This window comes from Arachis ipaensis, chromosome B7 (genome assembly GCF_059453495.1).
Source record: "Arachis ipaensis isolate K30076 ecotype BB chromosome B7, ASM5945349v1, whole genome shotgun sequence".
Lineage (NCBI taxonomy): Eukaryota > Viridiplantae > Streptophyta > Magnoliopsida > Fabales > Fabaceae > Arachis > Arachis ipaensis.
In genome coordinates, this window is record NC_142442.1 from 26754298 (window position 1) to 26894150 (window position 139853).

The window sequence follows — 139853 nt, forward strand, 5'->3', positions numbered from 1 at the left end:
AAAAAGAGAGCTCATATAAAGAAAAATAATAAAAATTTCATAAATAATACAATAACATGTCTAAAGAATAAATTTGGTAAAGGAAAAATAGATGTTCAGTGTAAATGGCTAAAAGTCCGTCAGTGAAACGCAAAAGGTAGAAATTGTTGCCTATTGTAAACGTGGTTTTGAATACAAAACCACTTCTACGTTTGCCAAACCAAAAATTAGCCAAACAAAAAATTAAAGCTTTCAAAAAGTTTAAACTTACTTTTACTCTTCTTGTGGGTTTGCCAAATAGATTGGGGAATGATGAAAGGACAATCGGATTAAAATAGATTGGTATATTTTTTTTAATGACTTATAATATGTTGGGAAAAAATTAACACTAGTCATATTTTTTTATTGCTCTGCTAGGGTTTCACTGCGCCGCCTCCATGGTTACACCTTTCTTTGTCTTTTCTTCGTCAAATTCTTTCCATCTTCTTCTACTTTCTTTTCTTAATTTCTTTTCCACTTAGCTCCCTAATTTTGTTTTCTCTCCCAATTCATTCTTCTTTTAATTCATTCCGTTTTGTATGTATTATTATTATGTGTGGTCCAGCATTAGAAACATATAAAACACACATAACACGATGTGATTAGATCATCATTGGTTCCGGTTAGTTTATGTTTGTTGTTTGGGAGTACCTAAGGAGTACCTAATTAACAAGAAAGCATGAGGGAGAGATCAAGCATAGCGAAAGACTCCAGAGTCTGGAATCGGGAGGAGTACGTTCGGCTTGAACGAGATTCATTCAGTGTTTTCGTGGACAGTTTACCAGCGGATATCTCGAAACGCGAGTTGTTTGGGTTATTCTCTTGGACGGGACGGATCAACGACATATACCTCTCAAGAAAGACGAGAAATGGGAAGATCTACCTATTTGCCTTCATACGATATACTACGAAGGGAGGAGCGCTGAAGGCTATTGCTGAAATGAATCACATGCTATTAAGGGGGAAAGAGCTTTATGTAGGGGATGCTAAGTATAGGAGGGATGCTTCTAAGGGACGAAGAGTGGCAGAGGTGGTGGCGGAGGGAAGGCCACACCACCGCCAGGCTGAGGTCAATAACGCGGTAAGGGAGCACACAGTTGGGATCCAGCCATCTCCAAACATGGTGCAGGGGGCACGGCCGAGTGCTCTAGATATTGCAACACATGCCATAGAGGAGGATTCTAAGAAAATGGGGGCAATGTTGTCAATCTCGAATGGCTGCAAAGGAGTGTGATTGGGAGTACTGTGAGACCAATTGACTTCAGACTATTGAATGAACTCAGCAGGAAGGCTTGGCCTCACGTTGTTAAAATCTGTGAGCTGGGGAGGTATAAGGCCTTGCTGATATTTGAGAGTAGAAAGAGTGCGGAGGAGGCGTTGGAGGGTTGTGGGGATGCCCGCTGGCAGTTTTTCATAGTATGTGTCATTGGAATGATCAGGAACGGAGTGAGTGTTCTGGCGTTCCACTACATGCCTGGTCCGAGGATACTTTTCGTGCGATTGGTAGCCAGTGGGGTGAGGTTGTGGCTTGTGCTAACGTTACAGCCCCAAGTTTGTCGTTCCGGGCTGGTCGCATGCTGATCGATACCTGGAGGGTGGCATCTATCTCGGAAAGGTTTTATTTAACTGTAGGGTCGACGGAGTTTGAGGTAATTGCTGAGGAACTTGGCAGTGATGAACATGGCTCTTTGGAGGGGGGGTGGTGACTGATGTGATGCCAGGGGTTGCTGGGAGCATGGAGGGCATTAGCGGTACTCGAAATCCGATGAAGAGGGGGTGGCCGGGTCCGGCGGCTGAGGAGGTAGCCTTGCCGCATAGGATGGAAGGGGATCCGGAGGGCAGAAGCGTCATTACGGCCGATATTTTGGATGAATGGAGCAACGGTTCTTTGAATTCAAATTTTGTAACGGCCAAGAATACGGTTGCTGAGCTCAGGAGAGGAAGTGCTGAGATTAAAGAAGGTGCGTCAGAGAGGACTCAGTCGTGGGACTTTGATGCGGACCGGGTGGTTGCTGTGGGAGAAATCACAAGCCAGATTTGTTTGGGCTCTAATAGCTCTAAGGCCCAGCTTGTTTACTCTAAGCCAAAGAGGGCAACGTTGGGCTTGACTTCCCAAGGCCCATCTACTCCTCATGCTGGTTCCGTGAAGGGGATGCGGATTGGGCCTGTTGCGAAGCGGTTTGTGGGTAATGCGGAGGGAGGATCTCAATCGGGTAGGTGTGGGAGTGGTGATCCGTTTACATTGGGCGATGAGGCTGGGGAAGGAGACCACGGCGGCGTGGTCAGGTGTGATGCGGGGAGGAGAAGAGACGCAGATCGGGGCTTCGCCTTGGTGAGTACGACACTGACTGTGGAGGCGGATGCTCACCCTGGGTCGCCGCACATGATGATGGGATGGGTGGCGTGTGCAAGGCTGTTGACGTCGCGGGTGAGGTTGCTGAGGCGAGTCTGGGGGCACGGGGGTTGAGCGGGGCACCGGTGAGGAAGGTAGGCAGTGCTCTCGCGGGAGGGATGGTGCTGATGATGTCGCGGCTGGTGGAGGGAGGAGGGGCAGTGGATCTCGTTTGGGGAATCCAGGTCGTGCAGGGGATGGCACTGGTTCTTTTGAGGTCAGCGGCAAGGGAGTGTCGCGCTCTCCGTTGGAAGGGGATGGGGCTAGCTTGGGAGATGAGTTGGCAGAGGGCAGGGACAGTGGCTGTCAGGGAGAGGTAGATACTGGTGTTCAAGGGAGAGTTTCAGCGGGTGTGCAAGGGGCCCCTTCTGATGTAGTGAGCGAAGCTGAGACGGAAACATCAGAGAACAAATGGACAGCTGATATGCAAGAAAACCGGGAAGCCTGGAAGCTTGCAGTAGAATTTGGAGCGGTGCAGTATGATGAGGAAGATGACATCATGGCCATTCTACAGGAACAGAATGAGTTAATTGCGCAGAAGAAAAAACAGGCTAAGCGAAAGGAGAAAGCACGGAGGAGTCGGCCGAAGAATCGGAAAAAGGTGTGTATAAGTACTATACGATGATTTTTAGTTCTTGGAATATTAGGGGGTTGAAGGGGGTTGGTAAACTAAGTATGATTAAGAATTTTCGGAGAAAGTTTAATGTGCATATGCTAGGCTTGATAGAGACTAAGACAGAGATGGTGACAAATTTTGATATAGCGCAACTGTAGGGAAATGGCACAGTTAAATGGGAGTTAGTTGGTTCGGTTGGTGCTGCGGGGGGACTGGTATTAATGTGGGACGACATGGTGTTTCGGATGAACAACTGTTATAAAGGGGCTCGCTGGATATGCTTGGAAGGTGTGCTGCTAAAAACTAACTTTCCCTGTGCTTTCTGTCTAGTTTATGGGCCACATGAAAGGGCGGAAAAACTCATTATGTGGGAAGAGTTGAGCTTCCTATCTGGGTTATGCCAAGTACCGTTCTGTTATATGGGGGATTTTAACGAGGTAACTCATGTAGAAGAGAGAAAGGGTGCTATTTCTTTAACAGTGTCCGCAGAAGAGTTTAAATCGTGGATACAGGATATGGAGTTAGTGGACTTGGCAATAACTGATCGCTTATTCACCTGGTTCAGAGGGCAATCATGTAGCCGCATTGATAGGGGACTGGTTAGTTTAGAGTGGCTAGAAGAGTTTCCTGATACAAGACTGAGAGGGGGACCTAGAGGGTTATCAGACCATTGCCCAATGATCTTGGAGGTTAACCGGATTAGCGGGGGACCAAGACCGTTTCGGAGCTTGGATTCGTGGTTTACCCATGATGGGTTCTTGAGAATGGTGAAGGAGGAGTGGAGGAACTTGGGGGAGGGACAGTTCATTGATAAACTAAAGGCTCTGACGACTCCGCTGAGCAGATGGCATAGAGCCAATTTTGGGAATATGAACCAAAGGATTACACAGCTGGAAGATGAAATTAAGAAAGTAGATGACATGGTAAGTACTGGCATGGCTGATGGGACTATTGAAGCAAGAAGGAGAGCGTTGGTAAGCTTCTGTAGAAAATGGTATATCAGGAAGGAGCTTCATTGGAAGCAAATGTCCAGATCTCGGCACGTGAAGGAAATGGATAAAAATACCCGCTACTTCCACAATCTAGCCTCAGCACGAAGAAGGTCGAATATGATTGATTCCTTAATGGTTAATGGGAGGTTGATAAGGAACCAGGCGAGGATCAAGACGGCTATTCGAGACTTCTATAAGGGGTTGTACCACCAGGAGACATCGCCAGTGATTGGGTTCAGGGACGGGCTTGTAAAGCAGATCAACGAGGAAGAGGCACTGGAGCTAGAGATGATGCCAACTGTTGAAGAAATAAAGGAGGCAGTGTGAGATTGTGAGTCAACAAAGGCGCCAGGTAGTGATGGGTACAACATGAACTTCATAAAAAAATGCTAGGATGACTTAGGAAGGGAGTTCACTGATGCGGTGCTAGGCTTCTTCCTTTCGGCTACACTTCCTAGAGACTCGAATGTTACGTGGGTTACGCTGGTGCCAAAGTTTACTAGAGCCAGAGAAATAAAGGACCTCAGGCCGATTAGTATGGTGGGGTGTGTCTATAAGGTCATATCCAAGGTGTTGGTTAGGAGGATGCGAAAGGTAATGCCGGGGTTGGTAGGAGAGACTCAGAGCGCCTTCGTTAAGGGCAGAAAAATCCATGATGGGGCCCTGATCGCCTGTGAAACAGTGCACTGGCTAAAAACACGAAAAAAGAGCGCCGCAATAATAAAGCTGGACTTCCAAAAGGCTTATGATAGAGTCAAGTGGGGCTTTGTGGATATTGTCTTGCAGAAGATGGGGTTTGGCCAGAGGTGGAGAGGTTGGATAAAGGAGTGTGTCACCACTGCATCTATGTCATTGCTTGTCAATGGATCACCTTCGAAGCCTTTCAAAATGGAACGGGGTCTACGGCAAGGTGACCTGTTGTCCCCATTTCTGTTCGTATTAGTTGTGGATGTTTTGCATCGAATGATTGGAGAGGCGGTGAGGAATGGCCGTATAACTCCGTTACTGCTTGGTAGAGATAATATTGAGTTGTCTCACTTGCAGTTTGCAGATGATACTATTCTTTTCTGTCCGCCTGATGAGGGGACCATCAGGAATTATCATCGGCTACTCAGATGCTTCGAGCTCATGTTGGGATTGGCCATTAATTTTGAAAAGTCCAGCCTTATACCGGTCAGCTGTGAGAGGATGTGGGTCCGGAGGATGTGTCGGTTACTGGGTTGTAAAGAGGCTTTATTACCAGTCAGATATCTGGGCATTCCCCTGGGAGCAAATTCGAGACTGGTTAAGACATGGAAACCGGTGATTGATAAGGTGGAAGACAAACTGAGTTTGTGGAAAGCAAAAACTCTTAACAAAGCAGGTAAGCTGGTCCTAATTAAGGCGGTTCTTAGTAGCTTGCCGATTTACTACCTCAGTTTATATAAGATGCCAAAGACAGTGGCAGAGAAGGTAATTTCCCTGCAACGACGGTTCCTGTGGAGTACTGAGGATGGGAGATACGGGGTACCGCTCGTGAAGTGGGAAGTGGTTATGGCTCCAAAGAAGGCAGGTGGGTTGGGAGTTGGGGATGCGGTGATTCGAAATACTGCATTGCTGTTTAAGTGGTGGTGGAGGTTCTCGAAAGAAGACTGTCCCTTATGGAAGAAAGTGGTGTGCTCTTGTAATAATATGCATCCTGCAAGAATGGTGGGAGGACAGCCTACTCCCACGCGAGGGGGTCCTTGGAAGGATATATGCCAGCTACAAGTTAGTAAGCCGGGGCTGAGAGATCAGATGATCAGTGGGTTGTCGATGGAGTTAGGGAATGGCAGAACAATCCGATTCTGGGAGGATAGATGGCTACCGGCTGGAGTATTGAAAGATATGTTTCCTAGGCTTTTCTCGGTCTCAACTCTTCATGAATCTGTGATAGCAGACTGTGGCTTTTGGGATGGGCTAGTGTGGATTTGGAGTTTCCAGTGGAGGAGAGAGTTGTTCCAGTGGGAGTTGGACTTAGTACACCAGCTTCATGAGATCTTACAGTCATTCAAGCTTACAAATGGGAGGGAAGATAGTGTGGTATGGAAATTTGATAAAACAGGTGACTACTCAACAAAATCCTTTGTGCGAGTGATGCAGGAGGAAGTCCTACCGGAGGAGGTTACCAGCTATAGCTTCACTAGTGCTGTTTGGAAAGGATTTGTCCCCCCGAAGGTTGAACTCCTTTCTTGGTTTGCGTTAGTCGGAAGGGTCAACACAAAGGATCGACTGTGCAGATTACGGGTTATTGACCAGCAGGACAATTGGTGTCTTCCCTGTGGTAAGCCTGTGGAAACCGCGTATCATCTGTTTCTTAGTTGTGAGATTACATGGCAGGTGTGGTGTGCTTGGCTAATGGCCTTTCAACAAAGGTGGAGCTTTCCGGGTACTTTGAAGGAACATTTTGAGAGTTGGACGAGCTTTACAGGAAGGAAGGTAGATAGGAAGAGATGGTTCACTGGATTCTTTGCTGTTATCTGGACAATTTGGCTAGAAAGGAATGACAGGCTCTTCCGAAATAAGAGTTCAAGAGTAGGGGACATTATTAACAGATCATTTACGTTCTACGAAGAATGGAGTGGTGCTGAGCCCTTTGGGTGTTGATGGCCGAGTCACAGTGTCTAGGAGTTGTATGTTATCTTGTTTTATTCTTACTATAGCTTTGCTATCTGCTCCACTCTGCTGTGTTGAGCTCCCTTTGATTCAAAAAAAAAAAAAAAAAATAAGAAGGACAACCGGGCTAAAATTTATATTTGAAATGTTTATTTATTTTACTTAAGCTATAATTTGGATAATGTTTGATTGGTTAGAGATTTAGACAATGTTTAATTAGGTATTTTAAATAATATTTATTTTAATTTTGATCATGTTTGTTTTTTTGGTTGTCTACAGTATTCTCCAACCTGACAGGTCAAGGACTAATCCGTCGCGGATCTGAATTCCATTTAAAGGTCTACCGCTGGTCAATAAATTGCTGTATGCACAAGACGGAATTTAAACCCCCCGACACTCGCTTAAACAGACGAGTGAGCTCCATTTTAATTTTGATCATGTTTGTTTAATTTGATTATTTATATTTCAAAAAATTTAGTTAAAGATTACTTTATAAAAATTTAAAAATGATAAATTTATTAAAATATTTATGAAAATATATTTTTAATAGTTAATGGTTTAATAATTTGAGAGAGAAAGAAAAAGAACTTGTCTTCCTGCTGCTAAGTAGGGTAAAAATTTGAGATCGCCTTATTAGGTAGATTGAGACAGGTTAATCTGCTTATTGACGAGCTTTTGTAGCAAAACGTACTAAGCCACTTGTCACCCGTATTTACAAATTATTGATTAACGCAAATCTTAGATATTTATACGTAAAAACTAACTTTATTTATTATAAATAACAAATAAAAAGAAGTAATGATGTTTAATTGTTCATAAAACATACAGTAAATATATTTTATTGTGGAAAGAAATGATGAAAGTCTCTCCATTCCGAGATCCTAGTATATTGTTACCAACTGATAGGAGTTTAAAAAAGACAAAGAAAAGAAATGGAAATGAGTTTGTTGTGAATTGAGAGAGCAAGAAAGATGGGGATTGAGATTTGTTGCAAATGGAATTGCAATGGAGAAGAGCCATTGTCTGTGAAGAGTAAGACAAAATACAAGTCATGAATGGGTTATGAGGAGCATGCGCATGTAAATATGTGCTAATCTAATTATGAACACATTATAATTTTAATTTCCTTCTTTTGCGCCCAACATGTAAAGCTTACCTCAACCGGTCAACCCCATCATCCCTTCTTTCATGCTAACAAATCATCATTATTGTCCCCGAGAATCTCTTCAATTTCTCAATAATTAAATGTGCACCATTTTGCATTTTTGCTACCATTAATTAAACATGCATGCTGAGTAGAATATATGCATGCTGAGTAGAATATAGTTTTATGGAAGGAAAAGTATAGGGTACCAATATATTATCTGCCAATTTATTGCCAATAATAATTAATTATTATATTTTAAATACATATATAAAGAGACACATTTAGAAAATATATCTATAAAGACACTTCTATTAACCACAACCATAAAAAAAACATTTTTATTAGACACATCTACGAAGACACTTCCATGAAACACAATTATAAATAAGAGTTGGCAGAAATTGGCAGATATGCTGTTAGTAACGTAACGGGACCGTTTATGGAAAATTATATGAACCAACTCCTAATCAGTCAAGAATTAAACAACTCATTTAATTATAATAATTTTAGTTAGTTTTATTCATTTTTAATTTATAATATTTAAAATTAATTACTTTTCACCCCAAATTATATTTTTGAATGATACGTTCAAAAATTAGTTACGGGAATCACGGAAGTTTGCTTCAACGAATTCCGATTCTTCACCCTCTCTTCCAAGTGGCGCCATCCCGATTCAAGCTCTCTATCCCAAGCGGCGCCCAGCTCCTCCATCCCACCATCCAAGGAGCGCTCCCTCCTCGGTATTCGTCGGTCTGTGCCGCCACATGTTGGGTTGCGGTTGACCATCGTTCTTGTTGTTCCCGATTGCCGCCATTAGTCCGTGCCACCACTCTCTCCTTCAAGGCATTCACTTCGAAAGTCCAGAAGTCACCATTGAAGGTGACATTCTTGATCGCGGCTCAAGTGGTGTTCCCGAATCGGTAACGGGAACACCCGCAAGGACGATCACGCCAAGTGTTTCCGTCACAAAGAAGCGGCTGTTGCGATGCAAGAATTCTGGAACCACACAACATCGTCCATGGAGTTTTCAATCCCGGTGGGCAGATCGAACAACGCATTGACCAATTCAACCCAAGGCGATAAAAAATTGAGTGCGGGTGATGTTGTTATTCAAGAGCAAGAGGGGTCTAAGGTATGTTGCATGGGCTATTCTTGCATTGTAGCCAATTTCATCACAACGTGATATGTGAATGTTGTTTCTTCATGTTAATTATATGTTTTTTTAACTTTATCTATTTGAAAAATTCTGGTACGGTGTTATATTTAGTTGAGAAATTATTAAAGTAAACTAGGAATCGCTTTCAAATGCTTACCCAGCATGTTCTAATCCAAAGAATTGATATTATTAAATTATGCCTGACTCTCATATGCCATTGCACTATTTTGTTGATGCTTTTTATTTGAATGATTCATTATATATTAAGGTTCTTTAGGTTGTAAAAGTTTTTTTTCCATATATTTAATTGAAGGGCGACGAAATTACCGACGTCATTGTGATGAGCAAAGATGAGTTAGAATTGAGACATGAGGAGTGAATTATGACTTATTATTTGTTACCGCGTTATAGTTACTACGTTAATACTAGCTTTAATTCGTATTTGGTTCTGAAAATTGACTTTACAGTTGCCGGATCATAGTGGAATCAGTGAAGAGGAAATCCCACTCAAAGGAATGAGTTTTGATTCGTTGCATTTGGCACAGGAGTTTTATGCAAATTATGTAAAGAAAATGGGGTTCGTAACTAAAGTCAAGAACACGAACTTCAACAAGACGCGGAAGGAATCAAAGATACCCGTTAATCAATCTCTTCACTGCACTCGAGAGGGTTATCGGGAATCTCGGGTTAAGGCAGCAACTCGGACAAACAGAATAACAGCCACGAGATGCAGAGTAAGGATGTATGTCATGCTGGATAGGGAGAATGAATGTTGGGTTGTGTCTAGGTTAGAATTGAGACATTCTCACCCCTGTTTGGCATTGACACTTTAGCTATGTCTTCAATGATTCTCCCCTGAAAAGCAGCTACACTTTAGCAATAACACATTTATAACTACTGACGATGTCGGTGCACTAATTGGTGGACATATACTTACCGCATAAGCATGTATTTTTTATTTATCATCATTATGCTCTCCTGAATACATACTATCCAGCACCCACAGCCTTTTTTTAGCAATCTCAAAGGCATACAGCCACCAATGACGATCGATACAGACGGGGACAAACTACTACGATGAAAACAGAGATATCAAAACAATTATATGATCAAGTTAGTCACCAAATACAGATAGTCGCAAAATTCTTAACACATGTAACATGTTGCGGAACATCTAATGAAACGAATTAGCCAATCACATCTCAAAAACATATACAGAACCATCCAAGTGGCAATGAACAGAAACATCCTAGTGCTTATCATAAGCAACATCCAACCAAAAAATACGGTGTCGTAAGCACATAAACTAAAACATCAACATGCAAGCATTAGTTCGTGCAATGGCATCAAACAGCAAGAACCATACAGTTTTTGTTCAACTAGCGCATTAACTTACCCATTTTCGCATGGAAGCTGCTATCATGTCAAAATATCTAGAATCATCACCGAAGTGAGGACCCAGCCCCACATAACTAACGGTAGGAACCTCCCTGAAGGAATCCAGGTTCCTTTTTTGCAACACAGTTTCCTGTTAAAAAAGTACTATTTAGTTTCAGACTTCAAATCATAAACGATAAGAATTCACAAATTCATGCATACCAAACTTCCTGGAGGAATACAGTAGAAGTCATCCCTAAACCGCAATGATTCTGAGTCATTAAAGGTTGAACACATCCACTGAACGATCTGCACGATAAATTTTAATTGAGTTAGGGTCATCTTTATGAGCCTTGATATATATTAAGAACCATATTCATTCTATCAAAGTGTTAGTATGTTCTACTTACGTTGCTGTTAACCCAGCGCCGGGGTAGCAGTGTGCAGATGTCCTCTTGGACCAATACTAGATGTTGCCTTCCTTCATACGACACCATGACCTGCCTTTTCTCCAACGAACCATTGGCAGCCCATCGTCGCAATCGCTCCTCGTCATCCTCGTCCAGCTTTCGCCCCTTTAGCAATAGATGCACCTTTATAGGAGTAGATTGTGTAGACTTCTTTTCCATCCGAGTCATGCCTGGTAAAATATTCTGGCTCGGTGGACTAGGAGTCATGCAAGACGGAGTGGTTGGCATCACAGTCTGCAGTGGCTTCGTGTTCTGTAGTTGCTCAAAGTATTGCCATATTCTTTCACTCTCAGGGTCTCGCATTGACAGGAAATTGGGATTACTGCAAGAAACTCAACTAATGTTAGAGAAAAGTTAGTTTTATATGGATACATTTCCTAATTCACCAACAAGCAAAATAAACCACAAAATAAAATATTTTTGCTTAGAAAACTTGCCCGTCGAACTCCCATTCTTCATGTTGCACTAGTGCTACGGAGAGTGTTCCTGCATCAGGAACTCTAGAGACAGGTGTTTCATGGGGAGCATTATCCTGATTGAGGTTGCCGTCGGTGGGCTTGATACTTGATTTTTGTTGGTCAACTCCCTGGTTAAACAATCGACACATCCTCTTAGCAAGAGGCTCATTTTCCTCATCATCATCTGTGCTCATTGGGAGATCTTTTTCTTTAGATTGTTTTGGGCTGGACATACGTGATCGGTCCTTTTTAGCCCCCTCATTTTTTTGGTAGCTCCCCTGCTGGGCTGTTTTATGCATATTGAATATGTTAGGTAAAGAAACATGCAATTACATTGAAATGAACCTTATAAACTTATTTAAGCTAGTCCAGGATTTAAACCATACACAACCATAAACATATACTCACCCTCGGGCTAGTTTTTTATCCTTCCGCGCGTCGTGAACTTCTTCTGGTTGGAAGTTGATTTGTTGTGCGTCCGTGATAAACCCCATTTGTAGGATTTATCTTGTGCTTGATTTAGGGAATTTTATAATCTTTTACCTACATTTATCCAATGAAATAGCATGATTTTATAACTTCTCCTTTAATTGTGCTTAAGAATGAAAACATACTTTTTAGGACTTAGAATATCTAAATTTAATTCACCTTGGTTCCATTAGATGCCTTGATATATTTGTTAAGTGATTTTAGATTTAGGAGGCAAAGATTGGATCAAGGGAATGAAGAAAAAGCATATAAAAATAGAGAACTCATGAAGAAATGAAGGAATCGCAAAAGCTATCAATCCGACCTCTTCGCACTTAATCGACCATAACTTGAGCTACAGAGGTCCAAATGATGTGGTTCTAGTTGCGTTGGAAAGCTAACATTCGGGGTTTCGAAATGATATAAGATTTGCGATAGTTGCACCGCGCATAGGGGCTCGCACGTGCATTGTACGCATGAGCGCCAATTTGCACAAAATTCATTAAATGCAAATTCATGGCCAGCGAATTCTAAAGCCTTGTGAGCCCAACCCAACTCATTTCTGATGCTATTTAACCCAAGGATTGAAGAGGGATGAGATATCTAGTCATTAGTTTTAGTTTTATTTTAGTTTTATCATGCTTTAGTTAGTTTCTAGAGAGAGAAGTTCTCTCTTCTCTCTAGGATTAGGATTAGGTTTTAGATCTAGATCTAGCTCTTCTTCTCCTCTTCTAATTTTCCCTTTTCTTCCCTAATTGTCCTCTTGTAGTTGTAGAATTCTTCTTCTCTTGTAATTCCTTTGTATTGTTAGTTGTAGTTTATGAATTTTCTTTTGTAGATCTACATCTCTTCTTCAATGCAATTGGTAAGTTCTTTGTTGTTCCATAATTGTTTTCCTTTTTATTGTTGATCTCTTGCTATTCTAGTTAGATATCTCTTTAATTCTTGAAATTCATGTTGTTTACTTTTATTGCCTTCTATGTGTTTGTTAAAATGCTTCTTTTAGTTATGAGTTTACTTTTCTATTGTTTTGCCTTTCTATTGTTAATCTCTTACTTTTATAGTTGTAGATTCATTTAATTCTTGCAATTTACTATGCTTTTATTTTATGCCTTCCAAGTGTTTGATGAAATGCTTGGTTGGATTTTAGAGTAGATTTTAGTGCTCTTGGCTTGGGAAGGTAACTTAGGAACTCTTGAGTTACTAATGTCAAAGTGATTGACGATTGGAAGCCATTAACTCTAGATCTCACTAATTGATTTGGTGGAAAACTAGGACTTATGGACTTGGATTAATATAGCTCATTTGACCTTCCTTTATTAGTTAGAGGATGACTTAATGGGGTTGATCCTTGCCAATTCTCATGTTGTGGTTAGTGATTAGGATAGAGATCCTTGACCACCAAATCTTGCCAAGTCCTTTTTAGCTATTAGTTTAATTCATTGCCATTTACTTTTCATGTTTCTTATCAAAAACCACAAAACATGCTCCATAACCAATAACAAGATACTTTATTGTAATTCCTAAGGAGAACGACTCGAGGTTCAATACTTTGGTTTATAGATTTTAGGGGTTTATTTTAGTGACAAACAAATTTTTTATATGAAAGGATTAATGTTGGTTTAGAAACTATACTTGCAACGAGAATTTATTGTAAATTCTAAACCACACAAAAATCTTCTCATCAAAATGGCGCTGTTGCCGGGGAATTGCAATGGTGTTGTGCTATTGGTTATTGTACATATGTGAATAGTGTGAATATGTTTGCTTTTGTTAGTTCTTGCTAGTTTTAGGATTTGGTTTTCTTTGTCTCTTATTTGATTTTGTTTTCATTTTCTCTTGCTATCATGAATTCTCACTTTGGCTATGAGTTTGGTTCCAACTATGTTGTAGGAAATGGGAACTTCAATGAGGATGTGTATCAAAGATGGAATAATCAAAGGTGGGAGGAGCCATATGCATATGACCAATCTTCATGGCAACAACCTCCACCAATGCACTATGAAGAAGAGCCATTCTATGATGCATACCAATCAAATGGCTATGGTGAGCATCCTTGTGACTTTCAAGAACTACCACCATATGCCTATGAGCCATATCCTCAACATAACCCTCAACCATACTCACAAGCCCCTTTCCACCAAACGCCTCCATATGACCCTCATCCATATCCACCATTACAACAACCTTTTGAGCCATTTGAACCACATATAGAGCCACCACCATCCCAACATCAATATTTTCAAGAGCCACCCCCTCCATATTATTACCAGGATGAACCACCTCCAATATATGAAAATTTTCAACCACAAGATGAATACTACTTTCTACCACAACCTCCCATGGAAGAATACTCATGTCCTTCGATCCAAGAGCCATATGATCCTAATCATATTATCTAAGAGGAACAAGAGTCAAGAAATCGTCTCAAGAAAACATTGGATCAACTTCAAGCAATCATGGAGCGTGTTGTGCAACAAGTGAAAAGAGTGGAAATTATTGAACCACCACAACTCTACCAAGAAGAACCACCTTTCTACTATGAATACTTCCCCCAAAATCATGAACCCTTCCATCCACCCCAACCTCCAATGGATGACATCCTTGATGTTCTTGTTCAAGGACAAGAGGAGATGAAAAGGGATGTAGAACAATTCACGGCCGCCTTAGATGAGGTGGTAAACCGGTTAGCATCCCAATGCTTGAACACTCAAGGAACTCCCATGGCTACATGTGGAGAATTAAATAAAGAGCATAATATGAAGGAGAGATTGGTGGGGAATGAGGAAAGTTGCTTGGTATTGGAACAATTGGAGGAAGCTATAATTGTTAAAGAAGAGGAAGAATTTGTTGAAGACTTAGGAGTTGCGGAGCCTCCATGGGAACATAGAGTTGAAGAAAATCCCTCCAAGATGATTGAAATTGATGCTAGGGAAGAAAGTGCACACCTTCCAAGGCATATTCCATATGAAGACTTGGATGGGATAGAGCAAGAATCAAGTTCCCTTGGTGAGGAAGATCAAGCACCAAGTCTTAGTGGTGAAGAATTCTTTGAGCTTGAAGAACCTTCTCCCGGTGAATTTGAAGGCAATGTGGAGGTAAAACTCTCTCACCTTCCCATTTATGATTTGAGTAAGGGAAAAAGCTTAGATAGAATTGATGAACAAAGGATTGAAATTAAGAGATCTTGTGAAGAGGTGAAAGTCCCTAGAAATAGAAGAACGAGGGTTGGTTACGCTTTGTCAAGATCTTTGGAAGCATCTTTGCCTAGGTTGCTATCTACTCCTTCACTTGAGTTGGCAAAATTCATTTCTATTAGCTTTATTGTCCCACTTGAGTATGGCTTGCTTGAAACGGATGGTCAACTTAGGATGCTTTGTGGGATGAAGCGTAAAAGAAGAATGTTTCGTGGTTGGCCTTGCAAATCAAGGCTCATTTTGGTTGATACTTTAAGAGTTAAATATAAAGGTTGGAGTAGTGCTCAAATAGATGGGTCTAGAAGGATTGTTGGGCACTTCATAGAGAATTCATCATGCTTACCACCCAAATGGAATAATGATGATCAACTTGAAGATGGGTGTGGCAACAAGATATGGGATCCGGGAATACATGAGGATCACCTTTGGGAGCTCATAGCTTGTGCGAAACTCCATCAAGTTTTGAAGATATTAACTTTGAAGAATGGAGTTTATTGGAGATTCAAGTATTGGTGGATGTTCCAAGATGAGTTCAAGCACAAGCTACCTTGAGAGGAGCTCCCCATAAGTCCAACTTAAGGACAATAAATAAAAGTGCTAGGTGGGAGACACCCTACCATGGTAAATTCTTTTCATTTTTCCCTTTGTAGATATTAGTAGAATAGGTTTGATTTCTTGTTTTGATTAGTTAGTTGAGTATATTTGGTAGTATAATATGTTAAATAAGGTTTTAGGGTGTTTTGGTAGCTGTTTGGAAGTTTGGAAGGATTAGTTTGGTGCAAGAACTTGGAAAAATTTTGAAAAACAGAGCACCATCCACGCGTGCGCGCACCTAGCGCGTACGCGTGCATCAAGCATTTTTGGCCATCCGCGCGCACACGCACATGGCGCGTACGCGTGGATGCAAAAATTCCATTCCCCAGCCAAAAACCTGAGAGTCAGGCCTGCACTGTGCGAACATTGGGCCTAAGGCACAAACCAACCTGCGCGTACGCGCACCTGGCGCGTACGTGCCCATGGCCTCAGTCGCGCAAAGCGCGCGTACGCACACTAGCCGCGTGCGCGCCAATAGGGCTATCTGCAATCCTGGGCTACTTTCCCGAGAGTTGTGCTAATTTTATGCCAATATTATGCCTGTAGCCTGACTCACGCGTACGCGCACCTGGTGCGTATGCGCCCTTAGGCCAAAATGCACATCGGCGCGTAAACGTGCATGACGCGTGCGCGCCGGTAAAAAAAGGTTTTTTTTTCTCCTCTTCCATTTTCTTTTGTTCATCACATTCGTATACTTCTATTCTTTACATTTCAATTTTGATTTTATAGCCTGTTCTCATTTTTTTTTCTAAGTTCCTCATTTTAATAATGGTGTTGAATTCTTATACTCAATTGTTGAGAACTTCTTGCATTGTTTTGGTGCTTCGTGACTTGTTGCATTAATTGTAATATTTGTCATACACACAAGATTAGTGCTTTAGTCCTTCTTAACTCATTATTCTTTGTTCTTGTGCCTCATTCTCATTGAGTTAGGATGGGACCAATTGCTCTCATGCTTATCACTAATCTTGTTTGTGTCAATTCTTATTTGATCTTGATGCTCAAGACGCTATTCATGCTTTGACTTTACTCTTGCATCAAGCTTGATGATGTGCCCTAGCTTACATTGTTTTCTCACTCATATGTTGTAGCTACCATGTAGTGAGAACCATACTCTTATTTGGCATTAGCCCCCGCCTATGTTCTTTTTGCTTTGATATCTTTATTGTAGGCTTAATTTTCTTTCTTTTTCCTTCCTTTTAGGTTGGCCACCAAGAAAGGAGAAAAAGGAAAAGCTTTTAAATGGGGCAACAAACAAGTCATCCGCACTATCTTTTGACGGAGCTCATCAATTGTAGCCACCCATCCCCATTGCTCTTCTTTGCATGCACCAAGGACGGTGCAATCTTCAAGTGTGGGGAGGTCGTCTGACCGGTCAGCGATTTTGGGTGACAAGTTTCTAATCTCAATACTTTTGCATTTTATTTTTTTTTAGGTTTTTTAGGATTTTACTTTCATTTTCTTATTTTTGCATATATATACACAATAAGCTTAGTCAAAATAATGAGATTTTTCAAGATCTCTATCTATAGGGCACCTCAATTGATTTGAGTGAAAACTTTTCATTGAACTTGCTTGAACTATATATATATATATCGTGGAACATGGTTTTTGAGCTAAGAACACAAGCTTGTGAGTCTTGAGCCTAATGGTGTGGTTACATCTTATAACCACTTATTTTCCTTCTTGTGTGCATTATTCTCTTTCTATGATTGTAATCTTTGATTTGTTTGATTCTTTATGTCCATTATTTTGTGTATTCATGCATTTATATGATTGAGGCCATCATTTCATTTAGCTCACTTACCCAAATAGCCTTACCTTTTATCTCCCATTGTTAGCCAATTTGAGCCTACGATTAACCCATTTGTTCTTAATTTTAGCACATTACAAGCCTTGAAGTGAAAAACAATAAATGTCCTTTATTTAAATCTTTGATTAGTTTAGGCTAGTGTGTGTGTGTGTGTGTGTATCATTTAAGTGTGGGAACCTTGGGACATTGGGGGAATAAAAGGGTAGTTTTGTATTTTTGTTGAAAATATTGGGAATTGGGTACATGCTCATGTGTAATAAATGTAAAGCCTTATGCATTGATGTTCTTGTATAATAGAATGAGAAAAAAAATAAAAGAAAAAAAAAATATATATATATATATAGAAAAAGAAAGAAAAAGAAAAAAAAAGAAATAAAAAGGGGACAAAAATGCACCAAAGCAAAGCGAAGCTCAATAAAATCAATGCATATAAGTTGTGAAATGAAAAGAAAATGCATGAGTATGTTAAAAAAGTGAAAAATGGGTAGTTAGGTTAGTTTGAATTGTATAGGATGTCATAGGTTAGGTGAAAAGTCTAAGCTTATCAAAGATTCAAATTTCAAGCTCACTTGACCAAATATGCATCCTACCTTGACCCTAGCCCCATTACAACCTAAAAAAAAGACCTCGTGATACTTGTATGCATGCATGAAATAAATGTCGATTGTTAGAAGAAAAACAAATCTTGGAAAGCATGATTAGGGAAGAATTGAGTGAATCAACCCTAAACACTTGAGCGAATAGAGTGCAAATACATCTGATGAGGGTTCGATTACTTAATTACATGTTTTCCACCTATGATCATCACTCCTCATGCAAGTTTGTAAAAATAATTAATAGCTCAGTTCAATTGTGGTTTGGCATGGTTGTTAATACCCTTAGCCCTTGTGCATATATGTATTCTTGGGAGTTGATTTATTTTGACCAAGCAATTGCATTCATATAGATAGATGCATATAGTTTAGGTTGCATTTAGATTAGTTCACATTGAATAAATATTGATACCCTTTACTTTCTCTTGGTTTAAGCATGAGGACATGCTTGGTTTAAGTGTGGGGAGGTTGATAAACCCCATTTGTAGGGTTTATCTTGTGCTTGATTTAGGGTATTTTATAACCTTTTACCCACATTTATCCAATAAAATAGCATGATTTTATAACTTCTCCTTTAATTGTGCTTAAGAGTGAAAACATGCTTTTTAGGACCTAGAATAGCTAAATTTAATTCACCATGATTCCATTAGATGCCTTAATATGTTTGTTAAGTGATTTCAGATTTAGGAGGCAAAGATTGGATCAAGAGAATGAAGGAAAAGCATGTAAAAATGGAGAACTCATGAAGAAATGAAGGAATCGCAAAAGCTGTCAAGCCGACCTCTTCGCACTTAATCGACCATAACTTGAGCTACAGAGGTCCAAATGATGCGGTTCTAGTTGCGTTGGAAAGCTAATATCCGGGGCTTCGAAATGATATAAGATTTGCAATAGTTGCACCGAGCATAAGGGCTCGCACATGCACTGTACGCATGAGCACCAATTTGCACGAAATTCATTAAATGCAAATTCATGGCCAGCGAATTCTAAAGCCTTGTGGGCCCAACCCAACTCATTTCTGATGCTATTTAACCCAAGGATTGAAGAGGAATGAGATATCTAGTCATTAGTTTTAGTTTTATTTTAGTTTTATCATGCTTTAGTTAGTTTCTAGAGAGAGAAGTTCTCTCTTCTCTCTAGGATTAGGATTAGGTTTTAGATCTAGATCTAGCTCTTCTTCTCCTCTTCTAATTTTTCTTTTTCTTCCCTAATTGTCCTCTTGTAGTTGTAGAATTCTTCTTCTCTTGTAATTCTTTTGTATTGTTAGTTGTAGTTTATGAATTTTCTTTTATAGATCTACATCTCTTCTTCAATGCAATTGGTAAGTTCTTTGTTGTTCCATAATTGTTTTCCTTTTTATTGTTGATCTCTTGCTATTCTAGTTAGATATCTCTTTAATTCTTGCAATTCATGTTGTTTACTTTTATTGCCTTCTATGTGTTTGTTAAAATGCTTCTTTTAGTTATGAGTTTACTTTTCTATTATTTTGCCTTTCTATTGTTAATCTCTTACTTTTATAGTTGTAGATTCCTTTAATTCTTGCAATTTACTATGCTTTTCTTTTATGCCTTCCAAGTGTTTGATGAAATGCTTGGTTGGATTTTAGAGTAGATTTTAGTGCTCTTGCTTGGGAAGGTAACTTAGGAACTCTTGAGTTACTAATGTCCAAGTGATTGACGATTGGGAGCCATTAACTCTAGATCTCACTAATTGATTTGGTGGAAAACTAGGACTTATGGACTTGGATTAACATAGCTCATTTGACTTTCTTTTATTAGTTAGAGGATGACTTAATGGGGTTGATCCTTGCCAATTCTCATGTTGTGGTTAGTGATTAGGATAGAGATCCTTGACCACCAAACCTTGCCAAGTCCTTTTTAGCTATTAGTTTAATTCATTGCCATTTACTTTTATTGTTTCTTATCAAAAACCCCAAAACATGCTTCATAACTAATAACAAGACACTTTATTGTAATTCCTAAGGAGAACGACCCGAGGTTCAATACTTCGGTTTATAGATTTTAGGAGTTTGTTTTAGTGACAAATAAAATTTTTGTATGAAAGGATTAATGTTGGTTTAGAAACTATACTTGCAACGAGAATTTATTGTAAATTCTAAACCACACAAAAATCTTCTCATCAGTCCACTTGGTCGTCTTTCCGTTGCTACCTGCTCACTCTCTCCACCGATGGAGCTCCCCTGTTTGTAGTAATAGCATGAATCAAATTAACAACAGCGAAGTAAACTTGTTAAAATACTAAGCCGTTAAAACGTGCTTACCCTTGGCGGCGCCGAATCCTTTCGTCCACGCTTTTGTGGTGCTTTTTTTCTCGATTTTCTCCTTTCAGATTGCGGTGACCGGCCTTTTATGTCTTCACCTTTCCGCTGTCTAGTCATGAGGCGGCCCAGATTTAAGAAATGAAGAGAGTCATTGACCTTAGTCAAACCCCCAAGCATCACCAACACAAAAACCAGAAACAAAAAAAAAACCATTCACATCTTAAATACACGGGGTCAACCACAACTACCTAGCACATCTGAAACTGGAAAAACATATTTAGAAACAACCAAATAGCAAACATAAGAAACATCTTGAGTCCTCTCGAAAGCAGCATCCACTTACATACTGGCATAAAGTAACCGATTACCAGAGAGAAATGAGTACCTCGAATATAATATATTGCGCCTTCTTTTCTAGCCTCTCCGAGGTCTACGCAGCTAGCCATGGCTTAGCCTCATGACGGTTGTCGAGCTGGCCGTATTGCAACCACTGAAAATAGAGGACCTGCACAAAGGATGGTTACCGGTTATGTTCTACATGAAGGAAAAACAGTTTGAATATATTCTTAAGTTGAATAGTTAGCACCAGATATGGTTCAAGATGGTAAAAGGTTAGAAAGCAATGGGGGAAAGTCTTTGGCATTCAGAAAAATGACTTAACAAGTAGTAGGGTAAAAAAAGAAAAGGAGAATCAGTTTTGGCCATTCATTGCAGGACCAATAATATAAACTTTTTGAATGGGAAAGACATATTACATAAAAGACAAAAACTATCTAATCAGTTCAAAAAAAAAAAACACGGATGTCCACTTAGATAATCATCCACATCGCTACCAATAGATTGAGTTAAAACTCCAACAAACCTTTCCAAAAAATCTCTTTTTGATGCTGCAATTTTAAATAACCACATTCAGACAAAAGTTTAATTTAAAACAAAAAAATAAACTTAATTATAACTAACTTTTTTCTTACAAAACACCCATTACACAAGGAAGAACATCAGCTAACGTATACAAGAGATATATAGCAAGGCACATAGAACTAGTGACATGAAATATTCAGCTGAAATCATAAGCTGAAACATCTAAAATTAGTCAACAAAAATGCAAGTAATTCAGCAACATATCGGTACTAGTGCCTGAACTCTCGAAACTAATGCATAGGAAATTAATTTTCTACAAGTTATGTTCTACATAAAAAAATAGCATACTGAATTTACTAATAGTCATTACGTCCTACCAGCATGACGAAGATGCAACCTTCACAAATTTTGTTCCCTTTCAGCTTATACTTCTCGGTTGCCATGTTGAACCACTTTAGAGTTTACAACAGCCAGTTGAATCTTCGTGGATCAAAAACATCTAAGACGGGGTAGATGTGCCATGGCGAAATTACCTGTTGAGTGGTGGGGTACAGGAACATTTTTATTACCACCAGTAAAAAATATCTCCTGAACTCCATTCTATCTTATTCTGTTGCCATTGGACAGTTGTAAACTAAATCCCAGAGTTCAGTTATTGTCTGTCTATAGAACCTCTTTTTGATAGTCACGTGGCAGGGATTACTGTCATCCAGGGATGGGAATGGATCGCCTACAACATGTTCATGTGTTAGTGCATGGTGATATATCTATACCCAAAGATATTTGTGCCAATACGCTTACGCCACACTAGGTAATTAAGATAGCAAAACTTACCTCGAGACGGAATGCCAAAAACCCTCCCGATTAACTCGGCATTGAGGCGGATGTTTCCAATGTCGAGTATAAAAGTTCTTGGCTTCACTTGATATGACTCGACCAGGTGAACCATGATGGCTTGCTTCACCGACCAATTTGGAACAAGCCTCAAGAATCCGAATCTGATCTCATCAATCTCCGCAAGCTTCTCAATGGAGTTGTTTTTAAATAGCGTGCTCATCATGTCATGTATGTAGCTGGGCAAGTATCACGACTCTAACAATTTTTGTTAATTGTAACACTAGCTGTAAGTCACACATAAGATCATGTGGAATATTAAAATGAGAATGGTAGACATCATTTTACCTTTTTTTCCATGTTGGTTGGCTTTTCTGCAAAATAATCCTGCTGCGGTTTCACAAGAAACAGCCCCGAATCCTTTAATGGATACTGCATACAAAGATCAGAGGCAACATCAAAAGAGTTCTCAATTAAACATGGTTGATGATGCTATACGAAACTCATATCAATTAATACCATATTAAACCAAAATTAGAAGCAGTATATATCAAATTGCACGAGGTTCATTTTTAAACACATGCAAAATTAGAGTAGATGTTCAGCATGAATAGAAAACTGCCTGAAGAGAGTCTTAAGTTACACAGATTGCATCAAGTGTGCATTCCAGGGTATAAAGGGTTGGAAAGCAAATAGGTAAATTTGCATATATAAAACATGATTTAACAAGCAGTAAGCTACAAGACGGGTAGTAGAAATGATTTCAGAGTTCCAAATAAATTGACTCTTGGATCATGAGTAAGGACCAAAATTAAGTTCAACCAAAATTAGACTAAATTTAATATAATTTCATCATCCAAAATCCAAACCACTATTCAGAGCACATGAATAATCAATCTCCAATCATATTCAATATAGCAAAATCCAACTCCCAATAACAACATCTTTCGCTCTCTAATTTTTGAATCATCCATTCGCTAGTTACAGCAATTTAACAACATCCAACAACTTAGCAAAAGTAAACCACTTCGACTACAACCATAGTTCCTGAACCTAAGCATAGATTACAAAACAAAATTAAACCATTTCTAATTTTATGTTCTTGGTAATTAATAAACTCCAATAGATGTTGTAAAACCTCCAACAAATCTTACCCAGAAAATCGAATTTTCTTGCTGGAATTTTATATAATCAGGTACAGACCCAAGTTCAATTAGAAAAAAAAAACATACTTACCAGTGATCACGCTTTTGCGAAACTCCTAAACCATAAAAATATGCAGCTGATATTTATCAAAAGGACCAGTGATTCACCAAGATTATAGTACCTGAAAATGGATACTGCATACAAAGATCAGAGGCAATATCAAAAGAGTTCTCAATTAAACATGGTTGATGATGCTATACGAAACACATATCAATTAATACCATATTAAACCAAAATTAAAAGCAATATATATCAAATTGCACGAGGTTCATTTTTAAACACATGCAAAATTAGAGTAGATGTTCAATATGAATAGAAAATCGCCTGAAGAGAGTCTTAAGTTACACAGATTGCATCAATTGTGCGTTCCGGAGTATAAAGGGTTAGAAAGCAAACAGGTAAATTTGCATATAGGAAACATGATTTAACAAGCAGTAAGTTACAAGACGGGTAGTAAAAACGATTTCAGAGCTCCAAATAAATTGACTCTTGAATCATGAGTAAGGACCAAAATTAAGTTCAACCAAAATTAGACTAAATTTAATATAATTTCATCATCCAAAATCCAAACTACTATTAAGAGCACAGCAACAATCAATCTCCAATCACATTCAATATAGCAAAATCCAACTGCCAATAACAACATCTTTTGTTCTCTAATTTCTGAATCATCCATTCGCTAGTTACAGCAATTCAACAACATCCAACAACTTAGCAAAGGTAAACCACTTCGACTACAACCATAGTTCCTGAACCTAAGCATAGATTACAAAACAGAATTAAACCATTTCTAATTTTATATTCTTGGTAATTAATAAACTCCAATAGATATTGTGAAACCTCCAACAAATCTTACCCAAAAAATCAAATTTTCTTGCTGGAATTTTATATAATCAGGTACAGACCCAAGTTCAATTAGAAAAAAAATACATACTTACCAGTGATCACGCTTTTGCGAAACTCCTAAACCATAAAAACATGCAGCTGATATTTATCAAAAGGATCAGTGATTCACCAAGATTATAGTACCTGAACTATACAACATAAAAGAAACCTTCAATCCCTAAAATTTAACTGGAAACACTACAACAACACCATGTCCAAATCCCTTTTCAAAACATGCAGAGGAAATCATAAGAAACATCTAAATACTTACCAATTAGTTGGAGCAGTGGAAGTCCAATGGTGTTCGGCCGAGCTGCACCAGGAGGCTTCAATGGCACCGCTAACACCGGCATGCAGCAGCAGCGGCGCGCCCTCCGTGATGAGAAGACCCTACTCGCTCGACACACCTGGGTGGGAGCCCGTGACCGCGACCGAGGTTGGTGAAGCTACAAGGGGACGGGGGAGTCGCGCCATTCTGGAACAGTGCGTGGAGGCGCGATGCGCAGAGGCGCGGGGGGAGGCGTCGCGGCGTCCGAAGAAGACAGGGAAGAGGTTTGTCCAACGCTCCCGGAATCGTGGCACGGCCGTAGATGGTTTTCAAAATATGGTGCGGTAAAACGGTGAAAGGAAATGGTAGGGTTTTGGGGAGGGTGATTTTGGTTTATCCTTGGTCAATTTTGGGGTGATGCTGAAGTGAATTAGGCTTTTGGATCCCAACCCAAGAGCATTTGGCTAGTTTTTTGCTGGAACCATCTTGATTTTCTAGCATTGTTATAATTTTACTAATTAGTTCAATGTGCTTCCCTCTCAATCTATTTTATTCGCATTATGAAGGTTTTATCACATAGTTTTTCGTCTTTATGTATTTCATATAAAATGAATTTTTAATATAATTTAAGGGATTAATAACCATATTTAGACAATTTAATTTTTATGTACCCTCAATATAAGAGAATTTTACAAAACTTTTCAACCTGTGTGTTCATGTATTGTTATATAAATAAAAGTGACCAATATTTTTAAATCAAATATTTAAAAAATTACTTCACAATACATAAGATGTGATCACTCGAGCCTGTGTTTAGTTAATTGTCACGGTCTTGAATACACTCCATTGAACTTACTCGACCTTTTGAACTAGGACTAAGTCAGCCTAACCTTCAATATTTAGCAAAGAAGCTAATAACACAAGAGAAAGGAAGTTTTGATGGAAAGAATACTTTATTACTCAAGTGTTTGTTACAAATGACTCACACACTCAAACTCTAACTCTGACTCCCTATTTATAACCATCCACCTCCTCAATGGATAGTTAGGATTAAATTTACTGAACGATCCAGATTGATCATCCAAAATCTTCACTATAAATATCTATTCTACCATATTTCTCTAAATACTTCTAGATTATTTCATACTACTCTTCATATTCTTATATACATCCACACTCTTTTAGAATACTCTACAATATTTTAGAGTCTTCTAAAATCTTCTAGAGTATTCTGGGATCTTCTAGAACATTTTAGAATATTCTGGAACCATTTAAAACATTCTCAAATACCCTAAAAAATTATATAAACACCATTAAATATAACTTTCTAAAATTTAGCGTGATAATGTTTATGTTTCATTTGACCTTAGGCCCTCTCCATAAACCCGCAAAGAAAAAAGAGGTTAAAATTTAACTACAACTCAGCAATTCTGTTGGGGTTTTTTCTTTTTCTAATATTAAAGTTTGTTACACAAGTATTTATCCAGTTACATACCATAATTAGCTTTTTTGCTCTGTTATTTTTAATTACTATTTTTTTGAAACAAAGGAAGCTCAACACATGAGAGTGGAGCATAAAACAAACATAAACAGAAGAAAATCTAAAAACAAAAGGTAACAATCCTATGTCATCTCCGGCATTGCCATCAACAACCAGTAGGATCAATACTAGTACACTCCTTATAGCTCAAAAACGTCCTGTTTTATATGACACCAACATTAACCTCTTGATTGTTGAAGATCCTATTATTGCGTTCTAACCAGACGTTCCAAATAACCGCAAAAAACCCAACCAGCCACCTCTTCTGCTCCTCTTTTCTATTTGGCGTTCCATTCCAACTCTCAAACAAGCCTTTAATGCTTCCTAGGACAGCCCAATCTTTGTGAAAACATCTCAACCAGACGCACCACACCTGCCATGTAAACTCACAAAACACAAACAAACGATGAACACACTCGATTTCCTTTTTACACAAGACACAGATACTATCATGTTGTTGAAGTATGCCTAATCTACTCAACCTTTCTTTAGTATTCACTCTTCCTACTAAAACAAACCAACCAAACAGCTCGACTCTAGTCGGAACCAACCCTTTCCAAATCGCACTTGTGAAGCTATAACTCGTAATCTCCTCCGAAAGATTCTCAGATTGCAACACCTGCAAAAAAGAGTTAGTAGAAAAAATACCTTTATTATCAAATTTCCAAACAAGATTATCCTCTCTGTCAGCTGATAGTTTCACTGGTCTTAATCTCTCATGAAGTTGGTGCGCTAGTTCCAACTCCCATTGAAACAATTCTCTCCTCCAATGGAAATTTCAAATCCACTTTAACCCATCCCAGAACCCACAATCCCCTATCACAGATCCTTGTTGGTTTGAAACAGAGAAGAGCCTTGGAAAACTCGCTTTCAGAGGACCACCATGGACCCAATTATCTTCCCAGAAACATGTTCTACGCCCATTTCCAACTTCCATTGTCAGCCCACTCATCATTTTTTCTTTTACCCGCTGTTCCTTTATATTCAACTGACAGATGTCTTTCCAGGGGCTACCCTTTACTGGTAGAGTCTGACTAGAAAGCATAACCTGAGGATTCAAATTGTTACAGGAGCATACAATCTTCTTCCATAACGGACAATCTTCCTTGGAGAACCGCCACCACCACTTAAACAGCAGTGCTGTGTTCCTGAGCACTGCATCCCCAACCCCTAACCCTCCAGCCTTCTTAGGAGCCTGAACCATTTCCCACTTCACTAAAGGTATACCGTTGTTACCATCCTCCTTACACCACAGGAATCTCCTCTTTAAGGCAATCAACTTGTCAGCGACCGCCTTCGCCATCTTGTACAAGCTAAGGTAATAAACCGGCAGGCTATTCAACACCAATTTAATAAGAACTAGCTTGTCTGCTTTATTTAGAACCTTCGCTTTCCATAAGCTGAGATTCGCTTCCACCTTATCTATGACCGGTTTCCAAGTCTTCACCAAATGCGGGTTCGCTCCTAGAGAAATCCCGAGATACCTCTCAGGTAAAATAAACAGCTTGCTTGCACTCTAGAAGGCCACACACATGTTCCACCCACTCCTGCTCACAATTAACTGAGATGAGATTCGACTTATCAAAGTTAATGCTCAGACCCGACATCAGCTCAAAATACCGCAGCAACCTCTTATAATTCACAATTGTCTCTGTCTCCGGAGGACAAACCTCTCCCGGAATCGTGACAGCAAACCTCTTATAATCCTATTTTAATTACTATTATATTCAACATCTTAAGCATGTATTGATAAAATTAAATAACCCTCCCCCTCCCCTCCTTTTATTTCTTATTTTTAATAAGTTGTCATGTCTTAAGAGTTAAGATGTTTGAACTTTGAATCCCCTCCAACACAAAAGCAAACTTTGATTTTGTAAGAGTCCTATTTGTTCGCAGGAGCAAAAAATGGTGCAACTTACATGAATTGCACAACTTGACTAACTCAACCCAAAGCCATCTCCATTATTTGTTTTCCATCGTCACCACGCACACAACTACACACTATCTTTATCACATAATAATAATAAGAAAATATTATCAAATTTATCAACATTCTTTGACCCTTACCACTGAGTACAGAGGCAGGCGTCGAGTTGTCCTTTCAAATCAAGCTAAGCATACTAATAATTGAAAATATCTATCATGTAAAAAAAATTATACTATTATTTATATATTATTAGAAAAAAAATAAAAAATCCCAATTCATTTCACTAATTATTCTTTTAAATTCTGAAAAAAAATATTTTAATTTTTTTATGCTTTTAAAAGTAAAATATATTTTATTTTTTAAATATTAAAAAAATAATTAAGATGATATATTAGAATTTACAATCAGTACACTTATTAAAAATATTATTGTTTTTAGGTTTAATTATTCTGTCGGTCTCTATAGTTTTGTGAAATTTTTAATTAGGTTCCTATACTTTTTTCTTTTTAATTGGGTCTCTGCACCAATTTTTTTTTTCAATTAAGTCCCTCTTAGTAGTAATTGGTTTAATTTTATAGGATCCAACTAAAAAAAAGAATTGGTACAGGGACCTAAATAAAAAAAAAATGTAAGGACTCAATTAAAAAAAAATTGGTGTCAGGACTCAATTAAAAGAAAAAAAAGTATAGAGACCTAATTGAAAATTTTGCAAAACTATAGGGACCAGCAGAATAATTAAACCTTGTTTTTATTCTGACAAGTCTGTCAAATTGCTCTGTGAAATTCAAATAACTCTCAATTTAGATCGTTATCTCTATAAGACAAACTCTTAATTTTATTCAATTTGACTTATTATTCTTTCTTTTTTAAAATTTTTTTTCGTTTTTCGACCATACACCATTACATAAATACCTTTAGTATTATTTTAAAAAATTTTTACCTTTTATTATACTATTCTACTTTTAGACATCTTTATATTTTATTTTTCAATAATTAATAAAATATAACCTACTACTTTTGGGGAAAAAAAAGCTAAGCATCCCAGGACTTCACAAAATCACAAGTCCACTGTCATTAGGGATGAAAAAAATCCGTTACCCACGTATATACGTAGGAATTATCACGAAAAAATTAATAGAGATTCGTAAAATTTTTAAATTGGGACGGGACGGGGATTGAGTTATTCATTCCATAGAAATTCGCAAAATTCTTGCAAAAAGATATATATATATATATATATATATATATTTTGTAAATAATCATAATTCATTTGATTTTAATTTATATGTTAAAAATTTTATTTGTATGTTATTATATTAAATTTGTGTTTGAATTGTATTTTATTTGATCTATTTGATTAAATTGTATAAAATTTTATTATGGTTGTGTAATTTTTTTAAAAATTATTTAAAATTTAATTATATCCAATTATCTATGGATACCCGTAGGTAGGGTTGGAAATGAATCGAATTGAGCCGAGTTAGACCAAGCTCAAACTCAAGCTCGACTCATAAAAATTGAACTTGGCTCATGACTCGACTTATTAACAAGTGAGCCTATTTCTTAAATTCAAGCTCAACTCACCAAAAGGACACAAGTTGGCTCGAACTTACGAGTTGGCTCAAATAACAGAATATAATTTATAATTTTATATTAACAAATTATATATATATATATATATATATTAAAAAAGTTAATTTTATATATTGACTATCTATTAATTATAAATTTTTTATTCATGTCCTATATCAAAATTATATATAAAAAATGACTATAAAATTTGATACGTGCTTCAAATGTTCGTGATATGAAGAGTTCAAGTGTTATTTAGAAGATATTAGTTTACATTTTTAGATTATTTTAATTTAATGTATTTTGATTTTGTTTATTTAATTACTAGATTGGCCTTATGTGTATGGGCTTTAGGGTTTTCTTTATTTTAACCTAATAAGAGGTTATAAATACCTCCTTAGCTATTGTAGTCATAATATAGAATGATTTAGAGGTTTTGAAAACCTTTTTTTGGTTTCACGATGAAATCTTGGTATGAACAATTGAGGTTGAGGAGTCCCTCTCTTGTTGCATCGGGGAATTGAGTAGAAGGTTGAGGAGTCCCTTCGATTCAATTCCCAAACTATGGCGTTGACAAGTTAGGTTGAAGAGTCCCTTTCTTGTTGCGTCAAGAAATTGGGTAGAAAGTAGAGTGATTCTCTTTGTACTCAATTTCGACCTATACTTTTTGTTTTTATTTCAATTTTAATGTATCTTTTCTATTCAATTTTAATTATTGTCTTGTTTATCTTTTTATTTCTTTATCATTTGGTATCAGAGGTCATGTATTAGATTAATTCTTATTAATCTATATTTATTCTTCTTTTATCATAAAAAAAAGAGTCCAGTATTTATCGCGTCTTTCTTTTTGTTTTTGTGTTCTTGTTTTCGTTTGCGTTTTATTATTGTTTAAAAAAAAGCATAAAATGAAAAAGAAAAAAAAAATTATCTTCCTTATAGTTATTGTCCTTTTCATATATTTTTTTCCACCTACAAGATTCAAGGACGAATCTTTTTTGAAGAGGAAGAGAATAATACGTGCTTCAAATGTTCGTGATATGAAGAGTTCAATTGTTATTTAGAAAATATTAGTTTACATTTTTAGATTATTTTAATTTAATGTATTTTGATTTTGTTTATTTAATTACTAGATTGGCCTTATGTGTATGGGCTTTAGAATTTTCTTTATTTTAACCTAATAAGAGGTTATAAATACCTCCTTAGCTATTGTAGTCGTAATATAGAATGATTTAGAGGTTTTGAAAACCTTTTTTTTGGTTTCACGATGAAATCTTGGTGTGGACAATTGAGGTTGAGGAGTTCCTCTCTTGTTGCATCGGGGAATTGAGTAGAAGGTTGAGGAGTCCCTTCGATTCAATTCTCAAACTATTGGCGTTGACAAGTTAGGTTGAAGAGTCCCTTTCTTGTTGCGTCAAGAAATTGGGTAAAAAGTAGAATGATTCTCTTTGTACTCAATTTCAATCTATTATTTTTTATTTTATTTTAATTTTAATGTATCTTTTTTTATTCAGTTTGAATCATTATCTTTTTGTTTATCTTTTATTTCTTTATCAAAATTTTAATATATATATATAATTGAGCTGGCTCAGGAACTAATAAGTTGAGTTTATCTAAGTTTAAATTCGGCTAATTTAATTTATGAACTCAATTTCATGCTCAAATTCGACTCACCAACTCACAAGTTTAGCTTATCAAGCTATTAACGAGTCGAGCTCGAGGTGACTCCTCAAGCTGACTTAACTCACTTCCAATTCTACAAGTAGATATCCACTTCTTTCACAGAAAAAAAAAAAAACATAACAAAAATAAAAGCGAAGGACATTTTACTAAATGAAAACAAAATACAAAAAAGAGGTCCATCCCCATCAAAACCCATTGTCCTCTCTAATTTTTACTTCGCCTACATCACCTTTGGAAAGGATTGCAGTCAGGTAAGGCTTGAAATAAGCTCAAAGCAATGTCTCTGCTTTTTGTCTTTTCAACATTATTTACAAACTCTCATTGTTTCCATATAGGTTTAACGGATTTTGTCCCATTTTATGAGTCATTTCTTGCATGAAATCCGGAAAAAAATATGATATAAAACAAAAAAGATGATATTTTTCTATTACTATTAAAAACAATAAAAAATTGTTTTGTAAAACCAAACAGATCCATAGTCCTCCCTTTATATGTTTGCTCCTAAAATCCAGCTTAATTTCTCCATAATTTATATGAATTTTTCTTAGTGCATGAACAGTCACAATTTAATCACTCAAACAATAACTTCATTTTCCAATTTCCTCTCCCTTAGTTCTTATGATTGTTCCCTAGCATCATAGAAACACAAAATCATCTTCTCAGATTGGCAACTGCTATTTATCAGGTCTCACAACAACCAATGTTCCCACATTGTGCTGGGTCATCTGCAACAAATGTAAAATTTAGTTAAAAAACACTAGCTCCTTACATATTCCAGATATTAGTAACAATTACAATGAAGATCGGATTCATGTACCGATTAACTAGCATCGTAAACAGAGTCGTTCGTCGTGCACCACAGCCAGGAGCCATCTATACTTTTGCCCTTTGCCTCCAGGATGTTAGAAATTGTGGTGCCCTCAAAGCCATGCTCCTCCATGCGTGCTGGAGTAGCATAGGACTTGAACAGGATGCAATTGAGGGGAATTCACCATGCAGATTTTTTGTAGAATTGTACTCTTGACAACGTTCCCATGGAGGAATGCTAGAGGCCAGCAATTTTAGTGTTTTGTAACTATCAATCGGCCAACAATAGTGTTTTTAATGGTGTGAGATTATATTTAATGGTAAAAAATCACTCACTTTTATTTTGATGGTTAAGTGCTGGCCAGAAAACACAAAAGTTGCTGACCCCTAGACTTTTTCATTCACCAATTAGGTAGCGTACTGCATACCAATTTATCTGTGTACCATAACGCCATATGTATATTTTCCAGATAATATTTTATAACCATTCCCGTACTGAAACGTAACTATGACACAAACAGATCATAGCGTACCCCTTAGTGTTTTATCATTTCAATATTTTCAGCTGTCTAATCTTCATGCAATAGGCTAAACACTAACATCCATTTCATTTTCTTAACCTCAACCAAATAAACTCTTCAGATCTTATATCGTGACGCTAGAAATAAGAAATAATAAAAAAATGTATTAAACAGAACAACAGGGATACGAGAGTTATAAATTCAATCCTCATCAAATATAATGAATGAATGAAAGAAAGAAACAATCGTTGCATTTAAAAAGAATAAAATTATACATACGAAAGAGATCTGATGAGGAAAAAAATAAGAGGGAATCACCAGAGATGAGATCAGATGAGAAGAGAAGAGAGAAAGTTGTTGCGACCGAGAGAGAGAGGGGGAATGGATGACCCTAAGAAAGAACACTAGCTCAGTGCTACACTTTATGTGCTCACTGGTTTCTCTTACAGCAAAATGCTCTAATGACTCATTCTTTGTAACTAAAATGGGTCATGCACTATTATTAATGAATAGTTTGGATGCATAGTGCGTACCGGTGTTTCCTTTATCCACAGTTTATGGCAAAAACGCTCTTTATCTTTCTGACTCCCGGCAATTCCACCATTGATCCTTTCTGGCTCCATACCAGCAATGCTACTAACAAAGTAACGGGTGTCCGTTTTGTTGAATTGTTACGGGAGAGTACTATCAGCCTCCGTCTCATGAGCATCTAAAAGGATAAACGAGTGAATGGGATTATGGAGAAAGAGAAGGAGGACGACGGTGGCGGAGGGTGGGGGTTGGTAAACATGCATGCTCTGGCCGCGCCAAAGCCTGCCACCAAATAGGGTGGGTCAGCTTTGTCCGATTCGGTCAGACCAAAATCCATCCAATAAAAATCGAATTTGGAACAAAAAACTGGCTAAGATTGTAAACCGGAACAAGGCCAGCTCATATATAAATAAATGTATATGAGAAAGTCTAGGCGGGCAGCATTTTTGTTGAAATCTGCACTTAACTATAAAAAAAAATAATTAATCCTACACTATTAGATGTCATCTCACACAATTAAAAATGGAAAAGTCTAGGGGGCCAGCAATTTTTGTGTTTTCTGGCCAGCACTTAACCATCAAAACAAAATTGAGTGATCTCCCACCATTAGATGTAATCTCATACCATTAAAAATAATATTGATGACCTATTGATGGTTACAAAATACCAAAATTGTTGGCCCCTAGCATTCTTCATTAAAAATATTAATGATGGCTAATTAATGGCTAAACATCACAAATTCTGCTGGCCCTAGCACTCCTCAATGTATATATACAAAGAAACACAAAACCCTAGCATGTTCAGTCCACTTCCCCATTCCCACTAGCAACCACGCACACCCTCACCAATCACCCTTAAACCCCTCATTTTTGTCCTGTTCTCTTCGGTCTGCCGTTCTTTTAGCTTTGTATCCCTTTGTTGTTCTTTGCTGGACAAACTCAAACGCTCACTGTTTGCCTCGGTTCTCTAACTTATGAGTACTCTGCTCCATCTGTGGTCTTCTATTTACTTGTGCTTCTGCTCCGACGCCTTCTTAGTGCCTCTGCTCTGCTACCTCCTCGACTCCTCTGGTATGCTCCACCTCTCTGCCTCTGCTTTCCCCTCTAGGGGTGGTAGGAGTACCCGAACCCATCCCGTTCCGGACATATTTAAACCCGACCCGAAGGTGGGGATGGGGTGTTGAGCGGGGCAGGGGCGGGTTCAAGGTAAGCCCGCCTCGGAGCGCACATATATATATATTAGGGTTCCCCACTTCCCTAATCGGCTAATCCTTCATATCAGATATCCTCATCGCAGCCAACCCTCCTCTCAACCAAACTCCAAGTCTCCAACGAACCCAGCCAAGCTCCATGACAGAGAGAAATCATCGGTTCGGAATTTTCACGAAATAATAACGTTATAAGTATAGTTCCAAACCAACAAATAACTCTCAATCAAAGTTTAATTTGTTTGTCACTTAAGTTAAACCAATAAAAATACCGAGAATATTAGATCTCGGGTCGTCTCTCAAAGAAATTATAGGAAAGTGTGCATATTATTGGTTATGAGATATTTTTGGGGTTTTGAATGTAATAACAAGAAATGTAAATTGCAATAAAGTAAAGAGAAAAAAAAAAGAAATCAAATGCTAAAAGACACTCCTGACAAGGATTAAGAGTTAATGTTTCCTATCTAGATTATTGATCGCAACATGGCAATTACAAAGAGTTAATTCTACTTAGCTTTCCTCTAACATCGGAGGGAGAAATCAAATGGATATAGTTGATTTGAAAACCAACTAACAACCCTAAATTACCAATTACATTGGACATCAATGACATCAAGGCACCTAAACCCTAATTCCAAACCAAGAGTGCTAAAAATCTATCATAAAACTAAGCCAAATATTTTATCAAACACTTGGTGTGTATGAAAATAAGAGCATGGTAAATTGGAAGAATAATAAAATCTAAGACCACCAATTGCAAGAAATCAATAACAACAACTAAATTAAATCACAAAAAATATAAAACATTAAATTGCATTAAAGAAAAGGGAATTAACAATATTGTTCATAAAACTAAAATTGACAAAATAAAGAGATTAACAAGTAAAACTAAGAGAATTAAGACAATAGAGTAAGGAAATATAAAAAGGGTTGAACTAAAACAATAATTAAAACTTAGATCTAAAAAAATTTGGCCTAAACTATCCTAAATTCTAGAGAGAAGTTAGAGCTTCTCTCTCTAGAAATCTAACTTAAAACATGGCTAAAACTCAATTATGACTACTTGGTTCATTTTCCTTCAATCCTGGGTTCAATAGCATCAGAAATCAGTTGGATTGGGCACAAAATGGGCTAGAAATCGCTGATCACGTGTTGTCTTAAGTGAGTCACATTTTTTGTGTTTCGCATACATGGCACTTTAGCTATGTACGCGGATGTCTTAACTCATCGTTCACTATAGATAATTGCATATCATTTTGAAGCCCCGTATGTTAGATTTCTAATGTCATTGGAATCGCCTCATTTGGAGCTCTATAACTCAAGTTATGATAAGTTTAGTACAAATTGGTCAGGATTGACAGCTTTGCAAATCCTTCAATTCTTCATGATCTTGCACTTTGCATGATTTTTTTCCATTTCTTCAAGCCATCCTTACCTTCAAAATCTTAAATCACTCAAACAAACATATTCAGGCATTAAAAGGGAGAAAAGTGAATTAAATTTAGTAATTTAAGAGCTTAAGAAGTATGTTTAGCAGCCAGGCACTTATAAATTCCCGGGAAGGTTCCCCCAATGAGTTGAATTTATATATGAATGAGAAAAAGCTATGCATAGACTCTTAGGGATGCACGTCGAGGGACAGTCCAGGGTTTAACAGTTGGACTTGTCGGGTTGGCTTGATAACCGACAATTGAGACTCATCAACCACATGACATGCATACATCATATGCATATGTTTGATTTACTTGTTTGTGCATTAATTGGGAGTCCTTTGTGATTTAGTATACCTAATTGTTATAATTGCTACCTGCATTACTTGTACTCTAATTGTGTTTGCCATTGTCTATTTGTCTGTCTATGTATTTCCACTGGAGTTGGAGGATTTGGAGGAAGGCGGATGATGGAGGGTGTTGGATAGAGTCTTGGTTAGGATTAGGAACCTTAGAGAACCACCATACTTATGGCTTTCGTTTTTAAATCTTTAAGTGTTATATTCTGAGTGTCGGAGTTCTAGGATTACCTCTGACTTTTCCGGGACCTTATATCTTATGTATGCGACATCTTTACCATGTTGAGAACCCCCGGTTCTCATTCCATACAGATGTTTGCGTTTTTCAGATGCAAGTCGAGAGGCACGTCGCTAGGCGTCTGGCGTCCTCTGCAGCGAAGTGGGCTTTTGGGATATTATGTTTTATTCTGCTTAGACATGTCTATATGTATAGAACTCTCCTTATGTATATATATGTATGTCTATATTCTGCTTTTGTACCTCATAGAGGTTTATGGAGAACTAAGGTTTCTTTTGTGTATTTTGGGTTATGAATTTTATGTATATGTATGTAAATATCCTTTGACTAGCCTTAGCTTCGCAGGCTGAGCTCGGCAGGCTTGAATATTTTGTACCTAGACTCTCCACTCTCCTTGTTTAAATTTTTATGTTTTTGTACCTATGCTTTCTTCGTACGCAAGTAAAATTTATTCCTGAGCGTTGCGCTTTTAATTTTGTATTTTGTTTTACCTATCCTTCAAGGCTCCTTGTATATTATATTCTTTCAATTATTATACGTACATATATCTTATTTTAGAGGTCGTAATACCACACCACCTCTGTTTTATGACTTAAGCATAAAGATCTTTAGTGACAACTTTTTTGCATAATCCATTATCTCATTTCTTTTTTGAGATTGTATTGACTATAAAAAAAATAAGTAAACTGATTATCTCCTTTTGATGTGAACAAGAACCAGATGTCGACTCACGGACGCAGTCGCGGATGAGGCAGAGGCAGAATAGGCAATGCTAATCCTGAACCGGCAGGGAATAACCCCATGGATTTTATGGCTTCCTTGGAAAACATGGCTGCAGCTATGCAGGCGACAGCCGAGGCGTTGAAGATCAGATGAATAATGGGAATAATGGGAACAACAGTGAAAAGGGGCCAATGACACTTGCCTCTTTTCTGAAAGTGCATCCTCCGACCTTCAGGAAGACTACAAACCTACTGAAGCTGATAACCGGCTACAGGCAATGGAGCAAGTTCTGCAAGCTCAGCAGGTTCCTGAAGAACAGTGGGTTGAGTTCGGAACCTACTAGTTACAGGGTGAAGCCCAGTACGGGTGGCAGGAAACACGACGTATCCTTCAATCAGATGGTGCTGTGATACCTTGGGAGGTGTTCTGGATGGAATTCTACAGAAAATATTTTCCTAGTTCAGTCAGAAACGCAAAGGAGCTTGAGTTGCTGCAGTTAAAGTAGGGACAGATGACTGTTGCGGAGTACACCAATAGATTTGAAGAGTTGTGCCGTTATTTCCGAATTTGTCAAGGTACTCCAGAGGACTTTATTGAATGGAAGTGTATAAAGTATGAGGGAGGACTTCGAAGTGATATTTTGAGCTCCGTTGGACCGATGGAGATTAGGGTCTTTTTCGAGCTTATGAATAAGAGTCGAGTGGTTGAGGAGTGTTTGAGGAAGGTAGTAGTAGAGAAGGGGAATCAGAGGATGACTTTTTAGAGAACTCAAGGGAGGAATTTCGCACCAAGGGCTAGGACTTTTAAGCGTGGAGGTTTTGTCCCACAGTCGAATCAAGGTCAGAACAACTTTCGAAGGCCAAATAATAATGATAATCAAGGGAGGAGGTTCGCAAAGCAGCCACAAAATGAGTTAAGTTGTCAGAGGTGCAGGAATTATCATCCCGGAGTCCCGTGTAAAGTAGGATAAGGAGTGTGCTACTTTTGTGGACGACCTGGGCACTTGGCCTGGAATTGTCTAGAAAAGAAGAAGTATGAAGCTGGTAGAGTGCAACAACCCGAGAGAGTGTTTAAAAGAAACGACTGTAATTACGGTCCGGTTTGTCCTCTGAAACCGTTTCTTCAAAAACTGCTGAATCGGCCGGAACCGGCCGGTTGAACCGGACAGGGAACCGGTTTAAAAGAAACGGCGTCGTTTTTTGGCAAATTTGGTTTACTTTCACTCTTGGTTCTGAAGCCTCTTCGTTTCTTTCTCCCTTTCTCCCTCCCTTTCTTTCATTCAAAGAAACTCAGCCAAAAAACCCTAGCACTGTAAGCCTACACCACCGCCGCAAGGAGTGGCATACTGACGCCGTCCGTCCGTCTATCTGGCTTCCCTCGTGCTCCAAGTCTTCAACTCCTGTTCGCTGTCACCGATCGCAGTTGCTTCCTCGAGCTCGGCGTCCGTTGTCTTTGTCTGTTCAGCCGCGCTTCCGCCGCCGTTTCTTTGCCGTTCACATTCGCGTCTTCGTTCAGCCGTCGTCTTCGTTTGCGTTCTTCGCTGTTCAAGTTTGCTCGGCGTTCACCGTTCGCGTTCACTCGCCGTTCACCGTTCGGGTTCGCATTCGCGTTCTTCTGGAAGCCACGTTGCTCTGCTTCAAACTCTGCGACCAACCCGCGCGCTCCACCTAGCGGTCGAACTGCGCTCTTTTGTCGCCGCCGTGAGTTCCCTAAACCCGCCACCAGACAATACACTCGCACAACACCACCAATACTCTGCTTCAAACTCTGCAACTTCTTATTTCTATTACAATAAGTAATTATTTGATTTGGTAGTGGTTTGGATTTTTTTCATAGACTGAATTAAAGTATACAATAGTTATAGTCTCTTCTCTATGACATTGATATTAAGCTTTGAAATCTCTTATTTCGTTTTAAGTTTACCGCACTCAACATGTTTAATGAAATGCTTTAACCATATTTCGGATTGGTTTTATCATTTCTAGCTTTTAGAAACTTAGTAAGTTGATTGCATGTGACATTAGAATAATTGGATCTTAGTAATTAGGAAATTTTAGCTGCACAAATAGCATCTTTGTAGAAAACATATTAGCATGATGATTCCACTTGCATTAGTGTTCTTCTGGTAAATTTTTGGGCTGTTGTTTTAATTTGCTAAATTGTTAGGTTTCTGCGATTTAATTTTTTGGATTTTCTATTTAGGTCTTGTTCTTGTTTATTTGCTAAATAATCGTTGTGTATTTATTGTTGTCTTTGAGATTCTTGCTGGATATTGGTGATTATTGATTTATTATATGCTTCATGTTTTCATTGTTTTCTTCTTCTGAAGGAAAAAAAATTTATGTTTTCATTATTTTGTTGATTGTTTGTTTTGTTTCAGAAATCAATTTTTTGTCATCAATGCTCAAACCCTGAATGTTGTTCTTCTGTTTTTGTTTTGTTTCATAAATCAATATTTTGTGATCAATGCTCAAATTCTGAATGTTGCTCTGCTGTTTTTGTTCTGTTTCAGAAATCAATTTTTTGTGGTCAATGCTCATACTCTGAATGTTGTTCTGTTTTGTTTTAAGGCTGTGTTTGGAAGAGGTGAAAGGTGATTGATTTCTGAGTGTTGTTTTGTTTTTGTTTTAAAGCTGAGTATTGTGTTCAATGTTCATTTTGTAGGAAATTCTGAGGTATATAAGAATTAAGAAGGAAGACTATTTCAACGGTATTACTCTGTTGATTCTGGTTTGCTACAAGCTTGAACATAGAATTGAAGAGAGAAACCCTTTATTATTTCATCATTGGCCTATTTTTGACATTACATATCATCATTGTAGTTTATTTATTCATAGAACTAGTTGTTTATGATTCCCTTTTGAAGTAAAAAAATGCAGTAGAACAGTGTTTAGAACTAGTTGCTTTATTCATTGAATTTTTATAGAATCAGGTGTTTATTATAAAACGGTTTTTCCGGTTAAACCACGGTTGAACTGGTTGAACCAATGAACCAGTGAATCAGTAACTAGAACGGTTCGATGACTGGTCCGGTTTTCAGAACCTTGATTAGGATGGAATGGTGTTCTAGAAAGAATGAGTACACTGTATTCTTGCATTAGAGTAATGTTATAATATTTTAAGTGTTACTAAATAATAGTAACTAACGACATAGATAATTTGAATTTGTTGAAATCTGAAAAACCAATTGATTGTTTGGGTAACTTGTTGATCGAACACTTAAATGATGATTATGATTTCTGATGAGTAGTGTTTTTTGTTTAGTTGAAAACTTGTTTGTTCAATGTTGTTTCTTTGGTGGTAGAACATTTTGTATTTGTCATTTATGTGCGCTTTGATTTTCTTTTGTTATAAACTTTTATATTTGAAGTTGTTTATGAACTTTTAATGATAAATTATCGATAATTTATTGTGTGGAATTGTCAAATTTTAAATTTTATTAGTTTAGAAATTATTGAATAATATTTAAAATTATATAGTGAATTTTTTTTATAATTTTACTGTATATTTAGTTAAATTGGTTCAACCATGGTTTGACCCTGGTTGGACCATTGAACCATTGAACCAGTCACTCGACCGGTTAAATGACCGGTCCGGTTCTCGCAACCTTGGATGATATATATATATATGAAAAACCTAATGCATAGGTCTTTTCAAACTACTGCATTCGGTTCTTTCTGCTAAATCCTAAACCTTAGCCGAGTTTATTTTTTTTCTCAGCAAAGGAGAGAAAACATTCTCAACCCCCGAATCAGAATCTCTGATACACTCTGCATACGTAGATTATGTCTCCAGCAACTGCAACAAAGAAGAAATTTTCGAAGAAGCAGAGCAATGCAAAGCCACCAAAAGAAGCCATGAAAAAGAAGAGCAAGCTTTTAACCCCCAAGCATGATTCCAGTGCTTCAGAATCCGAATATGAAGAAGAGATTCTGCAGCAGCCACAGAATAAAGATGAAGCACCTGGTGACTTCGATGTTGATTCGGGTTCTGAATCTGAGCTATCTTCTGATGGTGATGGTGATGATCCCTTAGTTGATGATTTCCTCCAAGGATCTGATGACGAAGCGGAAGGTGTTAATTTATTTGCATGTGCGTTTTTTTGTTGTTAATGTCTTGTTTTTAAACTTCTATTTCTTTTTGGTTTGTTGTTTGTTATTCGTTTGTTGTTTGTTATGCAGAGAAAGACTCCGCTTCTGATTCAGGTTCGGGTTTGGATGTTGACTCGGATGACTATGACATTGAAGAGAAGTCGAGAATCATTGATGAGGAAAGGAAGAAGGAAGAAGAAGATGCCGAGGCTGAAATGCAACTCAACATCAAAGAGGAGTCTGATGAGTTTAGATTACCAACCCAAGAGGTTGTTTGGTTGGTTTCTTTATATTATTATTTGAAATTTTATTGATCCCTTGGCAGTTATGCTTAGTTTTCTAAATTAATTTGTGGTAGTTCTGGTAAAAGTAGTTATTTTAGTTCTTTGGTACTTTTAGGAACTTGAGGAGGAGAATCTGCGTCCGCCTGATCTTTCCAATCTACAGAGGAGGATTAAAGAGAGTGAGTTGACTTCCATTGGACTATGCTTGACTGTCTTCATGATTCATTCAATGCGCTACCTTGTTTGGTTGGTGTTGTGATTGTGTTGGATGTTTGTTTTCCTAGTTGTTCGTGTTCTTTCAAATTTTAAGGCCTTAAAGCAAGAAGGGTCAACGAGGAAGGATTATGTTGAGCAGCTTAAGAAAGACATATGTTCATACTATGGCTACAATGAGTTTCTAATTGGTGCTTTAGTGGAGGTTGGGACGAATTTCTATATTATTCTTAGATAATATTGTTGCATTTGTGAAGGGTTAGCATGAGAAATTATAATTTTGTTTTTTTCAGATGTTTCCCGCTGTTGAACTTATGGAACTAATTGAAGCCTTTGAAAAGCCCAGGCCCATTTGTCTAAGGACTAACACTTTGAAGGTAACATATTCACTCCCAATGTTCAATGTTTAAATGTTATTATTGAATTATCCATGTTTCTTATTGATCGAGTTTATGTATTTTTTGTGCTCCTCTGTACAATCAGACACGCAGACGGGATTTGGCAGATGTTTTAATAAATAGAGGAGTAAATCTAGATCCTTTAAGCAAGTGGTCAAAGGTATGAATTCATGTTTTAATTTATGACTTATTGTTCTCGTATTCCTCTTTTGGTGAAGAAAATACAAGTAACAATCTAAATTTGTGACAGGTTGGACTTGTTGTGTATGATTCTCAAGTACCAATTGGTGCCACTCCGGAGTATATGGCTGGTTTCTACATGGTGCATAGTTTTCCTATTACCATTTTCCCTTTTTGCGTTTAGTTTACTATTGCATGATGAGCATACTTAGGTCAAGTTATTAAATTGTTTGCAGCTTCAAAGTGCAAGCTCCTTTCTACCTGTGATGGCCTTAGCTCCTCAAGAGAAGGAAAGGGTTGTTGATATGGCGTAAGTAATAATTATTGGTGCACATTATATAAAATCTTTGTATGAAAAATGTTAGTAGGGTACTATATTGACAACTTAATTAATTTTGAAACTTGTGCGAATGTTTCAACCAAATGTTCTCAGACAAATAGAGCTGAAATGAAAGACATGGTTTATATTCAATTTTTATATTCATTGTTTTACCTTTATTTGTTATAACATAAAATTCCAAAGCGGAAATTGCATTGATGTGATTGTTGTGCAAATATACACATGATGAACATCTATCTCCAAGTATAGGAATACTTATATTAGCTCAAATTTTCACTCTATTTACATTATGTCACAGACAAAATGGAGGAAACAAAAAAAATTTTGGTAATGCCGTACATTTCTAAATTTTAAACTGTACAATTGAAAGCATATCTGTGTTGCAATGATATATCTTTGCCTCAATTGTTGACTTTGTTTTGGATCCTCATTGTTGTTATCTCTCAGTATGAAGAATTGAAGATGACTCTTATCTGTTGTTATGGTCCTATAGCTATATTATGTCTTTAGTGTGAGAAACTAGGACCAAGAAAATTCTTATGGATGCCTTAGAATTGCTATGTGCCACTTTTAATAGCTAAATTACAAGATTGAGTGATTTATTTATAGCTATATTTATACATATTGATTTACACATTTTTCCATTTGAATAATCAGCTACTAGAAAAAAACAAACCTGTCATAGTTGAATAATCAAATCTGTAATAGACGAATAATCAAACTTGTTTATAGTAGTATAATATTTTTTTATGAGATGCCAAATACATGTTTCTATATGCGGTGGCTGATTAATGCTGAACATGTAAAATGATTGTATTTTCAAATAGATTCTTAAAAAATGATATACTTGAAAGCCTGAATATAAGCACTTTTTGATTTCAATAGCAATGCATAACCCACTTTGCTTGCAATACTTATGTGATAATTCTGATGCCAGTTTATGCTCTATGCAGGGCTGCACCTGGAGGTAAAACGACTTATGTAGCTGCTCTTATGAAGAATACAGGTGTCTATTAAAATTCATGAATCTTTTTTGTAGTTTCCTAATTCCTGTGCATTTTGGGTTGTGTAATTTTTTTTGCATTAAACAAGTAACTTGTTTCTTCATGTATTGCTATTTTCTGTGTGTTAAACCTAGTTGGGATGATTTGACTATTTGCAATATTAAGTAATGACCAAGAAAGAGGAACCATATATTTTTATAAAATTTAAAGTGGTTGAGTTGCTTATGCTCCATGAAGGCTGCTATTTGCCGACTCATTAAGCATTAGAGAACTTACTGCATCGATAATGAACTTCCCTAACAAGTTGACACTAAACATCATGAGGTGTTAATTTGTTGAATGTTTATGCATGTATGTATACTCTTTCCGTTGTTTTTGAGTTGGTATCCCCCAATTTGTGTTATCTTGTAATTTGAATAACTGAATAAAATTGACTGTGTTTTGTAATATGTTAGATCCTCTAATTTCTGGTTTCAAATTATTTTTTGGTCATAATATATTTTTTATTACAGGAATTGTTTTTGCAAATGAAATGAAGGTATTGCGGCTCAAGTCACTTACTGCAAATTTGCACCGAATGGGTGTGTCAAACACTGTAGTCTGCAATTACGATGGAAGAGAGGTTAGCATCTTCTCTCTAATCAATTACTGTTTATAATTTTTTACCAAAAGATTTTGAAGTTTGATGTCTTTACTGCTACTAAATTGTCTTGTTTGGTTTTTCATTTTTTTTTACTGCATCTGGCTTGTGTGATGTCATGCATAATTTAGTATTTTGGAAACTATTGTATATTGGCTATGGAGTTATGTTCAATATAAAGCAATACGTATCGTACTTCATGTTATAGTTGTTGCTGTTCATTTTCCTTTTATTGTAGATGTCTGTCTTGATCAAACTCTTCCAAAGAGGAGAATGAATGATTTCATGTATAATCGTCATTTCAACCATGCATGCTAACATCTATTCTGCATTTCTATTGTTTATTTCAGCTTCCAAAGGTGTTGGGTGTCAATGCTGTTGACAGAGTATTATTGGATGCTCCCTGCAGTGGAACTGGGGTAAGAAGCTGGGGATTTATTTAAGTGATTTCTTCGTGTGCTTGTCTTTTTTCCTCTAGAAACTAGAAATGGAATTGGAATTTTTTCTGCCGACAGGTTATATCCAAGGATGAATCAGTTAAAACCTCCAAAAGCTTGGAAGACATACAGAAATGTGCGCATCTGCAGAAGGTAAGTTTTCTTCTCTACCCCTTTCCCCTTCTCTGTCTTCCTCTTTTCAAGAGGGAAAGGGATGGAAAGAAGGTTTTGAAGAATAAAATGGAGGTTTAATTACTCTGTTAGTCCTTGTAGTTTCACCAAATTTTCAATTAGGTCCGTATACTTTTTTTCTTTTCAATTGAGTCTCTCAATCATTTATTTATTTTTTCAATTAGGTCCCTCTTGACAACAAACGTTAAAAAAACGTTAAGAAAGAATAAATTTACTATTATACCTATCGTTTATGCTTTAAAAATCTCTCATACTCAGTAGAGATCTAATCGAGGATCTAAGCAATTCTGTTATTTCCAAAATGTGAACCTTGTTTTCTAGAATTTTCAACGATAAATTATTCATTGTTTTATCAGAGTGACTGAGATAGCAATTGCCGAGAGATTGTTTGTAACAGGTGCTCTTGATGCATTAAAGCTTTGCTTCAGTTATTGTTGTCAACAATAATTAACTCAGAATAAAAACAACAATCCACCTATGTTAACAACAATAAACAATCTAAAAAATTAACTCAAAAAACAACAATTAGCTCACGAAAATAAAACTGAAGAAGCAGTGGAGGGCTGGAGGTTTATCGGCGGTCACAAGGAGTGAGCTCGGAGATAGAGAGAGCTCGAACAGAGAGACAAGTCTAGGAGAGGATGAAAATCAATGACGCAGGAGAGAACAGCGACGCAGCGTCGGCGAGAAAATAACTAGCGCGAGCGACAGGGAGGGAGAAGTCCGCAACAGAGCTGAGGCGTGCCGATGAGAGTCAAAATTGAATGAAACTGATTAGTCAATGTATGGCATGCTAATATGGGTGAGGGTTGGTTTAGGGTTTTCTGAAAGAGGAATGATGAGAAGAGGGTTGAGGACCTTCCGCAGGTGACGACAGCACCCACGGTTTGTCTCCCCGGGCGACGACAATACCCTCTACCCGAGGAGAAGAGTTCAGCAATGAGTTTGAATTGGGATGGTGGCTAGGTTCGGCGATGAGTTCAGTGCACAAAGTGACAACGGAGGGAGTTAAGGAGATGAGTTTTTGTCCGAGTGTGAGAATGATGAGAAGGAGGCTAATTTTGTCTTTATGAAGAAAGAAGGGGAGAGACAATTAGGGTATCTTCAATTTGGGAACGGAATATTCTGTTAAATCAAACGTTTTTGTCTCGGTAGGGATTTAATTAAAAATAAATAAATGGTTCAGGGACCCAATTGAAAGGAAAAAAGTATAGGGGCTAATTGAAAATTTGACGAAACTATAGGGACTAACAGAGTAATTAAACCTAAAATGGTCTTCACATTACACTTCAAATACTTTCTTTACCTCCTTTTCCCTTCAAAATTCAGAACTCACAAATACCCCCTAAAGATTTTTGTTACAGAGATTCATGAATTGTGAAAATGTGAGAGAAATGGTCTATCCCACATTCTTATTACATCAATAACTGATGCTTTTAACGGTCTTCCTTTTTCTTCACTCTTCTACTTAATTTTGGATTGAAAGATTCAGATGGTGCATGTGTCAAACTGTGATCACTATGAATGATAACTTCTCCCCTATACTTTGAAGTTGATTTTTGTCTTTTGGATAGAAATAGTTGAAATTAAATGAAATAGACTGGCACTATTAAACTTACAGCGGCAAATATTTCTTCATTTTTGGTCACTATAAGTAATTCTACACATTGTAATATTATACTTTTTTAATCATTATTGAATAGATTCCTTTGTTTTTTAGGAACTCATTCTTGCTGCCATTGATATGGTGGATGCTAATTCAAAATCTGGGGGATACATTGTTTATTCCACTTGTTCGATCATGGTTGCTGAGGTTAGTTTTTCATTCGCAAATAGTAACTTTCTGTGCTAGTGTTTCCCGTTCTATATATTTCTGAAAGTTCTCTTGGTAAATCTTCAGAATGAAGCAGTTATTGACTATGCACTCAAGAAGAGGGATGTTAAGTTGGTTCCCTGTGGACTTGACTTTGGGCGCCCTGGGTAATGATTATGTTCCTTATCTCTGTAGGTTTGACTATAGAAAATTGTGTTTTGTGACCTTTGCTTTCCATCAGATTCATAAGATTCAGGGAGCAACGGTTTCACCCTTCTTTAGAAAAGACAAGGCGGTTCTATCCTCATGTACACAATATGGATGGGTTCTTTGTCGCAAAGGTATATAGGTTGTTGCTGCTATCTTTAGAAATTGCTTTAAAGTTCATTTACACGTCCAACAAATTGTATTTGTACAAATCTTTCTGCTATAAATTTGTCAGACATTTGGTGTTACAAAATTGCGGAAAGTTTATAGATTGATAATATTCTTGGCACATTATACAATATGTTGACAAATTGTGGAGTTCTTACTATCAATAAAAATTGTTGGTTATTTATGCTTGTTTAATTTGATTGGTGAATATTTTGATTGATACTTAAATGCTTGTTTACGTTTTTTCTAGAATCAGTTGACCATGGAACTTAATGAGTTGAACATTTTTAAAATAATATTTGTATAATTTTAAACTTTACCTATGGGAGCGTGGAGCTGCTGTTGTTAAAATGTACAATTCTTTTTCTCACCTTACTTCATTTCCAACCATTTGTTGTGCTAAATTAAGATTAAAAATTAGATACAGCCATGCATTTATTCCCTTGAGCTTTGTTATGTCGTGTGCTTTTTTTTATTTCTCTAAATATGCGTCTTGCAGTTGAAAAAAATGAGCAGCAGAAAGCCAGGTTCAAAACCATCAGAACCATCTGAAGAGGAGGAAGAACAATCCAAGCTTGAGAAGGAAGAAGTGGAGGATGAGAAGCCTAGTAATGATGTTAGAGAAAATGGCAAAAAATCTTCTGAATCTAAATCCAAAAAGACAAAGAAAAGGAAGTTTCCATCTAAACCAATTAACGGCATAAAAGAAAATGGGAAAGTAACTTCTGGATCTGGACCAATAAAGAGGCAGAAAAGGAAATTTCCATCTAAGGAGGAAATTTCAAATTCAAGGTTAAAAGTTTACTCCATGCTTGACTTCTCTCTTTTCCTTCCATATCAATCATACTAATATATCTGTATCTTGAATATAAATGCAACACTTTAGTAATATGATTGTCTTCCGCTGGAATCCTAAGCTTTTGGTGATGCCTGCAGGGAGGAGAAGAGACGCGCGTTGAGAGAAAACAAGCGCAGAACCGGTAAGCGACAGAGCCAAAAATGAGGAATGACCATTGGCATCAAACTGACTCACACTTAATGAAATGGAAGAGTTGTAGTGATTGCCTGCTATAAAAAGTTTGTCCTGGAATCAGTTCTATGCGGTAATCACACAGCGCAATTTTGTTTGGTTTTAGTTATTTAATGTAGCATCTAAAGTCTAAACATAGATATAAACCAGAAAAGAAAGTGTATCTTTTTGAATTAGTCTTGAGATTTCATTCTAAGTACTGTCATCATATCAATTGTACTGTGCTAGTTATCCTTTTTAAGACACTAGCCAAATGTTATAATATTGATAATGTTTTCATAGTTATACCTTTAATGGTTATGTGTTGGCGAACAAGTATTTTGTTGTTAGTGTTCCCCTTGGTGGGGTGTGTTAGGAACTTTCTCAAAATTAGGATTTATTTGATGTATAAATCAATTCTCTTGTTTGAAAATAGAGAAGAAAGAATTGATTTGATTTAGAAATTTCATGAATTTGTTTAATTGTTTTAGTTGTTTAGAATAATTTTTTCCACAACATATGCTTAAGTTTCTCAACTTACTATACTTTTTCTCTTATTTAAATGTTTTGATGAAATAAAAAAAATTTTGTATGAATGAATTAAAACTCATTTGGAAATTCTCTCAAATTTTTGAAATTTAAATTATTTATTTTATTCCCCCATCATATCAATTTTGTTTGCTAATTTGTAGTGATGAATGAATTAAACACTAGTTTTTCTGTTAATGGTACTAAGTACGTCAAACTCATAATTGCCAATAAATCTCCAGAATGCATTTCTATTTAGAATAAGGAAATAAGTTAGAAAAAAAAAGTTTTAGAAACTAATTACATTTCAGGTATCTACTAATTTTCTCTTGAATCGCTCCATTATTTTATTTATTTTCTATATTCTTTATTATTCAAAAATAATATTTCCAAGAAGACCTAATGTTAACACCTAAACCCACTTTCTTGTATACCTTCACAACATTGTCACACTCACTATATGGATCTCTATTGTCACCATTTCTAACACACATCCCAAATGAGTATATGTCCCCATTTCCGTGTACTTCTCGTATAACTCCGGTGCCATGAATTCCGGCGTCCCAAGAACCAAACGCGCTGAGTGGCTCCTCCCCACAATTGTGGCTAACCCCAACTCACCAATCTTAACCTGATTCATACACATTACAGCAAAAATGTTGCTTATGGAATCAGTTAGTAAACATTGTAACTATATCCAAACTTATAAATTCTTTCCTATGCTAATCGGCTGAAGTATGTAGGAGACACCGTGACTTGTTATAGTTTAATGGTTGGTTAGATCTAACAACATTTTCTTGTTATCTTGATGCGCTAAGAAAAACATTTCTATCTGTGTAATAGTATTTTATCGGACGTGTATATTAATGAGTGAGGACTAGGGAGTATGACAAATACTTGATCTACTATTCTATAGTATCACGATTTTACTATATGGAAATAGCATAAATTAATTTCCATATGGAAAGGAAATTGGTATAATGCACTATATTAGTCATTGGTGAAATTTACGTATTTGGGATGGTAGCATCTTTTCGCAACTTGTGAAAAGTATAAAGGACTAATGAAAGCTTTTTGCAATCTGTGAAAAGCCTTTTAGACCGATGGTTGCCTTTCGGGTGAGTTATAGCATGCACCGGTCCAAATGAGGAGATTGATGCACCTGTCACCTCTGACACAAGTTTCTGCTTTGGTGGCAGGTCTTTTTGTTATTTACAACATTGCTTATATAGTTCTGCATATAGTGTTATTACCCCTCAATTTATACATTTTTCCATTCGAACCCCCTTGTATGAATGGGCTGTTGACTGAGTTTTAGCCCATTTGGTAGAGCGAGGAGATGAAGAGCGACTGCCATGAACCATCATCTCAAGTGACGGTGAAGCCCTGGATTTAAGGGATTTAGGGTGTGGGCAGTGATATTGTTTCATGGTCTATTTTCTGGGTGACAAACAAGGTAGGACAGAGCACAGTAGTGTTTCGGCAATTTTTGGTTACAGAGTATTATGGCTGATGTAAAAAGATGTTAATCCGTGAATGCCATTTTTGCGCAGGACAGCATGGAGGGAGAATCCGCGGTGGACGAATGTTACCGGTCGTTGTCTGCTGAAGAAGAGGGAGGCAATGGAAGCGATGCCTTCGACCCTGGTGGCGACGAATTCGGTGACGACGTTGAGGATGGGGAATTAGGGGTGGAGTCGGATGCAGAGGAGAATTTCGGGGATAGCTTCTTTGACAACTGGGAGGAGAGAGCAGTGGACGGTATTGCGGAGCTGGGGTGTATAAATTTCAAGCAAATCACTGCAAAGGAGATTATGATGTGTCATTTTTCAGATCGATCGGTGGCATTCTTGTTTTACAATTTGTATGCAAAGATGAATGATTTCACTGTGAGGAAGAATAAGACTCGGCGAAATGTGAGGAATGAGGTTACTCAACAAGAATTTGTATGTTTCCAACAGGGGTTCAGAGGAATGGGGTCCGTTAACAACAGCACGCGACGGAAACGTGAGCCGAAGGCGGAGACCAGATGCGGCTGTGAGGCAGAGATGCGCATCCACGTGCACTCCGAAAGTGGTAGATAGATAATATCATACTTTCAGAACGTTCACAACCACGAGTTGCTGGACGATAGACTGACTTTCATGCTACCGGGCTATAGGAAAATGGATGCAGCCGCCCTGGAACAAATGAACATGATGCTTAGAGTTGGGATTAAAACGCCATAGATTTATTCATCTTTTGTGCAAACTGCCGGGGGATTCCAAAACCTTCCGTTTCTAAAGAGGGATATGTATAACCAGATAGGGAAGCAACGGAGGCTCATTCGCGGGGACGCGACAGCTTACCTTAAGTTCTTGGAATTAACGGCGCAGGCTAATCCTGGAATGTTTGTGCGTTATTTGGCGGACAAGGAGGGTCGTTTGGTGCACTTGTTTTGGTCGAATAATTGCAGTCAGCTGGATTATGGTTTGTTTGGGGATATCGTTGCATTTGATGCGACATATCGGAAGAATAAGTATATGTGTCCACTGGTTGTGTTTTCTGGAGTGAATCACCATAACCAAATAATTGTGTTTGCGGTTGCGCTAGTTGCAAATGAGAATGAGCAGACTTACACCTGGTTGCTGCAACAGTTCCTGGACGCCATGAAGGGTAAAGCACCTGGGTGTGTGATAACAGATGGACATGGAGCGATGAAAAAGGCAATCGAAGCGGTGTTTCCTGGGGCCTATCACTGTTTGTGTGTGTGGCATCTGGTGAGGAATGCCATGTCTAACCTAAGCAACCCCAGATTTACTTCTGAATTTAAGAAATGCATGCTGTTCGATTATGAGGTGTGGGAGTTTGAAGATCATTGGCATTATATGGTAGATGCGCTTGGTCTGGCTGATAATCAATGGGTTTCTAACCTTTACTTAAGGAGAAGGATGTGGGCAACTGCACATATAAGGGGCAACTTCTTTGGGGGGTTTTCGTACACCGTCAAGGTGTGAAGGATTGCACTCAATGTTGGGTAAATTTGTCCAGTCTCGCCATAACTTGAGGGACTTTGTTGAGCAGTTTATGCGTTGCATATCCCAAATGAGGTCTAGGAAAGCACACTCTTATCTGTTATCCGTGGTTGGGGAACCAGTGCTACAGAGTCCATTTCATGATTTGGAGAGGTCAGCTGCAAAGAAGCTCACAAGGGTAATTTTCTTCAACTTCAGGCCCATGCTTTTCCGCGCTTGCACACTGAAGGTACGAACACACACATGGAGCCAGACTTCTAATACATTCACTTTGTCTAGGTCAGCTAATACGCGTAGGGAGTGGCAAGTGTGTCACTATGGTGACAGTAACAGTTTCAAGTGCTCTTGCTTGCGAATGGAGTCCCTTGGTATACCGTGTGATCACATTGTAGCAGTGCTGGTACATTTGGAGATGACTGACATACCAGACAGTCTTGTTCTGGATCGTTGGTCCAAGAGTGCTCGCTCGAAAGTAAGGGCCTTTGTGGAGAAAGGTCCGTTTTGCTGGGATTCAACGATCACCTGCCGCAATTGGATGTTGAATGATCTATGCAGGAAAATGTGTGTTCTTGCGTGTCGTCACGAAGCTGAATTTGCCGACATGACGGATAAAGTTCTTCATGAGATAGCGCGGCTGAAAGAGATTCAGGATTCTGGTGATGCAGGTGGTCTGAATGAAGTTGGAGAAGCTTCAACACTAGAGGGCTGTGTGAGGGATCCACAGTTGGTGCGGTGTCGAAAGAGGCAAAGAAAGGAAACGCTGAAGGGGGTGAAGAGGTGCGGTCTTTGTCGCCAGACAGGGCATAATCGAGTATCCTGCCACTTAAATCCCAACAGCAGAATGAATACACAACAGGGTGCATCATACTTTGGTGGTGAGGGCGAAGGTGAAACTGGCACAATGGAGGACTCGTCTGAGGAGGAGGAGGTAACACTTTGTCAACAAATTTGTTTAGTCGTCGTTTTCATTTAATGTATTGACCATTCATCGATTCGTTGTTCATGGCTAACTGAATGTATCATTGTAGTTGGCATGGGACGATGCAGCGGACCTTGCCTTGGACGAGGGTTATGATTCACAGGGCACAATTTAGTAACCATTCCTGTGGTTAGTGCGCTCACAGCTCAATCCAGTGGGAACGTGGGTCTTCATATTAGGCAAAGGTTAGGTGATGCAGCAGGTGTTTTAGTTTCTTATAAGATCATGCGTGATGTTATATGTTTGGACAAACAATGGCTAGCTATAGAAAACATCTGTTTTGGACTGTTATACTTTCAAATTGACCATATTCAGGCCGCTACATGACATTATTTTGTAACGCACTATATTGAGATTGGAAATTATTCTAGAGCATCCGTGGTGCTGTATGAATTGAAATTGCAAATTAGTCTAGAGAATCCATGGTGCTGTGTGAATTGAAATTTTAAAGTAATCTAAGGGACAATGATTTTTTTAAAAGTACTTACTTAAACGTCATAAGATTGTATCATGTACAAAAAGTTAAGTCTAGCAGTTGTAACACATCAACAACCACAACACATAAAGTTTTTGCCAAATCAGAAAAGGCAATCCAACGTCTCTCCTTCGGGAATATCTGGCGAACCGTTCGGCATGTCGAAGTGGCCATCGGCAGGTGGTGACTCCACAACGGCCATGTTGTTGAATGTTCTTTTCCAGAGAGAAAGAGTAAGTTAGTGGGAGTTATATGGGCGCTCTAAGCCTGTTGTGTTACAACCCTTTTAAACCGGAGGAAATCAACGTTTTTGCTATCTCGCGCTATCTACCTTTCCAACGGAGTTCCATTCCCGTATACGCTCCGTCTGACTATCGTATAAAGTTTCCAGTAAGGAGTTACTACTAAGGTGAAAGACTCCCAGAGCTGCTGACTGGTCATTGTCAATGCATTGGACGAGGATGGGCTCAGAAGATGGGCTCAAAGCAGGATGGAAGGTCAATCATACTTTCATTAAATGTCTAAATTGTCGTTTCTAATGCCAAGAGAATGGCAACCCTAATTAAACGTTGTATTGCAATGTGAATATATGCATTAAACCATTTATAAGGCATAAAAATTACATCTTATACACAGATATGCATGTTAAGGCACACTTAAACGCTGAATACGCTCGCTGATATTAGTATCATGTTCCACAGAGGGTTTGTTTTATCCTTTTGTTTAATGTTTATACCACATAATAGTTTGCATGTTACGGCCCACTAATGTATGCATACATGATAGTTCCACATATTAGCATGTTCCGCATATTGGCATGTACGCTTAAAATACTTAAAAGACAAGGGGTTATTTATTTTTTTTATTCGAAAAAGGGCGTTAATATATTTTCTCATAGAAGCTAAGCTAAGTGGCAAGGCAACCCAGATGTGGTTATGCTATCGTTCCAAATTCCATGCATGTAACCAAAATTTTTTTAACTTGTTATTCGAATATGTGATTAAAGCGACAAAAAAATAGTTTCAACCACCCCAAAATAAGAATAAACTGACTGCTGCTGCGTTAAAAACCTCGGTGGGAGCGAAGAAGGACGCTCTGCAGGCTTCATTTTGTCCCATCCTTAACTTTTTCCCAGTTATCACTGCACATACTGTCATAAAGACAATCCCAACATAGGACAAATATGGTAGAGTCAACTATCACTGCAGAGCATTAATTGCAACAGGCCACACCTGATTACACTTTTCCTTCCTTGAATTACAACTATCTTAGACAACGTTAAGCAAATCCAATTTCAAAGTTAAGGCAGTACATAACGGTTAGCTAATAACAAAAGCGACAAACTAAATGATTCTGGGGGGCATGTTGCAGTCCCGCAGAACCTTATTTTGTCCACAAGCAACTGCTTGCCTAGTCCACCATCTGCTCCCCCGTTCCATCCACAACTCCGTCCTGAGAGGAAGATGATTTCACGGCGTACGTCGTTGCTACCACTGACCTACGCACATCCTAACCAAACCGCCGATTGCGTTAAAGGGTCCACCCGCAAGGGACACGTCTGTTCTGCCGCGGAGTGTAGAATTCTCAAGCTGCGAAAGACAAACATTAGGGGGATGTAAATTACTACACATGGACATGTTTTACTTACATTCATATGCATCTACTTACAACGCACTAATTTCATACGTGTTAAAGGAACCTTCAGGGTGGAGCCATTGTATCACCTAGGCAGCAGAGCTGTCGCTGCAGAACGTAAATATGAAGCGGGTTATAGCTGACAGTAACTCAATGTTCCAATATACAGACCCAACACTCACAAAACAAGGTGCACCTGGTATTGCAATTTGGTATCCCATTTCCTCGCCGTATTGGCCACCGAACCATGTCTTTGGGAGTGTACTATCGCAGGGGTCCAAACGCCGGAGAAGTCATCATCGCGTACAGCATTTCGAGCTGAGGCATGGTCCCCAAATTAGGAACATATAGAAACTGCATAATTTTGGTTCAAACATGGTACAACAAACAATAAGAAGTCACGTTACCACGCGTTCCATAAGCTGCTCTCGGTCGCTGACCATATTCACGTCCGGGAAGGAGTCCAGGTGGTAGACGGTCTTCTCCCCAAATTCGACCACCATGCAGTACCAGTGCATGAAGATATCCTCAATGGGGATGAAGATCTGACAGCAGACGAAGAAAATAAAAAACTCGAAATTAGTTCCAATGGGGTCAGCAGCCCTGAAAGTAATGCAAAATGCCAAAAAGTCCATATGGATTGAGACACAAACCCTGTTCAGGAATCTTGTTGGTTTCAACCAGAAAGGCACGTATATCTCGTTGAGCTCCACAACAGACAATCCCTTACTAACGTCATCCTATAATAACAAATAAATATACTTCAGAATCCGGTAAAATATGCAGATGTCGTTGCATCCTTGAGTTAACCACTCACAGTGAAGCTTGGTAGGAGACACCAAAAATTGGGATGCTTAAGGTGCTGTATAAAACAAGTGTTGCACATGGCCACCATCTCCATGACGGCTCCGTCAATGGGACGCCCAGGTATGAGGGATTGGATTTTTTCCGCCTTGTTAGTCTGTACTGGAGCATTCTCACAAGAGTATCTCTGCAATAGATGCCATGGTTAATGTTGTTGTTCAAGGATGCAGAATTGTATAAACATCGCGTCAAAGTAATCAGGAATTATAACATACTCCATCGAATGACCATCCGAGAAAAGGAAGTTGAACAGGAGTGTCTCCGCTCGGTTAAAGTCCATGGCATATGTTGCCTTGTACTTCTACGTTAAACACACGGGGTTAAATGAAATTCAAATAAGAACGCAAACATGGAGGAAATAATTAAGGAGATGATTTCTTCATACCCGTGTGTTAGCCGGCGACGAGGTAGATTTGTCACGCTTAGCAGGTGCTGATTTGTTCACTTTGTCAGAAGGGGATCGAAATAGCCTCTTTCCCTTCATAGCTGGAACGGTGGACTGTCTATTGGGACGGTCCTCGTCGGTGTCAGGAGCTATTATCGGCCGAGTAGCATGACTATCGACTGGGACACCCATTGGTGTCACGTCTAACACTGCACCGCAAGCAACACAACTTTCCTGGGACAAAATCTCAGCCGACTCAGGCGTGGCTTGCACGAAGAATGCTGCTCCAGTCCCATCTTCCGCCCTACAAATGATGACTTAAGGGATTAGGTATCTACACATGTAACGTATAAGTGGAAGGACGTATGCAACACAATGTATCTGCCCCATGAATTTCCTTACCATAGCCTCGGAGGTTGCTGTGTCCCGCCGGAAACATTGAATAGGTTCGTCGGCTTCATCTCTCTTGAGTGAGGGTGTCTGACAATCTTTGCTAATTGGTCGTGAAGCCTTGCTTAGTGTATGTTTGTCACTTTTTACGCTTAAAAGCGAGCCATACCGAATTGTGTTAGCGCTAAAATTTTCCCCCAACATTGAAAAATGGCGCTTGCAACCCATGCCTCCCTTTAATCATCCAATTTTGGCGTTTTCTGGAGCAATGCCTCATTAACGACATCCGTTTCAGATGAATCTACTGTTACACATATGCTTTCTATCTGAACTTGGTTTTTGTCGTCTTCTGTGGTGTATCTCAAAAATACTAAAATGTACATACGAATAAAAACTAGACGACCACAACAACAAATGACGAAAATGATTCAAACTGAATAACTGTATATATATTTGTTACATTTAATTTCACAATAAATTCTTCAGATAATTCCAAGATAATTATATCATGTCTAAAAATTATATTTATACTGCCTACATATTATTTAACTATTGACTTATAGATAATTTTGTGGTCAATTCGTCAAAATATAAAACACAAGTATATACTGATCGGATCTTAGTTATTATAAAGAGTATTATTATAGATTATTACCTGAATATTTTTATAATGTTTAAATGAAAATTATGTAAAAAGAAATATCGAAAAAATTATTCAGAGATGCAAACAAATTATATTTAAAACGCAAAGCAAATACCAAGAGTTTCAGAGTAAGCGTACACCAGAAGCCGTGGACCGTAAATCAGGAGTACTAATCAGGGAACCCTAAACTCGAAACCACGTGAACCCGGCCCGTCCAACCTAAGACACATGGACCCGGACCCTAAGCCATGAACTCGTTGACGACCCCGAACCATGAAACCACCCGACCGGCTCACCTTGCTGTGGCCCCTAAGTCATGAACCCCCGACAACGAACCATGGACCGTGTACCATGAATCGTAACCACGAAACCCTAAACCCTAAACCCGGATTCCTAAGCCCTCGAACGCTTAGCCGTGATCCCTAACGGACATACCCCAGAGCGTACACCAGAAGCCGTGGACCGTAAACCAGGAGCACTAATCAGGGAACCCTAAACCCGAAACCACGTGAACCCGGCCCGGCCAACCTAAGACACATGGACCTGGACCCTAAGCCATGAACTCGTTGACGATCCCGAACCATGAAACCACCCGACCGGCTCACCTTGCCGTGGCCCCTAAGCCATGAACCCCCGACAACGAACCGTGGACTGTGTACCATGAACCGTAACCACAGAACCCTAAACCCTAAACCCAGATTCCTAAGCCCTCAAACCCTTAGTCGTGATCACTAACCGAAATTTGTATAAATTTATGTTCCATATGAACTCTTTATAATATTGTTAGGTAAAGAAGTTTTGTCAACTACTGTTCTTGTTATTAGCAAACCTAAAACTAATTTTAAAAAAATACTAATAAAAAATTAATATTCTTTTGATTAGATAAACATACCAAATATCTAAAATCATTTTTTATCGTGCAACACTAAACACGAAAGCACATGAACCATGAACCATCAACCATGTCCTCACCCTCTCGATTCCAATTGGAACTGGATAATGACACCAGTTCACCAGGGACTTTATTAAATTCCATAATGAATACATTAATGTCAATTACCCGTTTTCACAACCTTCCACAAACACTTACAGCCCTTTCGGCTACCACATTTATGAGACAAAGTTGTGTGCTATTCAATTTACTCCGTATTAAATGTTACACTTCAATCTTTAAATTAGTTTCAACCTGACGTGGAATGACTTTAAATTTAACTTCAATTGCATGCAATGCACTATCAAACGTCAAAATAACGCCAAGCTTCAAGACTAATTATGCAATAAAAAAACAATATCATATTCGAAGCTGCATGTAACGATAATTTTCATTTTTTCTGTGTACGAACCCTTGTAAACCACGCATAAAGAAATAAATTGTAAGTATTACATAACAACGTAACATAAACATAAAAGTCAGAATCCTTACCCAAAAAGTTGCATAATAAACCATTCACCAGAAACCCTAAAACCGCCAACCATGAACCCTAACCAAGAAACCCCAAACCCTAAACAGTAAACCGTAAACCCAAAACCCAACCAAAATTATCCACGGCCGTGCAAGGTTTCCCAAACATCCATCCGCTCCCTCAGCAGAGCGTTCTCAGTCTCCAATTCAGCGACACGGGAGTCCACGGACAGACTGGAGACCCGCTGCAACTCCAGAAGCCGTTCCTTGCAACGCTGAGCCACCTGGAAATTGAAATCCAGGATCTCCTTCCCGGAGTCTCCCACAACCGCCTGCAGAGATACAAAAGTGGCATCTTGCCTGGCCATGCGTTCATCGGCTGAGTACCTGCCGAAGGCAGAAAAATTGACTCCCTCCAGCGGTCCAGCCACTTGCACCATATACCCATAATAGCGCTCGCCCTGGACATGTACGCAATCACGCGGCACAAACACTGGAGGCTCTGTCTTAAGGGCGTCGCATGCCCTGCGTAGCATCTGCTCAAGGTCCTCCATGATGACATACTCGTCAGGATTCACCGTGGGGACAACCTCTGAACGTTCAATCGCAAAAAAACAATAACAATAAGTAAACCTCAACCATAACCGGGAAAAAACATAATCTAAAATCGCCTACCCTCGTCGCCGAGAAGGACGCCAGGAGCAGTTCCTCTGGATGAACTACCTCCATCACCAACGCTGGGAGTCGACATTGTTCCAACCCAATAAACAGCGATTCACTCACAACAGGATGTAACAACCTTCAATCTTATTCACAAATTCATTAGCGAAGTTATCTCAAACATCAAACTTATTTATATATGACATGCCTCATCACCTTCTCCAATCCAATTATGTATACACAGTTTTCTCATTGGACAGTCATACCGCTTCCCCAGGGCTTTAAATTCGATAATAAATGCATTAAGCTCACGTATCCGTTTTTCCCACCTTCCACCATAAGTTCAGGGCTTTTTTACCTCACATTAAACGCGTCACAATCTCTCTTCTCTATGTGATATACGAAACGATTTTCAAAAACAAAAAATTCACATACATGATATTAAAAGCCTTAACTATGCAGATTACAAACCTAATTAATTATTCATATATTAAATGACAAAATATTTGCCCCAACGTTTAACGTTATTCTGACTACACGTGGAAGAATCTATACTACTAATTACAAGTTTCAAAAAGTATAGGTAACTAACAACTTTTGTTTAACAATGTGTGAACAGTGTAAAATAATAGGATTAATAGAGTAAATTTAATTAATAGCATTACATTAGGGTGTAGGGTATTTTTATTAATAACATTCCTCATACACTTTTCACTTTAATATAGTTACGCTTACTCTAACGTTTAATATTACGCATATATTATTCAGAACCTATTTGCTACACTACAGTTCAGGATTCCAACGGGATCGGTGGACTTATAAATATGGAGGCACACTCCTTTGTCACACTCCATATCCGCAACTCTATACACATATCCCCCACCTTATCGAAATACGAACCAACAGGAACAAACGTAAAACGACAATGGACCGTTTCTCAAATACCCCCTTCCTTCCGAATGACATTTGGGTTACATTAACCGTTAAAGTTGTGTCAAACTCCATTCAGGACCTCTGCAGTCTCATAATGACTTGCAAGGCTGCACGGGATGCGGGAGACGCGAATATTGTTCACCGCAGTGTTTCTATACCGCCACCGCATGCGACGCCGTGGTGGTGGAGCCGCGACACCGAGGCAACAAGATTCTTTGACCGTTGCATGGCCGCTGGCCATCCAGAGCTTCTGTTTCGTGAGGCGCTTCGGGAACTCTTCATCAGACGTAACCAAGACGTTGGCTTCCAAATGCTGATTAGTGCAACAAGTAGAGGCCATGAAGCAGCCAAATACGCACTCTCGATGACGTTGCTGCTTCGCAGGGACGACAACGATGGAAAATGGAAAGGGCTCGAACTGTTTTGCGAGCTAGATGCGGCTGGTTTACTCGCTGATTGTAATGCAAGGTGCTTCTCAATACTGAATAACTTGTGGCCGGATGAGGTCTGAATGCCCCATATAGAAGAACAACATACGGTGTGTGCCTCGCCCAGGTGCTCTACCAGGAGCCACATGGGTCCTCTGTATGACAATCGCAGACGGGCAGCAGAGAGAAACTCTGTCCATGCTTTCGGAGGGGTCGTTCATATCCCCTGCATCCACTGTCGGGCGGACTACGAGTTGCTACTCTTCGTCAACCTCCCATGAGTTATGTTCCCAAGTAGATTTAATGTTCTGTTGTTTACACTTTTCCTGTAAAAGTTTCGTACAACATATTTGGTTACTGAAATCAATTTTCATTAACGATTGCACATGCTTTAGTTTGTAAATTGTCATATTTCTTTCATTGATAACAGTACAAAACTAAAAAACAGGTTATGATTTCTACTTGTCAACTTAAATAAACTATGAAACCAAACCATATTTGAAAGTAAAGGTATAGGTAAACCATTATTTACCTAAAAAATTTTAATACCTTGCCCGGTTCTTTTATAAGACTCGGTTTTTTTTTTTTATATTTTGGTTCAACCGGGTTTCCATCATTCATCGAACCAACATTACGCTAGTCCAACCTTACTTTCTGGTCCTTGCAGAAGGACACATCTCATCCATACATTCGACCACTTTTTTCAGCCGTTGGAAATGTTACAAAAATATAATTTCCTGTTCGCATCACAAGACCAATCGTCCTTGGGTATAAAAACCTCCAAATCCAACCTCCCATCTTACCCGAACTCAACACACCTCTCCCTTCGAATCTCAATATAGTCCGAGCCAAAAAGAGATACTATGTTATTTTCCGTGGGAGGGTCCCTGGTATCTATAGTTCCTGACTGGCCTGTCATAGCCAAATTAACGAATTTAGCGGCAACCTCCATAAGTCTTACCAAACCTTCGATGAAGCTCGTATGACGTTCGAACAATTCTCCTCCGACAGACGCTTACAGAATCAGCTCAACCATAATGTTGCTCTACTGCATCGTAGTCAACCACCAACCATTCAGCAGAACCCATTACTGATGGCTGACCAAGTACTCCCCTTCGAGGAAGGCTTACAGGGTCATCGTCCAAAAGAACATGGAGACAACCACCCAATTGTTGACCAAATACTCCCCTTCGACGAAGGCATACATGGTCATTGTCAAATAGAACAAGGGGACAACCACCCAACTGTCCGTCAAAACAACCGATCCAACCAAACACAGCGGCAACAAATTCCTTACCCGTGTATCCTATTTATCTTCGTTACCATCTTCGTCCTATACTTAGCTTTGGTTAGGAAGTAGGCTACTCTTAACCTTAAAACACCACCTACCACCATGTGTTACCTGCATTGTAGTAGGCTTACTTTTCACTGTCTTTCACTGTTTACTTTTTAACATATATTCTATTGTATTAATTACTTTAATCTTCAGTTCACGCATAACATCAGGTTATTATTCCAGCATAATTGTCATTAAGTCATCAAAGTATAATTATTCATATGTGATTTTAGTACTTTAACCCGTTAACTCATTTACTCTCATCCTCTATTTACGACACCTAAACACATACGGGACATGCATTCCAAAAGCCACCCCACGACAAATTTTTTTCTGCACATTGTGTCACCGCAAGCACAGCCGTACAGTCCAAGCCAATCCCCGAAAAAAGACAAAACAAAAGTAAGCATATCTTCTTCTCATGCAGGGATATCTCTGCCAACATTTAAAATAACCACTGCACAATAACGACAAAACAAATTTGAGGGTCAAACAAACAGAATTTCACCCGAATCGTACCTCGTTGTATTATAAGGTAACGTCATTAATCATAACATGATCACCACTAATTAACACAAACTAAAACACATTACATACTACTTTGCGGTTTAATCACCAAAAATAAAGGACACACAACAATAACTGAACAAATACAACATAACCAAACACCAACGACACATTCAGAACACACACATCAAACTCCTTCTTCTTCGACATGGTGTCTTACAAGGGAATCGTACTGGCCTTCAGCTTCTCGTAAGATTCTTCCAGTTGACCTACCCCAGCCCGAAGCGCGTTATTTGAGTCGCCAAGAAGCTTCACCTTTCTGTAGTTATAATCCCGAATCTCTTTTCCAGTTACATCAAGCAACACGCACATCATCTCATAAGCAGCATCCTCTCTTGTAGCTTTTTCAACCATCGAGAAATGACCATTGACAAATAGCTCTATCTCAAATGGATGTCCAGGAATAACAACCGTGAAGCCAAAGAACGGGCCTTGCTCTCCGAAAAATCGTTCCACCTTGAAGAAACAGGGGCAAGGGATCTCTGCCTTTAGGCAAACTTTCAGCAACCACTCCTCCATGCTGCTCACAACTGCGAAATCCACGTTAAGCTCCTCCGCCGGAATTACAGGAATCCCTTTTGCACAGTCATCGAACAACAAAAATCGCATAAATTAATAATTTTAATAACCGGACATAAAATGACCAGAATAAACATCACTAACAAAACTCCAAATCGAATAAAATCACATTCCATTACTGCAAAGCAGAGCTTCATAAATACACTAACTTTTAAAAAGTGAATGTCGTTTCACAAGTCTTACATGAAACAATTGAAAGGCAAGGATAGCCTCCGCCGGAGACAGCCAATTTCTTGTCGCCACCTCCATCCGGCGTCACTCGACCAGTTTCACCACTATGACCTTTCTCAGCACAAATCGACGACATCATCGCTTTGAAGCACGAGCATGCGCGTTCAAAGCTATTGAATCCGTGAAACTCAGAAAACGTATAATCCAGAACTTGCTGGTTCGCCTCCTCCCAACTGGTGTATACACCGGGCTTGTGCCCCTTCGTAACGGCAATGAACAAGAATCGTTGCATATTCACCTCCATCTCTCCTACCCTCTCCTATCCTTCATACTCAACTTGCGCCTATATATAAACATTTATTCTCCATTCAAAGTTAGGTGCTTCGTTGTTTCTTTATGTTTTTTTTTTGGGTCACACATGATTGTTAACGTTTTCTAAGATTTATGAAGTTCAATTCCTCCCTATAATTTTTTTCCCGTTCCCTTGAACTTTGTTTTATTTTCGGAATCAAAAAATGTAAGCCCACAAATTTTAACACAATATATGCCCAAACTGGACCAAACAATTTCACCAGCCAACCAAAAAACATGTTTCAGTCTCACCCCATAATTTTTCGCCATTTACAAAGCAGTTCCAATGAGGCCAAATTAAAACTCCACCCATTAACCCCTCCCTCCCTTCACCAGTGAACTTTCCACCTGACACATGCCACCTCACTGTACCTCACATTTGCGTGGCACTCTCTCAAGTTGGACACCAATGCAGAAAAGACATGGTGCACCAATCTTCTCATTTGGACCGGTGCATGCTATAACTCACCTGCCTTTCGCAACCTGCGAATTGTGTCAGATATCAGCATGCATTTTCTTTTTGCAAGTTATATAAAAAGAGATAGACCCATCCATTTATATACAGGTATTTCACCTAGTTGGTTCATTTTAGTGAAAATACTAATTTTGAATCCATAATAAAATTTTTACACTAATTTTCTATCTCTTATAAAATATTAAAATAATATCTAAAAGAGAGACTAATGATTATACTTGCGACTTGACATGACAATAGTGTCAATCAAAACCTCAGTAGTAATATTTTTTATGGTGAGTTCTATTGTGTCTTTTATTATGGTGCTTAAATTGTCTAACTTGCTTTTAAAAATAAAAAATAAAATATTTAAAATAAAAAATAAAATATTTAAAATTTATTAAATATTATCTATTTGCCTTTTTTAGTAAGTTAGGCGGCTGAGTTTTTTAAATATTGTGAAAAGATCGCTTTTTATTTTTGATATGGAAGAGAGGGTGGGGTGATGCAACATTATGGAAAAGAGGGATGCTTTCCCTGGATGTGGTGTTAGTAGTGTTTTAATAGAATTCGGAGGGTCCGTTTTGAGTTTAGAAAAAAATAAAAAAATAAAAAGCCTAATCGGAGGGTCCGTTTTGATTTAAAAAAAAAAGAAAACAAAACTAATCGGACGGTCCGATTTATGTTTTCGAAAATAAAAAAAAAATTTAATGTTGAAATCGGATCGTCTGATTTTTATTTTTAAAAATAAAAAATAAAAAATACAAATCGGATCCTCCGATTTGTACATTATTTTTTTCTTCAAACAAATCGGACCATCCAATTTGAATAATACAAAAAAAAAGACCATATCAAAGAAAAACACATAATCTTCCAATAACAATGTATTACACATATATTTAATCAATATAAAAAAATTAGCCTGAAAAGATGTGTGATTTTCTTTAATATTTTTCTTTAGGTGAATTTAACACTGCTATGGGAGAAAAAAAATTGTGTTAGAACACAAAAAACGTTGGAGGGTTAAATTTTTTGAATGGATAAAATCAAAATGGTACTACCGTTTTGTGTACAAATGAATAATTTAAAAAGTGAGCAAAGTTGAAAACGGCGCTGCCATTTTGTCTAGGGGCAGAATTTTTTTAATTTAAAAATAGTAAACGGCGGTGCCATTTTGTGCTGAAATCAATTTTATCGTTGAGAATGGTCAAAACGGTGGTGACGTTTAGTATAAGTGCGAATAAAAAATATAAAATTTGCTATATAAGATACGCTAGTGTTATGAGGGAAACACGTTGAATAAAGTAGAAAGTGAATAACACAAAGTCATTTGCCTTCAAATTTTCAGAGCTGAGAGCTCTTTCTTCTTTAGCAATTGAAGTTGTTCTTAATTTTTTAGCATTTGAAGTTGTTTTGCATTTGTTGAGTGAAATAAGTTGTAGATAAATGTAACAAGTGTAAAAAATGGAGAGTTATGTTAGTTTAAGAATATATTTTAATGGTCAGATTTTGTATGATACACATGAGGGTGTGAGTTTTTTGTGTGAGAATCCATGTGTTATTATTGTTTCTCTTTCAATAACATATGAAGGACTTAAGAGTGTACTTTGTCAGAATGTAGGTCAGCAAGGCCTGAAGAGAGTGAGCAATATTTTACACAGGCAGCCTGTGTTAGTATTTGGTAGTTTCGTTCAATTTCAAATAATGCACGTGGCTGATGAAGCTAATATACAAGGAATGTTTTCGACCTACCATCAAACTAGAGCACGAGCCTCACTTATCAAGTTATCGTTGAGTTCGAAGAAATTGAAGATATTGATTTTTCAGAGTCCAATATAGACTGGATGGGTTATAATACCGAAAGTGATGAAGAGTTTAAAGGTAATTATGAAGTTGTTGGTCCCACTGAAGATGTGAAAAAAGATGATATATCAATTGAAGAAGATGTGGCAGATGTTAATAATGCACTAATAGATCAATATCCATCGGAAGAGTCATCGTTTATGCATATTTTAAATCTTGATGTCATGCATGTTTCAAAATTTCCTAAATATGTTAATACAGATAATTTATTATTATTATTATTGTTGTTGTTAGAATTATTTAAATTATTATTAGTATTGATACGTTATTATTATTCTTATTACTAATTATTATATATATTATTATTAGTGCAACGGAGGTTAGAAATTATTATTATTATTATTATTATTATTATTATTATTATTATTATTATTATTATTATGCAACGGTGATTATAAAAATTAATGTTATTATTATTATTATTATTAATATTATTATATTATGTGTTACAAAGATTATTTTAATTATTATTAGTATTCTTACGTTATTGTTATTGTAATTAACACTAATTATTATATATATTATTATTAGTATTATTATGTAACGGAGGTTGTTATTATTATTATTATTATTATTATTATTCTGTTTTATCATTCGTGCAGTTTCTGCTGTTGTTGTGGACGGTGAATTTGTCGTTAGAATGGAGTTTAACTTCAGAGAAGCTGTGATTGCAGCAGTTAAAGAATATACGATTCAGAGGGGCGTCGATTATAGGGTGTATGAATCTGAACCGACGACATTCTATGCTAAATGCGTACATTACGGAATAAGTTGTGATTGGCTTATCAGAGTTAGTCTTATAAAAAGACAGTATTGTTGGGTGATAAGGAGGTATAACAGTAGTCACATGTGCATCAGATCCACCATCTCTCAAGATCATGCCAAACTGGACTCTGGTACAATTGCAAAAGTGATAAAACCATTGGTTGAAGCCGACCCATCTCTAAAGGTGAAATCTGTAATTGTTGAAGTGCAGTCGAAGTTCAACTATACAATAAGTTATTGCAAAGTATGGTTGGCCAAGCAAAAAGCAGTTGAGAAAATATTTGGTGGGTGGGAAGCTTCTTATGAAGCTTTGCCGACATGGTTTGAAGCAATGGTTGCAAAAGAACCATCAGCAACTGTTGAGTACGAAACTGCATATGCTTACTGAGGGGATGAGTTGGTTGAGGATCTCAGGATTTTGACGCGAGTCTTTTGGGATTTCTATCCTTGTATTAAAGCATTCAGAAGCTGCAAGCCGCTGATACAAGTAGACGGCACACACTTGTATGGAAAATATAAAGGGGCTCTCTTGGTTGCAGTATCACAAGATGGAAATGGGAATATCGTGCCTCTTGCATTTGCCATAGTCGAGGGTGAGACTGCCGATGCTTGGCACTTTTTTCTTAGCCATCTACGAACGCATGTAGTTAATCGAGATGGTGTTGGTCTTATCTCTGATCGACACGAGTCTATTATCTCAGCTGTAGGTCATAGTGATGGAGCATGGCAATACCCGAGGGCTATTCACATGTTTTGCATCAGGCACATAGCTTCTAACTTCTTGAGAAGGTTCAAAGTGCCACAAATGCAGAAGCTGATTGTCAACATAGGTAAATAAATTATTTACATTTTATGCAGTTTGTGGCCGATGGTGAAAAGTTAACAACAAACTGATTGTATTATCTGGATTTCGTTGTTCTCTTCTGGCAGGCTATTTTAGAACAATCCGTGAATTCAACATGTGTTATGAGAGATATTGTGAGCAGGGTGTGGCTTACAAGCAGTGGCTCGACAATATTCCTCGGTTGCAATATGCCTTGGCATATGATGAAGGACATCGCTGGGGACATATGACCACTAACCTAGTGGAGTGCATTAACGAAGTTTTGAAAGGAGCACGCAATCTTCCTGTGACAGCCGTTGTCAAGGCAACTTTTTACAGACTTAATGTCTTGTTCACAAGGAAGAGAGCCGAGGCCAAGGCTCGTATAAGTGCAAGTCATCTATTCTCTGAGTATGCAACTGAGAAAATCCAGTCTAATCAAACGGCATCAGGAAATATCCAAGTTAATTTATTTGACAGGCAGAACGAAGTTTTTAAAGTACAAAAGATGCCCAGTGGTTTAGAGTTTGTAGTAAATCTGCATCTAAGACATTGCGATTGTGGTGAGTTTCAGGTCGATCGAATTCCTTGTCACCATGTATTTGCTTATTGTGTAAACTAGCGCCTAGATTGGAAGCAGTATATGCATGAGGTATATACAATGGCAGAGATCTTAAAGGTGTACAGAACTCGATTCAGGCCACTAGGACATCTAACAACATGGCCTGTGTATCAAGGACCACGACTAGTACCCAATCCTCACCTCAGGCGAGTGGCCAAAGATCGTCCTAAAAAAACACGCTTCTTGAATGAATGGATGTGCGTGATTTACGTGGTCCTAGACGTTGTAGACTTTGTGGTGGTGAGGGTCACAACTGAAGTAGATGCCCGCATCGTGGAGGAGCTAGTGCTAGTGGTTCGGCTCCGAATGAGTAGTTGTCATCTTGGCTGATTTTTAACTGTCCCCATTTATGTTATTTAATCTTGTATTCAGTTATATCCATTTAACTCACTTGCTCTTATTTTTAGTTGTTTCCATGTTATTGATTTAATCTCTTTTTTAGTGTTGTCCATTTAACTTGTTTAGGTGATATTCAGTTAAAGTTTGGTTCTTTCAAGTCACATTTCACACAATTCAATAGTTAAACTCTTACATTTTTAAAAAAATTTGGAACTACCCTTTAGGGTTCCTTTAATCTCAACAATTCATCAACCATGTTCACAACAATCTAAACCCTAGTGTGCACTATCATTAAACAATGGTCTCTCTATTATGTATAATAAATATTAGTACAATGGTTCATTTAGAGAAAGTTTTCTTCATGCTTCGTGCCATTTTGGAACATCCTTTCTTTACCCTCTTTTTGATGGTTGACGGAGACCACCTAGAGGCACTTTTACGAGTCGGGTCAATCCTAAGGTCATATCCCTTATCCTGGGCACCTGAATGATAACAAAAATTAGCCCCAGTCAATACTCATGTATCAATAATATGAATACCAACCAGGGTGAATAGCAAACCTAAATCAACAGCTAAAAACAATTTAACACAATACTATTACTATATCACTAAATAATGTCTCATAAACATAAATATCAATCCCATTCAATGCATAACAATCAAATTACTTACACCTGCTTCGTCAACCATTTCATCACTTGTATCAACCTCATCAACCACATCAGGAACTAAACCAAGCTGATCGACTTCATGCTCCCATGCACAAGTCTTGTCAGCCGTGTTGTCAGTCTCCTCCTCATCCTCTTCGGGCATAGAAATCCGTGTCAAAGTCTGGCGACATCCAATCCCCCTATGGGCACTCCTACCAGAATCAACAGAGCTCTTCGGCATAGAGTGCTCAGAAAAGGACCGCGGTGGACGGCTCGCATCCAAAGATAACCGACCAGGACCCTCTTGAGGCACCGGCACCTGTACAGGGTCCTGGATACCACTGAGATGACTCAGGACCCTGAACCCAATCAATAATATGCCTATACTGTTCCTCATCATGTGTTGATGTCCCTAGTATTTGTGTCAACGAATAGTGCGGTGCCTGGGTCGGTATGCATTCCTCGTGCATCGTAGAGGGCTGTGTGTATGACTGTATGGTAGGTTGAGTGAAAGGTTGTGCATATTCCTGTGAGTATGGTGGATATGATATAACAGGCTGAGTGAAATGTTGTGAATATGGTTGTGTGCATGGTGGGTATGCTTATGCTTCTGGATGTGGTAGGTACGGATACGGTGGGTATGTATATGGTTGTGAATATGGTTGTTGATCTTGCCGTGGTGGGTGTTGTTGCTGAGCTGGTTGCTCTTGTTGATGTGATTGCTCTTGCTATGGTTGTTGGTCTTTATTGACATGCTCGGAGAGACGCAGGTGATGACCAAAATTACAAACATAACAGTCCATGTACTGCTCAGAAGGTTGATAATGGTCGCCATGTGCACCGGTCAATATGGATGCGGGACTGTTTAACCACTGTGAGATCCATTTTTTGTGTTCTATGCTCCAGTTCTTGTTTTTCGGTCCCGTCAGCACTATGTTGTGGGATGCGCCGAGTTTCATATGTTCAACTAGCGGGTCTTGATGAAAGCCAAATTGTCTTCTGACCCTATCAGTGGGATGCCACTCCACAGTCTCAAAGCATATTAAAGGCACAGTCGCACTCCAGAGATCTGCACCATCGTTGATCTCAAATGGAATAAGATGCGGCGTAATCCGGTTGGGACTGTATGCATCCCACACAAACTGTAAAAACACATCAAATATCAAAGTTATAAATGAGCAATCATCAATTTAATATAGCATAAGAAAAAATCTAAATGACGAAACAAGTACCCCGTCCGGAGAAAGATCGTCCAACCTTCTCCTGACGTCAGCAGTTGTCCAATTTTTATACTGCTCGATAGCGATTGAAAATCATTCCACCTGGCATATTGCAACAACTCGTATTTTTATAAAAATTTGGACATAACCTCTCCTAAATGTGGACTTAACCACCCTTAAGGGTTCCTTCAATTCATAAATCATTTCAACCATCAACCACAATGTCATCAAATTAAATCATAAGTGATTCGTAATATCAGTTGCTACAGTAAAAAACACTAAATCCACATCTTAGCTAAATTTTACCTGCGAGCAAGTGGAAAGCTAGTATCCATCGGCAGTGGTCCTATTGACGGTAGTCGTAACCATGCCCATACAAGGAGCAACGGCATAGGACTATCAATGTCCTTGCAATCATACCTAGATGCCCTACATAAGGATCGATACATGTGTGCAAGGCAAGCTGAACCCCAACTAAACTTGTGAATATGAGAAAAGTCACGAAGCAACGGCAAATACTTCCAGTGCACACTGATTCTAGATTTGTCACTAAATAACGTTGTTCTAAATAGACACATTATGTGACATTTTACATAAATTTCCCTACTTACTGCGTTAGTCAAATGTTGGCGCCGCTTTAGGGTGCGGAACCATGCTAGCTTCACTCCGCTTCCTTTATGGCTGTTCAGGCCAGGAGCAATACCAAATTGGGTCATGCACTTATTCTCTAACCCACTTGTGCTGTGGTCAGTTGATCCAGTAAATGGCAAGCTGTGAGTTTGGAGTCCAAAAATCATGGCGACGTCCTCCAACGTAATCGTGCACTCGCTGTGTGGAAGATGAAACGTGTGCGTCTCAGGCCGCCACCTTTCAACTAGTGCGTCTATAGTTGGACCGTGAGACATGATCCTTCCAATCTGAGATACATGATAGAATCCGCTCTCTCTGAGTTGTTCTTCCACCCTAGCATCATATGAGTTTATTTGGTGTAAGTGTCTAGTGTGCAGATTTCTTAAACCCTGAAAACAAAAGTAATAACTAACCGTCAATAACCAGAACTAGTCAATATTACTAAATTAATACTCGGTTTAGTAACAAATATAATTAATAAGAGGAGTACTACACATACAAGTCATTTTTGTTTACAAGTCTTACAAGTTGGGCCTAACACGCGCGTTACTGAGCCATCTTCGCGTGTTTCATCTTTGTTTTCTTTTTTACGAAAAAGAAGAAGAAGAGACACAGAGAAAGAAGAAGAAGAAGAAGAAGAAGAAGAAGAAGAAGCACGGAGAAAGAAGAAGAAAAAACAGAGGCACAAAAAAAATGTGAAAACGGCGTGAATATAAATGACTTGTATGAGTTGTATGGAAAAGCGTTTTCTCTTTGCCTTCGATCTCCTTCTGTTTTTTTTTCATGGTTTCTGAAATCAAGCTTTGAAATTGTTTTGAAGATGATGGAACTTCAGAAATACACCCGAACAATTACAAAAATACACCCAAACGATTACAGAAATACATCCAAAGGATTACAAAAATACACCCAAACAGTTACAGAAATAAACCAAACGATTACAGAAATACACCCAAAGGATTTAAGAAATACACCCAATATAGGGGGAGACAGTGTATTTCTTCTTGAAATCTTTTAATGTTTTGCTGGTTAAGGATTAGGCACATAACAGAGACAATCTAGAAAAAAAATCTAGAAGAACAGTAAAACAGTACCTTGAATAATGTTTCTTCGTTTTTTCTGGTGAATTTGATGAAGGAGAAAGAGAAAACGAAAAGAGGAGAAGAAATTTCAATAAAAAAAAAAAGGAAGGAAGAGGTGGTGTTGATGACGATGATAACGAGAGAGAAATATTACGAAAAAAAAGAAAAGAAGAAGAAGAAGAAGAAGAAGAAGAAGAAGAAGAAGAAGAAGAAGAAGAAGAAGAAGAAGAAGAAGAAGAAGAAGATGAGGAGGAGGAAGAGGAAGCACGGAGAAAAAAGAAGAAGAAAAAGAGGCACAAAAAAAAACGTGAAACGGCGTGAATATAAATGACTTGTGTGACTTGTATTGAAAATCACTTGTATGTGGAGAATTACTCAATTAATAATTACTAAAAATCCAAATAATTTATAATTACTAATTGAATTATTAATTATTAAGCATAACAGTAAACACAAAAATTACTTACATATACAAGATGTTAAAGATATTCTGATATATGCTCGTCAGCACGTGTGATGTCACGCTTTTTCATTTTTGTCTTTAACGCTACACTAAAATAATATAGAAAGAAATTATTTATATTTTTCTTTTTTCTTTTTTACTGAAAACAATAATAATAATAACTATTAATCTATTTACTAAACACATATCCTAAGAATTACTAATTATCCTATCTAAATATGTTTCCATTATTTTTCAATATATATTGCAAAAATGCCTAAAATTACTAAACATACTAAAATTTAATAACAATAATTTTTTTTCCAATAAATAATTAAAATAAAAAACATAACGGTATATATATATATAATAATTCAATTTTATTATTAAAAATTTCACGCACTATACATATAAATTAACTAGAAATTTAAACTAATAAAAACCGAAACATCTAATATTTTATATAAAAAAAATTTAAATAATAATCAAAGCTAATATATTTTAGTTAAATTTTAACCTAAAAACCTAAATCACTAAAAAATTATATCCGAATTAAATAAATAATAATTCTATTTTGAAATCAATTATTTTAAATAAAATTAAAATTATTAATTTTTTTCTAATAAGTTATTTAAAATATAACTAAAATTACTAAAAACATCTGTTTTTTAAAAAAGTAAAAATTAAAACAAAACTAAAATTCTAAAGCGGCCTTTTTTCATATAAATTATATAAAATCAAACTAAAAATAATAAAATTCTGTTTTTTAAAAAATTAATTAAACAAAATTAAAATTAAAAAAATATACACTAACATTCAACTAATACTATACACTAACGATAATTTATCAATGCTAACAATTAATACTATTATTATAACTTTAACAAAGAAAATATATTTTTTAACTACTCCTAATCAACTAATAATTAATTTATTTATCTACTTAATCAAAAAACTATTTTAAAAATATTATATACTATTTGTTTTTAGAATTTTTAGTTCAAAAAAATAGGATTAACCCTAACTAACTACTAATAAAACGTTTAAAATATTAACCATTTTCTATCTTTGACTGACTGCCGTTTTCTTTATTGTGGGAATGTGGGGTAAGTAAAATGGCAACTTCCAGCTTCTTCAAACAGAATGAATAATAGGAATGGAGACAATGAACTGAAGAAGAAAGAATGAAGGAAGAAGGGAGTTGGCGTTTTCATTAACGTGTGGAAAGAGAAAGGAACCTGCCACGTGTCGATCATGCACAACAAAACGTCGGTGACATTTTGATCAACACGTCAGTGACATTTTTCACATAACGGCGTCGACGTCTTCCTTGCGGCTCCCATAGCGCCGTTAAACTCTCCTGTTCGGTCATTTTTGTGGGTAACACCACCTTTGGTCCAATATTAAAAAAAAAAGTTCAAGTTAGACACAATCTCAAAGGCACCATAGCATTCACCATTTTTTATATATACATAGTGTTTTTGAATAACATACCTGGCCAGTTTTTTCATTGACAAAGGCATTACTGCAGTTGAGGCCTCTATAGATGATGCAAGGATGATGAGTATGCAAATAATTCAAACCTTCAAGAATCTGCTTAGACCATTTCTTTAGAGCCTTCAAGAAAACATGTTTGTGCCTCTTCCGGTATTCCCTCAGATTGCCACTGTTACATACCTCAGTAATGAAATTGAGTGTGTTGTTCATGTCATCCTCCCAGAAGGCGAAAAGTGAAATGATATGTTCATTGGAAATGCTTTTGAGCAATGTGACTTCAGAGTAATGCCTATCCACCATGGAAAGATTGATAAACCACTATTTTATGGTATATTTTGGATTGAATTGAGTGAATTTTATCAACTATTCTCACACTTATCCATATAAATTGCATGTTTTTAAGTTTCCTTTCTAATTTTATGCTATGATTGAAAACATGCTTCTTTGGCCTTAAAATTGCTAATTTTTAATCATCTTTTATTACCATTCGATGCCATGATATGTGTGTTAAGTGTTTCAGGTTTTATAGGGTAGGGATGACTTAGAAGATGGAAAGGAAGCATGCAAAAGTGGAACGAACACAAAGATTTGCAGATTTGAGAAGCTGGTACCGACGCATACGCGTGGCTGACGCGTGCGCGTGACCAAATACAACGTCTACATGACGCGTACGCGTGACCTTGCGCATAGTTAAACGATGCGTATGCGTGGCTGACGCGTACACGTGACGAGCGGCATGTGCCTCGATAAAGAGAAAACGCCGGGGGCGATTTTCGGGCTACTTTTGGCCCAGTTTCAAGCCCAAAAAGAAAGACAAGAGGCTGGAGAGGGGAGCTGGAAAGGGTGGATTTCTCTCTTTAGGTTTTAGGGTTTCTTATTTTATTTTCAGTTTCATTTAGGTTTAGATTCTACCTCTCATCTTGATTCAAGTTCCTCTTTTAATTTCCTATTATTACCTCTTTGCTCTTTTAATTTTATATGTTATTTCCTTTACCTTGTTACTTTATTGTTCATGACTCTTTGTTGATTCTAATTTCTTTTTAATGCACTTTGAGGTATTTTATGTTTATTGTCGCTTTCTTCAATTTGTTGTTATTGTATTCTTGCAATTGTTAGTCTTAGATTTTACTATTTCTTGTTAATTTTTTATATTTTTATTTTGTGTCTTCCAAGTGTTTGACAAAATATTTGGTTGGATTTTAAAATAGATTTTTGTGTTCTTTTCTTAAATTGAGTAATTTGGAGACTCTTGAATTGTCAAAGTCTCTTGTTGATTGGTGATTGAAAGTTGCTAGTTGGGTTGAGTTTCAATAAATCTAGTCTTTGATTAGGATTTGTGAACTTAAGTTGATTTTGCTCACTTGACTTTCGTTCAATAGTTAGAGGTTAACTAAGTGAGAGCAAAAGGCAATTACCATCACAATTGACAACGATAATGGGGATAGGAATTCCAATTCTCAACCCTTGTTAGGACTTTTCTTAGTTATTAGTTTATTTTCTTGTTATTTACATTCCTTGTTCATCGTTCAAAAATCCCAAAAATACTTTTCTACAACCAATAATAAGTACACTTTCCTGCAATTCCTTTGAGAGACGACCCGATGCTTAAATACTTCGGTTATTTTTATTGGTTTGCATTGTGACAAACAAATTAAACGTTGATTGAGGATTGAATGTCAGTTTAGAACTATACTTCAACGTGATTATTTTTGAGAAATTCTTTACCGACATTTATCCTCTGTTAAGTTTTTGGCGCCGTTGCCAGGGAATTGCAAATGTGTGCCTTATTATTGGTTATTGTATATATTATGAATATGTTTGCCTCTTACTTCTTTGTTAGTTGTTGCTTGTTTCAGGAGTTTGTTTTCATTATTTCTTATTAGCTTTTGATTTTATTTTGTCTTTTCACCATAAATTCTCACCCCTTTGGCTATGAGTGTGGTTACAACTATGTCGTAGGAAATGGGAACTCCAATGAAGGCTTGCATCAAGGATGGGAGAATCAAAGGTGGGAGGAGGCTCAAGCATATGATCAATCTTCATGGCAACAACCCTCTCCAATGCACTATGAGCAGGAGCCATTCCAAGATGTATACCAATCAGATGGCTATGGTGGACCTTCTTGTGACTATCAACAACCTCCACCATATGCATATGAACCTCCTCCACAACATAGCCCTCAACCATACTCACAAGCCTCATACCACCAAACACCCTCATATGATCCTAATCCTTATCCACCACACCAACCACCATACGAACTATACTTAGAACCACAACAATTCCAATACCCATACTCCCAAGAACCACCACCTCAATATACACCACCTCCATGCTCTTACCAAGATGAACCACCTTCCTATCATGAACCCTTCCTCCCAAGCAATGAACCCTTATATCCATCCCAATCTCCAATGGGTGACACCCTTGGTCTTATTCTTCAAGGCCAAAGCGAGATGCAAAGGACGACACTAGAATTCGCAGCTGCCTTGACCGAGGTAGTAAGTCGATTAGCTTCCCAATGTTTGGACACTCAACGAACTCCCATGGCCTCATGCAGAGAATCTAATGAAGAACGGAGCATGAGAGAGAGATTAGAAACTCCGATAAAAAATGAGGAGTGTGACTTTGTATTGGAGCAATTGGAGGAAGCCGTAATTGTTAAAGTTTTGTTGAACTTGCTTGAAAAAATTTAATTTAGAACATGGTATTAGAGCTCAAACACACAAGCCTAGTGATATTTTTGAACCTATTTGATTGGTTGCATCTTATCAACCAATATTTTATTTTGGTGTGTGTTGTTCTCTCTAAGATTATAATCTTTGTCTTGATTGATTCTATATTTTCATTGTTTGATGTATGAACGCATTTATACGATTGAGGCATTTGTTTCACAAAGTTCACATACCCAAATAGCCTTACCTTTTCATCATTCTTTGCAAACCAATGCTGAGCCTATTTTAACCCATTTGTTTTTTATTTTAGCACATCACTAACTCTAAACGGAAAATAATAAATGTCCTTAATTTAAATCATTGATTAGTTTAGACTAGTGTGATTTAAGTGTGGAAAAATTGGGTTTGGGAATATTTGATTTGGGAATTGGGTATGTTATACTTTTTGTAAGAAAGCGAAAAAAATATATAGTTGGGCACATATTCATGCATTCAATACTTGAATCATATGCATTAATTTCTCGTTCATATATATTATTCACCACGTATATAAAAAGAATAAAAAGAAAAAAAAAAGAAAAAAAAAAGAGAAAAAAGAAAGCAACACAAGGGGACAAAATGTCCCAAAATAAGTGGTGTTGACAATGCATATGTATTGTTCTCAAATTTGGGATGCATGAATATGTGGCAAAAGATAGTCAATGGGTAGTCAAGTTTTTGCATTTTGATTACATGTGTTAGAAACAAGAGACTGAGAGAGTAATCTGAAAAGTGTATTATTGAGTTGTGTACTGAGGTACAATATACAAGGGGTATTTATAGGTGCTAAATGAATCAAAGTAATAAAGACATAGAATCCTACAATTAATGTACAGATATGCTATATAAATATAGACGATGCTAATTGATCTAAATTGATTTTAATGATTCTCTAACATCCCCCCTCAAACTCAAGTGGGAGCTAAGGATACCAACTTGAGTTTGGATAACAAAGTCCGAAAGCGAGTCGGGTGATGAGCTTTCGTGAAGATATCAGCAGTCTGATCCAGTGTCCCAACAGCAATGAGACGAACAACATCAATAAGGATACGTTGCCGAACAAAATGACAATCAATCTCAATGTGTTTGGTGCGTTCATGAAACACATCATTATGGGCAATCTGAATAGCACTGCGGTTATCACAAAAAACATCAGTAGGGGACGACTGAGGAGCACCCAGATCTTCGAGAAGCCAACGAACCGAGATAACCTCAGCAGTGGTGTCAGCGAGGGCACGGTACTCAGCTTCTGTGTTTGAGCGAGCAGTGAACGTTTGCTTCTTAGCACGCCAAGAGATGAGAGCATCGCCAAGAAACAAACAGTAACTAGTAGTAGAACGACGATCAGTGGGATCACTAGCCCAATCAGCATCAGAGTATGCCTGAAGGGTCAAAGAGGAATGGACAGAAAAATAAAGACCATGAAATAGAGTGCCTTTGACATACCGAAGAATGCAAAGAACTGCTGCATAGTGAGTAGTACGAGGAGCAGACAAGAACTGGCTGAGGACATGAACTGGATAGGCAATGTCTGGTTGGGTGATAGTCAAGTAGACGAGACCTCCAACTAACTGGCGATAAAGTGTCGGATTATCCAAAACAGTGCCATCCATAGGGGTAAATCGAACATTAGGCTCAAGAGGAGTAGACTCAGTGCGACTATCTGTAATCCCAGCGCGAGCAAGAAGATCTGAAGCATACTTAGCCTGAGAGAGATAAATTCCATCATCTGTGGAGATGACCTCGAGACCAAGAAAATAGCTGAGAGAACCAAGATCCTTCATCTCAAAGGTACGGTGAAGTAAGGCCTTGAGATCAGAGATACCATCAACATCATCTCCAGTAATGATCATGTCATCAACATACAAAAGTAGAAGAACAACTCCACGGTCGATTTTACGAATGAAAAGCGCATTCTCATGAGGACTAGAAATAAAACCAAGACTGCATATGGTAGTGCTAAACTTGTCAAACCATTCACGAGGAGCTTGCTTAAGTCCATAAAGTGCCTTGCGAAGGAGACAAATCTTACTGGAAGGACAAGGATATCCTGGAGGTGGTTTCATATAGACTTTCTGTTTCAAATCCCCATTAAGAAATGCATTCTTCACATCCATCTGACTGAGAGACCATCTTTTAACTGCAGCAATGGCAAGGAGAGCTCTAACAGACGTAAGGCGAGCAACAGGAGCAAAAGTCTCTTCATAATCAATACCATACTCTTGCGTACAACCTTGAGCAACCAAGCGTGCCTTATAACGGTCAATAGAGCCATCAGAGCGAGTCTTGATCTTGTATACCCATCTACTACCCACAACTTCCTGATCAGAAGGAGGATCAACCAAATCCCAAGTGTGTGCTTTTTCAAGTGCCTGTATTTCTTCCTGCATTACTTGTTGCCAATTTGGATTTGTGGAGGCTTCTCTGAATGACTTAGGTTGATGTTGATGAAGAATAGTAAAAAAGCAATGATAATCAAGAAGATGAGGAGGGAGATTCCTTACCCTAGAAGAACGAGTGGGAGGAGGAGGCATGACACTAGGAGCGGGATCGCCGTCCGAACTAGAATCATCTGGAGATGGAGAAGGTGGAGGATCAGGAGCCTCGAGGGGTGGACTTGGGGTAGACCCTGTAGTATCATCACTAGGAAATAGATCAACATTTGGGTTAGTAAAAAACAGTGACGGAGTAGAAGGAATGGACTCAAAGAAGGAAAAACTAGAGAACATGTGATGCTCCCAGAAGACAACATGACGAAATATACGAATACGGCGAGAGATAGGATCCCAACAACGATAACCCTTATGTTCAGAAGCATAACCAAGAAAACAACACATGCGAGCCCGAGGTTCAAGCTTATTATGTTCATGAGGCTGAAGAAGGACAAAACAGACACAACTAAAAACACTGAGAGAACTGTAATCGGGAGAAGTACAATAAAGACGCTCAAAGGGAGTAGTGTTACCAAGAACAGAAGAAGGGAGTCTATTGATAGCATGAACAGCAGTGAGGACAGCTTCACCCCAAGCACGCTCAGGACAGGAAGAGGAAATAAGCATCGCACGGACAGAGTCAAGAATATGACGGTGTTTACGCTCAGCTCTGCCATTTTGTTGAGAGGTACCAGGACAAGAAAACTCGGACAAAGTATCCTGTTCAGCGAGAAAATTTAAAAGTTTGGAGTCACGATATTCCATAGCATTATCACGTCTGAAAATTTTAATGACCTTTGAAAACTGAGTTCGAACCATAGTGGCAAAGTTAATATAAATCTGAGGCAACTCACAACGATTAGTCATCAAATAGACCCAAGTAAAACGTGAATAATCATCAATAAAGATGACAAAATATCGAGCCCTTCCATAGAAGCGGTGGGAGCGGGGCCCCAAACATCAGAATGAATAAGATCAAAAGGAGAGCATGCAATAGAGGAATTATTATTAAAGGATAAGGCAGGTTGTTTTGCAGTGTGACAAGAAATGCAAACTAAAGACTCATTTTGAACTTGACCTAAAACACCCGTAGATATAAGAGGACGTAATTTGCCTAAGGAGCTATGGACAAGACGACGGTGCCACAAGTGAAGAGTAGATGGAGAGGAAGCAGCACAGAGATTTATAGAGGAAACATGAAGGTTCTCGAGCTCAAATAAGCGTCCGACCTTACATCCAGTCCCGATGATCTTTCCCGTCTGACGATCCTGCACACGACAACCAAAATTTGAAAAAATGACATCAAAACCAAGTTCAACAAGCTGACCGACAGAGATAAGATTAAAATTTAATTTTGGAATAAAATAAGCATCAGAAAGATGAATATTGGACTGTGAAATAACCCCGTGATGTGATGGATGCAAGAGGGAACCATTAGCAGTGTTAACAGAAGGTGCATTTGTAGTGGGAGACAATGACGAAAAAAGATGACGCAAAGGAGACATATGATTGAAACAACCAGAATCAAAATACCATTTAGAATTACTTGGAGGGGTGGAAAGAGTAGCGGGGGTATTACCAGGAAAGGAGAGAAGTTGCCTAAGAAAGGTTTCAATATCTGATGTTGAGACAGAAGGTATGTTGAGAGATGTGGAAGAGGTGGACTCAGTAGCAGCAGCAGCAGCAGAGGCAGGCACATGCGAAAAGTTGTTGGGACGAGGTTGATACTTATTCTGATCTGAGCGTGGTGGTCGAGTAGGACAGGTAGCAATCAAGTGACCCGAGAGCTTACAATAATGGCAGAACAGTTTCGGGCAGTTGGAGCCAATGTGGCCTTTTTGTTTGCACTTACGACATTCAATAGAAGGACAGTCGGAGAAGGAATGCCCAGGCCGATTACAATTGCGACAGATTTCGCCCTTTCTGTCGGTGGCAGCAAAGACAATTTCACTTTTAGAACGAAGCAATCCCAAGCGCGTTTCTTCAGACTTAAGACGAGGAAGAGCATCTTCAAGACTAGGCAAGGGATTCTGATGAAGAAGAGAAGCCCTGACCGGCTCATAGTCATCAGTAAGTGCCATTAGAAATTGGATGAGACGTGTCCAGTTCCGATAATCCTCATATGCCTTAGCATCAGTGGGATCTTTAAGAACAGGCTCACAAGAGGTCAACTGATCCCAAATAATCTCCATCTGAGCAAGAAAATCAAAAACTGCTTGGCCACATTCTTGCTTAAGGCTATGAAGTTCCTTAAGCAGTTGGTACTGATGAGAGAGATCAGAAATAGTGTAACGTTTTGCCAAATGATCCCATACTTCTTTAGCAGTTTCAAAACGCCCAAACTGTAAATGAATGCCAGGAGTAGAAGTGTTGCGGAACCAGGTGATAATCTGATGATTTTTACTATCCCAATCTTCTAATTTCTCTGCATAGTCCTTCTTCTTCTCAACATCCTCCTTGGATTTGGAGGCACCATCTTTGGATACAGTTGGCTTAACAGGACAAGCAATATCACCAGTCACATATCGCCATAATTTTCGCCCTTTAAGAAATCCTCGCATAGCTTCAACCCAATGTGCATAGTTGGAGCCATTAAGAATAACAGGGATAGGCTGAAAGACATCCGGTTTTTCCATAGCTTCAAAAATTCCAAAAATACTTTTCTATAACCAATAATAAGTACACTTCCCTGCAATTCCTTTGAGAGCCAACCCGATATTTAAATATTTCGGTTATTTTTATTGATATGTATTATGACAAATAAATTAAACGTTAATTAAGAATTGTATATCAATTTTAGAACTATACTTCAACATGATTATTTTTAAAAAATTCTTTATGGACATTTATCTTCCGTCAAGTATCATCATCACTCAAGTTCCCAAGCTTCACTTGGTTCCAAGCCACTCCTGTTCCCTCTTCTTTATCAAATGCTCTGTACACAATTTTGAAAGCACCACTTATTCCTAGTGTCTCACCGTATCTGCCATATCTTCCGGTTGGATCAACTTTAACAAATGGTTCTTTGTCTCAGGACCGGTGTTTACAATTGGCATCTACCACCAAAACATATTATGGATCAAAATTAGAACTAATAACATCCATAAGAAAATAAAAATGTTATATATACAAAATTTTGTGTATAAATATATATTGTTTAACTTATTTTATACGAGTAATTAATTTGACAACTAATTTTTAGTGTGACGTAATATGATTGTAAGAAAATAATATAGTATAAGAAATTGATACGAGAATAAAATTAATATGGTTTAAGTATCCACCAAAATAAAAATGTCTATTTTGATGGTAATTAAAGAAATAATTTAATGATAGCGTGGAAATAAAAACTGATCTGTAATATCAAATTGAATCAATATAAAATCATTACATGATGTGTCTGGATGTTATACTATTCAAATAAAATTTTAATATATTCTAACAAAAATATTGTTGAAACAAATTTAAGTGAAAAAAAAATAGAATTCACCTTTAAAGTTTTGGAAGAATTTTAAATATCTGAAATACTAGTATTTTAGTAGTTTTAAATGTTGATTTTAATTATAAAAAATATATATAATATATTAATTAAAACCAATAATTTAATAATATTAATATTTCAGATACAACACTTAAAATTTTTTCTAAAGTTTTAACTCTATCATGTGTACATCTAGTTTTTGAACTAAAAAGGTGTTACATAATCTAAAAACTTTTCTACGTGTTGGAAAAATATAAAAGTAAATTCTATAAAAATGTGTTTGAAATTAAAGAACACAAAATACAACATATCTTAATACATAAGTTTTTATACTTTCTATTTTTTAAAACAGTGAAACAGGTCCACGTTATCTTCCACATCATGATAAATATCCTAAAACGATACTTTCATTCATACTTCATGAACATTACAATCAATCGTCCTCCATAATATTAAAAAGAAAAAAAAAATCAGTTTAAACTTATCATATTTAAGGGGCAACTATATATCTATATAAATCAAGAGGGTGGGTTAAAACAGTAATTTACTTAGATTCGAAAGTTTAACGGTTTTATAAAGGGTGGTTATCAGTGCGCTTATTATTTTTTGTGTGGGGAAGAGCTGAATGCATCTCACAATGATGGGAGAAGAAATGAGTTTTTCATTGCTATGGTGTGAACAAATCGGTCCCTCCGATTTGTTTTATTTTTAAAATCAACAATCACAAATCGGATGGTCCGATTTGTGTTTTTAAAAATAAAAAAAAAAATTTTCTGTTGAAATCGGACCGTCCGATTTCTATTTTAAAAAATAAAAAAAAATTAAAAATACAAAACGAACCATGCGATTTGTAGTTTTTTTTTTTATCAAACAAATCGGACCCTCCGATTTGTACTTTATTTTTTTTTTCAAACAAATCGGACCGTCCAATTTGAATAAAACACCATATAAAAAAAACACCTAATTTTCCCATAATAATGTATTACACATATATTTATATAATATAAAAAAAAATTAGCCGTTATCAGTTGTCACACTCAATATTTATTGTTACACTTTTTGTAGCTTTGGTTTTGATATTTTCACAATGTCCTTAGAAAAAGTTATTTCAAAAAAACAAAATTGTTATCAATAAAAAAAGTAAGGCAAAGTCTTTGATATAGATCAGGAACGGATTTATGTGGAGGGGTGTGGGGGCAATTGCCTCCATTGAATTTTCAAGAGAGAGAATTGTTTCTATTATAATAATTTGTTTGTCCTCACACTTCAAAAAAAAAATTATGTGTAAAAAATATTTATATTATTAGATATTAATACAACAATAAAAATTATTGTATTATATAAATTTAAAATAAATATTAATAATAACTAATAATAATCTAATGATTTAATTATCTAAAGTTAAGCTTAATTTTTTAAATATAAATGAGATTATTAGTATTTAATACTTTTTTATAATATATATAATTTATTTATTTTTTATTGTTTTGTTTAATTTAATTTTGTTTATATATACATATAATATTGTTTTCGTTAAAAAAAATTTTTATTATAATATTATAAAATATCAATTTTGTAATTAAATATCAAAAAATTATTTGATATTTGTTTAATAGAAAAAATATATTATTTTATCTATACCTATATATAAAAATAATTGTGATGGTTTAATTTAAATTTTTATTTTTTTTTATAATTTTTTTTGTCTCTTTCACATAATTTTAGAAAAAATTCAGACATCAAAATAAAAAATAATCAAAATTTTAGATTAGTTCATTCGAGTTATATTTCTTATAGATTTTTTAGCTATTGAGTTATAATTTTTTTGTATCATATAAAAATAATCAATATAAATATAATTTAACGGATATTAGATGCTTGACTAAGCGCAAGTATTAATAATAAATGTATTACTCATGCAATATTACCGAAATATTAAAATAAAAAAATATTTTTAAATTAAATTACTATACTTTTAGATGTACTAATTATATTTATTTATTAGAAATTTGATTAACTAATATACTCCAAAATTTAAATATCTAAATATATTAATATTAATATATATTTTTTATTATTTTATTATATTATTTTGCCCTCACTTCTAAAATTTTTTAGATTTGTCACTGATATAGATGGAAAGGAGACATCTATATGTATAAATTTGTGTTGAAAGAATGTTGGCTAGATAAGTATTTTTTGAAGGGGACAAATTCTGTGACGCATCAAATAGTACCTGTACTTATAACAGTAGTTGATGTGAAGTACATGCAACTTTTGAAATTAAGGAAAGGTGATTACGTTAATTAGAATATGTGGGATTAGCTAGTAAAATGGGTTATTTCATGGTATAAAGAGTTGGACGTGTTTTGTTCTAGGCTTGCACTTTAAAACAGTGCAATATAAACATATAAGATTTTGTAGGTCTTTTTAATTTATAGTTTTATTGTAAGATTTTGTGTATACAGTTTTTTGGAAATGACTATTTTAGTGGGTTTAGTCAGAAAATAGTTGACATTTAGATGAAAGATTTATTTTAGTGGGCTGTCACAAAATAATGAGTTATAGATGCTGAAAAATTTTCTTAAGAGCAAATGCTTGTTTTAAGAGAGGAAATTTGGATAATAAAAGAAACCGTTACTAAAGAAAGAATATTATTTTCATGAATAACTACTAAAATGTGTAATCTTAAAATATTATTTTTATGAAATTGCTTATATCATGTAAATCATAAATATTAATTATTTTTTATAAAGTTTTAATTTATAAATAAGTTATTTAAAAAAATTTATACATTATACCAAAAAAATTTGAAGACCAAAAGTTATTAAAAATTTGTTATAAAAATATTTATTTCTATTAATAGACAAAAAATTTTAATACTAAATTTAGAATTACGTTATACACAAAAAATTCTAGTAATAATTTGAGAATTAAGTTGTTTAACAAAATAAAAAGTAATATATTAATTTAGTGGTTAAAATTTATTCAACATTAATTAAATAATAAAATAAAAACATAATGAATGAAAACGGAATGTGTTAAGTTTTTTTTTTTTTTTTTGGCTGGTCCTGGGATTAAGGTTAATTAAGTAATGTGCAGTGTAGTTGCATAGTAAGATGGCCCTCCAAATTAGTTTATGACCTGGATGCTTATATTGGATTTATGAATCCACAAAAAAAATCTAAAACCTTGCTATAAAAAAATTTTAAGCTTTTTATAATAACTTTCAATTTTTTTACAATTTTAATAATATATCATTTGAATAATATATGTCATTTTTTTAAATAATATTTTGAATGTTTGAATAAATTTATAAAAAATTAGAGAGTATTAGGGGACACGCATGCTTTCTAATTCTTTTTTCTTTTTCTTTAATGTAAAAGGGTTTTATTGAATAATATTTTTTTAATTAGCATGACTAATTTTTTGTTTTTTTTTTTATTATTCATTAGAAGTACTAGTTGTATCTTTTTTTGGTCATTCATTGAGTAATATTTTTTATAACAAAATTTTAATACTTTTTTGGTCTTCAAAATTTTTTTGAGTATAATGTATATATTTTTTTAAATAAATTATTTGTAAATTAAAATTTTATAAAAAATAATTAATATTCGTAATTTAAATAATATAAGTAATTTCATGAAAATAATATTTTAAGGTTATACATTTTAGTAGTTATTCATGAAAATAATATTCCTTTTTTAGTAACTATTTCTTCTTCCATCCAAATTTCATCTCCAGAAAATTTTTGAGCATCTATTACTTTATCATTTTGTGACAACCTACTAAAATAAATCTTCCATCTAAATGTCAACTATTTTCTGACTAAACCCACTAAAATAGTCATTTCCAAAAAATGTAAATACAAAATCTTACAATAAAACTATAAATTAAAAAGGCTACAAAATCTTATATTTTTATATTGCATTGTTTTAAAGTGTAAACTTAGAAAAAAACACGTCCAACTCTTTATATCATGAAACAATCCATTCTACTAGCTAATCTCACATATTCTAATTAACATAACCAAATGCCTCTGGATAAATTCAAAATCTCTACGTAAATAGTGCTTATGTTGATTATTAGGATGTTTTTTCTACTAAGTATCTAAATGGTTCTTTTTCATACTAAATAGATGTTCTTTTATATATTTTATAATTTTTGTATATACTAAAAATCGGAATTGTTGGAAGTTTCGTGATCCGACCCCTATTTCTCCAACATATCATTTAAAATTTTAATTTAGGGTGAGAAGCAATTAATATCAAATATTATAAATTAAAATAAATAAAATTAATTAAATATAATTATAAATTAATTAAATTATTTACTTTTTCACTGATTCCATATACTTTTCCTCAACATAATCACCTTCCCTTAATTTCAAAAGTTGCATGTGCTTCACGCTGACAACTACGGTTATAAGTACAGGTTCCATTTGATGCTTCATAGAATTTGTCTCCTTCAAAGAACACTTGTCTAGCCAACATTCTTCCAACACAAATCTATATATGTAGATGTCTCCTCTCCATCTATACTAAAGATTTAGACATTGTTCATAATAATCTTTAAAAGATTGTGCCAATTTGATAACTGAATAATTCAACGTTTCAATTTAGTTTTTTAAAAAAATCAATACGAGTCAAATTAGTATTTTTGTTAACTTATCTATTACTATTAATTTATAATGTGTGATATTTAAGGTTAATTTTTTTTGTTATGGCATTGAGAGGAGAGAATGATAGAGACATAGTTTGAGAAGTGAGTTTCACAAAAATATTGAGTAGAAGTAAATTAGACTGTCCCATTTGCATGTTTTAAACCTTTTTAAATTCATAGAATTGAAATTGGAAGGTTTAATTTTAATACCTTAACTTAAACGATTTTTATATTTGAGATTAACACTTCAACAATCCATAATATAAAAAAATATCACTATAAATTTAATATCAAAAATAAAATAAAAATTTAACGATCACATGTTAATAAAAAATTAAAAGAATAATACTATTTTTCTAAAAATTACTAAGATCTAGTTTGGGAAAATAGTTTAATTAAGTTACTTTTGAAAAAATAAATGAATATTAAAAGTAATTTATAAATAAGTTATTTTTTTATATTTTTAATTTTAAAAGTACTTATTTTATAAAAATTTGATAAAAAATAATAATATTATGAGAGAAGTTATTTTTTTAAACTTCTCTATAAACTCTTAAATAGTTTCTTAGAAAGCTGCAATTTAATTTTAAAAATTGCACCAAATATTAATACTACTACTTTTATAAGTCAAAAGTTTAAAAAAAAAATTACTTTTAAAATTTTTCAAATAGACTCTAAAACTAGAATCATATACAAATTAAAAAGTGAATTATAGTAAGTCACTACCATTTACGTTTTATGAAATAAACAAGGAAGAGTCATTGCAATTTAATTGAAACGGAAGAAAAACACATCATTAAAACTACTCATCATAGAGGATAAACACACGCACACACGTCAATGGCAGCTAGAAGTACCTCCTCCTCCATTACACCCCATTTCTTCACTATTAGCAGGAAACTAGCCAGCAAATAAGTTTGGTTCAAGACAAAAATAGTTTGTTAACGAACCAATGAAAAATCGACAAATTAATTGAACCGTCTTATATTTTAACGGTTAACGAATAACATAGGATGAATATTATCTATCAATTTAATCATTCAATCACAATAAAATATGATGAATATTATCCATATCAAGTTTTATCAATAAATATGTAATTGAAAAATGTTTATGTATAGAGTAAAGACCCAATTTAACTTTATTCTATTTTTGTAAAAGACATAAAATGAAATATTTTGGCTCTAACATTAGTATGTTGATACAATATGAATTGTCGTTAAAAAAATCATGAAATAGTAACGATCAAACTCTTCCAAAGAGGAGAATGAATGATTTCATGTATGATCGTCATTTCAACCATGCATGCTGCATTTCAATGCTGTTGACAGAGTATTATTGGATGCTCCTTGCAGTGGAACTGGGGATTTATTTAAGTGATTTCTTCGTGTGCTTGTCTTTTTTCCTCTACAAACTAGAAATGTGCGCATCTGCAGACCTTCACCTTCTTTGTCTTCCTCTTTTTCAGAGGGAAAGGGATGGAAAGAAGGTTTTGATGAATTAACTACTCTGTTAGTTCTTCTAGTTTCACCAAATTTTCAATTAGGTCCCTATAATATCTATCGTTTACGCTTTAAAAATCTCTCATACTCAGTAGAGATCTAAGCAATTCTGTTATTTCCAAAATGTGAAGCTTATTTTCTAGAATTTTCAATGATGGATTATTCATTGTTTTATCAGTGTGACTGAGACAGCAATTGCTGAGAGATTGTTTGTATCAGGTGCTCTTGATGCGTTAAAGCTTTGCTTCAGTTATAGTTGTCAACTCTTTGAATTTCAAATAATAAAATAACTCCAAATAAGCATCCAAAACTCTTTATTAAGATGATGTTCCAAAGTACTAAAGGGATATTTACATGCACTCAAAAGCTTATTACATAATAATCGAAAGTCTCAACTTGACTACTTGAGTGCAATGAAGGCAAGGGCTTCCCATCAACCTCTTCTCTAATAACCCTTTTGTATGTAAGCATTCAGACAGGAATGTGTCTGATTCTGTTGTCTGGAGAAGAGAAGTGAAAGATGAACCTTATCTCAATTGTTCATTTTTATTTAGAAAAAATTAAGTAGCATTAATTATTATTTTCCAATAATAACTCAATTAAATGATGGAGTAAGTGACAAGAGAGTGTAAGTATGAGACAAGAATTAATGAGGACAATCTTGTACAATCAGTTAAATGAATCTAAATCTATAATTGTTTCAACCCTATGTGTAACTAGAATTGGACAAATATTTTGTATTAGAAGGGTAGATGACCAAAATCTTTTGCCAAATATTAAGTCCTAGAATAATTCATGCATGATTGTTGACTATTCTGGATAAATTAATATCTGCACTATGGTTATTTCACAAATTCTAGTTTTGCATTTTTTAACCAAGTTATAACCTTTTATATTCATTAACTTTTCTCATGAAGGATCATAGAGTGATGAGCATGAGCTTGTTCTGCAGCCACCAAACAACAATTATAGTTGTCGTTACATGTTTTAAACGAAAACAAATAAAGAAGCCTTTCATGGTTTGCACAAACTCTTGCATCCCAATCAATCTAATGCATGCATATTCCAATTGGGTAGGGGACCACTAATTAGATGATCCATAAAGTTTTAAAAAGTGTTAAATGAATAAAAGAAAATGCAAGTGCCAAAAGCAAAAGATATTCCCCTAAATAATAAAGGACAACAACTTATACCTCCTTTTTCATGATATCTCCAACCTTAGTTAACTGGATGATCTTCCCTGCACGATATCTTCCTGATCTGAGGTAATATGGATAACATGATGATAGAACTTGTTACATAAACAACCTAGTGACAACTTCGATTCACTTTCATTGTAGTATATTATTGGACGACATAAACGATCTACAATCAAAGTCTGTTAGGCTGCGTTTGGTTTTGAGAACATAACAAGACGGGACACTAGAAATAGAAAAATTTAGAATAAATAATAAAAAGTCTAATTTACCTTCATTTTTTCTTTCACACAAAATTTAGAAAGAAAAATAGGATGGTAAAAAATATAATTGTGGAAAATTAATAGTGATAATAATAAAAAAATTGTCTCCGTTCAATGTCTCTGTATCAATTTTGTCAGAAAAAGACACAAAATACATTAATTGTCTCAGCTCAAAGCTCGGGAGAATTTTGTCTCCCATTTCCATTTCTGCGAGAAAAATTTTTTGTAGTCGGATCCCCATTCGGGACAGTCCCCGCATGGATCCTTGCGTCTCGAAGAGTTTTGCCATTCCTAATTGTTAGGGACTTTAGTATTATGGGTAGTTCAAAGTCCCACATTATGTGCTTTTGTTATTTTTAGCTAGTTGATTTGCATCTTCTAGAGTACAGGCGTCTCCTAGTGAAGATTACACAATTGATCTTACCAAAAGTCGCTCTCCATGGCTTTAAAGGAAGTTAGAAGGCTTAGATATCTATACAGGAGAAAGAAATGGTTCAGAAAGTACTTCTACTCGATTTCAAACAGCTCAAGTACCTCTTCTAAACTTTTAGACCATCTAGGCTCAAGGCTCAATTGCCTGTGGTTGTTCAGATGCCTTATTTCGGAACAAGTAGTTAACTCGCTATTTAAATTATCATTCAAATGTTATGTTTTCTTTCAATATAATTTATATTGGTGTTAGCATGTTACCAAAAAAAATATTGGTGTTATTTTTTTTTTTTATCTCTTTAGAGTTTTGGTGATTTAATATATAATTAATTTTTTTATATATACGATTTTTTTATTTAAATAAATTTAAAAAATATTTTATTTATTGAAATAAATAATTTTAAAAATATTTACGAAAATACGTAGTATGTATTATCTCGTTTATAGTATAAATGAGATAAGTTTACACGTATCCCATTTACACTGTAAACGAGATACGTAGTAAATTATAATGTTTACAGTGTAAACGAAATATAATAAGATAAATTTTCAATAACTATAAAAGGATGTACAACTTTTGGCATTCTCTACACACATTTCATATCTTCTTTTTTTCTTTTTTCTTTTTTAAATAGGCAAAAATGTCCAGTGGTGGCGAAAATATGGTTGTCTATGTGTATCTCAATTGTCGTATGAAAAACAGTAGCAATGGAGTGATATTTGAGTGTGATAATCCGTTATTGTTACGCACTCGGCGAGTAAGTTCTTTGCCCGAGTTGAAGAGTTTGATATTGAGTAACCTTAGTGATTTAGGAAGAAAAGAGATCGAAAGGGTGGGTATAGGTTGCTTGTACCGTTGGAAAACAGAATTTTTTGTTTTTGTCTGTTTCAGCTCCAAGGCGACGAGCATGTGTGCCTCATATTTGACATCTATGGGAGAATCATGGCGGAACAAGTGATGGAGCTTTCCGCTGAGGTTGGTGATGTTGGTGGCGGTAGATCCGTCCACTCAACCTTTGTGCAGGATGACCTACCTCTCGCACCACCACCGATTCATGTTGCTAGTATAGTGGAAGACATGGACGTGGATGATGAAGACTTCGACAAAGAGTATGTTGTAGATAGCAACGATAGTGATTCTTCTGAAGATGAAGATGAGGACAAGTTTGTACCGGAGACACCGGTAGAGGCTGCGATATGCTATGTTTTGCCTCTCTCCAACCGATTTCGGCGCTATCAGATATACCAAGTCACTATCATGCATTGGATCTGGACGCGATGCATGAGAAATCTCCATTTTTCAACACCTCGGGAAAGACGATTACAACCTAGACGGTGGGGTGGAGTTTCAGGTCAGCCACAGATTCAAAAATAGAGATGCAGTAATGCAGGGTGTGAAAAACTATAGCATTCGCAGAAATGCTGAGTACCGAGTGGTCGAATCGAACCAATTAAAGTACCATGTGCATTGTTGCCAAACTGCAACTGGATGTTCCTGGAGTCTCCGTGTAGCCCTCCGACAGAACCTCAGATACTGGTGAGGTTAAGTTTAACTGTGATGTATTTAGTCATTTATCATTATCATATCTGGTGTAGTTTTCAACTGTGATTGTTCTATTTCGTTAGAGAAGTCCGGATGGTTGGTAGAGCGCATACGTGTTTAGCACCTACCATGTCCCAAGATCATTGACAGTTAGACAGCAGCCTTATCTGCGATGTCATCCTGCCGTTGATACAATCCAACCCATCCGTCAGCATCCCTGTCCTACAGGGTGCAGTTCGGCAAAGCTATCACTTCAAATCCTCGTATAAAAAGGTCTGGATGGCGAAGCAATAGGCAATTGCACAGATATACGGAGACTGAGAGCAGTCATACAACAAGGGCGTTCCATGCTTATTGTGTTAGACACATGGCCGCAAACTTCATGTCTCGTTTCAAGTAATGGCAGCCACCAGAGATGGACTAAATTGTTCAACTTGTCCGTCATCAGGTAACCCCCAACTAGTAATATGATGTAACACCTCGCATATTGTTGGAGTGTGTCTGGATCAGTGGTGTCAAGCATATGTCAGACTCAGTCCCGAAGCCATGTCAGCTTCAACGAGAAAGATTTCTTCCTCTGCGCTCCCTACTGCTGAACCACTGGAAGCCTGGCACCAAGTAGTCGCTCTACCAACTCCCATGTCTCAGTGTTGTACCATCTGTAGAAATCACGGAAGCACCCCACTGGCTCCCTGTGCACGCGTAGACCGAGGTGGTACGCAACGTCTTGCAAGGTGATGGTGACTCGCCCCATGGCAGGTGGAATATGTGGGTCTCTAGATGCTAGCGCTCCACGAATGCTATGATCAGGAAGTTGTCAAAGACGAAGTCCCTAAGAGACACCATGTCGCCAAAAGCCAACCTCCCTTAAATACGGGATGATGGCGTCTGGTGGTGGAAGTGTGTGACTCACTTATCAAGAAAGAAGTAGGTGATGCCTCTGATAAAAAATAAATGATCACAATTATAAAAAAAAAGTTCCAATGAACATTGACATAACAAACTGAGTTAACTATTATATATATTTATTTAACAAAAATTTATAAATATGTACTAACTAAATTTATTTAAATAAAATTTTTAAAATTAATAAGTACTATGTTAATTAATAAGTATTTCCTGAATCCGTTAATTAAAATAAAAATATTTACTAAAGTAACTAACAATCCAATGAACAAACATTTACTTAACAATTTAATTTAGGTAAACACAAAATTACATCATTGTTTACTTACAAAATAATTTTTACTTGGATACTTAATAACCAAATTAATACATTAAGAGACATATAATTAATAAATTAACTTTAAGAAAAATATCTACCACAATATTTAATACCTAGATTAATAATTATGTATTTAATATTTTAATTATAAAAAAAAAAAACAAAACCAATTCTTAAAATCATATCTTATCAATGATCTATTGTTAACGATACATTCAGCCACCTAAACCATAAATTATATTCTAATTCTTGGTAAGTATCCTAACTATGGCTATACATATATGCAATAATATAAATATGAAGATAACAAAACTAACCGTGAAGTCGGTTGTCTCAGTGACGTGCCATGTTACGTTCAATCGATTGATGTTTGGATCACGTATTCACGTGCATCGATCTGTACGCGCCATTTTAGTGTTACTCAACAATATGATCAGAAAAAGATAGAAGAGAAGAGAAAGTAGTGGAAAGATTGGAAATAGGACCCAAAATATCGCTGTGAACGACATGTATATATAGGTCGCACCCAGTCTTATCTCGTTTATATTATAAACATGATATACACGAGTTATTTGGTCTATCTATAAATAAAATAAGACATACTACATATTTTTGTAAATATTTTTAAAATTATTTATTTTAATAAATAAATTTTTTTTAATTTATTTAAATAAAAAACGTATTATTTTCATCTTCTGATGGTTTTAGTGAAGCCTTAGTTGCTTTCTTTTTTATATTAAGTCATTACAATATAATTATTGAAACAAATAGATCAATTTGTTGATGATATCAAATAATTTTACATATAAATCAGTTGTATATTATATCATATATCGCATTCGTAAATAATATGTTTATCTTAATTATGTAGTATACTAATCTAAAAATCATACAAACACACATACTTGATTAAATGATAATATACCACCTAATGAAATTCAATAAGTTAATACAATATACAAAATAAAAACAAAAAAAACATTATTTCAAAGTCGAAACAGCCAACTATGATGCTGCCTCATATCATACATATGGAAATATTTAACTACGCACGTTATTCGTAGATTAAAATCAGTCACTAAAATTAGCTATCAGTATAAAATATATATTATAATATAAATATATATTAAAATAAATTAAATCACACATATATTTATACATAAATATATTAATGATTAATTTTAGTAGTTAATTTATATAAATAATATTTTTAAAAAATATTTAATAAAAAATAATTTAAATTTATTTTATTTAAATTTTTTTTTAAAATTAGAAGTAACACTCGAACTCGCGACTTCTAGATAAATATAGAAAAATTATATCATTTGAGTTGTAACTCATTAGTAAATTTATTTTATTTAATATTTATTAGTTATTATTAAAATTAATAAATATTAATAAATAAACCAAATTTAATTTCTTTTTTATCTTCCTAATGTTACTGTCATACATAATACATGATATATATGATTGAGCTATGACTAATTCTCCTAGAATCAATCAATTATTTTCAAGTTTATATTGATAATCCGGTTTATGGAGATCGTTGCCGTATGGTACGGGATACATGCACTTGATTATATAGTACAAATGCTGATTGGTGATTGGTGATTTGAACTTTAGGTTTGGTTACATGCATGTATATTCCAGTCTTAATTTTTTAGATATTTTATGTATGTATAGTACCTTGAGAGTGTGGATCATGCATCTTATTAGGTTATTATTCTAGCGAAAGATCATTAGGATATTTGTGTACAGATGTTAAGAAACATATTGTGCCTTCCTAGAAGGATCACACCAACGTGTCCCATGCGTATTCATGTTCATCCAAAGTCAATCTCAAGTCAAGCCAAAATGAAAATGAAAATGAAAAACAAATATCATATATACTCTAGCTACCTCTTTGATTAATGGTGTCCCCATTCTTTAGTTCGTACACCAAACTCGTGCATTTTATTAATGTAGTCACACAATTAATTAATCATAATAGTTAGATCTTGATAGATACTAATTCCCTTCGAGTATAATCACATTTGTTATCTCTTAATATTTTATTTTTAGTTTTCTTCCTAGAAACCAAAGTGAGTCATTCTTAATGTCGAAATGTCATAAAGTATCTCTATTACTAAGTTATATTTGTAAAGGATAACCGACAAAAATTAATAATTAAGAAATAATTTTCATTTTATAAATACTTTTTAAGCATTCTTATTTCTTAGAATAACTAGTGTTAAATTAAACAATTATTACTTAAGCACTTTATTAAATCAAGAGTGTTATACTCTTTTTTACTTGAATATATTTTGACCATTTATTGTATTTTATATAAATGATTTAGATTTACATGAGGTAATTTCGTATTCGACTTGACAAAATCTTTTATGATATAGTATTTGAGATAATAAAAGTTCAAATTATATCATATATTAAAGTTTGAATATTTAATTTAACATATAAATATATATAAAATTTTATCATATTATTCAAGAAATATTGAATTCCTTACATTTCTAGAATTGCATTACCATTCGCCAAATTAAACCTATCCTATTTGTTATACTCATAAAAAAGTTAAACTACTTAAATTTAAACATTTTTCAATAAAGTTGCACATAATTTTTGCTCACGTTTTTTGTGTCTTAATTTGTTCAATCTTATTAAAACTAAAATAAAACCCCACTTACTATATAATATGTACAACTATAAAAACATGGGTTAATATATAGCTATTGTCAATCAAATAAAGTTGAGGATCTGAAACTAACACTGAATAAACTCATTGAACAATTATGAGGTGGGTGATGTTTATTGAGTGAGCAACGGTAGCAAAAGACAAAATGTGTTTATCAATCAAGAATGTGTCTATTTTATTTGTTCAATTAGGTGGTCGGCAGATGAAGAAGGGGTCAGTGCTTCTTAACGGCATTGAAACATAACTTGGTCAACTTATGTCATCGGTGTTCATCATATTTCATATTAGAAAATTATTAGTCATATTCATACATAAGTTTTCACACAAATTAGTGTATCAAATAATTTAGGGTAAACTAATAATGATTTGGTTGTCCAATAAGTTTGTGGTTATTTTTTCTTTGATAATGGATAGATTTTTTAACAAAAAAAGTTGGGTTTTTCCAGAAGAGGAGTGGTAAGAGCCAGCAACTTTTGTGTTTTGTAACAATCAATTGACCATTAATAGTATTTTTAACGGTGAAAGATTAAATTCAATGGTGTGGAATCATTTAATTTTCTTTTGATAGTTAAATGCTGGCTAACTTTTTAAAAAGTTGATGGTCCTCTAAACTTTCTCTTTCCAAAATAAATGAAGATTAGGGTTTGTTCTTCAAACTTTTTCGGCATTATTATCATCGGAATGAAAAGAATTGTTACATTTTATATACCAAACAGCAATAATACCAAACAAGATAAAGATATAATACGTTTAACAGATTTTAAATCTCCCGTAAACTAACAATTTTTTAGAAGCTAAATTAGTGGTTTAATCAATAATTAAATCATACTATCTAAAATGTGTACAATGTGCTATTGATTTACAAAATGAACATTTCCCATATTATCTAAAATAACTATTGATTTTGAGATTCACCAAAGATCGAACTCTGATGAGAAAAAGTAATACTAATGGTTATATCTCTAATATTCCCTAAACCTCTATTGTACACATTATACAAATATTCCATTGGCTCCTCATACTTTTCCAATTAGAGGTTTATTAAACAACGTTATTTCATCTTACAACGGTATTATAATAATTTCTATCGAAAACTAACAACGGCTTATATTTGACGTGCTTATTTGCACAAAGCACAAGTCAATTATTATAACGTTAGAATCATATCAGCAAGGATGAATCTGAATTGCGAACCGTTGAAGATTGAAGTAACGGCTAAGAGCAAATTATGAAAGGAAGGGTTCATCCCTTGAAAATTGAAATAGGTAATAGGATTAAGTCTCAAATCTAACTGGGCAACGACTAAATCTAATTTAAATTTATTAGCATATGAACTTGGCCAAATATGCAAGAGATTCAATGAAAATCCAAATTGGACGGACGGCTGTGCCACAAATTTGATCACTTCCAAGTTCCAACTTGGAAAAATGAATTGAATTGCCATTAAATGAAGTAAGTATAAAGAATGCTTATTACATCAAAATTATCATTCTAGGGTGAAACAATAAAAAATAAAAAATAAAAAATGCTAATGTCATTTTGTTAATTTCTCTGCCTGTCTAAGGGTGCGAAAAATTTTGTAGTAAATGTCATCATCAGGTATATACAGAAAAGAATCAAAGCTACTCTTCTATTCATCAGGGTATCCCCATTCTTCTCTCTTCTTCTTCTTCTTCTTCAAAGTTCAAATGTAGCGGCCAAGCATGATAAGCATAACACTTGTATCATCCATGGAGCCGCGGGAAACGGACAAATCTACAAGCTTTTTACATGCCAGCAATGGCTGCGGCTTGCTGCTACCTACGCAAAGAGGTCGAGCGATGTCTACTGCTTCTTGGTTACTAACCTGAGACAAGAGTTGCAATCAACAACTTATTAGTGATCGATCCAATACTATGAAACTATGAACAAAGCACTGGATTTGATTTTAATGCTAATTTACCTTATCCCATAATCCATCTGAAGCTAAGATTAACAAGTCATGTTCAGGTTCGATCCTGATAACTTTGGTCTCGGGTTCCGCGATCACCCATTGTTTTAGGTGCCTATCGCCGATTCCCCTCGACACAGCAAGGGATCCTTGGATCCTCCAAACTCCGCGGCACAGATCAACATAGCCACCCTGCAAAACAAATTCAAATTTTGTTCAATACATAAGAATGAACATAGCCAATACGGAAATCATGATGATTCATGGAATGCTTCTTACCAGAGTCTCAATTCTTTCCCTTTCATCTTCCCGGGAAGGGCGGTGATCGGAAGTGAGGGCCTCAGCAACCCCTCCTCTGCTTATAACGGCGCGGCAATCGCCGGCATTGGACACAGCAAGGTTACCATTGCGAATCAAAGCGGTGACACAGCAAGATCCGCCATGGAGATCACTTTTCAAGAAAGCAGAATCAGTCTTGAGATAACCGCGCTTCACAGCCTCCTCAATGCTATCTTCTTCTTCGCTAAGAATCACTTCATCTAACACATTCTTTTCTAAGTTATTTGCCACAAATTCGGCAGCTTTTGCACCACCGTGCCCATCGAAAATTCCAAAAAATGCCTGCATTCATCAAATTTTGCTAATTAGATTTTCTCCAAATCCATTCCACCTAGGGTTACATGAATCCCATTAATAAGAAATAAAAACCCTAAATCATTGAGCAAACCCATCCACAAAATTAAAAAGAAAAAGTAAAATTTTGTTACCAGTTTTTGTTGGCCGCGTAGGTTATCAGCTGCGGAGTAGCGATCTTCCATGTACTCCCTCCTCCCTCTCTTGCAATAAACAGAGAAGGCATCACGCTCCTCCTCCACAACATCACGCGGCGGCGCAACAGAGGGTGTGGGCGGAATCCCAAAGGCCAAGGAGCTAACAGGTATATCAAGCCTAGCAGGCCTCTTCCTCTTCAAAACGGTGCCGTTTGGTGACGTAGCGGAAGCTGAAACGGCAACAACACCGGAAAGCGAAGCGGGAATAGGCGGCTTGGGAAGACGAAGACGCAACGGCGACGAAGAAGGAGAAGAAGGAGAAGGAGAAGAAGAAGAAGCGGGAGAAGAGCAAGACGACGCCGTAGAAGAAGCCGCAGCAGCAGAAATTGAAGTAATGATTGAAGGCTTGGAGTAGAATAGCGACGACGGAGGAGAGAACACTGGAGAATTGGAAACTGCGACGGAGCAAGACATGTTCTATTCTATTCAATTCAATTCGATTTGAAACGTTGGAATTGGTCTCTCTTTCTCTTTCTCTCTGATTGGTTACACAAGAAGAGAGGAAAAGAAGAGAGAGGAATGTGTATTTATAGGGTTCAGAAACAGAGAAGCAGTGTGGGGCCCGTTTCATTTTTTGCGTGTTATTTGCCGCACAGGCACACAGCTATGTATGTAATCTATCCTCAGTCAAATTTCTTTCTTTAAAACCTTCTTTGACCACTATTTTCTCTCTCTAAATGACTCTTTTCACCCTCCCTAATCTGCTTTTCTGTTACCCTTCTCATTTCGTTATACTACTATTTATTTATCTTAGTAATAACAACAAATTTAATTTTTCCATTTTTCTCCTCTATTAGTGTAAATTAAATATTTTAAATATTTTATATAATTAAAAAATATTAAAATAATTAAAAAAAAATAATTTATATTTTAATATCAATCAAATACCAAAATATCATTATAATTTATCTAAAAAATACTTTATATTTTATATATATATCGTGTTTCCGTATCTTATAAGAATTTTAAATTTCTATGTCGGTATATTTCGTATCATGTGTCCGTGCATCATAAATAACAGTACTGTAGTAAAAAATGTTGAGTAAAAAAAGTGAAAATTGCACTCTTTATAATTAAAAAAAAATTAAAAACATTATATACAATATATGTTTTCCTCAACAATCAACATGTAACTACAATATTTTACTTTTCACCAAATATCATTTTTCACCAAAAGAATTCCCTAACATAAATGTCGCATGTGACAACTTATGGTAATATAACATGAATAACTTCAAAAAATATTTTAAAATACGATGAAATTAATATAAAAAAAAAACTATATCATGAAAGGCAGAATATTTTTGTTTGAATTTAAAACATTTAAGATAAAAATAAAAAATAAGAAATAATATTAACATTTACTTCTAAATATTTGAGATAAAAATAATAATTTACTGATAGAATAATACTTACTTTTTTTTTATATATTTTCTCTGTTTGCCCTATGGATTAGTGTAACTTAAGTTTTTTTTTTTTTTTTTTTTTTTAAAAAGCATAATCCTTGCTAGGACTTTGTTCTGTAATTGGTTAACGTTACATGTTTCTTAAAAAGAAAGATACTCTAATGATCAAGCTAGTTAATGCATAAAATAGTGGTCAACTGGTCATGAATGTGAATGAGTGTAAAAAAGGTAAATATATGTTGACTAAAGAGAATATTACCTCTTATTTTAAATTATTTATTTTAGAAAAATATATATTATTCTGTTTTTGAAATTGAAATGCATAATTATTAGCGGGAATTAGTATTTTCTAGAAAAGATCTGCAAAAAATATGTAGAGGTATTAGCATTAAAATCTACTTTGAATGTTGACCAGAACCTGTTGTTATTAAAGGTATTTTGAATTGAACAACGAAGGGTATGAATGTGATTTGGGCGGTGAAGAAGTGTAATATGGGGAAGTAAATACAACTGTTAAAGACTAGAATATTATTAAATTAAAAAAACATTTGAGGGGTGGGGGGGGGGGTGTTCTAAATTCTAATTGCAGCCTGCGGATAAAATAATTAAATAAATAAGAGTATAGTTAGATTGTATTTTAAGAGCATATTTTAAAAGAATAATAATAAAAAATTATTAAATTTTTTATGTATCAAATATATGTATAACATATATTTTTAATATTTTTATAAAATATTGTTATAATATTTTTTAAACATGCTCTTAAAAACAGAAGATAACAAGATTCAATAAATAAATAGAAAATAGTGTTTTTGACCCAGGAAAGAAGGAAAAGGAAAAATAAAGAATAGCGTTTTCTTAATTACGGAAAATAAGTGTTGAAAGAGTGTTTTTCGTTCTTAGCTTTTCGGCTTTGACTTAATCACTTACCAAGGTCACCGTTGCCTAGGCCAGCTTCCAAAAAAGTATTTGATTATTTGCTTAGTCTAGAATTTTTTATTATTCTTCCTTTATATTTTGGCATGAGAGCACGGGGACCCACTTTTGTGATTAACATGGAGAGAGAAATGAGAATTGAATTTCAATTGAGAAAGTTCTTTGAAGTTACCGTTGGGATTAACAGATAACAATAAGGACAGATTCTTCATTGCTTGGCTTCCATGACTCGTGACCGTTGTCGCCTCTCAAATGGTGCTAGTGATAAGTGACAAAACTCACAACCTGAATCTGAGTGCCGTGTCTGGTAGCCATTTCATCCTGTGAGCCTGTGAGGAATTTTTTTTCTTTCATAAAAAATCAGCTCTACTAGATAGACAATAAAAAATCTGAACAAAGTAAATAATAAATTAATTTCTTAGCCCATCAAAGATTAGAAAAAAAATTTACCCAAATTAAGTAACAAAAAATTGTTTCACTTTATCTTTTCGAATTTTGACTATTCTTTCCTGTTATTGATTTTGAAATTTTAAATTGTTGATTTTTAAATTATAAAATCTGTTAATAATTATTTAATTAATTAAAAATTTAAATTTTAATTGTACCGTTGGTCTCTCCCTCACTAGCCAACTTCAATGTTGTCGAACTTCTTCTCTATCAAGTCCTCGGTTTAGAATGAAAATAATCATCCACATACCTAGTAAAATGAATATCTAGCAAATTTCATTGTATCTACATAAATTCAATCCAAATTAAATGAACATCCACTTTAAAATGAAAATAACAATCCATATACTTAATAAAATAAACATCCACATCCAAAAAAAAAAGAAAGGAGGAGGAGGAGGAAGAAGAGAACTCCAGCGACGGAGGAGGATGGCAATAAGACAGCAACAACGTCATCCAACAATCACGAGACAACAGTAGCGGCGCCACATATACAACCTCAAACACGTTAATGAGAGTGTCCGGTGAAACAACAACGGTGATGAGCGGAGGTGGTGGTCAAAGGAGCAACGACGACAAGAGTTCGGAGGCGACGATGGTGTCCGGAGAGGGAGAGATCGACATCGGTGAGGGGACTGGTGGGATGAACAACATCGGTGCTGAAAGGAGTTTGGGGAGAAATTGGTGCAGCGGGAAGGGAAAACGACGATATTCTTCTGCGTCTCACCGGCTATCTCCAGCGACCACGGTGAGTAATGGTCGTGGACGTGAGAGGAACTGGCGCGGACGTCGGAAGCGTGGTTATGGTAGGATTAAGAGTAACTGTGCATAGTGTGAATGTGTTTAGGTGTTAATCCTGATTTTTCAAATTCCTGTTAATAATTATTTAATTAATAAAAAATTTGAATTTAAATTTCAATTTTTTTTAAATCGTTGTTCACATTGTTCATTATATGTATTGTTTACCTATACTTTCTTTTTTCTTAAAATTCATCTAACAGATAGACAAATTTATGTAATGAACACAAAATTTGCTCAGCAAAATTTACCTATGAATTCGACAAACTTGTTTACGTTATAGTATAATTTAGATAATCTTAATATATATTATTTTTTTAATTAATCCTATGGCATAAAATGTGTTTTAAAATTTTTTTATATTTTTTATGAAATTTTTGAAAATTTTAAAAATATCTTTAGTGTTTAATTTATTTGTATTTTGTCTCAGACATTTTAAATATATTTTGAATATGTCGTTGAGAACTAATATTTAATAGATATATTGACATAAAAATTGTATATTGATGTGTTATTAACATATAGTTATCTTTAACTGACATGTTTGTTATACGTCAATATAAAATTACCACATCATATATTGTCTAAAATATAATAATATGAATATAATTAAAATATATTAAAGCATAACATAATATTAAAACCAGAAGATTAAAGATAAAATTAAAATCAAATATAAATCACTAAATATTCACAATAAAATCAGGATATATTATTTTTATTAGGATTCACTTCAATACAATAAAATCTCACAAGTTTAAAAATTACAATAAGTAGTACATATTCTTGCACATAAATATTTGTTTAAAGGTACAAAAAGGGTCCCAGTCCAACAAAAAAAAAAGGGTACAAGAAGGGCAATGGCAGAGCTTTGCACATGGACCTGCTCCAATAGTTTGTGAAAAATATTAGTGGTGTTATAATATATAATATTAGAAACATTTCAAGTGTATTGGAGAACACCGGTATTTCAGTTGTTTTAACCGTTGATTTTAATTAATATATATTTTATATATTTTTTATAATTCAGATCAACGGTTAAAACAACTGAAACACTGATGTTCTCGGTATACTTGAAACTCTTCCTATAATATTTCTCGTTCACTTGTTATTTTCTTTAGGGTTTAGTTGACATGTATTCTTAATTTATTATTCGAAAAAAAATAATTTTTTTAGTTAATAAATATAAAATTTAAATTTTTATATTTTTAATAAAAAATTTCAATTTACAATTTTAATATAAAATAGATAAACTTTTTTTTATTACAAATTAGTCTAATAACCTTTTAATTTTGAATTTTGACTAATTTACTAATTGATTAAAGCCTTTAAAGTTTAGGACAAGTCATAAGACAGGTTGCAGGACTTTCCAATTTTTATGGTGCAACTAGTGTATGTTCCTGTGTCCTACATAGGGTAATACATAAAATTATATAAAATATTTTTATTAAAAATAATTAATATTATTTTAATCAATTTGGATTTGTTGAATGGTCATCTCATTTGTCCGTTTAAGTAAGTATTTGGAGTTTGAATTTCGTCTTGTGTGTATAACAATCCATTAGTTAGCGACATACCCTTAATAAATAGAGTATCAATATGTGGTAAATTAGTCATCGACTTATCGAGTTAGGAAATCCGTAGAAAAAAAAATTGAATTTGTCTTTAAAATAGATTAATTTTTCATTAATAGCAATACTCATAGACTTTTTGTCTTTGTTGAAATTTACTTTGGACAATTTTATTTGTTGGTATCATATTCATTCTTGAAATCAAAACAATATGATGAACCTTGTTACTTGTTAAAACTTCACATTTTATGAAGTGATTTCTAAATTTTCAAATTCATAAACTTATGTCATTACAAAAGTTAGTAGATCGATTAATATTTCTTAGTAACATAGTGTACCGAAACACCATCGTTGAGTATTAGTTAGTGTGAAGAGAAACCAATAACAACTTTTGTTATTCAATATATAATTTATTCTATTAAAAATAAATTAATATTTTCTAAACTTGTAAATATATTTTCTTCTAATTTCTTACACTATTTTATTTGACAATATTATTTATCATTAAAAAATAGCAAATGACCATACTATTTTACAATATATATGATGTATAAAATAATTTCTTATCTTAAAATTAATTCTGGTTAGTGAGATAGAATTTAAAATATTTTTTTTATTTTCTTACTCAAATTTAAATTTAAATTTAAAATTGATTAACAACTCATTTTTTTATTTCAATAAAAAATAAATTAATTAGATACAAAATATTCAGCATTTAATAATTTCAATTATTTAAATTTTAATTACCAAAAATTGGATTAAAAATTAATTATAAACTTAGTAATCAATAATATATATATTATATTAGTAGGTAAATAATAATATCCAATATATTAATTATTTAATTTTTTTTGACAGAATTAATGTATAATCTATTGAGGATTTTATTATCCAAAATTTCATAAACTTTGTAATATGTGAAAATAGTGATTTTATTTTTTATTATTATTTAAGAAATTCTTCACAATTTTTAATTATGTATTTAACTTAATTAATAATTTTTATTATTTCTTTTATACTAAAAAAATATCAATTTATACTATTTACATATTTTTCACTACTAATAAATAAATAAATATTTGTACTATTATACTTATTGTCCTAGATAATGACTTAAGTTACTTATTTTGTATGTTAAATAATATTTTGTATGTTAAATTTATTAAATATTAAGATGAAAAAATTATTCAATAAATTATATAAATAGTCATTACAGAAAAGAAAAAAAATTATATATCATATATAATAATTTTTTATATATATAGTGTCATGTTAATATTAAGATTATCTATTTTAATTATGTGAGTGATTATTGTTATTTTCACTTTTTCGTTACATTAGAAAATAATATTTAAAACTAAAAAAGATATAATTAATTTTTTTAACTTGAATTAAAAAATGTCTTGTAAATATTAAGTGTTATAATATTAAAAAATTTTCAACTTTTACATATAGTAAGTGTTATAATATTAAATAGTATAGTATTTGTTATAACAATGACTCAAAATATTAATCCAAAATATATTTGGGCCTATTAAGACCTCAATGCAAGCAAGATCAATTAAAATTCATTGTTAGGGTCTCAAATCCGACTTACGTTCATTACCTTAAATGCCCAATACAGATAAAGTCCACATATCCCCTCCTAAATCGGCTCAGATTGGATCCCATTGCTAGTTAGATATGGTAATGAGTACTCAGGAGAACGTGAGAAGCCCCCTTCCCATCCTCACTCCTATTTTAAAAAAAAGCCCAATTCCTTATCTCTCATAGCAAGTTCCTGTTTAATTATCCCTTAGGGAACGTAGATCTCCTCGAGTATCTACGAATATTCTTTGAAAACTTTTGAAAAAAATTAACACAAAAAGACATAATATAATAACATAAAATAATCAATTCAATATAATTCAACACAATTTATAACATATTCGTTATAAAAGATAACATTTTAAAAGGAGAAAACATAAAAACATATTCCAACATAATAACATAACATAATTTTTTGGGACGATACTGAGCGACATAGTGACAAACTTGAGAAGTAGAGAAAGTGAGTTAGAGAGAGAGGATTGAGGCTGAGAATGAGTCTGGAAGGAAAAGGAAGAATTTGAATTCGAGACAGAAATTAGGGTTACTAAATTCAAGAAATGGATTTATGTATATATAAATTAGGATAAATTAATAATTTTATATTCTCGTATATTTAATAGGTTCTATGCGGCGGGTACTTATGTTCATGTCCCATTAGGGGTGACAAACGGAAAAGCCCGCCATCTGGTGGGCTGGCCCGCCCCGCCCCACCTAGTAAGGCGGTCCTGAATTTCTCCCCCGTCCCGCCTAATGGTACGCTGGCGAGTTGGCGGGTTCTCCTTTTTTTTTTATAAACCATTAAATATTAAACAATATATATAATTTCCCAACAATTTCAATAAATTTATAATTTCTAAAAACATAAAAAAATTATAATTTTTAAATTCACGCATATTAAAGTGTTTATAATTATAAATATGTAATAAACATAATTATAAACTAAATTTATTGAAACAAAATAATAAAATCAACATTGTCTAAAATAAAATAAATATTGTCCAAAATATATTATTAAAAAATTTTCAAGTTTATAATCAATCAAACATAAAATATAATCCAAAATATAACAGAAAAAATTATATATAATAGAGTAAAATTATATTAATATTTTTATATATTATATATAAATTATAATTCAAATGGTAACTTCATATTTTTATCCAAATTTACACTTCTATATCAGTTTTGATATTATTCATGGTAACTCCGTATTTTTATAATTTAATTAATAAAAATGATGACATTAATATTTTTTCATAAGTCTTGTTATTATTTATAGTTAGAAAATAGCCATAAATAAATTTATTTCCTTAATAAATGTTAATTTTATCGTCAAATTATATATTACCTTTAAAATTTTAGCGTAATTGAGTCTAATTTCTACATTTTAAAATGAATTTACATGAAAAAATTAATACGTAAATCACATTATTATTACAAAATTATTTTTTAAATATAATTAGTGGTGCTTATTTGAACTATTAAAGTCAACTTATTTTATTATCTTGTACCTTCAAAGAATTTACACATCCGACATAAAAATATAACAATTGAAAAAAAATCATTACAATGGGTATATTTATTTTAACAAATATTCTTCTATCTAATACTATAAAAAATACATTGGCCACTTTGAATTGCTACAGGTCAACTTCTATCCACAGTAGTAGAATGTCTAAATTGAGATATATTCATCAAACAAACAATCAATAAAATATTCATCTGTACTTTCTCATTTTGGGTACATTTATATATAAAAGAAATTATACATACAGGAAAAAAAAGAAGAAAATAAGAGTTGAAAACTTGAAATAGTAAGAGCGATAAAAATCACGATTCTTATAATTTTGTGTGGCCATCTATATATAATAGACCAGACAACTATCATTATCTAACAAAATTAATTTGTATTTATTGCACTCAACTTGAATAAGTAAGAAATTATCTTATTTTAATTTAGTCATTAATTCACATAATTTGAATTTAGCTCAATATATATGATTTATTTTTATTTAATTATTAGTTGAAAATATCTCAATTGTCTATTTTATTCATAGATTTATTATTTTAATAACTAATAAATTAATCAAATTAATTAATTAGTACACACAATAAATTTAGTTTAATAAATTAAAAGAAATAAATTAAAAAATACTATCAGAATATTACAATAAATAATTTAGGAAATATTACCAAAGCAAATTGATATAAATTATAATAAATTATATATCTAATCAAATCAATTAGTTGATATAGTTAGTTTATCGTAATAACTTGTATTTAATGAGTTAAAAGAAATAAATAGGGAAACACTCTCAGAAGCATGCCACGTCAGCTCCATCATTAAGTGCAAAAATCTGATTTTTATATAGATATAATAGATATAATAGATAATAGATAATAGATATAATAGATATAATAGATAATAGATAATAGAATAGATAGATATTTAATGAGTTTAAAGAAATAAATAGGGAAACACTCTCAGAAGCATGCCACGTCAACTCCATCATTAAGTGCAGAAATCCGATTTTTATATAATATATAATATAATATAATATATAATAGATATAATAGATAATAGATAATAGAATAGATAGATATTTAATGAGTTAAAAGAAATAAATTGGGAAACACTCTCAAAAGCATGCCACGTCAGCTCCATTATTAAGTGCAGAAATCCGATTTTTATATAATAGAATAGATTAGTGGAATTGAAATTAAGATTTTATTTTATTTAGTACTATTTATATTTTATTGGTTTGTTAATTTAATTCTTTAAGACAAAATATTAAAATATTCAATAATTATTAGTATGATTATATTTGTGTAGATTTGATGAAGAATTCACAAGTTGTAACCTTCGAAACTCCACCAAAAAATATGTTAAAATTTAAATATAAATATCATTATATAATTTTATATTTAAATTATTGGTTCCTTCAAAAATTCTCTTCAAGCTTCACCACTTAAGAAGGGGTCGAAAACCCAAAAGAAACCCAACTGACAAAAAAAGGAACATCCATAAGGAAAAAAAAAAAGAACAATAAACATAGGCAAAATAAAACAGTGAAGTTTTTATTGTTCTTAGGATAAATATTTTTCAAGCTACAGAAAAGGGCCGAAGGTCCAAAAAAGAAACTAAAGAACAACAAACATAGATAAAGCGAATAGAGACCCCATAAAATATCATTTCTAAGGCTCATTTGATTAAGACAAAAACAAAAAGCTAATTTGATTTGGGTTTGTTTTGGACAGGTTTCGTCTTCAGCTGAATTTTAAACTTGTGAGATTGTTGAAATTTTGGGCTTTACTAGTTTTCGAGTTTGCTGGTATGTGAGATTTTTTTATTGTTTTGGATAGAAAAAATTGAACTAAAGGGTAAAAGATAAATAGGTCCCTGACTTTTTAAAATGCGGACATTTTCGTCCCTCAAGATTGAAAAAATACATTTCGATCCCTCACATTTTAAAACGGCGGACAATTATACCCCTCCGTCCATTTTGGGCCAAAAACGGCAACGGAACCAGCTGACATGGAGGGGTAGAGAATGACGTGTCCGTTACACTTGCTGAAGTGGATTGGGACGAATTTTTAGTGGACAAATTCGTCCCTTAAGTGCAAAACAATTATTCTTCCCTTATTGCTGAAATTAGCACAGAAACAATTATTCACAAGTTAAATGTGAACATACAATTTAGGATCTAATCCCAATTCTGAATCCTCTTTCTTCAACCTCATAATAAAACATTACTCTTATTAATTCACCCACTCACATAACAAAAGAAAAGTCTATACAATAATCAATGCAAGCCACCAAGAACTGAATAAGTGGGTTGAATCATTGCAAAAAGCGCCTTTGACCATCCAAGAAGAAAACAGAACAGATCATGCCACTCAACTCTAAAGGATGAAGGAACAAACCTAAGGTACAAACTCAGAATTTCTAAGAAACAACCAAGTTGAACATTCATAAATACTAAAACACGTAAGAATGGATCCATGTATTCATTTCAAATTTATATTTAAGAGTTCAAATTAAAAATAGAGCACAAAATTATTTTATCAAAACAAAATCAAGCAACTAAGAATCATAAAAGTTACATTACATAAGCAATAGAAGAAAGTATAAAAAAAAAAAAAAAATCAAGAATAGAAAATCACACAAAAATCACCATGAACAACCGAGAGAGAATAAGTAAATACATCTTTCAACTAATGGTGCAATTTAGTAGCAAAGGACCAAAACACACGACAGAAAGAACCTACTTGTTATTGGGGCATTTCATCAAGTATGTTAAACGCAGTCATGTAAAAAAAAAATACATTGACCAAACGCATCAATTTATCATCCCCGTGAACACTACGATAAGATCAAGAGAAACTATAACCAAAAAGAAAATACCTACGACAAGTTAAGAGGAAGAAAGAAGCGAACCAGAGAGGCACAGAGAGAGATAGAGAGGAAAAGCGAGCGGCGACTGAGATGGCGTAGCGACGACAGAGACTATGGCGACTGAGGGGCTTAGCATGAGCCACACCTCCCAAAGTGTTTCCAGGTCTTGTGCATGAAGAACCCCCCACTCGCCATGGACGATCGCACAAGCAGCAGGCATGGCTTCCGCCTTGCATTTTGATGAAATAGGGCTCACTCATGCTTACGGCGTCGTTTTGCACTTAAGGGACGAATTTGTCCACTAAAAATTCGTCCCAATCCATTTCAGCAAGTGTAACGGACACGTCATTCTCTACCCCTCCATGTCAGCTGGTTCCGTTGCCATTTTTGGTCCAAAACGGACGGAGGGGTATAATTGTCCGCCGTTTTAAAACGTGGAGGATCGAAATGTATTTTTCAATCTTGAGGGACGAAAATGTCCGCGTTTTAAAAGGTCAGGGACCTATTTGTCTTTTACTCTTGTCTAAATTACACTTACCATTTACCACGGTTCTAACTTTCGAATTGACCAACTTACATAGTTACATTAACTTTCTTCAATTACCTCTTTTTACTTAAGGCCAATTCTATGATGTAGATAAGAGAGATTTTTTATACCTATAGATTTAACTATTTAAGTTGTTCAAATACATTATTTAACAAGTGTCTCTGAAAAAGGATAAATACAGTTGTGTTGCAGGGTCTTATAGGAAGCTTCACATGATATCTGATTTATACTTATAATATGTAATTAAGTTGATTATCATTAATAGAGACGACAAAAAAAATTCGTACAAAAAATTATTCGTGACAAGGAGGCTAATGGAGACCATAAAATTTTTACGGAAATAGGAATCCGCTCCCACAAATAAATGGAAATAAAGGCGATTGTTCTACGAAAATCCATAAAATTCTCGAAAAAAAATTATTTAAATATTCTTATATATAAGTTGTATAAGTAACTCTAATTTATTTTATTTTAATTTATATGTTACAAATTTGTGTGTATGTTATTTGAATTTGTTGGCCTCCCACATGTTCAATCTTCTTTAGTACAAAAAAATAGATTTCTCTTTACAAGGAGGATATTTCGACTACCAAAGATTTCAATTACCGAAACAAGAATGGATAAAACAGAAATCAAAGAAAGATGGTACAAGGAGCGTCAAAGTCGAAAGGTAGTTATTACATTTCCTTAAGCATCAAGGTTTACTTCTCGACCATCAGAACTAAGTGGAGAACATGGATGCGGAATTCAAGGAGTAAGCTGAAGAGACATGGGACTTGAAGACCAAGAGAGACGTGGATGTCAAAATTTGGGGATCAAAATTCCTCATGGTCAGGACAAGGTCATGGCTATAAAAAAGAGGAAGTAAGGTAGTGGACAACATCCTCCCGGGCAAGTTCATCTCCATGGCTTGTAAGTAATAGAAACTTAGAAGAGTTTTGGAACTTCAACTAAGAACACTAGATCATCACATAAACTCATAGATTCCCAGTCTCTGTGACATAACGAAAGAATATGGAATGCAAGTGCATGTGAGTGTTAGAAGTCAATTTTTAACTTGTTTTCTTTTGCTTATTTGATTCATTGACGTTTATTTCATTTGAATTTTGTTATTATTTTGCTATTATTTTGCTTTGATCAATGTTTTATATTTTTGTTGTCTTCTTTATCTAATTGTTTATTCCCTTGTTATTCAACCACTGGTGATTCCTACGTAAGATTGCTTTGACACTATAATAAAGTAATTTCCGGATCAACCCACTCTTTTTTCAGAGGAGTCGTATTTGCTCCCCAATATTTAAGATCTTGATACAAGCTCAATTTTGACACCTTGTCGAGACACTCTGTCGAGATTACAAAAATTGAGTGAAACAAATTGGCACGTCTAGTGGGATCCTGGGTTAAATTTTTGTTAAGTTGTGTATGCATTTACGCAGTGATAAATTAATCTTGACGGATAGAGTTTCAACTTCGATAGATACGTCAAATAATAATAGTAAAAATTCCATTAGAAGCCCTGAAATAGAGGCAGTCTATTCGACCAGTCTTTCGAGCCAACGGTCGACAGAATATATTTCAATCGCCATACCCGTCAAATGGCCTTAATATGGATTACCTCCAAATTATTCACCGCCTCTGAAGAATCCTAATGCCATATATTATATATATATATGCTTGAGGTATTAACACTATATAAAATAATCTTTTATATAGTCAGACACCTTCATCAAGTTCTCCTTCAATGGGTACAGACATTCAATACTATCCTTACATGGCAAATTATAATGCCTATCAACCCTTAATAAACAACCTTCTATATCTTGAGACTGTTTTTATACCACAATCTATTCTTACGGTGTTGAATGTCATTTCGACACAGGGTGTAGGAGTCCCTAGAGTGTCGATAAGAGGGACCCATACATCAATATTGCCGGAGATGTCGAGGCAGATACCTGTAGGGACATCTTCGCCTAATATAGTCGAGTCTTTAGCTATATTTAGACAACAAATCGAGGATATCCATCATGATCTAGTAAATATGCTGACTTAATGGATAGCTACAGTATTAACTCCAATGTTAGAAAATAACAATGCCAGAATAGAGCAAGTTGCTTGATGAGTCGATGATATTGCGGGATCAATTAATCGACCAATAGCCCAACCTTTTGGAGGAGTTCATGGTAATAATCCTCCTATCATTGAGATGATTCAAATGGGATTTTGAACAAAGCGAGAGCAAGCAATGCTGCTCAAGCTTATGGTCAAATATAACTCAACCTGTTGAGCAAATCTTGAATCAAGTAGGATTAAATATTGGGGTAACAAACCAACCTTATTTTATATCTCCCTTTTCTAATTACATTTTATAGGCTAAACTTTTCAGGGGAGTCAAAACTCCTAAATTCCTCACTAAGTTTGCAGGTGAGAATGGAGAGTCGGCAGTCGAGCACATCACTCGATATTCAGTTGAAATAGGCGAATTGGCCAATAATGAGTATTTAAAAATGAGATATTTTTTCTCTTTACTGGCAAAGAATGTTTTTACTTGGTTTTCAAATCTACAACCAAATTCGATCCATAACTGAGTTCAGTTAGAAAGAAATTTTCATGATCAATTCTTTAGAGGTGAAATGAAAGTGACTTTATCTGATTTGTTCACTGTAAAGAGAGGAAAATTCGAGTCGATTGATGACTATTTTATACGGTTCAAGAATATGAGAAATAAATGTTTTACCCCTATTCATGAACCAGAAATAGTCAAGATGGCCATCAATGGTCTTGATTTTAATATTCGAAAGAAACTAGTAAATCAACAACTCCTCGACTTGGCTCAGTTGGCCGATAAATTTTAGCAAATTGAAAAGTTAAATAAAGAAAAAGAAAGAATTAGAATCGAACAAAAGAAAATCCTTTTTCAATAAAAAGGTTAATTATGTTAACTACATGAGTGAGGAAGATTCAAATAATGAATTTGCCTTTGCTGCAGAAATAAAAGATGAACCTCCTTATGTGTGTCACGCTTAATCCAGCAAAGGATAAGACTATTTTATTAGGAGGAAAGACTTATTCTTTTGATCTAACAAAAGCTGAGCAAATCTTCGACTATGTGCAAAAAGCTTTATGCCACTGATTTTAATGATCGACGGGAGGTGAAATTTTTTGGAGGGCAGCCTATAGGTCCAACCATTGAGGTCGTATCTAACCTCAACCAACTTTTGGACACAACAGTTAGAAACTCTCATTTTGTGATTTTGCTATATACTAGTTGACATGGTATGCCTAAAAACCTCAAGCAGGACATGTGGGAGTATGCCAATGTATGTGGATATTTTTTTAAAATTTATTTGTTACTTTATTAGTGCTAACCTTTGACATTCTAATGTGTTGTGTTGCATAGCAAAAGTTCATTCTTCCAATAACTTCAAAGCCGTGGGTAATGAAGGATTTTGTCATGCATGAAAAAATACAAGGGCGAAATTAAAAAGGAACATTTCTTAAAATACAACACAAAGAAAGAAATGATAAGGAACCGACCATTAGAGATCCCTGAGGTTCAATTTCGCAAACTAATTCGGTATTGGAGTCTTCCAGCTATCAAGGTAATATTGTCTTTTATTTCTTCCTATGTACCATTAAGCATACTATCATTGGTTCTTTATATGATTAAACTTGGTGTTTTGAAAAAAAGTGATGTGATTTCGAAAGAGTAAGAAAACATGTTTGCTAAGAATAATAATATCTCTTCTTTATGTTTATATTTAGGCTATGTCTGCTAAGAATACTGAAAATAAGTCAAAGCAAACATGTCCTCACCAAATGGGAACCACAAAGTTTGGAATAGGTGCTCAAACAGTTGGTAATATAACTTATTTTTTTTTTGTGATTTCTCATTTATATTCATGTTGTAGTTGTCTAGTTAGTATGTTTCATGTAAATTTTTTTATATGTACTCTAGCGAGACTCTAAAGAGAACAATGAAGAACTATCAAGGGCTGAAGTTTCCATAACAACTCGCACAAGTAAAAAAGAAAAATAAATCGATGCTAAAACACAAAGAAGAATTGTGAGTTGTTTGTATTTGTATTTGTATTTGTACAATATAAATTCTAAAGTGATTTCTATTTATATTGAGTTAATGCGACTTTGTATTTTATTAATTGTCACTTTTGATAGGCTGAACTTCAAACCTGCATAGAGGCAAGGAAAAATGATGAGGATGCATTTGTAGGAGTGTTAGAAAACGACCAAGTCGAGTTCATTGTTATGGGGCTTCAATTTGAAGAAGCTCACTTAAAAAAGATGAGGAGATTCGACAAATCAAAGTTGAATACAACGAGAAGGTCTCATCATTAGAGAAGAATATGGACGGTGTATGTGATTTATTAAAGGTATTGGTGCACCAAATCAACCCTAGAATGAGTGACGAAGAGGTAGCAGCTTTAGTGCAAGCTGCCCAAAATTCTCCTTTGGATGCCTCAAGTAGCAGACTAAGAAATACTCTTTACTCTTCCAAATCAACTCATATTCCATCCAAAGATGATGTAAGTAACTATTTTTTCATATTATTTTTATAAAAAGATACTAATAAAAAGAAAAAAGAGAAGTGGTCACTGCCTTGTTGCTACTGTAACTGGCTAAATATGCTAGTGTTGGTTGTTGAATTTTCAGGTTATGTACGATTGATGATTCTTTGTTTTGGATATTTGATATATTAATTGAAAGTTTTTGACTTGTTGTTATTGTTGTTGATTTTGGCTTTTTGATAGTGAGATAAAATGATTATAGGTGGTGTTGATGGTGTTGAATTGGAGTGAGGTAGGAGTTGGGATTTATGTGGGTGTTGAATTGGAATATGAATTTATTAATTCAAAGTTGATTCAAGTCAAGGCAGAATAGAATTTCTCACAATTACTTATAATAGAGTGAATAACTCTACAAAGAATGCTATTTATTATATTTTATAACCTAGGATTCTTTGAACTGTCTAAACTCTATGGACAGCTGCATTTGACATTATTTTAGTATACGGTATTTCTTTGTACTAATAATGGGGAAACATACAACTTAGATGTAAAAAGTTATCATCCATTAAACTTGTTCATTTGATATATTTGTCCAGTAACTAGAATATGTACACACAATCTCATGTTATGTAAATATTTTAGTATACAGTAGATTTGTATTTTTCTATAAGCTCTACAGATCCTTTATTGTTGTACTGTCTAGTTTGTTATATGCATTTTTTTGCTGCCTTTGTTTTATAATGTTGGGACTTGGGATGGTGGTTTTGTCCTTTTGAGCTTGTGGATGAATGGATTGCTATATATATTATTATTTTGATTCATAAAACTATGTGCTGCATGTGCCTACTATTGCACTTGGTGTTATACTAGTTATCATCATTGCTAATCTGTAATATATGCCTTCTTATTTTTTGGTTCGATATAAGATGTACTAACACAACCATATTTAAAATTATGCAGGGCGTTAGTGAAAATAATTTTACTCACAATGGATGATCAGTAATAATGAAGTTTCATATTTTGTAATGAAGTGTAAAGAAAGTAGATAATGTAACCCATGATGGAATTGTAATTTATTTATTAGGAATTCATGGGTAGTTATTACAAATTTGATTTTTGGTATTTTATTAGCGTATATCATGTGATCAAACACACTTTTTTTGTTATGACATGTTTATAAAGCAAGGATTAGTTGATTTAAAATTACTGGTCATTGTTTATATTTTAAAATTATCTATGAATTTTGTAAGGTTTATTTATTAAAAAAGAACAATAGATTACTGACTTATAGCCACGCTTTAAAAGAGTGACCATATTGTACAACAGCCATCAACAACTATGCTTTAAAAGCACAATCGGATCTCCCTCTATTGGCAAGCTTTAAAAGAGTGGCCATAATATATAGTAGGCATCAACAGCCACACTTTAAAAGCGTAGTTGTATCTTACTTTATTGGCACGCTTTAAAAGCGTAGCCATATGTCTCTCTATTGGTACGCTTTTAAAGCATAGCCATATCTTGCTATTGGCACCTTTTAAAAGCGTAGCCATATCTGACACATGGCCACGCTTTTAAAGTGTGGCGATCTTGAAAAGCATGGCAAAAAAATAAAGTGTAGCGATAGGTTACCAAAAGCATGGCGATAGAGTAACCGGCACCCTTGTAGATGTAGCCCCTTCAAAAGCGTGGCAAAAAGTTATTGCTACGCTTTTTTAAAATTTTTGCCACGCTTTAAAAACATAGCAAAAAGCTTGTTTTCTTGTAATGGTTTGTGATCCTAGTTAGCAGGATGCTATCAATTCTGAACTAACTGCCCTAAGAAAAAATAGAACTTGGGATCTTATTAAACTTGTTAATAGGAAGAAAGTTGTGGGGTGCAAATGGGTCTTTAGGCTAAAACTGAAGCCTGATGGTTCGGTTGATCACCACAAGGTCAGGCTGGTTGCTCAGGGATTCACCCAAACTGCTGGGGTAGATTATTTTGAGACATATAGTCCTGTGGTAAAGATGAACACCTTTCGAATTCTCATGTTTGTTGCTGCATTGAGAGGCTGGTTCTTCCATCAATTAGACGTCAACACCACTTTTTTGCATGGTGACTTAGCTAAAAAAGTGTATATGCACCCACCACAAAGACTCGCTCTACCCTTACCAGATTTGGTTTGCAAATGAGATCATTCTCTTCATGTCTTGAAGCAAGCCAATAGACAATGGAACACCAAGTTGTGTACCACTCTACTCAGTGCTAGATATTCTCAATCAAGACATGATTATAGTCTCTTCACCAAGTCATCTAATGGTAGATTCACCGCTATTTTAGTCTATGTAGATGATTTAATATTGGCTGGAGATGATTTGAGTGAAATTACCTTCATCAAATAGCACCTGCATGACCTCCTCAAAATCAAGGACATTGGAGACTTACAATTCTTTTTAGGGTTAGAGGTAGTTCAAAGCAAGAGGGGGATTGCGATTTGTCAAAGGAAATATTGCATCGACCTCCTCAAAGACTATGGGTTAATAGAAGCCAAGTCAGTGTCAACTCCAACGGATTACACCATTAAACTGACAAAGAGTACTGGAAATCCTCTAAGCTCAGTGTCAGAATATAGAAGACTAGTTGGAAGGTTATTATATCTAACCAACACAAGACCAGATATAGGGTATGCAGTTGGAAGACTAAGCCAATTTTCGGACTGTGCTATTGACAAGCACTTTGAAGCATCCATATGGGTACTCAAGTATCTCAAGAATGAGCCAGCATTGGGATTGATGTTCTCATCTCAAACAGATTTAGAGCCTACTGGTTTTTCGGACAGCGACTGGAGTACATATTTAGACACTAAAAGATCTATACTGGGATATTGTTTCTTTATAGGAACATCTATTGTATCATGGAAAAGTAAGAAGCAAAATACAGTGGCAGTGTCATCATGTGAAGTAGAATCCAGGGCCTTGTTATGGCTACTAGGAAAGCACAGTGGATTACTTATATTCTGAAAAATTTGCTAGTGAAGCTGAACAAACCGATTGCAGTGTATTGTGGCAGCCAATCGGCACTGCACATTACGGTCAATCCAGTGTTTTATGAGAGAACTAAGCACATAGATATAGATTGTCATGTAGTGAGGAATAAATAACAAGTGATTAAGTTTCTATCAATCACCATAACTAACCAAACAGCTAATGTGTTAACTATGGCATTGGCTCCTACTATGTTTCAAAAATGTTGCAGCAAACTCAGAATGGTAAACTTTACCGATTCTGGTTTGAGAGGGGGTGTTACTTGAGCCAATTAGTCATGTATAATAGTAGTAAGCAAGTTAGTTAGGAAGTGCTTATGTGGACAAATTCCGTTAGTAAGTGATTAGTAAATTAGTTTGTTAGAATACTCACTAGATAATTAGTTGTGCAACTTGGTTTAGGAGCTATTGTATATAGCTGAGAAATGCAATATTGTAGATAATTTTTGCAATCAGAATGTGAATGCAAGAGTAATAGAGTTATGACAGTTGCGCACACTCTCCTCTGTATTAAGCTTTGTGAGGTTCTTTCCTTTAATTTTTTTTAAACTCACCAATTTTAACATGCCACTTTTATTCTGGATTTTTTAAAAGGTTTAATTTCAATAATATCATTTATTTTTTTTTTTACGATATTTTTTAACTTAACAGATTAAAAATTAATCTATTACAAATTAAAATTTTATTTAATGGTTTGTTGCTAAACAATAAATTACTACATGATTAATCTTAATCCCTTGATATTAAAGTGGCATTATATATATGGGTATAAACAACACAATTCGTTAAAAAAAAAGGAATACTATATATACTTGCAATGCTAGAAGCAACATCCCTAGCTATAACATTTAGTTTTTAAAGTCTGAGCACTCCAATTAATATCGATAAAGAATTGCTTCACTGAATTAGGTAAGCATGCACATCATCCACATTTTATTATAGATAAGGTGGTCCATTGTCCATTCTTTAACACCTTGCCAAGTCACATTAATATTTGAACTTTACTCCCAAAATTACATTACATCAATTGACTTAAAAATTGTCGTCGTTGGATAATCAATGCCGCTAGTCACTACTAACGAGTTTGTTACACACGCAACTTCTTCGTGTCGCCGCACGCTAGAAATAATTCTAAATTTTTCTACTTCTTTTGAGATGTTTTCTTATTAGGTTTTCAAAAATAAAATACAATTTTTCTTTAATTTCTTCTTATTATTCTTCTACTTTGCGCTTTCGTTTTCAAAGTTATTAGCTTATTTGGAGCCTGCCCATGCGCAATGAAAGGTATGTTTCTTTTTTCTTAATGAATAAAAAATAGTATAGGGTTTACTTTAACATTGTTTTAATTTGTTGTTGTTGTTGAACAAGTAAACTATATTTACATGGTCATTAATAATATTGTCTTTGTCTATAGCAAAATGTTACGTTGTATATACCTAAAACATATTTTTTAAAGTATATTATATCTAGAAAATAATGAATAATATAATGAAATAACTTATGTGTTGTCTATACAATTTTGGTAGACGGGTTTGATTATTTTAAGTTCATTTAAGGAATAAAAACCACAAAAAATTAAATCTTAAAACCTTTTGATAGAGCTTAGATATTTTAAAATATTTAGTTATTTTCAATAAAATTTAATAAATAATAAACAGAATTTACTTGGTTTAATTACTCTTTGCTCTTTATACTTCCATCAAATTTTTAGGTTTTTATAATTTAAAAATTTCTAATTAAATCTCTATTTTAGATAAAATTTTTCAATTAGGCCCTTTGTAATGTTTTTTTAAAAAATAAATTATTTTAAAATATTTGTTTTTGTGTTTAATATAGGATGAATTATGAAATAATCCAAAAGCAAATAGTTAAGAATTAGATGTGTTTTTTTTTAAACAATAACTAGTAAGGATCTATATTCACAAATTTTTATCTAATATAAAGTTCTAAATACAAATTTTTAAACTGTAAAAATCTAATTAGAATATTGATAAAATTATAGTAACTAACAGAGTAATTCAACTAATTTAATTAAATATGCTGTCAGTGTAAAATAATTTTACAATAAACAAAAAATAACTGTCTTTTAATCTTTTATATTGACTACATGAATAATTATCTAAAAAAAATAAATATAATTGAATAATTATGTAAAATATTTTATACTATTATTATATCAAAATTAAATTCTAATAAATATTATCTTTCACACATGTGCACTCACACCATATATATATATATATATAAGATTTTTTTTCTTTTGTGAAAGAACACTACTTAAGATTATTGATATAAAGTACGTTCGATTTATATGAAATCAGAATTCATATATATGAATTATCAATTCCATGTTCGAGACCAGTAGATTGACCTGTTATAGGTTCTTGCATTGGTACTTGCTGGTATGATGGAGTTGAAAAGTTACTAAATATTTTTTTTCTAATTTAAAATTCATTTATATGAATTATCAATTCCAAAAATTAATAAAATCTTTATCCTCATTAGAGTATTTTTTGCTTCTAATATTCTGTCTATCTATCATATTATATATATATATATATATATATAAGTGAGCCAATTTTTTGCTTGTAATATTCTATTATATATATATATATATAAGTGAGCCAATCTTCAACCAGTAGTGATCGTGATTTGATTAACTAATTCTAGGCTCACACTTCAAACCCTAACCAAAGGATAAAAAATATTGTCTAAAAAAATAACAATTAATGACACACTTCAAAGTTCAAATCCTAACCAAAGGAATTAAAAAGAACATGCAAATTCATTCATTCACCTCATCGGCACGCTCAATAGAAGTAACAGGATCTGGAACCACAAGTCCAGTCTCATTTGCATGATGATTGTTGTTCAGATCTGGTGTTAGAGGAAACAACGGGAGCAATGTTGGATATAGACGAGGCACCTCTTGACCTAACCCGTGATTTTCAAGGTGTTCAACATGAGGACAGTAGGGTTTTCTTCAAGAACAAGAAGCTGCTCAACATTAGGACCTGTAGGGTTGTCTTCAAGAAGGTCTTCAACGTATTCAACATGATAATCAGCAGCAGGGTTTCCATGAAGAACGGGGCTTGTTACCTAGATTATTTCTTTATCAATAATAGGTTTATTATTGTAATTATTTTTTAGTGAGAGTACATAAAGAGTACATAGTATATAAAGTGTAATAACTCAACAAATATTTTTTAAGGGGATTATTCATTCTCTTCAACAATGAAAAGAACTTATTTTTCTCCCTCTCTTAATCTCTTCAACAATGAACTAAAAGGGATTAAGAGAGGGAGAAAAATAAGTTCTTCTCATTGTTGAAGAAAATGAATAATCCTTTTAAAAAATATTTGTTGAGTTATTACACTTTATATACTATGTACTCTTATGTACTCTCACTAAAAAATAATTACAATAATAATTCTATTATTGATAAAAAAATAATCTCGGTAACAGGGCCAAAATAATCGACTTCAAGAAACTGTTCAAGAGGACCAGAAGGGTTGTCTTCAAGAACAAGAAGCTGATGAGGACACCAGCAATTCTATTCTGGCACTCGTCAGCAGAATACCAGCAATTCTCGTTGCATGGGATATTAAAATCAAAGCACCTGCAGACAATTTTGCACGCACTTCTACAATAGCAAGATCCATTCACGCTGCCAGGTTCCTGTCCACCTCCACGGCCAGCTCCAAGTTGGAGCTCGAGAGGTATCTGATGTTGATTCATTGTATCAGCAGAGAAACTATAGTTGCATTAGAAACGTAAAGACTTGTATTTTTTTGTGACAAATACTTTTATATATATATATATATATAGAGAAAAGGAAAACAGGAAAATTTTATTATTATTATTATTATTATTATTATTATTATTATTATTATTATTATTATTATTATTATTATAGAATTTAATTTTAATATTGATAATATAAAATTTGAAAAAAAATAAAAAATTGTGTTTAAATAACCTTTTATGTAGTGAATTTAAAAATGAATTAGCTTAAGTTTTATTTTTTTTATTTTAATTTTGTCTCAAAAGTTTTTGATTTGGATCAAATATACTCGTGACATCTAAGGTTTTAAAAAATTTAAGACTAATGTAAATAATACATGAAAATTATGCTTCATTTGCTTGTGTTGAGGGTTGATCTTATGAAATTATTGTTGAATTGGTCTTTAATTTTTTGAAAAATTAACCGTCAAAGATATATTTGATACAAATCGAAAATTTTTGGGACAAAATTAAAACAAAATAAAATTTAAGAGTATTTTTAAAATTTTAACTAAATTTCAAGGACAAAAAGTATACTTTACCCTAACAAATTTTATTAGAAATAATAGTTAAATCAAATAGTTTTTGTTTTCTAATTAAAAGTTAACAAGAGAATTTTTCAAAAAAATAATTAATTAATTGACATAAATATAAATACTTATTGGCATTATATCTCTTCTTATTTTGTTTTAAATTCAATTATCTCATTTAATTATTCTAAGAATTTTATTTTAGTTGTAAAATGTGTATGAAAAAAACTAAATGGTATTTCATTTTTTTTATCTGAAAATAAATTTAAAAATCTTTTCAGGTCTTTATCTGTGTGCCATGAAAATTTAAGTTTAAGTCTTTAAATATGATGTGAATTTCACAAACTACAAATTATCGGCAAGCGCATCGGATCGTATCAAGTAATATAATGGGAGTGGATTATCGTTCTTGTAAAATCCCGAATTTTAAAAAGTTATTAATAAATTATTTATAATCTATTATAATTATTGAAGATTATATTTTTTTGAGATTTTTATATATAAGTTGAATAAATTTTTATTTATTGTTTAGAGTTTTTATAATTGAAAAATAGTGACTTAATTTTAAATATTTAGATTTTTAACTTTATTTTATAAATAAAAAAGAATTAATCTAATTATCATCAATTTTCATTGAAGTCGTATTTGTTCGAAAATAGATTTTAAGTTGATAATAAAATGGTATTTCAAAGATGATTATTATATATTTAATTTGAATTTAGATTATTTCTCTATACTTTTAATTTTATAAAAAAATTTGTAAGACCCAAAATTTTTGAAAAAAATCTTATATGAGCTGATTTTAAATTTACTTATTATTAGAGATTTTATTTTCAGAAATTATTTCATTGAGAATAATTAAATCAAGTTTTGATAATTAAAATGAAGATTTTATTTAATTTCATAATTATTGAGTTATTTTCTATATTTAAATTATAACTTTAATAGTTATGAAATAATAAGAATTTTATATGATTTGGACTAAATAATTAATATTTTAAAATATTAATAATGATATTTTGGAAAATAAAGAAATTAATTATATTATCTCTAATTCTTGGATTTGAATATTTTATTGAAAATAATTTGTAAAATTGATGAACAAATAGTATTTTATACATTATTATTATTGGATTAAAATTTATTTCTAATTACTATACTATCCCTAATTTTATTTGAAATTACCTAAACTACCCCTAACCCTAAATCTAACTGAACACACACACACTCACCAAACCCTAGCCACCCCCAAACCCACACACAGCAGCAGCTGCTATCAAAATGAAACAAAAAGAAAGAAATGGTTAGGAGAAAAACAGGGAAGAAGGAGAGGGAAGAGAGAAGGAACGGCGTCGGCGAGGAGCTCACTATCGCCACCGCCGCGTCGTCGTTAGGTCTTGGAGGGAGGCCATGCCTTTGAGCTGTCGCCGTAGATCCACCACGAGCCGCTATCGCAAGTCAGATCCGAGGCGAGAGAGAGAAAGCCGCGAGGAAGAAGGGAAGGAGAGGGAAAGGACCGTGTCGGCGTCGCGCCTTACCGCCGCGTCGCGTCCCGCTATCGCCGCCGTCACGCTTGGTCACTGTCGAGCTCGCCATCAATGACGCCGCCTGTGTTGCCAGCTCCGTTGCGTTCTGCGTCACCGAGGGTTCCATTCCTGTTAGACCTGTCGCCATCGTGCCTTTATGCCACCGAAGGAGCCTCCGTTCGCTCCGCCGATCTGTCACCGTGCTGCTGAGCTATCGCCGCCACCACCGAAAGCCCGCGCCGTCGTCATCCTCGTCGTGGAGTCAGCTGGCGTCACTTATGGCGGAGCCAAAGAGAGAGAGAGAGAGAGAGAGAGAGAGAGAGCTCGGGAGCAGAAGAGAGAGAGGGGAGACCTGTGCCTAGCCACCGCCAGGGAGCTCCACACTGCCTCTGCCGCCCGAAACCCCGCCGCCGTCGCCGATCTGTGGGCGCCATCACCATTGAGCTCTTCCACCGTCGTTCGGGTCACAGGGAACGTGACTGTGATCACCAGAACCACCATCGGAGTTACCGCTGTTCCAGTTCAGCCGTTCTTCCTTGTTTGGGTAAGCGTTTTATTTCGAAACCTTAGAATCGGTATTTCTATTTTAAGTTGTTTAAGGATTTGAGGTCTTGGTGTCATAGGATCGAGTTACGGGTCTTGATTGCTGAGCTCTATGACTGTTGCACGCGACATCAAGCTGCTGCGTCGTCACCGGAGCTACCACTGCTCTGTTCTCTGGCTTATTCGTAAGTACAATAAGTTGTTCCTCGTCCCAAACCTCTATAGTTGTTATTCTGTTATATGTTTCTAAGGTCCTTACAACGTTATGCTTTAGGATTATGTTTTGGTTCTTACGTGCCATTGCTGAGGTTGCGGATGCCGCCGTTGCGGGCTGAGAAGAAAAGGAATTCTCTGACGTGTCTGGTTAGTGGTTTCGTTTTGTGAGGTAGGGGCCTTTTTCAGAAAAGTATATTTTATAAATTGAAATTATTATATATGGATATTATGTGGTAAAAATATATCCTTGAGTGATTGTATATGTCTTATGTAATGTTGGTTGTCTTGGATGAATATGAATGCTTCTGTGAATGGATTATTATTCGGTTTTGTAAAACAGACTATTCTTGAAGTGCTTCCTTAAAGTTATTTCTTAAAAGTTGTTGAAATCAAGTTTAATCTGTTGGAAATGAATTGAGTTTGAATTTGTTTTCTTAAAAGGTGAGAATGGTATGAATTTTTAGAATTTGTTTGATTTGAAACTGATTTGGTTTTGAACCCGTGGAAGGGGTTGTGGAATGGTTTGGTTGGGACCTGAAAAGGGTGGCAAAGTCCAAGTTTTAGGGGAGGTGTTGCCGAAATTTCTATAAAAATCTTAGACTTTGTTTGAAAAGTTATTTGGAAATGTTTGGATTTAAAAAATTGTATTATTTGATTTATTAAGAAAAATAGTTTGATTTTCGAGTTTAATTTATTTAAGTAAACTATATATCTTGAGTTTGATTTATTTAGAAAAGAATTATTTTACCTTTTTAAATCACTGGAGGAAAGTATTATGTTCTAATATTAATTTTTTAATATATAAAGGGCTTATGCTTTTAGTTAGACTTAAGAATTTTGTTTAGAGGAGCTTTTAGTAATTTTAAAGGAAATTAGAATTTTGATTGAATAATTACGTTTGTGACATTTTGGAAGAAGTCAGAGAATTGATTTCAAGAAGGAACCTGAAAGTGGTTTTGATTCAAATGGACTGGTTCCATTTCAAGTGAATTGGTTTTGGATTGGGTTGGGACTTGTGACTTTATATGATTCGGTTTTATAATAAATTCAGTTTCTATTTACTTAAACCAAGAATCTGGTAAGAAAATCACGAAATCCCTCTTAGTTCTTCCTTCCAAATTTCTAAAATTTTAGGGCTTTGTGTTGAGTGAAATTTTGTGATTTTGGGTGTTTAGGTACACTCTAGCACTTGGTAACTATTGGGTTTCGCCCTGATCATCATTTGGTAGGGTGAGTAAATTTAAATCTCTTGTGGTTTTGTGAATTTGATGAACCCTAGAATGAATTGTTTCAAATTATGTGTATATAGATTGAGATTGTGATTGTTGGCAATTGATTGGAGCTTTGGAGTGATTGTTGATGCTTGTTGGAGTTGATTGGTGGCTTGGATTGTGGTTGAAAGCTTAACTTGTGCTCATTTAGGGTTTTGGTACATATTGAAAATCGGCCAATGTATGGTTTCGGTTTCCTCTATGTAATATATAATATTTATGGACACTTAGGCTAGTGACCCATAGGATAGGATTGAATTAAATTGGTTGTTGGAATTGTTGTATGATGAGGTATGATGATTTGGGTTGTTGATGAATTGCAATGTTGCTGTTGATAGCATGAAATTGGAGATTGAGATTGAAATTGATTATAATGATTGCTGGTAAGGGTGAAATGTGTTGGTGGAAAAATGAGTGTATTATTATGTGTTTGATAATGGGAATTGATGATTTCATAAGATGGAGTGGTGAATTAAGGTATGACAAATGGTAAAATCTGATATGGGATGGAGTTAATGTGGTTTTGGTTGGTTTGGGTTGTGAAAATTGGAAAAATTTAGAATCTTGCGAGTTTTGGTAAAAACTGGTTTTTTGTGAACTTTGACGGGTCATAACATGTGCCTCTGTCTTCAAAATTTGTTGAAATTTTTTTGGAATTAAAGTTCATGGAAAAATCTTCGAATTTATATAAATTTTGTAAAATTTGGATTTTTATAGAGGAAGTTATGATCATTCAAAGTTTGGTGTCAAAATTTGAATTCTACAATGTTGCAGAATTTTGTGATTTCTGCTTTGTGTGTGCACGCACAGCCTTGTGCGCACGCACACCCCGTGAATTTTTGAATCTGTGCACACACATAGGCTTGTGTGCACGCACACACAGGGAAATGGCTACTGATGGGAGCGCTAGCATGCCCTGTGTGCACACATAACCAATGAAGTTTTACAACCTGTGCGCACACACACGTTGGAAAGTGCATTCTGTTGAGGGCGCTAGCACGCCTTGTGCGAGCGAACAGAATTGTAAATTTTTGCCCTTGTGCGTACACACACCTCTATGCATACGCACATATTTTGAAAATCTCCTTAGGCGTGCGCACGCACACCCCTGTGCGTACGCACATGCCCTGTTTTTCAACTAAAACTTTGTTTTTAACTATTTCAGCTTTCCAACAAGCTTGTAAACTTCTGTGACACCTATTTAAGACTCTTGGGCTTATTTTTGGATATTAAAACATAGAGAAAAGTCATAGGTGGAATTAATTGGTATTTTCTTTGAAAATTTAGAGAACGGATGCTTAGGTTTCTGGTGTACTGAGGATGGATTTGATAGAGTGAGAAGAGAGAAAGATATATGAATTGAGAACTGATGAACTAATGAGTTCGGAAATTAAAGTTATGAATTGACAGTGGTTGAGATGAGTCGAGGACTCGGAATGAAATGATGGATCCATGATATACTGAAAAATGTTTTCTGAAAACCACTGAATTACTGTTTTATACTGAGATTGTTGAGACGCTATGCGCCCGGCAGGGATGGCGGTTGGATTGCGCCTGTTGAGGTAGCGGCGGCGGCGCAAGGGCGGTGGTTCGTCCTGCTTATGTTGAGATGTGAGGTCCGTGGCAAGAGTATCCCGCTCGCATCCCTTCGGATCAATAGAGTGTGCAGGCACAAAATCCTGGACGGTGTTCCGAGCACCATATCTCGGGGGTTCCCAATTTTGATTCCGAAGGGCGACATCTCCATGGAGATGTGTCGGGTTGGCAGTTGAACCGACAATGTGATATCACAGCCAATAGAACAGGCATTCATCATGTGCATCTTCTATCTGTTTGTTTGCTTTGCCGACTTGTAATTGCTTGCCTAATTGTATAACATGCCTAATTGCCTACTTGAATTATTTGCCATATATGCCTATACTTGTGTTTTACTTGCATTGATACTATTTGTGTTTGCTACTGGGATTGAGGAGGTTCAGAAGGTGGTGGCGATGGGATCGCATGGAGGATAAGTTGGTGAAGGCTATGGGACAGCGGAGAACTGTTAGATTAGAAATCCTTTAAGATAGACTACCCTTTTTATTATGTTATGGTTTTAAGTTATGCTTTACTGTTTTAGTTATGCCTTAAGATGAATCTTGCGATGGATATGAAGTTCTAGGATTGCATCTGGCATCTCGGGTCTTATATCTTACATCACTGGGCACTATTACCATACTGAAAACCTCCGGTTCCCATACCATATTTCTGTTGTTATTTTTCAGATGCAGGTCGTAACCCACCTCAGTGAGTTGCTTTGATGGTGACAGAAGCGGAGGATCCTGGATATATTTTGGAGTATTTTGATTATTTTATTTATATCTCTCACTTTTGTATTTTACTTTTGCCTAGAGGCTTACTTTGGGAGAAAAACTTGTATAAGCTGTTTTAACATTCAGATTTCTGTATGGTCTGTATATAGCTAGCTGGCTTAAACTCCGCGATGCCATGCCTAGATTCTTATGCTATTATACTCTTATATTTGGTTATATCATATCTATATCTTGTACGTTAAGTTAGTATCTTCGTGTGTACGTTGCGCTTTTTAAATCCTGTTTTTGAGCTATATCCTTCATTGGCCTTCTAGACTATATTAATTCTTTCTATATATTATATGTATAAGCTTTAGAACTATCATAACCCTTGATTAACCTTTGCCTTATGACGCAAGGTAAGGCTTAGGGTAATCAGGGTGTTACATTTAGTGGTATCAGAGCAGTTCGTCCTCGTGAGCATGAGGGATGGTCCGATTGTGCTTCAATGCACACTCTGTGTCTTTTTCTTTGATGCTATTAGGTTATCTCGTTGATATTGCATAGCATGCTTGTTTGTGAGTGCCTTTTTGGGATAATTGAAGCCCTAGGCTTTTGATATTGAGACTGATCACCTTGATATCGATTGTTTGGTGTAGACAGGAACCCTAATGGCTACTCTCGAACGAGGTCATATACATTCACGAGCAGAGAGTAGGAATGAGTAACCGGCCGATAACCATGCCAAATTCATGGCGGCAATGGCGAATCTTGTGAACACCATTGAGGCAAATGCTGCTGTGACTCTACAAGCTGTGTAGAGGTTAAGCCAACCAGTTGGGAACGGAAATGGAGATGGCAACGGAAATGATAACGCTGAAGGAAATAGGGATAACATGGGAGGTTCTCCGATGACCTTGGCTATTTTTCTCAAGGTTCATCTGCCAAGTTTTCGAGGGTTAACTAACCCTACAGAAGCGGATAACTGGTTCCAGCCCATGGAGTGTGCACTGTAAGCACAGCATGTTCCGAATAACCAATATGTGGAATTCGCTGCCTATCAGTTTTTGTTAGAGGCCCAGCATTGGTGGCAAGGAGAATGCCGCTTGCTCCAGCTTCAGAATGCCGATATTCCTTGGAATGTATTCCAAATGGCTTCCTACTAGAAGTACTTTCCTGAACCTGCAAGGAAAGTGAAGGAAATGGAACTTATGTAGCTGAAGCATGGTTCCTTGTCTGTGGCGGACTATACTAGCCGATTTGAGGAGCTCTGTAGGTTTTCTAGGGTGTGTCAGGGTGCCCCGAAAACCTATGAAAGTTAGAAATACATTAAGTATCAAAGGGGCTTGAAGGATAACATCATGATTGCTGTGGCTCTTATGGAGATTCATATCTTCTCCGATCTGGTGAACAAGGCGAGAGTTGTTGAGGAATATGCAAAGACAATAGCTTCGTCAAAGGACACTCATGGAGGAAACACTAGTAGGGGACGTGGCAAGTATTTTCAGCCGAGGGGTCAGAATTTCAAGAGAGGAGGACATGCGCCTCAAGGTCAAGGAGGCTTCAGAAAGAACGCTTATGACCAATACCAGCGTGGCAAAGGAAGAGGGAATCAAAGTAAGGTTTCTCAGGATTTAACTTGTGATCGTTGTGGAAATTTTCATCCATATGACTCTTGCAAGATTGGTATAGGTGGTTGTTTCAACCACAGTTTGCCTGGTCACATTGCGAGAGATTGCACTCTGATGAGCGGATAATTTATACGCTTTTTGGCATTGTCTTTAGTATGTTTTTAGTACATTTTAGTTAGTTTTTATTATGTTTTTATTAGTTTTTAAATAAAAGTCACTTTTCTGGGCTTTACTATGAGTTTGTATATTTTTTTGTGATTTCAGGTATTTTCTGGCTGAAATTGAGGGACCTGAGAAAAAATCTGATTCAGAGGCTGAAAAAGGACTGCAGATGCTGTTGGATTTTGACCTCCCTGCACTCAAAGTGAATTTTCTGGAGCTACAGAAGCCCAATTGGCGCGATCTCAATTGCGTTGGAAAGTAGACATCCTGGGCTTTCCAGCAATATATAATAGTCCATACTTTACCTGAGATTTGATGGCCCAAACAGGCGTTCCAAGTCAGCTTAAGAATTCTGGCGTTTAACTCCAGAACTGGCACAAAAGCTGGAGTTAAACGCCCAAACTGGCATAAAAGCTGGCGTTTAACTCCAAGAAATGTCTCTACACATGAAAGCTTCAATGCTCAGCCCAAGCACACACCAAGTGGTCCCTGGAAGTGGAATTTTACAATAAACACCCTAGCTTACTCATTTTCTGTAACCCTAGGTCACTAGTTTACTATAAATACTACTTTCAGTGATTCATATTGTACCTCATGACATTCTACACGTTTCTTATTGTATTTTCTATGGTATGAGTCTCTAAACCCCATTGTTGGGGGTGAGAAGCTCTGCTGTTCTTCATGAATTAATGCAATTACTACTATTTTCCATTCTATTACGCTTGCTTCCATTCTAAGATATTCATTCGCACTTCAACTTGATGAATGTGATGATCTGTGACACTCATCATCATTCTCACCTATGAACGCGTGCCTAACAACCACCTCCGTTCTACCTTAGACTGAATGCATATCTCTTAGCCTCATGATTCAAATCAGAGTCTTCGTGGTATAAGCTAGAATCATTGGCGGTCATTCCTGAGATCTGGAACGTCTAAACCTTGTCTGTGGTGTTCTGAGTAGGATCTGGGAAGGGATGACTGTGATGAGCTTCAAACTCGCGAGTGTTGGGCGTAGTGACAGACGCAAAAGGATCAATGGATCCTATTCCGACATGATCGAGAACCGACAGATGATTAGCCATGCGGTGACAGCGCATTTGGAACATTATCACTGAGAGGATGGGATGTAGCCATTGACAACGGTGATGCCCAACATAAAGCTTGCCATGGAAGGAGCCTTGCGTGCATGAAGAAGAAGATAGTAGGAAAGCAGAGATTCAGAAGACAAAGCATCTCCAAAGCCTCAACCTGTTCTTCATTACTGCATAACAAGTATTTATTTCATGTTCTTTTACTTTTTACAATTAAATCTGAGAATTATTGATATCCTGACTAAGAGTTACAAGATAACCATAGCTTGCTTCAAGCCGACAATCTCCGTGGGATCGACCCTTACTCACGTAAGGTATTACTTGGATGACCCAGTGCACTTGCTGGTTAGTTGTGCGGAGTTGCAAAAGTGTGATTGTAATTTCGTGCACCAAGTTTTTGGCACCGTTGCCGGGGATTGTTCGAGTTTGGACAACTGACGGTTCATCTTGTTGCTTAGATTATGAATATTTTGTTTTTGTTGGTTTAGAGTCTTTTATTTGAGTTTAGTTTTATATTTTAAGTTTGGTGTCAATTGCATGATTTTATTTTATTTTAATTTTCGAAATTGCATGTCCTTAGTTCTTTCTTGATCTTTAAAAATTCTAAGTTTGGTGTCTTCTTTGTGTTTTCCTTTAAATTTTCGAAAAGTTGTGTTTAATTTTCTAAAAATTTTAAGTTTGGTGTCCCTTGTGCTTTTATTTACTTAAAAATTTTTCAAAAATTTGTTCTTGGTGTTCATCTTTACATTCAAAGTGTTCTTGGTGTTCATCTTGACATTCAAAGTTTTCTTGTTTGTTCTCTGTGTTTTGATCTAAAATTTCTAAGTTTAGTGTCATTTTGTTGTTTTTCTCTTTTCGCATTAAAATTCAAAAATAAAAAAAATATCCTTTCCTTATTTTACTCATAAATTTCAAAATTTTGCATTAATTTAGTCAAAGATTTTCAAAATCATATCTTTTTTTAGTCAAGTCAATATTCTAATTTCAAAAATTGATCTTTTCAAATCTTTTTCAAAAATCAAATCTTTTTAATTTCTTCAATCATATCTTTTCAATCATATCTTTTTTTAATTTGCAATCATATCTTCTCAATCATATCTTTTTCAAAATAATTCTCAATCATATCTTTTTTTTAATTTGCAATCGTAGCTTCTAAATCATATCTTTTTCAAAATAATTTTCAATCATATATTTTTAATTGCTAATTTTAAAATCTTTTTAATTAATTAATTAATTTAGTTTTCAATTTTCTTTTATTTTATTTTATTTCTATTATTTTCAAAATTTTATTTCATTTTCCATTTATTTTATTTTCTTCTATTTTAATTTCGGTTATTTTAATTAAATAAAAATAAAAATAAAAACATAATTACAATCCACATTATCTCCCTTTCTCTATCATGGACCTAAGTGGAAGTGAACAGTCCAGAAGGACTCTGGGGTCATATGCTAACCCCATTACAGCTGCATATGGGAGTAGCATCTGTATACCTCCCATCAAAGCAAGCAGCTTTGAGTTAAACCCTCAGCTTATTATCATGGTGTAGTAGAATTGCCAGTATTCCGGTCTTTCACAGGAAGAACCTACTGAGTTTCTGGCACAGTTCTTACAAATTGCTGACACAGTACGTGATAAAGAAGTGGATCAGGATGTCTACAGATTATTACTGTTTCCATTTGCTGTAAAAAATCAAGCTAAGAGGTGGTTAAATAACCAACCCATAGCAAGCATAAAAACATGGAGACAGTTAACAGACAAATTCCTGAATCAATTTTACCCTCCAAAAAGGATGACACAGCTAAGGCTGGACATCCAAGGATTTAAACAAGAGGATCATGAATCCTTTATAATGCCTGGGAGAGGTACAGAGGGATGCTAAGGAAATGCCCCTCTGAAATATTTTCAGAGTGGGTACAGTTAGACATCTTCTACTATGGGCTTACAGAAAAAGCTCAAATGTCTCTAGATCACTCAGCTGGTGGATCTATACACATGAGGAAGACAATTGAAGAGGCTCAAGAACTCATAGATACAGTTGCTAAAAATCAACATCTGTATTCAAGCAGTGAGCCCTCCATAAAAGAAGAAGTTATGACAACAACTATTGATCATAATCCTCAAGAACAGATTGTCGAACTTAATCAGCAATTACTCCTTATGACAAAATAATTAGCAGAATTTAAAGAGATGCTCCAAGACACTACAATTGCTAATAAAAATATAGAAGCACAATTGAATCAGACAAGACAGCAGCTATCTAAACAGATAATAGAAGAATGCCAAGCTGTCCACTTAAGGAGCGGGAAAACATTGAATAATTCAGTTCAAGGAAGCAAAAAGTCAAGAAAGGAACAAATGACAGAGAATGATCAACCCACTGCCCAAAATCTCTCTGAGGACAACAAGAGCCCAGAGAGGAATGATTCTGGCGTTCAAACGCCAGAAAAGGGGGAAAAGTTGGCGTTAAACGCCCATTCTGCACCCACTCCTGGTGTTCAAATGGCAATGAGGGATCAGACACCTGCAAGTGCTGAATAACCCCTCTAAGAAGGCTTCTCCAATCACCTCTGTAGGAAATAAACCTGCAGCAACTAAGGTTGAAGAATATAAAGCCAAGATGCCTTATCCTCAGAAACTCTGCCAAGCGGAACAGGATAAACAATTTGCCCGCTTTGCAGACTATCTCAGGACTCTTGAAATAAAGATCCTGTTTGCAGAGGCACTTGAGCAAATACCCTCTTATGCTAAGTTCATGAAAGAGATCTTAAGTCATAAGAAGGATTGGAGAGAAACTGAAAGAGTGTTTCTCACTGAAGAATGCAGTGCAGTCATTTTAAAAAGCTTACCAGAAAAGCTTCAAGATCCAGGAAGCTTTATGATACCATGCACATTAGAGGGTGTTTGCACCAAGACAGCTCTATGTGACCTTGGAGCAAGTATCAACCTAATACCTGCATCCACTATCAGAAAGCTTGGGTTGACTGAAGAAGTCAAACCAACCCGGATATGTCTTCAACTTGCTGATGGCTCCATTAAATATCCATCAGGCATCATTGAGGACATGATTGTCAAGGTTGGGCCATTTGCCTTTCCCACTGACTTTGTAGTGCTGGAAATGGAGGAGCACAAGAGTGCAACTCTCATTCTAGGAAGACCTTTCCTAGCAACTGGACGAACTCTTATTGATGTACAAAAAGGAGAAGTGACCTTGAGAGTCAATGAGGATGAGTTCAAGTTAAATGCTGTCAAAGCTATGCAGCATCCAGACACAGCAAATGACTGCATGAGCATTGATATCATTGACTCTTTGGTAGAAGAGATCAATATGACTGAGAGTCTTGAATCAGAGCTAGAGGACATCTTTAAAGATGTTCAGCCTAATTTGGAGGAACCAGAGGAAATAAAAGAACCTCTAAAAATCCCTCAAGAAGAGGGGAAACCTCCTAAACCAGAGCTCAAACCACTACCACCATCCCTGAAATATGCATTTTTGGGAGAGGGTGACACTTTTCCAGTGATCATAAGCTCTGCTTTAAATCCACAGGAAGAGAAAGCAGTAATTCAAGTGCTAAGGACACACAAGACAGCTCTTGGGTGGTCCATAAGTGACCTTAAGGGCATTAGTCCAGCAAGATGCATGCACAAAATCCTATTGGAGGATGATGCCAAGCTAGTGGTTCAACCACAGAGGCGGCTAAATCCAGCCATGAAGGAAGTGGTGCAGAAAGAGGTCACTAAGTTACTAGAGGCTGAGATTATTTATCCTATTTCTGATAGCCCCTGGGTGAGTCCTGTCCAAGTTGTCCCCAAGAAGGGAGGCATGACAGTGGTTCATAATGAAAAGAATGAACTGGTTCCCACAAGAACAATTACAGGGTGGCGTATGTGTATTGACTACAGAAGGCTCAATACAGCCACCAGAAAGGATCATTTTCCTTTACCATTCATAGACTAGATGCTAGAGAGACTAGCAGGCCATGAATATTACTGCTTTTTGGATGGCTATTCAGGCTACAACCAAATTGCAGTGGATCCTCAAGACCAAGAGAAAACAACATTCACATGTCCATCTGGAGTATTTGCTTACAGAAGAATGCCTTTTGGTCTGTGCAATGCACCTGCAACCTTTCAGAGGTGCATGCTCTCTATCTTCTCTGATATGGTAGAGAAGTTCCTGGAAGTCTTCATGGATGACTTCTTAGTATTTGGAGACTCATTCAGCTCCTGTCTTGATCATCTAGCACTTGTCCTGAAAAGGTGCCAAGAGACTAACCTGGTCTTAAATTGGGAAAAATGTCACTTTATGGTGACTGAAGGAATTGTCCTTGGGCACAAAATTTCAAGCAAGGGAATAGAGGTAGATCAAGCCAAGGTAGAGGTAATTGAAAAATTACCGCCACCTGCCAATGTAAAGGCAATCAGAAGCTTTCTGGGGCATGCAGGATTCTATAGGAGGTTCATAAAGGATTTTTCAAAAATTGCAAAACCTCTGAGCAACCTGCTAGCTGCTGACATGCCATTTGTGTTTGACACAGAGTGTCTGCAGGCGTTTGAAACCCTGAAAGCCAAGCTGGTCATAGCATCAGTCATCTCTGCACCTGACTGGACATTACCATTCGAATTAATGTGTGATGCCAGTGACCATGCCATTGGTGCAGTGTTGGGACAAAGGCATAACAAGCTTCTGCATGTCATTTACTATGCCAGTCGTGTTCTAAATGACGCACAGAAGAATTACACAACCACAGAAAAAGAGCTGCTTGCAGTGGTTTATGCCATTGACAAGTTTAGATCCTATTTAGTAGGATCAAAAGTGATTGTGTACACTGACCATGCTGCTCTTAAATATCTACTCACAAAGCAGGATTTAAAACCCAGGCTCATAAGATGGGTGTTGCTTCTACAAGAGTTTGATATAGAAATAAGAGACAGAAAAGGGACAGAGAACCAGGTAGCTGATCACCTGTCCCGGTTAGAACCAGTGGCCGGGGCGTCCCTCCCTTCCACTGAGATCTCTGAGACCTTTCCGGATGAGCAACTCTTTGTTATCCAGGAGGCACCATGGTTTGCAGACATTACAAATTATAAAGCTGTGAGGTTCATACTCCAAGAGTACAGTAGGATGCAAAAGAAAAAACTAATTTCTGAAGCAAAGTACTACTTATGGGATGAACCATATCTCTTTAAGAGATGCGCTGACGGAATGATCCGCAGACGCATCCCCAGAGAGGAGGCACAGAAGATCATGTGGCATTGCCATGGATCACATTATGGAGGACATTTTGGAAGTGAGCGAACAGCCACTAAAGTCCTCCAATGTGGCTTCTATTGGCCTACTCTCTATAGAGATGCCCGAGAGTTTGTGCGTAACTGTGACAGTTGCCAAAGAGCTGGTAACTTGCCTCATGGTTATGCCATGCCTCAACAAGGGATCTTAAAGATTGAGTTGTTTGATGTATGGGGTATTGACTTCACAGGTCCTTTCCCACCATCATACTCAAACACTTACATTCTGGTGGCAGTAGACTACGTATCTAAATGGGTGGAAGCAATTGCCACACCCACTAATGATACCAAGACTGTGCTGAAGTTCCTCCAAAAATATATTTTCAGCAGATTTGGTGTTCCCAGAGTACTAATCAGTGATGGGAGAACCCATTTCTGCAATAAACAGCTTTACTCTGCTATGGTTCGATATGGAATTAGCCACAAAGTAGCAACTCTGTATCATCCACAGACAAATGGGCAGGCTGAAGTCTCTAATAGAGAACTAAAGAGAATCCTGGAACAAACTGTAATTGCCCGTAGAAAGGATTGGGCAAAGAGCTTGGACGGTGCTCTGTGGGCATACAGAACAGCATTCAAGACTCCTATAGGAACCTCTTCATACCAGCTTGTGTATGGCAAGGCTTGTCATCTGCCTGTGGAACTGGAACATAAAGCCTACTGGGCAACCAGATTCCTAAACATGGATGCTAAGTTAGCTGGTGAGAAAAGATTGCTCCAGCTAAATGAGCTGGAAGAGTTCAGACTCAATGCTTTTGAAAATGCAAAAATTTATAAGGAAAAAGCAAAAAAGTGGCATGACAAGAAATTGTCATCCAGAGTCTTTGAGCCAAGACAAAAAGTTCTACTATTCAACTCTAGGCTCAGATTATTCCCCGGGAAATTAAAATTCTGGTGGAGGGGACCATATGTGATTACAGGAGTGTCACCATATGGATATGTTGAGCTTCAAGATATTGATTCTGACAAAAAATTCATTGTCAATGGACAGAGAATCAAACATTATCTTGAAAGCAATTTTGAGCAAGAATGCTCAAAACTGAGGCTTGAATGAAGCTCGGTAAAGGTCCAGCTAAAGACAATAAAGAAGCGCTTGCTGGGAGACAACCCAGCCATTAGCAAGTTATTTATTTTAAATTAATACTTGTAGAGGCTTGATATACATTTTCATCAAAGGTTAATCATCAAAAATGAAGGAATTCACAGAGTTACAGAAGGATTCAGTGCAAAAAGCAGAGAAAAGGAGCTTGCTGGAAAGAAAACACCAGTAAGGGGCATTTTGGGCGTTAAACTCCAGAATGGGTATCATTCTGGGCTTTTAACGCCAATAAAGGTACCATTTTGGGCGTTAAATGCCAGAATGGGTACCATTCTGGGCATTTAACGCCAGAATTGCAGTATCCTGGGCGTTCAGCAAAACGCCCAGTGATAAAGGAGTTTCTGGCATTTAACGCCAGCCAGGGTACCTGGCTGGCCGTTAAACGCCCATAATGGCCAACAACTGGGCGTTAAACGCCAGAATGGATACCATTCTGGGCGTTTAACGCCAGAAAGGTAGGGGGAGGAGATTTTGTTTCCAACCTCAATTTTTTCAAATTTTCATGTTTTGACTCATAATTTTCTGCATAAACATGTTACAAACTTTCATCATTCACCCTCAATTTTCATCATTCAATAATTTTCTAAATTATTTTTCAAATTTCTTTCAAATCCTTTCCAAATCTTCTTCAAAAACTCAAATATCTTCTCAAATTCTTTCCATATCTTTTCATATCTCAAATTTTTCGAAAGCCATCCCCTCCTCCTATAAAAATAGTTTCGGCCATCCCCTCCTCTACACCATTCGAATTTACCTTTTCTCCTCTCTCTCCCCTTTCCTTTCTTTTGCTTGAGGGCAAGCAAACCTTTAAGTTTGGTGTGCTTTTCCGTGATCACTGAGCTAAGACCCATCAATATCATGGCACCTAAGGGAAAACAAACCAAATCAAGAGGCAAAAAAGAGAATGCTCCAAAGAGTCTTTGGAATCAAGAGAGGTTCCTAACCAAAGAACATGCAGACCATTACTACAAAATAATGGGTCTGAGGTCAATGATCCCAGAAGTTAAATTCAATCTGAAAGAAGATGAATACCCGGAGATCCAAGAGCAAATTCGAAACAGAGGATGGGAAATTCTAGCCAATCCTGAGACAAAGGTTGGAAGAAACATAGTTCAGGAATTTTACTCAAATCTGTGGCTGACAGATATGCAGAGAATGACTGGAACCGCCTTTCATACCTACAGAACCATGGTCAGAGGAAGAATTATTTACTTCCATCTGGACAAAATAAGAGAGGTCTTTAAACTACCTCAACTACAAGATGATTCTGAATCCTTTAATAGGAGAATGGTGAAAGTAGATAAGGGGTTGGATCAAGTTCTAGAGGACATATGCCTCCCTGGAACTAAGTGGATAACCAATTCCAAAGGTGTCCCAAACCAACTCAAGAGAGGAGATCTCAGACCAGTTGCAAGAGGCTGCCTGGACTTCATTGGGCGTTCTATATTGCCTACTAGCAACCGCTCTGAGGTCACTGTCAAAAGAGCAGTGATGATTCATTGTATTATGCTTGGAAAAGAAGTGGATATTCATCATCTGATTTCTTGTGAGATTTACACAATTGCAAACAAGAACTCCACTGAAGCCAAATTGGCCTACCCAAGCTTAATTTCTCTGCTATGTAAAGATGCTGGGGTGAGGATGGGAGTAGATGAATTCATCCCAATTGAACACCCAATCACCAAGAAGTCAATGGAAGGACAAGTGCAAGACAATTCCATCAAAAAGAGGGCGCAGGAGTTCCTCCCAGAAATTCCTGAAATTGACTACTGGACTCGCTTAGAAGCATCTATTACCAAGCTGCAGGAAGCTATGGAACAACTTAAGGAAGAACAGCAGAATCAAAACTGCATGCTCTGCAAGCTACTGAAGGAACAGGAGAAGCAGGGGCGTGAGCTACAGGAGCTGAAGCGCCAGAAGCTCTCCCTTGAAGGACCAAGCACCCCACAGATTGAGGCAGCATCCACTTCTCAAAATCAAGGTTGTTGAGTCCTAACTCTGTGATAATTTTTATTATTAAGAGTCTATTTTAAGAGTCATTTATTTTTCTGCTTTTAATTTTCTGTCTTCTATTATTATGGGTCTGCCTTTATATTTATTTTTGAGTCTTATTTTTATTCCATAATCAATAAAATTAAAGTTTATGTCTTAAAGCTATGAATGTCCCATGAATCCATCATCTTTCTTAAAAGGAAAATGTTCTTAATTGAAAAAGAAAAAGAAGTACATGAATTTTAAATTTTAAAACAGTTTAATTATTTTGATGTGGTGGCAATACTATTGTCTTTCTGAATGAATGCTTGAACAGTGCATATTTTTGAATTTGATTGTTTATGAATGTTAAAATTGTTGGCTCTTGAAAGAATGAAAGAAAAAAGAGAAATGTTATTTGATAATCTGAAAAAATCATAAAATTGATTCTTGAAGCAAGAAAAAGCAGTGAATAGAAAGCTTGCAAAAAAAAAAAAAAAGAAAGAGAAAAGCAAGCAGAAAAAGCCAATACCCCTTTAAACCAAAAGGCAAGGGTGATAAAAAGGATCCAAGGCTTTGAGCATCAGTGGATAGGAGGGCCCACAGGAATAAAATCCTGGCCTAAGCGGCTAAACCAAGCTGTCCCTAACCATGTGCTTGTGGCGTGAAGGTGTCAAGTGAAAACTTGAGACTGAGTGGTTAAAGTCGTGGTCCAAAGCAAAAAGAGTGTGCTTAAGAGCTCTGGACACCTCTAATTGGGGACTCTAGCAAAGTTGAGTCACAATCTGAAAAGGTTCACCCAGTTATGTGTCTGTG

At 35.5% G+C, this 139853-nt stretch overlaps 4 protein-coding genes and 2 pseudogenes across 5 annotated transcripts; 2 read left to right on the forward strand and 4 right to left on the reverse strand.

The window, feature by feature from the left end:
• Positions 1–25963: 25963 nt before the first annotated feature.
• LOC148550637 (uncharacterized) lies at positions 25964–27103 on the reverse strand. The gene is made up of 2 exons (XM_088494567.1): positions 26768–27103; positions 25964–26419 (listed from the first exon to the last, which is right to left on the reverse strand). The coding sequence occupies exons 1-2, from the start codon at positions 27101–27103 to the stop codon at positions 25964–25966; spliced, it is 792 nt and encodes a 263-aa protein (XP_088350693.1).
• Positions 27104–38005: 10902 nt separating this feature from the next.
• LOC107609042 (26S rRNA (cytosine-C(5))-methyltransferase NOP2B) lies at positions 38006–48107 on the forward strand. 2 transcript variants are annotated; one of them, XM_016310861.3, is made up of 19 exons: positions 38023–38495; positions 39460–39505; positions 40516–40869; positions 40977–41155; positions 41286–41349; positions 41455–41588; positions 41677–41760; positions 41867–41941; positions 42032–42103; positions 42198–42271; positions 43255–43307; positions 43818–43927; positions 44296–44364; positions 44461–44535; positions 46295–46387; positions 46475–46554; positions 46629–46728; positions 47262–47554; positions 47699–48107. In XM_016310861.3, exons 3-19 carry the CDS (start codon positions 40581–40583, stop codon positions 47763–47765), a joined length of 1911 nt encoding a protein of 636 aa, XP_016166347.1. In that variant the 5' UTR covers positions 38023–38495; positions 39460–39505; positions 40516–40580; the 3' UTR covers positions 47766–48107. The 2 variants fall into 2 exon arrangements, with proteins under 2 accessions (XP_088348924.1, XP_016166347.1); XM_088492798.1 differs by lacking the exon at positions 39460–39505 and having other exon boundaries at positions 38006–38495.
• A 566-nt stretch (positions 48108–48673) lies between these two features.
• LOC107606988 (putative serine/threonine-protein kinase WNK11 pseudogene) lies at positions 48674–81700 on the reverse strand (annotated as a pseudogene).
• On the forward strand, positions 49859–52407 carry LOC148550638 (protein FAR1-RELATED SEQUENCE 5-like; annotated as a pseudogene).
• LOC148550639 (uncharacterized) lies at positions 62167–63064 on the reverse strand. Its single transcript, XM_088493353.1, has 2 exons — positions 62773–63064; positions 62167–62585 (listed from the first exon to the last, which is right to left on the reverse strand). The coding sequence occupies exons 1-2, from the start codon at positions 63062–63064 to the stop codon at positions 62167–62169; spliced, it is 711 nt and encodes a 236-aa protein (XP_088349479.1).
• Positions 81701–97033: 15333 nt separating the features above from the next.
• Positions 97034–98887, reverse strand: LOC107609501 (putative protein phosphatase 2C 25). The gene is made up of 4 exons (XM_016311493.3): positions 98335–98887; positions 97847–98188; positions 97580–97759; positions 97034–97483 (listed from the first exon to the last, which is right to left on the reverse strand). The coding sequence occupies exons 1-4, from the start codon at positions 98809–98811 to the stop codon at positions 97322–97324; spliced, it is 1161 nt and encodes a 386-aa protein (XP_016166979.1). The 5' UTR covers positions 98812–98887; the 3' UTR covers positions 97034–97321.
• Between the last annotated feature and the right edge of the window lie 40966 nt (positions 98888–139853).

Excerpts from the sequence above, each read along its gene's own strand:
- LOC148550637 (XM_088494567.1), bottom strand. The coding sequence starts at position 27,103 with ATGGCGAAGGCGGTCGCTGACAAGTTGATTGCCTTAAAGAGGAGATTC. Across the intron at positions 26,420-26,767 it reads TGAATATAAAGGAACAGCGG|GTGTTGCAATCTGAGAATCT; the intron begins GTAAAAGAAAAA and ends TCTTTTTTGCAG.
- LOC148550639 (XM_088493353.1), bottom strand. The coding sequence starts at position 63,064 with ATGGAGGTGAATATGCAACGATTCTTGTTCATTGCCGTTACGAAGGGG. Across the intron at positions 62,586-62,772 it reads TTGCCTTTCAATTGTTTCAT|GGATTCCTGTAATTCCGGCG; the intron begins GTAAGACTTGTG and ends ACTGTGCAAAAG.
- LOC107609501 (XM_016311493.3), bottom strand. The coding sequence starts at position 98,811 with ATGTCTTGCTCCGTCGCAGTTTCCAATTCTCCAGTGTTCTCTCCTCCG. Across the intron at positions 97,760-97,846 it reads GGGAAAGAATTGAGACTCTG|GGTGGCTATGTTGATCTGTG; the intron begins GTAAGAAGCATT and ends TTTGTTTTGCAG. Across the intron at positions 97,484-97,579 it reads CAGATGGATTATGGGATAAG|GTTAGTAACCAAGAAGCAGT; the intron begins GTAAATTAGCAT and ends CTCTTGTCTCAG.
- LOC107609042 (XM_088492798.1), top strand. The coding sequence starts at position 40,581 with ATGTCTCCAGCAACTGCAACAAAGAAGAAATTTTCGAAGAAGCAGAGC. Across the intron at positions 41,761-41,866 it reads TAAGGACTAACACTTTGAAG|ACACGCAGACGGGATTTGGC; the intron begins GTAACATATTCA and ends CTGTACAATCAG. Across the intron at positions 43,928-44,295 it reads GCAATTACGATGGAAGAGAG|CTTCCAAAGGTGTTGGGTGT; the intron begins GTTAGCATCTTC and ends TGTTTATTTCAG.